The sequence below is a fragment of the Emydura macquarii genome, unplaced genomic scaffold (genome assembly GCF_026122565.2).
Source record: "Emydura macquarii macquarii isolate MOO-44397 ecotype Brisbane River unplaced genomic scaffold, CSIRO-AGI_Emac_v2 contig_1253, whole genome shotgun sequence".
Taxonomy (NCBI): Eukaryota; Metazoa; Chordata; order Testudines; family Chelidae; genus Emydura; species Emydura macquarii.
The window spans coordinates 15,170,258-15,301,293 of record NW_027131390.1 but is presented as its reverse complement, the minus strand read 5'-3'; the positions used below and the strand labels follow the sequence as shown (position 1 = coordinate 15,301,293).

The following is a 131,036-nucleotide window of genomic DNA, read 5'->3' as shown; positions in this document are numbered from 1 at the left end:
TTGATATTAAGAACTGGATGTCATTCTTAGCATGAAACCAGTCTTCTATTTAGGACCAAGTAAAGAGACGATAGTAGGACACTGCTATCTAGTGGCAATTTAATGAAATGCTACGCAGTGGCAGACTTTTAGATAATATAGCATGTCACAGAAAATTGACAAGATAATCTATTTCTGGTAATACACGTTAGCAAGTTGATGAAGCCCAATATGTTTGCACTGGGGAAGTCAAAACCACTTATTTTAGGTGCCTGTTTGAGGAAGGAGCTGAGCATCCATAGCTCACGGACTTCTAAGGAAGCAGCAGATGCTCAGCAATGCTTCAAATCAGAACCATTTTGGGTGTCTAAAATGGAGTTGGGTGCTTGGTCTGGGGGGTCCAAAGTTTGAAAATGTTGGCCCTAATGTCAAGTTTTGCCAAAAAACTTTTTGTTGTTGTTGTGTGCAATTTATACTGTGCACGATCAGAGTTAATGTTTGGATAAAGACAGGCTATGTATTAGTTGCTGGGGCGTGGGCAGCTTATCTAGTGGGTGAATCAGGACCTTGCCTAGTAGTTGCAGTGGTAATTCAAAGTAATGGCGGGCATAGATCCAGGAGTCAGGTACTGGTCTGAGGGTAAACCAAGAGACAGGGTCGAGGAGCCTGTAGTGGAATGCTAATCTGTATTACACAGTTCCACCACTCATTGGCACTGTGTACAGGAAGAACATGATAGAGCCAAGCTAATGGTCAGAACCCAAGACAGGACTGGGAACACCAAACTGCAGGGTAAGTCAGAGCCAGGCTCGAGGAGCCAAGTCAATGATCAGAACCAAAGTCAGAATCAGGAGCGGGGCAGGGTAGCAAAGACTACATTGGAGCAGACAGGAATCAAGGCTGGAAGCAGGCTGGACCAATGGGCTGGAAGCAGCATCAGGTCAAGCACAACTGTAGGAATGATACGCACTGGGCAGCCACTGTGCTGCTGTGGGTGCAAGGCTCAAATAGCAGCCCACTGCCCCCCTCGCACAATCAGGGGGCACAGCAATTTGGAGAAGGCACATTGGGCCCTGAGGAGCTGCTTAGCAATGAGGCTGGGAGCTAACTGTGCTTCTGACAATGTGTTATAAACTAGTGTTCCCTGTTCCCGCTCGTCCAGAAGTTCTTGTGTGGGACTGAGTTTCTTACCAGAGCAGGCCTCAGAGCCTTGCTAGTGGAAGGACTCCCTCAAGTGTCATATTTGCTTCTGACTAGTAGAGGTCTGGTACAGGCTTCTGTAGGGCTAACTCAGGTTACCAATTACAGGGTTTCTTGCAGCCTCCAGCGTCCATGAGGAGGCAGAACATGGGATACAGGCTTCTACAAAGCTAGCTCAGATCAGTTCCACAGAGAATAGAGAACTCTCTGCAGGCCCCATGCTCCCACAGTCTCTCTCTCCTTCAGTAGGAGAGGAATCTGCTCTGGGGCTGAACCTGGCATTAGGAGTCTGCAGTGGGTACGGCTTTGTGAATTGGAGGTATCAGGTGGGAGTGAGTTGAGAGGTGAGATGTTTCTGAGATGGGGAAGGGTCAGGGTAAGAAGGGGAGGAATCCTCAGCATGGGGACAGGAATACAGGGGTGTTTGAAAAGGTAGGTGTTAAGTCAGAGGGAGATGAGGTTGTTTGAGGTTCTGAACTGGCATAGGAATGAACAGGGCTGAATGGGTGTGTGGGGGAATGGTATTGACAGAGCTAGACGGGATGGGGAGAGTGTGGGACTCAAAGAGTATAGGAGTAAAAGGCCAATGACCATTTTCTCAAACCCTTTACTTTATTGTAAAGTACTGTAAAATCACCTCGTTTCCACTTCCCAACTAGTCTTCCTTCTCCCCCAGCAAAATGCTTCCTTCTAACAAAACCCAACCAGAATTCCAGTTTTTACACTTTGAAAGTACCATCAACCTGCAGGAAAGGAAGCTTTGCAGCTCCACCACTTAGTTTGGGCACCAGCTGCCACTAGATGGATAGGAAGGTTACTCAGCAGAAGTAGTTTGTTATAGTCCTCACTTCATCCATCACATGCATCCACGCACAGTCCTCGCTGTCAACATTGCAATTCCATTCGCCTGACATACTTACATCTCAGTACAGTCCCTTTCTATCAGACAGGAGTACTTCCAAACCAGGAAGGAACAGAATAAAGGGAATAGACAGCCTACTTCAGGAGTGTTGCTTGGAGGAAAGGATGGTAAAATGGGATGAGAAAGGACATTATTTACCTGTAGGCAGGGTGGATTGATTTAAATCACCAAGAGAAAATAATTGATTTAAATCAAGTTTGCCACTGATACTTCTTCACATATTTCTTTAATAATGGTGCAAATCTGATCACTAAAACATTTACAACTCAATACAGCATTTTACAACATCTAGGAGGGTATACTTTGTGTAATTTTTAGATAACTTGATTTTTATTAATTTAGGAAATAGTACATAATACTCATTACCTATGTCAAGCTGCAGATGCAGCAGCAGTACATTAGGAACGGTAAGAACTAAATCACACACACACAAACACAATAGCACTTATATTTTATTAAACTAAATCTTAAATTTACATAAATGTTTCGCAATTGTAGCAGTCTCCTGAGTTGCTGGATGACGGTTGTCCTTAAACCTTTTGTTTTTAATTTTCAAATTTTATTAACTGTAATAGACAAGTCATCACAACACTAAACGTATGCTGTCCTTAAAACTTCTACAACTAGCTCTCATCTTCCCCACTCCCACTGGCATTTTTCTTCATAGACTGAAACAGAAATACAAGTTTTCCTGCTTTTTCAACTCCCAGTCGATTTCTTAGCTTTTGAGTGAATAATACCAAACGATGAAAATATTCTCTCTGTGCCTGCAGAGGAAGCTACTGATGTGAAAAGTTGGCTTAGCAACTGAAGGAACTCTGTTTCAAGATGCCTGGCTAATGATTTCCACCAATTCAGGGGAGTGACTTTGTTCAAATCAGCATCAGTAAACATGTTCTTGACATGTTTTCCTTTTTTACCTAGACAGGGTCTCTCTTATGCCCAGAAGCCATGACAGTTTTTCTGTGGCAAAAGTGTGGGGGAATATAGGAAGCTGTGTGTGTACTGAATAATGTCTTCCCTTTTTCTTTCCAGTCCACTCCACTGTTCCTTTCTACTCTGCCTCTGTCCTTTGTCTCTCTGTCTTTGAGAGTGTCTTAACTAACTCCTCTGCCTTGCTTCGCCCAGCTCCCCCACCACGAGCACAGAACGACAATCCTATCCAGCCTGTGTCTTTCTTTGCACATGTGACTTTAGTCTGCTGAGAAACTGAAACAGAAACTGAAAGCCCAGAACTTTCAAGAAGCAAGAACTGGTAGGTAGGCAGGCTGGACAGACTACAGCCATTAATTCAGAAACTGAAAGCCCAGAACTTTCAAGAAGCAATGACTGGTAGGTAGGTAGGCAGGCTTGACAGATTAGAGCCATTAATTCAGAAACTGAAGCTGAAAGCCCAGAACTTTCAAGAAGCAAGGACTGGTAGGTAGGCTGGGTAAACTAGAGACATTAATTCATTTTTATGAGACTGTAAGTGTGGGTTTAGCATGTTTGTGATGAGATTTAATTGTAATTGTTATTTTTTAAGCGAGAGAAATTTAGTATTTTATTGATTTTTAAAAAATCTGATTTAAATAAAATAATCCTATTTAAATTAAAAAAAAATCCATTTTTGATTTAAAAAAAAATCATTTTTATCCACCCTGTCTGTAAGCAATCTTCACTTGTTGCATATTCGTCTGTCTGAAATCTGTCAGATGTCACTTCTTGCACCACATCAGACTCGGAGTGCTCAAGTATTTCCTACGTCCTGTAATGGCCACCTGGGTCCTTCCTTTGCACATTTATCTGCCACTGTTAGACTGTGGTATCTATCTGCTGAACTGACCTGAGATCTCAGGAGGTGTGCTGCCTGCCTGGAGCCTGCATCTGAGATGTCACAGAAAGGTTGTTGAGGCTCATCTATCCTTCTGATCATTTCTCCATGGTGCTCAACCATGGTGGTACTTATGATACTGTCTAGTATGTCCCTGAGAGGATAAGTAATGAATACAGAGCATTGGAGGGTGAAGGAGTTGGAGCACGGGCAGTGTTCTGCTGCTGGTTGTGGGGAGGGGCCAAGGTAGGAACAGACATCCTGGAGATAGAGGACTTTGGCTTCCTAAACTACGGGATGAAAGAAGACTGCTAGGAAGAGATGGGATCCACCTGACCAAGAAGGGAAACAGCATCTTGGGACACTGATTCATCAACCTAGTGAGGAGGACTTTAACCGAAGTTCCAAGGAGACAGGTGACAAAAGCTCAGGTATGTATTAAAATAAAGACCTTGTGAGAGGGTTAGATGTTGTGGCAGGAGGAGGGAAATGAAAAATTACAGTAGGATCATAGAAGCAACGAGAGGGAAAACAATGGGCAAATCTGCGAAGAGTATTGGGAATAAATGGGAAGAACTGGAAACATTAGTATATAAGCTACATTATGACGTAGATAAGTTAGATGTATTCAAGTCAGCAGTTCATCCTAGGGTACTTAAAGAATTAGCTGGAGCGAGTTCAGAACTGTTAGGAATTATCCTCAAGAACTCCTGGAGGACATATGAGGTCCCAGAGGACTGGAGAAGGGTAAACATAGTACCTATCTATAAAAAGGGAAACAAAGAGGACCCAGGGAATTAAAAACCAATCAGCTTAACTTTGATACTTGGAAAGATACTGGAACAAATTATTAAACAATCAATTTGTAAGCACCTAAAGGATAATAGGGTAATAAGTAATAGCTCACATAGATTTGTAAAGAACAAATTCTGTGAAACCAACCTAATTTCCTTCTTTGACCAGGTTACTGGCCTAGTGGATGGGAGGAAGCTATAAATGAGATATATCTTGATTTTAGTAAGATGTTTGACACACTTCCACGTGACATTCTCATAAGCAAACTAGTGAAATGTGGTCTAGAGGAAATTACCATAAGGTGGGTGCATAACTGGTTGAAAGATTAGAATTCAAAACAACCTTGACAAATTGGAGAACTGTTCTGAAATCAACAAAATGAAATTCAATAAAAACAAATGCAAAGTATTACACTTAGGAAAGAAAAACCAAATGCACAACTACAAAATGAAGAATATCTGGATTGGTGTTAGTATTGCAGAAAAGGATTTGGGGGTTGTAGTGGGATGACAAATACAACGTGATGCAGTTGCGAAAACGCTAATATCATTCTGGGATGTATTAACAAGAGTGACATATGTAAAACACAGGAAGTAACTGTCCTACTCTACTCAGCAATAATGTGGTTCAGCTGGAATAGTGTCCAGTTGTGGGCATCACACTTTAGGAAAAATGTAGACAAATGTAGACAGAGAAGAGCTACAGAAATTACAAAAGATTTAGAAAACCTGACCTGAAAGGTTAAAAAAATGGGCATATTTAGCCTTGAGAAAAGAAGACTCAGGGGAGACCTGGTAACAACCTTCAAATATATTAAGGGCTGTTATAAAAAGGATGATAATCAATTGTTTTCCAAATCTACTGATGGTAAGACAAGAAGTAATGGGCTTATTCTGCAGCAAGGGAGAGTTAGGTTAGCTATTGGAGAAAAACTTTCTAACTAGAAGGATAGTTATGCACAGGAATAGCCTTCCAAGGAAGGTTGTGAAAACTCCTGGTTTTGGTGGTGGTTACAAACCTTTTCAGGGATGGTCTAGGTTTACTTGGTCCTGCCTCAGCACAGGGGTTGGACAACATGATCTCTCAAGGTCTCTTCAAGCTGTACATTTTAAATTAATTCTTTAATTAATTAATTAATCTTCACAACACCATTGTGCAATAAAGTGGCATTATTATCCTCATTTTTCAGATGGGAAATTGAAGCACAGAGAGATGAACATTTTAAATAGAAAAATATGAACAATAATTGGGAACTGTTTAAGAACATTTTACATTTACTGTGGCCCAAAAAGCCACAATCCCACAATTGAGAAAGAAGGCTACACTGGTTAAAAAAACGTGATTCAGAGAGGAAATGAAAGCAACTATTAAAAGACATACACACACACAAAACAAATGAAAAAAAGAGGAATTTCATTGCAGTGAATATAAATTAGAAGCTAGGAAGTGTAGAAAATTGATAAGGGAAACAAAAGGACACAAGGAGAAATCTATAGCTAGCAGAATTAAGGACAAAAAGAAAGAATTTTTAAGTGTATCAAGTAACAAAGGGAATCCCAACAATGGTATTGGCTCATTATTAGAAGATATTGGTCCATTATTAGATTGAAATGGTAGAATTTCAATAATAGGACAGAAGTGTTCAATAAATATTTCTGTTCTGTTTGGGGAAAAGACAGAAGATGTATTTATATCTGATGATGAAATAGTTTCCATTGCAAGTGTAACTCAGGAGGGTGTTTAAAAATATCTACCTGTAATACCTGATTTTTAACTAGCATGTAAGGATAACTTGTATAAAAATTTTTTAAAAGAGCTGGCCGAAGAGCTCTCTGGTCCATTAATGCTTATTTTCAGTAAGTTTTGGAACACTGCGGAAGTTCCAGAGGATTCGAAGAAAACTAATGTTGTGCCAATATTTAAAAAGGGTAAACAGGATGACCTGTCAGATTGACATTAATCGCAGGCAAAATAATGGAATGTCTGATTTGGGACTCAATTAGTAAAGACTTAAAGGCTAGTAATATAGTTAATGCCAATCAACACGGATTTATGGAAAACAGATCTTGTAAAACTAACTAGATATCTTTTTTTGATGAGATTACAAATTTGCCTGATGAAGGTAATAGTGTTGATATAATATCCTTAGACTTCTGTAAGGCATTGACTTGGTACAACAGGACATTTTGTATCATTCTAAAATCATCATGGCACATACTAAATAGATTATAAACTGGTTAACTGATAGGTATAAAAATATATTTGTAAATTGGGAATCACTACTGAGAACATGTTTCTAGTGTGGTCCTGCAGGGACTAGTTATTGGCCCTATGCTATTTAACATCTTTATCAATGACCTGAAAGAAAACATAAAATCATTACTGATAAAAGTTTCAGATGACACAAAGACCGGGGAGTAATAAATAATGAAAATGACAGGCTACTGATACAGAGCCATCTGGATTGCTTGGTAAACTGGGTGCAAGCAAAGAATATGCATCTTAATATAGCCAAATGTAAAATCAGACATCAAGGAACAAAGAATGTAAGCCATACTTACAAGATGGGAAATGCTATCCTCAGAAGCAGCAACTCTGAAAAAGACTGTGGGGAAAGATCATAATGAATAATCAGCTAAACATGAGTTCCCAGTGTGATGCTGTGGCCAAAAGGGTAATGTAATCCTTGGATGAATAAACATGAGAATCTTAAGTAGGAAGGTTAGATTAGCTCTGTATATGGCAGTAGTGTGACCATTACAGGAATCCAGTGTCCAGTTCTGGTGTCTACAATTTAAGGATATTGAAAAATTGCACACAGTCCAGAGAAGAGCCACAGAAATTATTAAACATTGGAAAACATGCCTTATAGTGAAAAACACAAGGAGCTCAATTTGTTTATCAAAGAGAAGGGATGACTTGACCACAGATTACAACTACTTACATGGGGAAATTTGGTAATAGAGGGCTCTTCAGTATTTCAATCAAAGGAGTAACAAGATATGCTCTAATTCAGACAAGAATACATTTAGGTAAGTTCTATGGCCTATGTTATGCAAGTGGTGATCACAATGGTCCCATTTTATAATCTATGAATAAGGCCAAAATTATCAAGTGTCCACTACTTTTGGGTGCCCAACTTGAGACATATATGACACAAAGTATTTAGCATTTTTATTGCACTTTCTAAAAGGTGTGCTTCAATAAATTTTCAGTTGTGGCTGAAAGCAAGCAGCACTTCCACATATCTGGCTGGAAGGGTCTTACACAGAGCACCCAGAAAGTGAGGCACAGGCAATTACTGACCAACGGTGAACATTTTAGTTTAAGTGACTTCCCCAGCATCACATACTTTGGCAGAGTCAGGATGAGAATCCAGTTCTCCAAGGTCACATCCAACTGCCTTAACCATAAAACAATCTTTTTTATTTCCTGTAATCCCTTGCCTCATTCTCTACAAACCTTCCAGTTTCTGAAACAAATAAGGTAGGGTCTTAAAAACAGCTTTTCACTACACAACCGCAGTTAATTCCTTGAGCGCCACCTATTCTGTGCACTTAAGAAGGCGGAGATCCTATGGAAAAATAGTATGTGATCATTTGATAATTAAAAACTGTATAATGCATATGCAGAAAAGAGCTGAATTAAGGTTGCACAGGCAATCTTAATTCTAGCAGTTCTTAACTTTTGAGTGCTTAAGCTTGATACCTTAACATTCCTTTAGTATAATTTCCTAAATAAATAAAAAATGACATACAGAAAATCCATCATGTGGAACCAGCACCCAACTTGGGTCAACATGGTTCAGTTCTTCAGATCCACAGCACAGATCTCTAGCACTTGGGCTAACAGCAGAACTGGTAATAGTAATTTGGCTGAGCATACGGATCAGGCATGAGACATCCACTTTGCCAGCAAGTGTCATAGATGTATGCTACTAGCAAATGACTGTAGAGACAGAAAAGTCCTGGGATCCATATCAGGTACAGTTCTGTGGGGGGAATGAAGGGCTATAGGTCCTTCTGCCCCACGGTGCTCTATCCTTATCCAGGACCTTCTTGTGTTCTCGTCTTCCCCTTGGCTCCTTGCTGAGAGCACCAGAGACGCAATTGCCTTGCTCTCAGTGGCCGTGCCCAAGGCCACAGCGGCTAGGAGGACCATTTGCCAAGACAGTCGTGCTCAAGGGCCTGCATTCCCAGGAAGGAGCATGTCACTCCGTGGGAATGGAGCTGCTGCATGGCAACCTGCTCAGCACAGACCAGGCGATGGCGGCGCGTGCTCTGCTCCGGGCACGTGGCCAACCGTTACCACGTCTCTGCCGCGCGCTGTGCGAACGGACACCGCGGAGAGGTTTCTAAGCGGGCCGGAAGTGGGTGAATTATCACGGGGATGCGCACGGCCCGGCCCGGCCCGGCCCCCAGAACCCCCCCGCCTGCTTTCGAGCCCCCCCCCCGTTTGAAAGCCCGGCTCTGCCAGCGCTTCGCCACGAAGCTGTGGTGCGCGGCGGTTTGTTTTTAAACCAGGGACCAAAGGGAATGTCCCGAGTCCCCGGCCCCGCCCCTCGTTTTGGGAAGCGCCAGGACGGGTCAGCGGTGAGCGGAAACTGCTCCCTGCCCCCGCTCCATGGCTGGGCTCGGCGCAGCGGCTGCCCCCTGCTCTGCCTGGCCCCGTTCGTTTCTCCTCTGATGTTTTTAGCCCCTCGGGCCTCTCCCCATCCGGAGTTTGTTTGACCCAGTCTGCGGCGGCCTCATCCCGCCGGCCGGGAGAGGGCAGCGTTTCAGCGTCACTGCCCGCGTGCCGCCGCGACGCGCCTACCCATGCCCCACGGGGGAGGAAAATGGCGGAGTAGCGGATTCCCGCGCTGTCCGCCGCTCTCGCGGAGCCTGCGTCTGAAGTCTCGCGCGATCTCCGCTGGGAGCGGGAGGAGGGGGCGGGGCCGTGCGGTGGGCCCCCCCCGTGGAAACCCCCCCTCTCGACCCGAGCCGGTATCGACGCAAGATGGACCCCGATCCCGTCAGTCCCGCCCGCTCGGACGGCGAGGAGCCCTCCACCTCCACCGCGGCGGCCGCCTCGCGGGAGCCCGGCGACGAGGAGGTACCGCCCGGAGGGAGGGAGGGGGCGCTCGCGCCCTGCTCTCCTGCCAGCCCCATCCCAGAACCCGGCCGGCCGCAGACCCCTCCGCCCCTCCCCGCCGGCGACAGTCCCAGGCGCCTCTGCTGCGCCCCCCTTCCCGCCTGTCTCCCCTCCCCCTCACCCCCACTGTGTGCCCCTCTGCGCTCCCCGGCCGGCTCCTGGTCTCAGGCCCCTCAGCTGCCCCCCAGCTGGCTCAGACCCCCTCCCCCGGCCGGCTACAGACCACTCTGTCCTCCCTCCGCCCATCGACGGAATCCCTCCCCCCGCCCATCCATATATCCCCACCGGTCTACACCCCCCCACTGCCAGCCCTAGCTACTCCCTGCTTCCAGCCTATCTATAACCCGGCAGCCCCGTCTACACCGCCTGTACCCTCAGCTCCATCCATTCCCCACCCCTCACACTTCAGCCATGCCCCCAGCCTGTTTGCTCACCCAGTCAACCACCTCTGTGCCCCCCCCCCATCCATCGGTTACCCCTGCAGCAGCCCTTCAGCTCTCTCTGTGTCCCCTATGCACAGTCCATCCATGCACCCCTACGGCCCCTCCTTGTCTGTCAGCCTTACCTTGGATACTGCCAGTCCCATGCATAGCTTCCCTCCCTGCTTTAGAGCTGGGTGAAGAGCTGCAGGGGGAGGGGGCCTGTCTGTCCATGTGGGAGGGGCACAGTAGCAGGTAGCAAGGGGGGTGGGTGCTGTGTGGTGTAACCAAAAGGGGTGAGTGAGTTGTGGCTGGAAGAGTGAATTGCACCATTGGGTTTAATTGGAGGCACTCAATGATAGCGGTACAGCTGGGTGGGTGTGTGTTGGGGGGACCTAGCAGGCCCCACTTGGTGGGGAGCAGGTTACCTGTATGCAGAACCATTTAGCTCTGGTCTAGTCTCCACTTAAAACTTACAGTGGCACAGCTATGGTGCTGTAAGAGCGCTTGTGTAGCCACGTTATGTTGATGGCAGAGAGTTCTCCCGCCAACATAATAAAACAACCTAAACGAGTGGTGGTAGCTATGCTGGCAGGAGACGCTCTCCACACAAGTGCTTATGCTGGCAAAGCGTATGTCGCTTGGGAGGTTTTTTTCGCGTCCCTGAGTGACAAAAGTTTTGCTGACATAGGTGCTAGTGTAGACAAGGCCTTCGTGCTGGGGATGCGGGGCGATAAACTTTTTCAGGGGAGTGTGGAGTGTATGATACATTACACAGTTAATGGGGGAAGATTGAATTATATGGCTCAGAGGGGGTGGATTGCCAGTGGCTAAATGCTATTTGGAAGAGTGAGAATAACAGGATTTGACTAGAGGGAGTTTTAGTTCGCTGGTGTCTTGGCTCTTTCCGGTTTTTCTGTTATTCCTTCCACTCAGAGCTGCTCTCTTCTGCACACACAGTTTAAGTTGCTTCCAAGATCCAGAGCAAGCTGAGCAAAAGATCATGTGTAATTGTGTGTCTCCTCTTCCCTTCAGTTTTCTGAAGAAATACGAAGTCAGGACTCTGACTGAGAGATCATTAGGAAAGTGACATTTTCAGGTGTCATTGGAAAACGTACAAGATTTAGTCATAAGAATGAATCCCTTCAAAATTCTTATAGGACTAACCCTGAAGGGCCAATACTCATTGTAACCAGAATTTAACTCCAAAGGATGAAATTTCACCTCTGGATGTATTGGGTGACAGAATTAGGCTGATAGAGAGAAGTGAAAAAGCACGATGATGTAGTAACTAGTTGGCTGTGAACTGTGCAGCATGTAATTGGAACATTAAGACTAAGGAACAGTAAAGGAGTTAGTGTGAGCAAAAATTCCCTGCAGGGTACAATTTGTGCTATAAAGTTTTCCATCTGTCAACTGGGGAAAAAATGACACAATGTCTCAACAGAACAGAAGTTGACATATGCTAGTGAGTGGATTAAATACTGTATTAGCATTGTGTATATGTCAGAAGGTCACATATTTCTAGCAAAACAAAGCTGGTTGCTACTGTTTAGTATTAGTTCAGCTGGAATCATGAATAGCTGAGAAATTCAAAGCTACATCTCATACAGATTCCACTTTAGCTAAGTACCCCTATGGCTGAGTTACAATTCAGATGCATAAGCAACACTGTACAATAAACAGGTACATGTTGGTGGCTGGAAATCCTAGATAACGATAGGCGGGGTTAGTGTAGTTTGTCATTATGCTATTTATACCTTGTGTCACTCTAATATGTTGTTCTAAACAGCCAGTTGAATGTTTGTATTAACTTCATATAATTTTCATTTTATAGTCACATACAGTATGTTTTTCTTGTATATGAACTCTCTACCAAAGGGCGCCTAGATGGGTCCTCTTACAAAAGCTCAGCATAGGAAGGACAAAGTAAAAATTGACAAAAGCAGTAGCATTTGGTACTCTCATCAATTATTGGTCAGACATATGACTAATTCAGTTTAGGATGCACCATTGCATTTTCCCACAAGATGGAATTCCTTCCCACAGTCTAAAGTTAGTATCTTTGCTGAATTAGTGAGCAGAGCTTGTCAGAGAAAGTGTTTTGGATCCCTGGAGTTACTAAAGCTATACTGTAAAGTTTGACATACCTGTATAGTCCTCCATGTCATGGGATGCTTGAGCTACACAAGGCTTTTTTGAATATATTCTCTAAGGACTAGTTTACCAGATAGGGCTTACTACTGATATAGCTATATATCAAACCCCCTTAGTTTAGAAGCTGCTTGTATTGGCATTCTTTTTCCACTGTATCTTATATCGATTCCCTGAATGAATAGCACTTGTTTGCTGGTATAACTGTGTCTACATTAGGACTTTTGCTGGTATAGAAATGTTGTTTTAAAAAAAACCCTAACCTGTAATCTACAATACTATGGCAGCAAAAGTTTCTAGAGTAGATCTTGCCTAAGTAAGAATACATTCTACACTTAAACACATGAGCTTATATTCTTAAGTGGCTGACTAAGGTATGTGCCTTTGCTGGCTGGTGTAAGAGGAAGTATTTGTACTTGTATTCCAGTAGCAAAATACAAATTTGTATAACTCTAAATGTTACCCTAGAGGCAAGCACAAACATGATGCTCACCATCACTCTCCACGGGCCTCCACCAAGGAGCAATATCCTTTTGAGACCTGTGTAGCACCCTCTGCCTGTTAAGCTTCTGGGGTGGGGGGTTGGGTGGGGGAAAGAGTGTTGGAATGTTAGCAGGTACTTGTCCCATGAGTCTGCTTGTGTTCTCTATCTTCCACATCAGCTTTTGGAAGGCATAAAGTGCTGTGCACTTGTTTCCCAATTTACACTCCTTACATCTTTGCCCCATTATTTCTTGTCTGTTACAGCTCTTGTTTTGAAACCTACTTTCACTGTTGCCTGTAGGGATCCAATAGGGACACTGAAATGGGTTTGGTAAATTTCACTCTGCCAGTGGGGAAGTTATGAGTAGCAGCAGAGGCAGGTACTGGAGCCATCTGTCTTCAGATTTGGGAAGGCAGTATTACATTAGTTTTTGCATTTGTGAGGTTTTCTTTTACAGCCAGAAAGGATACAAGCTATTTCTAACAAAGATTTTGAATTCTTCAAATTCTTCCCTTTCTAGAAGTATCCTACTCATCACAGGTAGACAGTAAATCACTTGTATTTACCCATTTAATTTGAATATAGAAGAATAACAGGAAGTGTCTGACATTTGCTACAGTCATTTTCACTTTTGTCTGTTAGGAGGAGCATAGGTCTTCTGTAGCAAGAAGATTGTCCCCAGTGTTAGTGTTGACAGTGGTCTTCTCACCAAAGTCGAGTTGAGTAATGTTGTATTTACACTTTGTGTTTTAATATAATAATTCTATTTTAACTTTCTTTTCCCTGAGTGATCCTTTATGGTGTTCAACTGAGTTATCTACGAGACTAAAAAAAACTTAGGTCTTTTATGGTAGATAAGTGTTTAATGCTATTCATTTGTAACACATTTATCTGGGCCCTGCAACGTGCAAGTCAAGTATTAATGGTTTATGAAGCAGCATTTAAACTATTCCTTAGCCACCCTCTATACGTGCTTATGACGTTTTGCACTCATGGGATTTTTTTGTAAGTTTAGTAAAACAATAATGTTTCCTCCAAAGTAGCTGAGATGCTGAACTCAAGCATGATGAAGCAAGGCAGAGCAGTTCTACATTCATGCTCAAACTGAAATAGACATCCTCTAGATTAAATGTTATGATTCTCCGATTTGTGTCCCTAAAAATAAGTGGGCATGTTTAGCTAGCAAAGCTTTTTCAAGAGCTGAATAAATACCAGGCAACCTGAAAATCAAAAATGACACATTCAGTTCAATGTTCATCTCCTCACATATTTCAGTATTAAATTGGCTCTATTTACAAGTTTTTGATTTTTTTTTTTTTACTTAGTCATCTTAGTTTTGTCTAGTTTAGTACCTGAACCTATAAGAATGGCCATACTGAGTCAGACCAATGGTCCATTTAGCCCAATATTATGTTTTCCAACAGTGGCCAATGCCAGGTGCTTCAAAGGGAATGAACAGAACAGGAAATCATTGGGTGATTCATCCACTCCCAGCTTCTGGCAAACAGAGGCTAGGGACACTCAGAGTGTGGGGTCGCATGCCTTCCCATCCTGGCTAATTGCAGTTGATGGACCTATCCTCCATTAACTTATCTAATTCTTTTTTGAACCCTGTTACAGTTTTGGCCCTGGCAAAGAATTCCACAGGTTGACTTCATTGTGTGAAGAAGTACTTCCTTTTGTTTGTTTTAAACCTGCTGCCTATTAATTTCATTGCGTGACCCCATATACTTGTATTATGTGAAGGAGTAAATAATCTTTCCTTATTCACTTTCTCCACATCATTCATGATTGTATAGACCTCTATCATATTCCCCCTTAGTTACCTCTTTTCCAAGATGAAAAGACCCAATCTTTTTAATCTTACCTCATACAGAAGCTGTTCCATACCCCTAATAGTTTTTGTTGCCCTTCTCTGTACCTTTTCCAATTCCAATATATCTTTTTTTGAGATGGGACAATCAGATCTGCACGCAGTATTCAAAATGTGGGTGTATCATGGATTTATATAGAGGCATTATGATATTTTCTGTTTTATTGTCTATCATTTTCTTAATGTTTCCTAACATTCTGTTAGCTTTTTTGACTGTCGCTGCACATTGAGTGGATATTTTCAGAGAATTACCCTCAATGACTCCAACACCCCTTTCTTGAGTGGAAACAGCTAACAGACACAGGAGCCACACAGATTAAATTTTATAGATCAATGGGACACTCTCAGCCATGTAAGGAAAAAAGTCTGTAATTTAGGGCAGATAGTTTATGGCACTGTAATAGCAATTGCTAATTTTCATGCTTTATGCATTTCATAGATACTCACAATAGTCTCAAAATTAACTGGACAATCCTTATATATACAAAACTTCCAGTGACTTAAACAAGACTTTTTCCTGAGTAAAGACTGCAGGTTTAGGGACTCGTATGAACTTTCAACCTATTATTCAAAAAGATACAAGAATTCTTATCTGTCAGGATTTTTTCTAATTAAATTCAATTGTTTTAAAAATGTCTTTTGCTCCTGAAATGTAAGGCTCCTCTGTGGCGCCCCCCCCCCCCCCAAAAAAAAAAAAAAAAGAAAAAAAAAAAGAAAAAAGTTAGTCTTTTTGTTTTCTTACAATTAGAAATGGTGGTTTTGAAAGGGCATGTAGCATTTCAAATAACTTCTAAAAAAGGCTTTTAAAAAAGTTATCTAAACAGTTATACTTGATTCTGTGTGTCTTCCATGCACGATGGTCCCATTAACTGGATGTTTGTACAGCTTCTAGCACAATGGAGTCCTGACCTGGCTGGCCTCAAAGCACTACTTCTATATAAATGTTAAACTATATATCTGAAGGTTTATAGTTTTTTAAAAAGGCTCCAGCGATGATCCCGGCAATCTTAAATCTTTAAATTAAGATTAATTTAAGTACCAGGAAAATTGGTTGAAACAAACCTATCCACCCCCCCCCCAAGGTGAATTGAGGGATTAATGTGAGGTGATACTTAGGAGGTAATAGGGCTAATTTTAGGTTTTTATTTGCTCATATGTGTCTTTCATTGGTTATTTCTTCATGGATTTCAGGCTGTGATTTAGGTTGTGATGGTACAGTGTTTATTTTCCTTTTTGTTTCGCATTTGGGTGATTTTTTTATTTTTTTTTTTAACAAAGAATTCTGATACTGTGTTTGTAGTCTGCAAACTTTTTTTCAGTTTGACAACTCTCCTGCTTCAATAACTCACTATATTGATATTAATACATTTTTTAAAATGTGAATTTCAGAAAAATGATCCTCCATTTCAACTCAAACTTCCTCCCAAAGCATCTAGATCTGAAAAAGAAATTGATCCAGAATATGAAGAGAAGATGGTAAGTGTGGTTTCACAACATAACAGATGACTAACTTTTTGTTTGACTGAGCTAAGTAGAGACAATAGGAGGAAACAAGAAATTGCAGACAGGATATCAAAGGGAGGGAAAGAAAATTGGAATCAGGATAACAATGTTAATTAAATACAATTCTTGCTTTTGAAGTACATCTCTGTGTGCAGAGGAATTTTCATAGTTGAGAGAGAGTCATGAAATTGACTTGTTTGCCTAGGGTTGAGATATATAACTTTGAAAGCTTAAGTGGGTGGGGTTTAACTTTTCACAGATCCATCCAAGATATTGCACTCTCTATACCTTGGTTATCACTATGTACATGGACATATATGCAGCCCTTGAGGATTTTTGAAATAAATCTGGGATGCATGAGATGGCAGCCAGACAGGGCTGTGACCTAGGGAGACACATGGACAAGCTCACTCACGCTGATGTGAACATCCAGAATTTAACAAGGGTACACAGATGATGGACACGATAAACAAAATGCTAGGGAAGACCATGACACACTTTTAAACTAGGGCCAGAATCTTAAGAATTTTGAGCAGTTTTCAGAATGAAAAGGAAATAACTTCATAGCTCTGCATTTTTTATATGCAAATTGATATTTTTCACTTCTTAGATGGGAGAAAAACAAGAAGCTGGTGTTTCTGAAAACACCACAGAATCCTAAATCTGAGCATACTCCATAACATAACACTGCAAATTATGATCCATTCAGGTCAGGAAAGGAGGAATACTGGACAGGAAAGTAGATATAATCTGCATACTTTACAGGACATTAAGGGAGAAACCCACAGCAGAACACACAAGGCCCACTCTTGAACATCACTCACATGGTCAGATTTTGGTTGATGCCAGTGACCAATGGCCTGCTATATTTTCATTAAAGCTCTTGTAGAGAGTGGTGGAATCTGACAGAAATGCCAAATGAGATGGAAACTGGGACAGAGCTCCACTGCCAGAAAGGTTTAAGGAAATGATTGCTTGGCTGCAAGAATACTTCATTTTAAGTGCTAAGCACAGGTCAATGATTAGAAAGAAAATCAATGTGCTATGGTGATACAAATAAATAATCGCCAAAAGTACCACCTCTATTTTGCAAGGATATGTGGTCTGTATCCTGTCTTCCCTAAACAGTACCCTTCTGCTGCTGGGACGCAGAGAGGAATATGCATCATATAGCCTGTATTTTCAGCAGTTAGGCAATAAAGCAATAAAACTGATATATTATTTTCCAGGATGCACCCCTTATTATTCTCCAACCTGCAAAATTGTTGGCTATAAATCAGTCTCTCAGGGGATAGGACCACAAGGTGTGGCTGGCTTTGTTCCTTCAGGGTCATCATTTGTTTCCCTCTCATCTTCCAATGTGCTATCTGAGTTCATCGGACGTTCATTTGGCCCCTCAGGCAAGGGTACTCCACTGGAGGTAGTAGTATAGTGCATAGTTTCTCAGTCTGTGGTACGCATACCTGGGGGTATGCAAGACACAGGAAGGGGGTACGTGGCGAAAAATCCAGTGAAGGGAGGTGAGCGGCAGTTGCTGACATCTGGGGAAGCCAGGTTGCAGCTGCCTGCTTCCCGCCCGGTCCCAGCTCCCAGCTGGGAGGTAGACGACAGCTGCCCCAGTCCTGGGAAGCTGGGTGGCAGCTGCCTGCGTCCCACCCGATCCCAGCTCCCAGGTGGGAGCCCAGCGGCAGCCTTCTGCGTCCTGTGAGCTGGGTTCGTAGCTGGGTGGCTGCCACTCGCACCCTGGCTCTGAGCTGAGAGACAGCCTCCTGTGCCCTGGCTTGAAGACAGGCAGCAGCTGCCTGCCGCCTGCCCACGTCCCCAGGTCCCAGCCTGCGCGGAAGCCTCCTCCACCCCAGCTTGGAGCAGATGGCAGTCGCCCACCTCCCGGGCTGGCAGCCAGACAGCAGCTGCCTGCAACTTTCCCAGGTGGCAGCTCCCCTCCCTGGCTCAGTGGCCGGTGCCCAGAAAGCCAGGGGCAGAGCCCAGCAGCTTGTTTAGTCCCAAAGGGATTCTACCCACAGGCTTACTTGTCAATTTCACTGCTCTAGTTGAGCAGTGAAATTGACAACTCTGACAGATCCAGATTTTACCAGTATAAAAATGTTAAGAGGGGCCCACACAGTGTGATTTGCCCCAGGCCCGCACCCCCTAGGGACGGCCATGGGGAGCGCTGCTATCCATTCTGGTGGGCCACTAGTGCCTGCTCATACTTCACAAGTTTCTGCCTGTGTGAGGACCCCGCCATCAGGCTATAGTGATTGGCTGGTGTTGACCTTTGCTCCTATATGGAGGAAGGGGACGAGGAAGGAGGAGAGAAACAGCAGGAGGTTTTGTGATCTGCCACAGCCACACAATACTGCAGAACTCTCCTGCTTTACGAGAAATACAGTAGTCCAATAGTAAAGGGGGAAAAGATTGTATTTCTTAGAGTGGAAAATTGAGTGTTGGGGTACTTATTAAAATTTTCAGAAGTTAGGGGGTATCTGCTACTTAAAAGGTTGAGAAACACTGGTATAGTGCAGCTTAACTTCCCTCTGCCTGTCTGGCCAGCTCTTCTGGTTAGTGCTAGGCTGAATGTGCATAGCCATGGCCGTATCTTTTTCTTGCCCCCCTTGGGGTTACAGATCCTTCCAACATGATAGGGTGGAAGCAGTCTCAGTCCCTGAACATAGGCAGGCATTTTGATTGGCTTTTATGTAAGCTGAATGAGCTGGGGAAGAATATCCTTGTGCCCTCCTCTCCTGTGTAGGGGGCATGCAGAATCTAGCTCTTAGTAATATATTTTCTCCTCTTTACTCAGGCAATGTTTTTAGGTGCATTGGAAGTTTATACCTCTATATACTCATAGGACAGGCATGGGCAGCAGTAATACAAAGTTATTCACATCATCCCCACAGGGTCCCGACCCTGTTCTGAAGAGACCACCTCAGGAGGTTGAGATGGTAATATTGTCTCTGTTCAGTTTTTAGCTTCTCTGAGACTGTCGACAAAGATGTCAGGAGTTGTTATAATTTTTGTTATAAAAGGCAGCTGACCCCTGTTGTCACCAGCTCATTTTTCCAAAGCCACCAAGGGTATGTCTGCACAGCCCACAGCAGTGAGCCTCCCAGCCTGGGTTCACAGGGGTCAGTGGGGCTCATGCTAGTGGTCTACAAACAGCTGAGGTGATGGTGAATCACTTTGACAGTGCTTTGAAGTTATGGCTTGGGCTGGAGCTCGGGCCCTGAAGCCTAGGGAGGGTTTTGGTTTTCAGAGCCTGAGCTCTACCCTGAGTCAAAATACCAACTACGCAGTTATTTTTAGTGAGCTATCATGAGCTCCACAAGCCCAAGTCAATTGAACCAGGCTGGGAGGCTTGTTGTCCCACGCCGTGTAGGCATCCCTAAATGTCCATGGTCATATCACTGCTGACCTAGGCTGGATTTGAACCAGCAAGTAGTCTCTGTTCCATTTCCCATCCTCTGAGTTGTCCAGTCTCTCACAAATGTTTCATTGAATTTAGGAGAGGAGAATGGAAGCATAAATTTAGGGTCTGTCAGTGCATTTTTATGCATTTTGTGCGGGCACGTGCACTGTTTTATGGAACTTACCTCTTCAGAAAGAAATCATGATAAGTAAGAGAAACTGTAGGAACAAACATCTAAAAATAAAATTGACTTTATTTTAATTTGTTGTGAGAGAATACTTGTGTATAGTTATAAAGTGGCATTATTGCTATTTGCTCATTGTTAATGCAATGCCTAATAATATATTGTGTGTGTTTATATATTAAAAACTTCTTTTAATCCAAAATAGAGTAAACCATATGGGTATGAAAACTATTGAAGTTGTACAGGTCAGCAATAATAAAGACCTCTATGCAAAAACAAATCAATAGCTATAAATTCACGGGGAAATTAAACTGACTATAGTAGTACCTGTGCTTGAGTTTTTTTTTTTTAGAAAGACTTGTTCTCATGTGACTGTTAAACTGTTTGCCATCAAGATTTGAACAAATTCTGTATGAAACTTATATTGCACTCATGTAGCAAAAAGGATGTATCCGCATCTTTTCAGCTTCATTTTTTAATCTTTTTCTTATTGCCACCGATAAACAGCTATTGTTTGCATCTAACAGCTACCCAGCTCTTCTTTAGAGGAATCTTCTGTAGCTTATGCATTGCTTAAGAAAGTTATGATAGTAACTTATATTTTTACTTTAGTATTTGAAACAAAAAAAAAAATGAGAGGTTAAAGGATTTCACAAAAACTGTTAAGTTACATAATGTTGCATAAGATTTTATAAATACTATTTAAGAATCAACAGGAAAATGATATGGCTTAGCTTCTTTTTTCATTGAAAACCATTGTATAACTGTTATTTATATTCTATTAAATACAGTGTAGTAGCAACTATGCCTCATGGACTTGTGACTTTTAGCGTCTGAGCCCGCTTCACTTGAAGTCAACAGCAAAACTCATTAACTTCAGTGGGAGCAGGACTGTACATCAATTGCTTTAGTTTTTGAAATAGCAACATATACTAGTCCAGTGGTTCCTAACCGTTTTGGCTCAAGGGCCAGAGATATATTTTTTTACTACCCTGAAGGGCCACCTGTCTCCGTCAGCAGTCCCCTTCCTTCCCTCCCCCTACAGCCAGATGGAAGGAGTTCAGCGAGGAGCCCTGTGCACTCCACCTGGGTCCCTAGGCAGTGGCTCCCTTCTTCAGCCAGGGGGATGGGAGATTAGTGCTCACCTCCCTCTGGCTCCAGCAGGGACCCCAGCACCAAGGGACCCTACGCAGAGCGCTTTGCTCTCTGTTACAGCCAGGGGAAGGGGAACGCTGATCTCCCCTCCCTCTGGCTCCAGCAGTGACCCCAGTGCCTAGGGACCCACACAGCGTGCTTTGCCATGCTCCCTGCTACAGCCAGGTGGAGGTGAGCGCTGATCTCCTGTCTCCTTGGCTGAAGCAAGGACTCTGCACTGGTCTTTTAGCCCCGCAGCAATGCACTCTGCCTGGGACCTTAGGCAGCGGCTCCCTTCTGCAGCCAGCTAGGGTGGAGCAGCCGGCCACTTTGAAAGCCCCTGCGGGCCACTTTTGGCCCCTGGGCTACAGGTTGGGAACCACTGTACTAGTCAGTGCAAACACTTCTTAAGTGGAATCTTTTCCACAATAACTTAAATAAGGAGTTTTGCCATTGACTTCAGTTATGTCAGGATTTCATCCCTCACTGTAAATCAAAAAAAGTAATTTTTGTCAATATCATACATACAAAAATGTATGTAACCTTTGAATGAAGTTCTTCTGAAAGGTTCGCTCAGTAATGTAATATGTAAGTTTCTTGTTTTAACATAAGTAAAATTATTGTTGGTGGGGACAAGATGAACATTTTTTTTTCTTTTTTGTTTTGTAACTTAGAAAACAGATCGGGCAAAAAGATTTGAATTTCTCCTGAAGCAGACGGAACTTTTTGCACATTTTATTCAGCCTGCAGCACAAAAATCGCCAACATCGCCACTGAAAGTCAAATTGGGACGACCACGGATAAAGAAAGATGAAAAACAGAGTTTACTTTCAGCTGGAGAGTATGTTTTCATATGTCTATTTGTATGTCAAAGTACAGAAGCTTTTATTTTTTTCAAACAAATTATGTATTTTTAATATCTATTTTTAAATTGCAGGTTAAAAATTGTGACTTAAGTATGGCCAGAACTCCTTGAAGTAATGTTATAGTATTAACTTAATAGGAGAAAGTGTGAGAGAGAGAGACTTTTCTCTCTGATTTTGGGGTTTTTTATGTGAGGTATTTAAATGCTATTTTTGGTAATTTTTTTAAAATTGGAATCATTTTAGGATATCATCCAAGCATATATTTTTGGAATTGAACATTCAACTGAAAATTTGTTTCTCTTATCCTTCTGAATGGCCTACTGATCAAGTGGCAGATTGTGTGGCCATAATCCATGTGTACCTCATGTCCTCTGCTCCCCTTCCATCACAGTCACCTGCAGAAATTTTGCTTCCTCCTTGCTCTGTACAACCATGGCCATGGAGGAAATGGCTGGATATCAGCCTAAATAATTCAGAGCTGGAATGAATATCTGGGAATAATTGCTTAAAGGTAAATTGGCTCTGTGAAAGGGCAGGGGATAGCTGGATCAATGGTGATATCTATTCTAATTTACTGTTTTCTCAAAAATGTAGTCAGGATATATTGCAATAGTGCCGTTGAAAAGATTTAGAATCTAAACTCGTGCAAACTTTCTTCCTTTTTCAGTTATCGTCACAGACGCACTGAGCAAGAGGAAGATGAAGAGCTGCTCTCTGAGAGTCGAAAAACATCTAATGTGTGTGTTCGATTTGAGGAGTCTCCTTCATGTGAGTATCCATGTTGGAAGTTTTCTATTTGTTTTGATTGGTTTAAGTAAGATCTCATAAGTAGATCGCAATAAAATTAAAGTATTTTCCTAGTTAGAGGAATCTTGCATTTGCAGATGTGAAAGGAGGAACGCTAAGAGATTACCAGGTTAGAGGGTTGAACTGGATGATCTCCTTGTATGAGAATGGTGTTAATGGAATTCTGGCAGATGAAATGGTAAGCAGCAAGCTTTTGGAATTTGTCAAGAGTAATCATTCTATTTTGATCTTTTTTTTGTGTACACATATGTGACCCTCATTTGTCCAAGGTCTTTCTGTTTGGATTTAAATTGCATGCTCTGTGCGCAATTTTACTCTAAGAGGAAGAAATATGTAGAATAATAAACTTACTGAAACAGGATTATAGCTTCATACTTTTGACTAGTTACTGCATGCATAGTTGTACGTTGATGCCTATTTTTTAGCATAACATGTATAATTGACAGTGGTTCTTATTCTACATACAAATAATGTGCCTAAAAAATGGAATATGGGAATTACTTCCTCACGATGCTGTCCAGAAGGAAGATGCCATACAGGATTTGTTAGCTAAATTTAGGATGCTGCTGTTGCGGCATAAATCTTCTTTGCATCTGGTGTTTCTGATATATCCTATTTCAATATTTTAAAATGGATATATTTTATTTTGTGAAATTAATTTTTATACTAATCTTTAAAGAAGCAAGTCCTCATTGAAGTTGTTGTCAACGTCTGTGAAACAATTTAATACTAAGTCTATGTAAAATATAGGGCCAAATTCAGCTAACTTTAATCATGTGAATGTCCCCACTAGTTAGCAGAGCTTCTCATGTGATTAAGGCAAAAAGGATCTGGGCTGCAATATGTCTATTTTGCTTCTTGTTTCATTCTTGGATATTGATTATTTAAGCAAACTTTTCCTGGATAGATCCTCTTGGAGTTTGCCAAGAGGCAAGTGTCTCAGTGATGTGCTTTCCCATTAACACATGCATAAGTTGCTAAAGTTAGAATTACACATGTGCATAGAAGAAAGAGTAGATTTTTCTGGTGCTGATCCGATTCCCACTGAAGTCAATGCTCTTTCCTTTGACTGCACTGGCAGTTGGATTGGGCCCTGGGAGAGAGATGTTTCGTTCTAGCTTCAGCAAATGAGGTCTTTTTTTAAAACTCTTCCCGCCCTCTTATGGTTAATGCACGCTTTCTGTGTAAGTGAAAAGATCTTCATAATAGATGTCGTTTCATTAATGGTGAAATAACAGTTTTGTGTATTTCAAAACAAGAAATGCATAATTTTAATTTTTTATTTAACTTTGCTCTGAGCCTTCCTGTTGTTAGCATTGAAGTCCTTATAGTTCCTTTATATACAGTGGAATTCTCTTATAGTAAAACTATTTTTTCTTTCCACAAAATGGCTAATCAGAATTGTAATTTGGATATTGTAATACATGGCAGCAACATGGGTTTTTAATTCATTCCATTACATACATGCACTGTATGCATTTCACTATAAGCAGTTTCAGTAGCAGTATTAAATATCTGGAAAATAATTTTGATGTCCCTAATGTTATGATAACACTTGATTTCAATTTTTTTCTTTGCTAATGTAGGGTCTTGGTAAAACTTTGCAAACAATAGCACTGCTAGGGTATCTGAAGCATTACCGAAACATTCCTGGACCACACATGGTCCTAGTTCCAAAATCAACTTTACATAATTGGATGAATGAATTTAAACGCTGGGTTCCATCTTTACGTGCAGTTTGTCTTATTGGAGACAAGGATGCCAGAGTAAGTGAACAACTGAAAGGTATTACACTGTGCATGTCAGAAACTGGTATTCTGGGAAATAGAATTGTTTGAAGTAGTTTCCTTGGCTGCAGAAAAAATACTATAGTTAAAAGCTATACTATATACTAAATACTATAACTTTTAACAGTCTTAGCATGGGGAGGAGTTTAGATGCTATGCTGATAGGTGTTATAGCAAATGCTAAAGTAGAATAACAGATGGGGATTTAACTGAAAATAAATTGATGGACTCTGTACCCCATTTGCCAAACTCCTTCTCCTGTTGGTTTCACCTCTCTCTGGTGACTGCTGGATCTTTGTCCTCTTTCTTGAGTATATTTTCCTCTGTCCCCACTGCTGATTATTTTCTCTACTCAGCTTTCTTGCCATCTTCCCTCTGCCTCCTGTCCTAATGGGTTCACATTTATTCCTTGGAGTGTAACTAATTGTAATGGGATGATATTAAGAGGAGAATTTTGGCTTGGTGTCTCAAGGTACACATGTGCCTCCAGCTCCAACTAATCACTCTACCAGTAAATGCAGCTACACCTAACCGTGAATGCAGGTGGAGTATGCGCAGACAATGTTGTAATTCAGAACTCTAGAACATAACACAAACACAGCATGTTTTTAGTCCTTCCTCATATCTATGTATTATAGACTCTAAGGCTATAGGGGACCTTTTGATCTTCTAGTCTGACATGTTTGTTAATCTTTGCACCACCATAATGGAACCAGGCCCACTGGCTATTGCCAGCTCCCAAGTGTGTGTGTGTGTGTGTGTGTGTGTGTGTGTGTGTGTGTGTGTGTGTGTGTGTGTGTGTGTGTGTGAGAGAGAGAGAGAGAGAGGGGTGGCGGGGAGTAGGGTGGTAGAGTTAAAGCTGCATTATGGGGTGGCTAAGGTTACATGCTACCCCGCAATGCATCATAACTCTGTGTGTCCTGGTTTCCAGAGGTTGTGTTGCTTTAACTTTTTTTATTTCCTGGTTTTCAGGAGGTTTTAAGTCTAGCTTTTGCATTCTAGAAAAGCACAAGGCATCACCTAGTATGTTTTTTCCTCCTCTATAATTTCAAAGCACACTGAATAAGATCATTAGTTGGATATGTCTCATTTAACTACTTCACTGCTGATCATTTAACAGGAAATATTTATTTTTAAAAAATCATATATGCTTAAGGATAAACACTCATTGAGGTGATTGGGGACAATTTATACCTTTTGTTTTAACTCCAGCTGATGATCAGTTTATGCCCTGAAACACAAAGATCGAAAGCTTTTGTTGTTTAACTTGAACTAGTGTAATTCTAGGTATTCTTTTTCATATGTGCTTAATCTGCCTTTTTTTTTTTTTTTTTGAAATCTTGTTAATCTTTGTTTCAACAATGTTGGCAGTCGTAAGTGATAGTGAACGTCAAATAAGTTATGCACGTTATTTAGTATCAATTAATTAATAGATACTTATTTTACATTAGGCTGCTTTTATCCGTGATGTTATGATGCCTGGAGAGTGGGATGTTTGTGTCACCTCATATGAAATGGTAATTAAGGAGAAATCTGTTTTCAAAAAGTTTAACTGGAGGTACTTGGTGATAGATGAAGCCCACAGAATAAAGAATGAAAAATCTAAGGTAAACTTCAATTTCAATTTTCCTACTCTTTGCTCTAGCATTTTGTAGCAAATCATCTTCAGATTTTAAATGTTAGATTATATTTTATTTGTATTCAAATACTCCCTGAAGGGTATTTTTTTGAAAATAGTAGTTTGATCTTTTCGGGCTTAAATTTCAGAGGTACCAAGCTCACATGACGGTCTCATTGACTTCAGTTGAAGTGATGAGGCACAGGATTTCTGAAAATCTGCCCCTTTGTGTTTAAGCCACAGATGATAACATGCTGTTCATTATTTTTTTCTAGCTGTCTGAGATTGTTCGTGAGTTCAAGACAACAAATCGGTTGCTGCTGACAGGAACTCCTTTACAGAACAACCTCCATGAACTGTGGGCATTACTCAACTTTCTTTTACCTGATGTCTTCAATTCTGCAGATGTAAGTTGAGGCCTGATTTTTTTTTTTTTTTTTTTTTTTTTTAAAAACGTAAGTCTGATAATATATTCTGTAGAGAATCAGGATGACCCAGTGGGTGTAGTGGCCTGGGACTTGGGATACACAGATTCAATCCTTTGTTCCATTACAGGCTTCCTGTGTGACCATGGGCAAATCTTAGTTGTTTTGTGCCTCAGTTCCCTAGTTCCCAGTGATGTTGAGAAAATACATAAATATATTAAATATTATGAGGTGCTCAGACACTCTGGTAATAGGTGCCATATAAGTATACGAGAGACATATTTTTAAAAGTCATGGATACAGTGTGTCTCTTACACCTCTCATTTTAATTCTGGGGAGAGCCAGTTGAAGTTCTTTCATGCAACAAGTTTTTGTATGATAAAATACAGTTCTCCTTAGAGGGAACAGACTGAATTTTTCATGTCAGCCTAATAGATTGTCAAAATCCAAATATTGATAGTTAACTTACAAACTGAGGGCCCAATTTTGCAACTGCTCAGACATTGCTAGGCTAAGATTTAAAGATGTGATGTTAGTTAACACGTGTGAACTAAGCACATTTTAAAAATTGCCTTGTTTATACTAAACTTGGGACATTTCAGTTAGCATGTGTTAGTTAACACCTTTAAATCCTAGTCCAGACAAGGTTTTAGGGACAGTTTTCCTAAATTTTTGCTTCTTGTGTAATAGTTATACCTGTGTGAAGTGGGTGTAAAATGCTGCTAAATTAGAGTGGAGAAACTTAAATGATTTAATCTTGCTGATATCACTGTTGCTTATAAATGCAAGTTAAACCAATTTAAGCATGTCTATGTTGAGACATATAATTTGCACAGTAAGTTTTATGCTTTTTCACTTAGAATTACCACTCCTTTTCCTTTCAGATCCCTTCCATTTGCTTTTCCTGTTAGTCTCATCCTCCTGTTGCTTTGATTCATTTACTTCCATTCTTCTTGCTTCATGTCTCTCTCTCATTTCACTTTTTGTGATAAGTAGAAGAGGTTTTGGAACAAATTGATAAATTTAACAGTAGTATGTCACCAGGACTGGATGATATTCACCCAGGAGTTCTGAAGGAACTCAAATATGAAATTGCAGAACTACTAACTGTGATATGTAACCTATTGCTTAAGTGAGCCTCTGTACTAGATGATGGGAGGATAGTTGTAGTGTTATGCCAATTTTTTATTTTTTTGTTAAAAGGCTCCAGAGGCAATCCTGTCAATTATAGGCTAGTTAGTTACCCTAACTTCACTATCTGGCAAATTGGTTGAAACTATAGTAAAGAATAGAATTTTCAGACGCACAGGCCTGGTCTACACTACTGCGCTGGGTCGATGCGAGATATGTTAGTTATGTAACATAACTAATGTATCTCATGTCAACGTACTTAACGTCTGTGCAGTGCGACGTCTTCACAACATTGGCGAGAGAGCATCTCCTTTCTGCCTTTCGGGGAGTTGGACTAATTCAGTTGATGGGAGAGCACTCTCCCATTGACTGAGTGGGTCTACACAGACCCGCTCAATTGATGTTGCTGCATCAATGCCTACCGCCACGGCAGTGTAGACATGCCCATAGATGAGCGTGATATGTCAGGGAAGAGTCAACATGGCTTTTGTAAAGGGAAATCATATCTTTCCAATGGTTTAGAATTATTTGTGGGAGTCAACAAGCATGTGGACGAGGGTGATCCAGTGATGTAGTGTACTTGCACTTTCAGAAAGCTTTTGACAAGGTCCCTTACCAAAGGTTCTTAAGCAAAGTCAGTACTCATGGAATAAGAGGGAAAGTTCTATCTTGGATATGTAATTGTTTAAAAGATGGGAAACAAAAGGTAGGATTAAATGGTCAGTTTTCACAAGGGAAAGAGGTAAATAGCAGGGTTCCCCAGGGATCTGTACCGGGACCAGTGCTGTTCAACATATTCATAAAACAATCTGGAAAAAGGGGTGAACAGTGAGATGGCAAAATTTGCAGATATCACAAAACTACTTAAGATAGATAGATCTGGGATTAGCTGACTGGATGGATTGCTCAAAATGGCCCTGTTCTGCTCAGTCCCTCTGAAGCATCTTGCCACTGTTAGAGAGAGGATACAGGGCTTGGATGCACTTTTGGTCTGAACCAGTCTGGATGTTCTTATGTTCTCATATGAAGGTAGGTTATAAGTGAAAGTAAAGATGAAACTGTACTACTTATAACAATGTGTGTTTTTTCTACAGGACTTTGACTCATGGTTTGATACTAAAAATTGTCTTGGTGATCAAAAACTTGTAGAAAGACTTCATGCAGTAAGTAGTAGTAACTATTGTAATGTATTATTGCTATAAAATAATTTTAAAACAAAAATCTAATCCTTGTCTCGTTTCTCTTCCAATTACTATAAAATGCATTGTGGAAAACTTTATATAAATATTTGTATTCTCATTTATAAATCTTAGAATTAGCATTTGTATTTTTTTAACAATAGTATCTGCCATAATATTTTAGTCAAATATCTATCAGCATTTCTGTTACTTTTTCTAAATTTTTATCTCATATAACATTACTGTCTGAAATAAAAAAATCAAATCTTATGAATCCATAGAAAAATAAAATTGCAAGGAGTTTTGAAACTATGAATTATCTTGAACTACTGCTTCATTGACACTGGAGTGAAGTCAAAACAATTTCAGTTTTATATTTGAATATCCCTTTTATTATGCTTAGGTTAGAATCAACATTTTTGATCATTTTCTTTATCATTAACAGAGGTGGTCAAAAAGGGGAAAAGTTCACAGCACTTTTATTGTTTATGTAAGAAATCTTGCTGTCCAGCTCTAATTAATAATTATAATTATATTTTTATTGTATTAGAACTGAGTAACTAGATTTTTAAAAACATGGCTCAGAATGTTGAAGGTAGGGTCATCCACTCAAAGGCATGGTGTTACTGCACTGGCTTAGATTGGTGCCCCTCCCTCTTCTCCCCCTTCTGATGCTGGAGTTGAATTACCAAAGACTCACCCTGGTTGCAGCTGCCCCCAAAATCTGTTGAGGAGGCTTTTGGGGGTGGTGAGAATATAATATAACTTGAGGGTTCTCCTGGGAACCAAAATGAGGAGAACAGTGTTCATCTTCCCTCATGTTTGTCCTTGTCCTCATCCCACCCAGTCTTCTCCTAACCTGTCCAGTAGACCTTGTATCCACAGAGAGGTATCTGCAATGTGGAGCTGAAGGGAAGATGTGAACTAATACATTAGGAAGCATAAGTTCTAGTGCAATGCCTGGGCTGTAGTAACTTGTGTGATTTAAAATGGTGAATATTTGGATGTGCTTATTTAGTTGAAATGAGAAGCCCCTTGTTACATTTTATGAACTCCTTAAATACATAATACTAGAGACAGAAAAGCCTTACTGGTTTGCACTAGTGGAGGGTACCGGCAGTATGAATTAGTCATATCTGTGAATGTTGTAGTGATCACATTCACCACATGGGCCAGTCTACTCTTGGCCCTGCTCCTCTCACTGACTAAGCTATGAGAAAAGGCTACTTAAATTGCTGCTGTTCTTTCTCCTACTTGTGGCTACATGGATGGATGTGGGGCCAGATTCCCTCTGTGGCTGTGGGAGTAGAGAGGAATTCTCTAACAACTATAGGCCTATAGGAATGACTTTGATGATTCTCTTTCATCTGCTGAACAGCATTCGTAACAGTTATCACCGACCTGAGCCTCTGTTCTTTTTATGGTATTTAAGTTACCTGTGAAGAGCAAGTAAGGGTGGTTTCCACTTTGCTGTTCTGTGGAGAGAGAAGATAGCAATCAGTTCCACATCAGCTGTCCTAAATGTCATAGGGAGCATTTGGTGGCAGCTTTCCGAAGTACCACCACTGGGAAGTGCTACAGCAGCCTTTCCAGAGTCCTTCCTGCTCTCTGCATGAATTTAGCTGTCTATTGGAACCAGTGGACAGCTTATTTTTTCACTCAGAGTGGTTGCAACAGAGCTGGTCTGATGATGTCGCTATGGGAGCAATATGAATTGCTCAGAATTTGAAATGAGTAAATACTGCAGGATCAAGCTGATTTTTCTCACATTTGAAGCAATCTCGTTTTTACAAATAGTTTTCACAGATATCTTATATTTTAGGTTTTGAAGCCTTTTTTGTTACGTCGCATAAAAGTTGAAGTAGAAAAGAGCTTGCCTCCCAAAAAGGAAGTAAAGATTTACCTTGGGCTCAGCAAAATGCAGAGAGAATGGTGAGTTATTTACATTAGAATTATTTATAATTTAGAATAATTGATATTAAAGTACTTTATATTAGACTTGTAATATTTTTTTCTATTCTTGTAGCCATGTCTCTACAATAGGTATGCTCAGCATGTAAAGGGACTCAGTTAATTAGAAAAGCACATTTCCCCCTGAAATTTTTGTATCTACTAGTTAAAAAAACCGACCTATAATAATACTGTAACTGAAAGGAATGAGAGAAAAAATTAGATTTTTCTCTATTTTGTCAGTTTTAAAAAAAAAAATGCATTTAAAAATAATTTTAAAAAAAACGTTGCATGTAGTCAGTTTCATTCTTTTTTTGATGCAAAGTGGGGCTACCTGAGTTTTATGCTAGCATGCTGACTTCACTCTCCCGCACTGCTTTTAGGAGGCCACTTATGTGCATGCTCTTCCTCAGGATCTGCAAAAGGGTGTTTACAGTAACAGGAATAGAGCTAAGTCTCAAATAGAAGCATGAAGCAATTGAGTACAATTGCTGAAAACAGGAATTTCTCAAGATCAGACCCAGTGGTCCATCTAGTCCAAAAGCTGACTGACAGTGACCTTAACTGGATCTTCAGAAGAAATGCAAGAGACCCCATAGCTAATAATTATGAAAAACCTATCTCTAGGGGAAACATATATATTGGACTTATATACTGGAGCATGAGATTTATGTCTCTTCTAATTTTTGTCAAATCCTACATAATGTAACAGTGGATGTTTTCAATATCTAACTAAAAAAACCAAAACAAAGTAACCAGGACATTTTAGAGACTCGCTTGTGTTTTAAAAGTGCAAAACTTAGAAGCTGTAAACGTCTTATTTATTGCGTGTAAAACTTCAGGTATACAAGGATCCTGATGAAAGATATAGACATTCTAAATTCAGCTGGGAAAATGGATAAGATGCGGCTGTTGAATATTCTGATGCAGTTGAGAAAGTGCTGTAACCATCCATATCTATTTGATGGTGCTGAGCCTGGACCTCCTTATACAACTGACATGCATCTTGTCAATAACAGTGGTAAAATGGTAGCTCTGGATAAACTGCTAGCAAAACTCAAAGAACAGGGTGAGTGTAATCTATAGGACAATAGCTATATGAAGAGTATTAATAACAAATAAAATGACCCTGTTTAAAATGGTTCCTGCCTACAAAGTCTTATTCATTACAAACTAAAAGAGTTTCATGGAGTTTCTTAACAGCAAGCAAGGCATAGAGGAAGAGAGAACTCACAATAAGGAAATGAGGAAGAGGGATAAGGTGGGAGGGGAAAAAAATGAAGGGAAGGAGTAATGAAAGAGCTAGAAAAAATAAGCCCTAGTAATTTGATTTAAAACAAAAAAATAAAACCTAAAATTCACCAGAATGCATGCACTGGAGGGACTTGGTGATCTCCGTCTTTTTTGAAAAATTGTTCTTGTGTGGGGGAAAAATTCAGGTATCTGCATTTATGTACACCAGTGACCAAATGCTTCTGTTACTGTCTTTAAAAATGTTCTCTTACTTCTTCAGTTGATATCAGGATACTGTTGTACAAACAGTAAAAATGATCCTTATTGAAAAAATTGCTGAATAGGAGTTTAAAGTCTATCACTGAAAAATAAACTTACAAAAAATATAGAATCATTTGAATAAATTGATCATCAGATATTGAGGAATATGTAAACATGGTACTGTATTTCACGTTCACTCTTTCTGTGCACTTAACCTATTCCTATTTGGTTCTGTGATAAGATTTATGATAAATTTAGTTTGTTTTCTGTACCACTCTGTCAGGCTCCAGAGTTCTCGTTTTTAGTCAGATGACTCGCTTGCTTGATATTTTGGAAGATTATTGCATGTGGCGTGGATATGAGTACTGCCGACTAGATGGACAGACACCGCATGAAGAAAGAGAGGTAAGATGTGTGTTATCAAGAACTGCTTCATTACATAAGCAGTTTATTTAGAGTTGGACAAATTCTGCCATTGGATACCTGCATACAACTGGGAAGTGACATCTCTAGATTTGCCTAAGGACAAACTTAAGGTCTGCTGCAGGACTACTAACTTTTTTTTGAACAATCTGAGGCAATGTTAATTTACTAGGAATATGTTTAACTTTTAGAAATTTAGAAAAGTGGGCCGAAATTGAATAGGTAATCTGTGACACACGTATTCAGTAGTTGATTGGGAATGTAGGTCCCAATCCTACAGTTTTATAGCATGCAGTTGGCTATTGTGTCTGTGCAGAGCTCTGCTGATTTACGGGGCTCCGTCTGTGTGCAATGGTGCGCTTGTATATTGTAAATTGCAAGATCAGGGCCAGGATGTAGGACTTGTGGGGCTTTGCTTTTTTATGATGATAAAACATTTCATTAGATTGACTGACTGAGTTTGATTGGTTTGCCTATGCAAACCTAGAGATTTTCACGGCCATTTAAAGTTGTTGGTATGGTATATGAACACCAAAACAGTCACTAATAAAATCATTTATTTGAAGATTATACTATCTTACTGAGTCTCTCTTTTCTTTTAGGAAGCAATAGACACCTTTAATGCGCCCGACAGTAGCAAATTCATTTTTATGCTGAGTACCAGGGCGGGAGGTCTGGGGATTAATTTGGCAACTGCTGATGTGGTTATTCTCTATGATTCAGACTGGAACCCACAGGTGGATCTGCAGGCTATGGTGAGTAATCTTTTAATATGTCTTAAGGTCTCCTTCCCCACCCCCAGTTATACATATAAAATAATAGCTATAGATGATAGAAAATTATAGCACTCAATGGCTTATTAAGGAATATAGTGGTAGTATTTTTCTACAGTTAAAGCTTTGTTAAAGTGGAGGTGATGTGGATTAAAGGTGGCGGGAGGAGGGGCAGAAAAGTAGGTTCCATGTTACACCGTTTTCAAGGACCTGCTAACAAAAGTGTGGGGGGGAACCCTTACATCTTGACTCTGGTTCAAAAGTGTAGTTTTGGAAAAAGACTATTCTCTTGTAAAAATGGCTATTTCTAAAGAGTTTTCAGCTGTAGGATTTGTAGGTAATTCCAGAAAGTGTGCAGTTGGATGACAAAAATTATGAATTATAATCTGAATTATGGAAGAAATTGCAAATTTCTTGCCTCCCAAAAATATCTGTATAAGAAACAATACTGAAATTGTATCATATACATTATCACTTTCATCACCATAGTACAGCAGTATTGTTGTTTTACTACACAAATATTGACAATAGTCATTCCAGTAAATGCAAAATTCAATGACTGTAAAAACGCATCTCAATAAAGGATGAAAGACATACAATTTTAGGGGCAGATTGTGGCTTCAAGCCACATCAGAATAGGCTTAGTGAGAATTCTAACTCGGGTTCTGGGAAAATCACATGTTGGACCAACATCTCTGCCACCTTTATACAGCGTGCATTCACCTCTGTTCTAGGACAGCTCGGCCTCTTTTTGCCCCTTGTGTAGGCCTATTACTGTAGGTGCATTAGGCTAGGGTAGTTCCTTTGTTGCCCAACTGGGTTGTGCCCAGCCCCTGTATTGTGACAGAGAGAGAGCTAGGAATAATCTAATCACTGGGAAAAAGATCAAGTCTGATCTTCAGAACAGTTATTCTCTTTTGGGTACCTTATAACCATGGCATCTAGTTTGTTTCACATAGAGATTAAAGATCATATAGCACTACCTGCATGATGAGTTTGTTTTGGTGACCCTAATGAAAATACCTTTTCATCATGCTGTTGTAAAATGTGTTGACTACTATATTTTGCTGCAGATGTAGGCTAAATTTCTGTGGTGCAATGTGTGCGTAGTGTGTGAGGTTGCTTTTAGATCATGAAGAAGAAGGCTGCTACATTAGTATTATACAGGAAAGCATAAGAACTGGTGATGGAAGCACTAAAAGGAATCAAATGTAAACTATTACAATAGTACATAAAATAGATTAACAGATAATTATAAGTATTTCTAAGTTCTCTAATCACTCTATTATGTAACCGTAAGTAGAAAAACGATATCTAACTCTCTCTGGCATTGGAAGTTGGGATTTGTCATTGCTGCTGTACTGTACAATGCTCTCATTTATTATTTTGTTATTGCAACCCTTTCTACAGTTGGAGCTTGACTGTAAAAATAAGTATTGAACAGTGCCCATTATCAGGGTTTTAATGTAACACAATCCTGAATCCTTATACCAATGACTTAACCATTAGAAAACAGGGATTTTTAAAAATCAACAGAACAACAAATTCCTTCATATTTGTTTTCTTGTCATATTTGTTTCAAATTCGTGTAAATTTTCCATAGTGAATCACCACAGTATTTGCTAGATTAGCTAAAATACAACATTCAGTTACACTGAGGTAAATCCAGAGTAATTCTGATTTCAGTTCATTTACTCTAGATTTACACTGGTGTATCTGAGATCAGTCAGAATCTACCCCATAGGTATAAATATTATACTGAATGATTTTTAAAATCAGTTCTGTAGGAGTAATGCTTACTGAATAGTAAGTAGGGAAACCAAGAAAATAATTTATAATTTTAAGTTAGACAGTTTCTTTTGATACTTGTGCTAAGATATTTGAGCCAAATTGCTGCTACATTGCTGTTACCGTAGAGTTTTTTATTTTATTTTTATTAGGATCGTGCACATCGTATTGGTCAAAAGAAGCCGGTTCGTGTATTCCGACTTATCACTGACAATACTGTTGAAGACAGGATTGTAGAAAGAGCTGAGATAAAACTGAGACTGGACTCTATAGTTATACAGCAAGGTATCAAATACTGTATACATATGAGGACAGAATTTGGCTCATTCATTGTGCATAGGGTTAAACAATACAAGGCATGAACAAGCTCAAGACACTGAAGAATCAGGCCCGATTGTCTATAATAGTGGAATATTAATTGAACCTAAAAGAGTAAACATCCATTTAAAGGCCTGATTCTTCACTTCTGACTCAGGTGGAGCTTTCTTTGACATTAATGGGAGTTTGCCTGAGTAAAGAGTACAGGACAGAGCACCTATTCCTAAGAAACTAAATTAGTAAAAGCAAAGTAGCTATTGAATGGGGCTTCTCTGAATATGCATGCTCTAAAAAGAGGATGTGTTCCATGACAGTTAAATAAATGCAGTGCCTATTGTACTGTAAGTTTTTGTAATATACTGAACCTGTAAAATTGCATTGCAATTTCAGTTGAAGCTCAGTGTTCCCTGTGCACTGAAGAGAGTGGTTGGTTTAAAGCAGAAGTTCTCAACTTGGGGTTTCAAACAGATGTCAGGCTGCAACTCCCCTGTCCTTCCAGTGTTGTTAAATGGGAGGCTGGTTCTCACTAGATGGAAAGGGCGTTTCAGGTTGGGCTTGGTATAGGAAAGGTTGAACTTCAGTTTAAAACATTCAATGTATTTCTAATGCTAGGAAGACTCATAGATCAGCAGTCTAACAAACTAGCAAAAGACGAAATGCTGCAGATGATCCGGCATGGAGCCACACATGTTTTTGCTTCCAAGGACAGTGAACTGACAGAGGAAGATATTACCACTATTTTAGAAAGAGGTGAAAAGAAGGTGAGAGCATAGTTTCATATAGAATTTTGAACATCATTGTAAGAGAAAAGAATTTGTGGTAGTTAAGAATCACCAATCTGTTTAAACTGCAAATCTTGTTTGCAAAAAAAAATCTGACAAGATTTTATATTTATTGTACTAGCAGCTATCTGCTGCTTCTCTATATAACAGGAAACATCTTGGAAGGGGAAATACTGTATGTATGTCTGTTTAGTTGTGCAGTTATCTCCTGCTTCTCAGTAAGTTAGCTGAGTATGTTAAACTCTTATGAAAAATTAGATTGTTTTTAAGGTCTCTCAAAACTTCAGAGAAATGCACACCCTCTAGTTATTTTTTCCAAGTCCAAAAAATTGATAAAATGTTAGTTTTAGCACTGTAGTTTCATTAAATAAGCTTTTAGAAGTGTGTATTGTTAAAGGATTGGTCAGAAACCCTATGACAGTTTAAATAAATGCAAGACCTTTTTGAAACTCTACATGGCAGTAGGTAGCTTAGTGGGCTAATGAACTAACTATCTTTTCAGCTCAGAAGAGTTGTATATAAATTTTGTTTAAATCAAAAGTGAAATTGTATTTGGTACCAGCATAATGTATAGGAGATGTTGGGCCACATCATAACGACATACTAAACTTAAATTAATAGGAAGTCTCAGTGCATGAGAGCAAAGGACCGGAATGATAGGTGTGCTTCAGGTTTTCATGAAGGAGAAAGATGGGTACTAATATTCATGAAAACTTAAGTGAGCAAGGCTGATTTTTAGAAATGTAATACAGAATTGAAAACACTTCAGACGTGTTGATAGAAGTAACTTATCTCTATGCATTATTTTAGACAGCTGAAATGAATGAACGTTTGCAAAAAATGGGGGAGAGCTCTCTAAGGAACTTCACTATGGACACAGAGATGAGTTTATACAACTTTGAAGGTGAAGATTATAGAGAAAAACAAAAGGTATGTTGTTTTCTCATACATATAGCATTGTATTTACTTTAATTATAATCATAGGATGAGTGAATCAGATTTTCACAAGCATAACAACATTTCATTAGGAATCTAATAGCTGTAAATAAGAGCCTTAGGAATTCACTTAAACATTTTTATTTCGCTTTTTAAAAAATGTTGCTTTATCTATGGCATTGTTTTAAAAAAAAAAACAGGTTCATCCATCAAAAAAATTACTCTTTACAAACATCAGTTTCAGAAGATTAAAGCTACTATGGCCCAAATCTTATAGTCCTTACTGAGACAGAACTTCCATTATATTTCATTCTTTTTAGAAGTCTTTGGAGTTACAATGGTTTTACCCCTTTGTTAACTGAGATAAGAATCACATCCATTGACTTCAAAGAACTTGGGCCAGTTTCTCCCTGGCATTAGGGTGGTTTTGCACCACTCCAGTAGTGTATAGGTTTTCTACAACTGCTTAGCTGGCCACAGGAGGATCATCCCAGCATAACAGTGTTACACAGTGGTGTGTGGAGCCATCATAGGAGCTCTGATGCCACTTCCCTCTTTGTGATTGGTGCGGAGGATGTGACCAAAGCTTCCCTGCACCTCCACAATCCCCATCTGTTGTTAACAGCCCATTAGGCATCTAGTGCAGTGTGGGTATGAGAGTAAGGTGGCTTTGTGCCACCTTTGCATCCCCTTACTGAATTGTGTTGAGTGAGTGCTCCTTAGCAGGAGCCAAAAATAAAGGCCCTTTGCCTTGTTCGAATTATACCCCAAAGCAAATATACTTTTACAGTGAGGCTGTTTCTTCCTGTGGCTGAGTAATGCTATGTATTTATTGTCACCAGCAGCTTCCTTGATTACCTTCAAATCCAGACATTGGGGGTGGGATAAAATATATTGGAAATCTTTTATCAGAATTATATGTTCCTTCTGCTAGTATCTTCTATTCTGTGTCAGAATAAGCCAGCTCAACCAGCACTAATAGTGGTATTGATCTTGCAGGACCTGTTTGTATGGTTATAGTTGATTCACCATTATCCAACACATTTGTTGCCAACACTGGTGATTACTGAAGAGGTTGGCCATGGTAGATATTTGGAGATATATTTCAGTCACTGTTATTCTTGAATGCAGCCTCAGGCTCTGGTACTGCAATGATATCTGTGTGGGCAGAATCTTGCCTTTTCCCAGAGCTCCTTTGACATCGGTGGAACTTTGCAGAAGTGCAGGGGTCTATCCATGCATATGTCCTTGCAGCTTCCGAGCCTAAATGGTAATTAATATTTCAGATCTCTTTGAAGCTGTGTACACAACTTTTTGAAAATGTGGTAGAAAAATACACCTTGCTAATATAAGGGTCTACCGTGCTCTCAGCTACCTATGCAGTCGGGATAAATAAGAATTTATGCTGGAAAGTCCCTTAAAAAAAAAAGCACAAGGAGGGCAGCAAAGCCAGCACAACATTGTCACCTCTCTTCTCTGTGTTGTGTGTTGTATCAGATAATAGTGGGTGGAGCTGAGCTTCACCCTTAGTATGTGGCATTGTCCCCTGGATATTTGTGGTGTTTTTGGCAGATTTCTAGTCAATAGACTATAGCATGTGCATGAGTCAAGTTGCTAGATGTAAGAATAGGCCAGGGAGTAGTGTGGATGTACAGCTTCCCATGTGCATTTTCTAGGCACTGGTGGTGAAGGAATGAAGGGCCACATTCTTGTCTACTCCACATGGCTACTAACCTATTCTGCCTCCCCTCCATACCCCTGTGAGATCCTCTTTGTATGTTTGTTTAAAGTGCTTACATCAGAATTTGTCTCTTAGTAATGAATCTTGTGGTAACATGAATTCGGCTGAACCATAAGTTTTAACTAGTGCTCACAGTAGAAATACTATTTATCTATTGGTGGACACCATCTTAACTGGTTCAATACAAACTGACTACAGCAATCACATCTGTGATTTCAGGAAGATATTTGGAGTTACTTAAATGGTTTGTTTTGCTTTTGTTTGTGTGTAGCTGAGTATGATGGAATGGATAGAGCCTCCAAAACGAGAGCGCAAAGCTAATTATGCAGTGGATGCGTATTTTAGAGAAGCCCTGCGTGTTAGTGAACCAAAAGTTCCAAAGGTAAAAGAATATAGATTTTTAATCTGTACCACTCTTTTCAACTTGTAGTAAAATCAATATCTGTGTTTTACAGTGTAAAATGTTGCTACTGTCTGGACAATGGCAACAGAAAGTAATTGAAAAATAGAAAATTGTGTAATGTTAATATACATATATATATTTTTAAAGGCTCCACGACCCCCCAAGCAGCCAAATATTCAAGATTTCCAGTTTTTTCCACCACGATTGTTTGAGCTTCTGGAAAAAGAAATTCTTTATTATCGCAAGACTATAGGCTATAAGGTAATCATGACTTCTTTCTTTTATTTCAAATGAAATAATTCAAATCTCAATGTATCCAGATTGGTTGTAAATAGTCAGAATTGCTAAATTCTTAAGGAAAATGGAAGTTCAAAAGTAATTTTAATAAGGTAGTTGACTGCTAGAAAGCTTCTAGTATTTGTGCAGAATTTATACGTTTTTCTAAAGAAAAATGAAATACTACAAACATCATTCCTACTTGGAGTTTTTTTGTGCACATCTGTAGCTTTTCCCTTTACTGAGAATCACACTTAATCATACTGGATAGCATATATTTCTGGCTGGGTATCTAACAATAAGAAGATGGAATGGACCAAATGAAGACAGAACTAATTTAATATACATATTTTCCTAGTCTCTTAAAACTGTGCTTTTGTGTAATGTGTAGAAAGACAAGTTTGACTAATGCAAGGTCACTTTCCCTGTTATTAAATCTATCTCGCTACAGTGGCTTTTGTATGCTTCATTATAGAAGTATCTTTTAAACTGCTTTTGAAGTTTACCTACTGTTGACTTGCGGTAGGTTTGGTTAATCAGTATTTTCTTGGACCTTTTGTGACGTGGAGTTAACAAGTTCCAAGAAACGTAACGAAAAGAAGAATCTCATGTTTTACAAAAAACAATCCCATTTTATTAATACTAAGAAAAAACTAAAACAGACACCAACAATGTCTGGTTCCCCTAATTGAGCTTTAGCAACTGGATTCATGCCTAATGCAGGCCTTAGGACATACATCTCCCCTATTCAAGTACTGAATTCTCTTTTCTCTTGCACTTGCACTAACTAGTTTTACACTGATGTGATTCTATTGACTTCGGTGGAATTAACGTTTTCATTTACACAGGCATAACTTAATGCAACAATCAGGCCAATTATGACAAAATGAGAGACACAGGAAAGCGGTTTGTCCAAAAAGAGATATAGACAACATAAAATTACAAAGTGATCTAAAAATATAATGCAGGAGAAATCACAAGATGGGATTACGTGGCAGCAAATATGATGATGAAATGACAAGCCAAAATGATATAGTAGTATTAGAAAAATCAGGTTTTAATTTTTAAAAAAATGCAGGAAATGTATGGGGGGGGGGAAGAGACTATTTAGGAGCAAAAAGAGTGAAGGAAAATGTAAAATAAGGAGAGAGCACAATTAGAGCCCAATTCATGTGCTTAACACTTTGAGCAAAAAAAATGAAAAAAGCATGAGGCTTGCTGATATAAATATAAATTAGAACTAGAATATCAACTAGAGGCAGGTAAAAACACTTAGATAACTTAAATGTATTTAAATCAACAGGACTAGATTGAAATTCATATGAGTTCTAAAGGAAGGAGGAGATATCACAGCCATTGGCAATGGTTTTTGAGAACTCATGGAGAACAGGTGAAAAGCAAATGTAGTAACAGTTCTTAAAGAAAAATGAAGCTCGAGGAAAATACAAAGACTTAGAGGAGTCAGGTATAACCGTAACATCAGGTAACATAGGCTTGGTCTACATTGACAATGGAGGTAGGCATAACGTCACTTACATCGACCCCCTAAAGTGCGTTTCCACTGGCATGTCAATTCTGCTTACCTAAATTGCGGTAAAATTCGACTTAATAAAACCACCTCCACAAGTGGTGTAGCGGTGAAGTCAAATTCAGAGGGTCAAATGAGCATCAGTGCAGGGAGAGCACAACGTAAATCGACATCATTGGCCTCTGGGAGGTATCCCATAATGCTCTGCACATTCACAGTCTACTGCACTGTGGTCACATAAACAGGAAATAGCTCCTCCCTGCAAGCCCCGGGAAATTTTGAATTTTCTGTTTGGTCAGCATGGAGAGAGCTTGTCAGCACAGCTGATCATGGCGACTGCACACTCAAATGCACTCCAGCCTGGAGTTGACCTGAGGTCTTGGATCTCATCAGTCTGTGGAGTGAAGAGTCTGTTCTGGCCCAGCTCCGAGCCAGCAAAAGAAATTTGGATATTTATGAGAAGGTATCTCGCGGCATGTTGAAGGAGCGGCACAATGCCGTGTTAAAGAACAAAGATCTGAGGCAGGCTTATCAGAAAACTAGGGAAGCTAACAGCTATTCTGGTTCCTCATCCAAAACATGCCGCTTTTACAAGGAGCTGCATGTGATTCTTGGCGGAGACCCCATCACTATGTCACCGCACAGCGTTGATACCTCTGGGGAATCCGAGTCCAGGATGAATGAGGACGAGTCTGTGGACAAGGAGGATGAGGAGGAGAACAGGGGGAAGGAGAGGTGCGGTATCCCTTCTCCCTAAAAGCCAGAAGCTGTTTGCAACACAGGAGCAGACCACCCAGATGCAGGAAACCATGTCTGACTGGGATGCCGGGGAAGGCACATCTGGTGAGTATGTACTGCAAATTGCATGTCTTTGGTGTTATCCCCTGTCCAGAATCTTGTACCAGCAGGGAAAAAGAGGTGTTTATGGCAGTGGGGCCTTGCTTCCTCGTACTTGGTGTGCTTGAGCACTGGGCTAACTCTGGAAAAAATGATTTATGCGCATAGGGATGCTCTGAGAATCCTCCATGCATATCTCTAGGAAGCTTTCATGCAGGTACTCTGCAATCCTTTGGGGAAGGTTTCTTGGGAGAGCAGCCTTATTTCTTCCACCGCGATAGGACACTTTCCCTTGCCGCTCTGTTATTAATTGTGCAGACATCATCTCGGAACACAGCATAGCAGCTTAAGGGCCAGTCCTGTAGCCAGATGCTTGCAACAAACCCTCCCTTTCTGCCTCCGTGACCCTTAGCATGCTGATATCACTCATGGTTACCTAGGGAAGATGGAGCACATTTACAGTATCTGCTGAAGAAAGTTTTTTAAAGTGTGTGTTATTGCACAGCCGGGGATGGTTTCTTGGTTCAGAACATCGCAAGTCCATAAGCAGGATGTTGTTGCTATGGCCCCTTGGGCATCCGCAGAGGGGTTCCCATTTTTTTCCTCCAGAGACGGTTAACCCGTACCCACTCCTCACCCTTTCTTCTGCCTGTTAAAAGTTTGATCAGTTGGGAACCCAACATCCATGCTGCTCTAGGGAGCATGGACTTGTCCAGTATGAGCCCCGGGAATTTCACTAACACAAATGTACTCACCCCTCACTTACCATGGCTGGAACGGCACTCCGACCCCTGCAATAGTGAGGCAATGGAATGAGATTGTAGCCTTCCCTTAGGAATGTTCAGGGGACTTATTTTTACATTGTAACATTGCTTTTCATCCATGGGATGAGTTAACAATGGGTACCTTGTGCTTTGCTCCCTCACAGTGGACAACGTGGCCTTCAACACACCACCATCTCATACTCCTGCAGAGTGCCTGTCACAGATAAGAAAGCGAAAAAAAGATAAGAAAGAAAAAAACCTCGGGATGCCCAGTTTAATGACCTAATGAATGCCTCTGCGGATGCTGACACGGAGCTAAGAGTGTGGAGGCTTTCATTATCTGAGAAACTGAATGTGGATATGGACAACAGGAGTATGAGCGTTCAACGTAAGAAGAGATACTGCGTATAATGCGTGATCAACCATACATGTTGTGGTGTCTGGTTGAGCTTCAGGAAGCTCAGCGGCAAGAGAGACTCCCTCTGAAGCCCCTGCAAAACTCTGAGCTGATGCATTCTTTCCTAGTCCCTATCCAAAAGCAGTCTAGGAGGAGGTTGAGCAGGGTGCTGTACGAGCTGCACTCCTTGCTGGTTGAGGTGAGCAGAAAAAGGCGACAGCCCCTTTAAGGACTGGGGATGTGTGATTCTTTCCTGTGTATACAGCCAAAATGGGCTTTCTGTTCCTGGCCCCACAATATGCATATGGAAAATTCAATTATATTCCATTTTCCCCCTCTGAAGGATCGCCAATAAATAAAGAACTGCTTTCCAATTCATTATTCTTTATTTATTTATTGATAAGAAGGGAATAAAGGGAGGGGGGGACTGGAACAGTGGGGGATGTGAAGTGAAAGCACAGCACAGATAAGCAATGCACATTACTGTTGTCTCTCGTTGCAAAAACAGTTTTTCAATGCTTCCCTGGGGCACAGTGTTCCATGATTGGCTCTCAGCATTGCAGTGGCATTTGACAGCTCAAAATTTGCGGCCAGCCTATCTGCCTGCACAACTCAACCCAATGGGAACTTATCCCCTTTGTCTCACAGACATTATGGAGCACAAGCAGGCAGATATAACTATTGGGATATTTTTTTCACTGAGGTCTAACCTAGTGAGCAGACTTTGCCAGCTCGCTTTTAAACATCCAAATGCACATTCCACCACCATTCTGCACTTGCTGAGCCTAGTATTAAAATGCTCCTTTTCGCTGTCCAAGTGCTCAGTGTAGGGCTTCATTAGCCAGGGGAGCAAGGGGTAGCAGGATTACCCAGGATCACTATTGGCATTTCAACATCACCAATATTTATTTTTTGGTCAGGGAAGAAAGTGCCTGCCTGCATCTTTTTGAACAGACCTGAGTTCCTAAAGATGCGCGTGTCATGCACCTTTCCAAACCACCCCACATTGATGTTGGGTGAAGTGTCCCCTGTGATCCACATGGGCCTGAAACACCATTGAGAATTATTCCTTGCGGTTTATGTACTCTGTGGCAAGCTGGTCTGGGGCTAAGATAGGGAATGTGTGCGCCATCTATCACCCTGCCACAGTTTGGGAATCCCATTGCGGCAAACCCTTCCACTGTCTTCCACATTTCTCAAAGTCACTACCCTTCTTAGCAGAAATCTATTAATGGTCTGGCACACTTGAATCACAGTTGCTCCCATGGTGGATTTACTGACTCTGAATTGATTCCCAACTGACCGGTAGCACTGTCAGAGCTGGTCTCCAGCGTGTTTCAGGGCTGGGGAGAGCTCTCTGCAAAGTTCAAAGAAAGTGGCCTTTCGCATTCAAAAGTTCTGCAGCCACTACTCATCATCCCACACCTTCATAACAATGCGATCCCACCAGTCCTGCTTGTTTTCTGGGACCAGAAACGGCACTCCACCGACTGCAGGTGGTGCGTGACAGCCTGCAGCAAATGGGAATTGTTTCGTTTTATGTCTTGTAGCAAGGCGGCCTCTGTAACATCGCAATTTTCAGCACTGCAGCTCCTGCCTCACCCCTGAAAATACTGCAAGATAAGTCATGAGGTGTTTGATGCTCACAATAATAGTGCAGAGATGAGCGGGCTCCATTCCTCTCAGGCAATGGCATGAGTGGCAGAGACTGAAGGGTTTGAAAAAATGGCGCCAAAAGGAGATGATCTGTTTGTTTTGGACTGGGGCAAGAAGGGATGGGGGAGGAGTATGTTGCATCATGGGAGGACGACAACCTTCCCAAAACCCTCTGTGGCTAGTTGCACTGTGGGATAGCTATCGATGGTGCATCGCTTTGATTGTTGACTCAAGCACAGCTAGTGGGGAAGCAATTCCCTGACACAATGAGCGTGTGTGGTCACTGACTTCTAAAATTCGGTGGGTGAAAGTCGATTTAAAATTGACTTCGCTCTGCAGTGTAGACATATCCATAGAAAACTTTGCCCTAACATTCCACCTACGAGGTGGAGAGAGCCTGTAATATTATACCTCCTTTGAGTGCATGATTTAGAAAGGGGGATACAATGGGGAGTCTCCTCTAGAGTTGAATAACATTAAAAATACATTAGGTAGCGTAGATTGTAAACACTTTGGGAGCAGAGACCATGTCATCTCATCATTGTTGTGATGTGCTACCACAGATATGCACAGTGTAAAATAACAATAATGAAAGTATTTTTATTTACTGTTGACAGAGGGTAGTTTGCAGAGTTCTAAGCTAACTTGAGCCTAGCAATTGTAACAAATTAGAAAGCTCCTAACCCTGTGCTCATTATACAGTAAGCTTCAATTGCATTGTAAGTCAAAACAATTTGTATCTTTTCAGTTTACTTAGCCTGACTTGATTATGTGCGATTGATATTTCTCAAGGTTAGCCGACCTCACAGTTTGGGAGACACTAAGCACCTTGAGCATAATGTATAACTACAGTGTTGGTTGCTTGAATGGGAGAGAGACACATTGTCTGCTTTCTCAGTTTAATAACAGAGGTCCTGCCTTACTGGAAGAGGTCAGTGAAAATAGGTATAGTCCATTATCCTGTCTGCTGCAGCAGCCACCGCTTATATTGGACTCTTCAGAGGAATGTGGGAGAGTTCCCAGCATGCACTGCAATTTGCTAGTTGTGCAGTACTATAATAAGCCACAGGAAGAAATGTCTTGCTGACTTCAGCTGGTTATTATCATATGCCCAGAAATATGAGGATTGATACGGTTTGTAATTTGGTCATGTTATATATAAGTGCAACTGTATTTTGACTTTTATAATCCTATAATTGAATAATATGCTGTAGAAGTGACTTGCACATATTTATGTATTTTGTGTAATTAGAAAAAAAAAAAATTGCCTTTATCCATTCAATTTGTGTTTAATTTCATAGTGCTGCCTTTTATTTGAATTATAAAAGACGGTAAAAGGGAGTGGCTGATTTGTTTTTAGTAATGCCATTCTTAATTTAAGCCATCTTTATCATATCTTCTCTTAAATTTTCTTTCAATTTCATGTTCCTTTGTTCTTCTGATATAATAAACTCAGATGTGGGCAGAATTATAATAAATTCAGTGAGTAGAATTATTAATTTCCTTATGGGCTTTTCTGTGATGCTCAGCACTACAGTGTTGTGAGTGCTTCTTATGTATTCAGCAATTTATCTCCAGGACACCTTGCTTAACATCACATAGGAGTTCTGTGGTAAAAGCAGGGATAGGATCCTGTTCTCCCGAATCCAGCTGTCTTAGCCATGAGACAGTCTATTCTCTCCCTGTGATCCTCTGTCTCAATTACTACATACCTTTCATCTTCTACAACCAAACTTTTTACCGCATTGCCCAGAGCAGCGCAGAGCTGCAATTGTAGGGAAAGTCCTGCTTAGCCTCTATCTGAAGCATGCCCAGGATAAATGGTATCTCTGAATTAATTTAGCTACAAAAATCTACAAATGAGCATGTGCAAATTACAGTTTTTCAAAGGCTTATAATTTGGCCAGGTTTTCATGGGGACAGCATAAAGCACATCGTTGACACAGAGGCCACCCACTGCTAAACTTCAAGTCGGTGCTTCAGAGTATGCGGACAGAGCTTTTCCAAGACAAGATCACCAGAATTTTACATGGTCAAAATGTATTTTTCTATAGCCTTGTTCTGAAAAACTGCTGAATTATTTTGGCTGAATTTCCCCCACCCAAAAAAAAAAAAAATGTAGCCTGAGACAGCTACTCGGGCATGAAGGGTTTAAATATGAATGGTTAAGTTTGCAAAGTTATAAGCAATAGAAAATAGGGTCTTTTAATGGGATGTGTTAGGCAGCCTTAATATGAGGCAGTGTTTGGCTAAACTGGCCATTTTATTGTCATTGAGGGGTGCTCTTTTGGTGACATAGCACTGCCATAAATTGCAACTACAACCCCCCTCCTAGTTGTCAGATCAGAGAAAAGGTGGTGTGACCAGGACATCCTTGCACCCAGATGATCTCTGGTTGCCATAGCAGCCCGTAGGGGTCATTAGCAGACTTCAGGGGTCTGACCATCTAGTCAGCTACAGACCTCAAGGAGCACAAAAATGGCATAAAGCCACCTTTTGCCTCCTCCCTTCTGGACTTGTGCCAAGTGATCCTTGGCTGGAATTGAGAATTGGGTTCTATGACTGCTCTCTGGCAAACAGGTCCATTAATGGTATTTTAATAATCATTCTCATAACTGCAGCTTTACTTCAGATTGCTTCATATTCAAAGAGATTTTGTCAATTTCATTGATCTCTGATCACAGATGTACTCCTTGATCTAGATTTCTAAGGAAATAGGGTGGTACCTTGTGTCCTCAGTTGTTAGCAGTGGGCCACATTCTAACCTATTAAGCCTGTGCATGTCCTTTGAAACTCCTACGTGCTATTGCCTAGAACTTGTCCCAATATGTCTAACTTGGGACCTTAAATGAGAAGTGTTTGCTTTATACATGGCTGAGGAAAATACAGAAGCTTTGTGACTTTTTGAAATATTAATAATCTATTAAGAAGAAAAATAGCAAGTTGATAAATGCAGGTGATTTGTCATGTTTATATTTTGGTAATGCATCATTGCAGGCAACTAACTTTGCAGAATGTTATATTTGTGTGAGATGAACTCTGGTTACTGCTTTCCTTTTGTGTGCTATTACATTCAATTCACCACTCCATACTTCTGGAAAAAAAGCTTGCTAAAATTTCAGCCAAGAATAAGGACAAAAATGTGCCCTCTTTCCATTCTGTTACAGACTATTGGTTATTGCAGAATGTTACTACATTTTTTTAAATTAAAAAGTAACTTCAAAAGTTTTCTTATGAAAGCTACTTTTACATATATCATAGGTTCATTGTGTTACTCGGGGAACAAAGTTTTGGGACCTGGATTATGAGTAGCAGCAGAGTATGGTGCATACTTCTTTTTCTTGCTTATTCACGATGGAATAAATCATCAGTTTGCACAAGTTAAACCTGTGTACTGGTTGATGTCCAAATGTAATTCAATTGTTAACGACAGTAAGAGTAACACATATGACATGGATAGTAATTTTGTTCTGCTTGGAAAAGAAATATAACATTTATTTTTTATTTCATAATTTGAAGTAAAGATAATTTAAAATCACGGATTGTTTCTTAACTTTCCTTTTGTGGCTCTTGAAGTTCAAATGGAGATGTCCAGTACTGGCATTCCTACATAGTCCTGTATGTTACAAGCAAAATCCTTTTGTTTTCCACTACAGATTATTTTGATGGTCCTAAATTGTGCCAATCACACTGAACTTGTGTAAAGAAGAAACTATTTTCATATTAGGGCCTGAATCACCATTCCTTTACTCCAATATCATGCCAGCATGACTTCACTGAAATCAATGGAGAATCATTTGTCTATTATTGATGTAACAGAGAGGTGCATCAAGCCTCAGCTCTTTGATATTATTATGCAGCTAATGCGATGTGCTTGACAACTTGAGATTTTCTTGCAGATGTTTGATGTAAAATCTTTATAATAAAGAGGCATTCTCTTAGTTTAAAGCAAGATTTGTATTGAAACTGAGGTCTCATTTAAAAAACAAATGTCAGGGGGTGAATTTGTGCTGTACATACAATAGTTTGTATTAAATCACAACAAACTATAGAATATTGGTTCAACTTAAAAACAACAAAAGCAAGAAAATTTTTAGCCAGGGATTAAATTTTATTCACCCCTTTGTGCCTTGCTATCACAGAATATGTGGTATGCAACTGGGCACTGTTCTTTACAGTTGAAATTCAGCAATGAGAGAAGGGCCCAGAACAAAGTTGTGTGTGCCATAGATCTCCAGCAGTAACCCGTGCAGGAAAGACACGGGTGGAGTGACTGCACAAGAGTTGTCATGAAGGAGACTTTGTGCTGGCTTCATATGCACTCGGGCACACTGGAGTGTTGTCGTGAGAAGGGAACAAAGCCTGAGTTCACATGAATGGATCCAGTAGGTGGGATAGGCAGTGGTAGCAGATGCTGTTCCATCACATAGGCATGTTTTAAGAATTTCACCCTATGTGCATGTAGAACTTTTTTGATACTAATGAGAACTAGGAATATGAAGGGAAGAAACCCTTGTTTGTGTGTTCGACAGTCATATTCAAATCAGATTTAAATTATTTTAAATCTGTGCTTCAGAATGTGATAGATAGAAAATCTGAAACTTGCTGCGCTCTGAGCAGGGACACAAAAAAGATACTAGACCTGCTTGGTTCTACCTAATGCTGTAATCTCCTACCTTTAAATCAGCAATGTGTACAGTTTTATAGTCTACCCAGTCTTGACTCTCAGGCCACAATGGGAGGGAAGAAATAAGGTTTAAATCGTTCTGTTCACAGTGGAAAGAAAATAGTTATAGGAGTCATTGTCTGCTTTAATTTCTAATCACTGGAGAATGTACTTTTATCATTTTCATGGGATCCAACAGCATTTACCATAGATCGGAATTGCTTTACCCTTAAGGAACTAACTTAGATCCTTTGGTTACTTACCAATGAGGTTTAACATACTTCAATGAAACAAGCACCTGAAAGCCAAGAAAAAGCAAATGTAGATGAATGACTTATGGTTTAATATATACACCTTGCCTGAAAGGATAATATTTTCAACCTCACCATTTCTGCAAACGCAGCTGAAAAAAAACGTTCCAGAAGCTGTGTGGCATGTTTTAAATTTTTTTTTTCCACTACCAGTATATCATGGCATCAGAAACATTTCCTTTTGTAACAAATGCTCAGTGGTGAGGACCGCATCAATCCTGTCAAACTTAACTTGTGCTTATAGAGTAAATTGTAAAGTGAGATTGATATGAGTATGTACAGTACCCTTAATAACATTGTTCCTTTACTCCTTGTTCATCCTTTTATTGCTGACTTTAGGTCCCTAGGAACCCTGACCTCCCAAATGCAGCTCAGGTACAAAAAGAGGAACAAAGGAAGATTGATGAGTCTGCACCTCATACTCCAGAAGAAACTGAAGAAAAGGAGAAACTGCTCACACAAGTAAAATGATAAAAGTAGCTGAAGTATTGGGTGCACAGTGTTTCATCAAAAAATGACAATTAAAAATATACATGGAAGACTGCAGTGTATTTATAGAAATGGGAGTTCACATTTTTCATTCAGTATTGTATACAGTAAAACAATATAGTTAAAAGATTATGGAATTAAAAAAACCCCAAACCCAAAATGTTTAGTTGTAATGAAAAATATCCCTCCAGCCCCATCTTGTTGGTTGTATTTGACTAGAAATTCATCAGGTGTGGGAGAGGGAAAGGAGACTAAAGGCTCAAAGTAAACCAAATCCACAGAATAGGGAAGGAGAGAGCACAGGACAAACAGGGTAAAGAGTGAGGAGAAAAAGTCCAAATGGATCATCAGATTAAGCAATGTAAGGATTTAGCGTGTTTGTATTTCTTTTAAACAAGTAACACACTTCCAAAGTGCATGTAATGTATAATCTGTAATTCCAGTTAGGGTTTCTGGGCACATAAAATCAGAATCCTTTTGATATTTTAGCTTTTGTGTCCCTATCAGGGGCCAAATCTGCGTTACTCAGGACCTCTTTAGCCCTTACTGAAGCAAATGTGTCATTAAAGTGTGTTTAGTTTTGCTTGATTAAATACTGGGAAAGCGCTTCAGGAGTTTGACACACAGGTTTCTAGTTTTTAATCTGTTAATGTGATCTATATATGTTATATATATGTATGCAGTAGTGATGCCACGAGTCAATATCTGAGTTGCAGCATGATATACAATGTCTTTAGACTCTTTCTAATTTCCACACAGGACTAAATACCATGGCAGTTTTATGTGACCTCTCTTAGAATCAGAGAGGTGATTGTATTTTGGAAAAAGATGGTTCTCTTCCCTAAGATTTCTTGATGTAGTCATAGATTTTAAGAAATTTTTAGAAAGGATCATTCTGATGATCTAGTTGACCACATACGTAACACAAGCTATAGGACTTTGATGAATTGATTTCTGTTTAAAGTCCAGTAGCTGTAGCTGAATGAGAGCATATCTTTTAGTAAAGCATCCAATCTTGATTTTAAAATTTTCAGTGATGGAGAATCCACCACAACCCTTGGAAGTTGTTCCAATGGTTAATTACCCTCACTATTAAAAAAAAATGTGCACTTTATTTCTAGTCTGCATTTGTCTAGTTTCAACTTTTAGCCATTGAATCTTGTTATACCTTTGTCTGCTAGATTGACGAGCCATTGATCAAATTTCTGTTTCCCCTATTATGTATATACTTCTTAAAACTTTGAATGTGTGCAGAGGGGCTAGGTTTGAGTTAGGGGCTTTAGCTGTCATCCTCTGAGGTTATCCCATTCTCAAATTTAATTTGCCTATGATACATTATGTATTAAATTAAGGCCATCCTGCTTGCCTGATTCACGTAACTATGAAATCAGTGGAACTATTTGTGTGAGTAAAAGAAGCTGGAATTGGCCCATAGAGGATAACTTATGTTACCCACTTCAGTATTTTTACAAGACACTTTTTTCTTCCTTACATTTAAAGTAGGAAGTGTAATATTTAAAAAAATATATAATAGACTAAGATTAGTTATTAACATACTTGAACCATGCTGTTAGAAACTGTAGTATTTACCACCTCTGAAAATTAAAATTGCATGTGTTGGGGAGACCTTATCTCCAATACTGCACTCTGATCTTTGATCACAACCCCACAGACTGTGAAGTGTATTTTCCCCAAGTTTTTTGAGCCCGCAGGTCTCAGTGGATTCTCCTATCCAACAGTCGCCATTCTCTTGAATAGATATTAGTGCAGGTGGTACCACAACTTACATAGGGGATGCATTCCCACTCCTGTGGGTTTCCAGTATGTTTCTAACCCATCCAGTCTTACCAAAGATAATTTTAAAAAAAGTCACACAAGACAGACAAATGTCATCACATGGCCAGATAAGACATGGTCTTAAATCTCATTCATCTTGACCAAATGTCAGTCGATAGAGTTATGTTCTGCAGATTCCTAACACTGTCATTGGATGAGACCAATTCCCTGATATCTGAACGCTGGCCCTGATGATTTGGCATATTGCCAATTAATTATTCAGGAGGAGAGCTTGTCTGAAAGAGTAGAAGTTTTATATTCTAGAAACCCTTGGTCTTATTGTACCGAAGGTGCTGCAGTCTAATGGACAAAGAGACAAAGTTGCTTTAGTTGTTTGCAGTGTTGTAACTGTGTTGGTCCCAAGATATTAGAGACAAGGTGGGTGAGGTAATACCTTTTATTATTTATCTTTTACCTTTTTTAAGAAAAGATTTTCCAGGCCACAGTTTTTGTTTATTACTCTCAAGTTCATCAGGTATAGCAGGGTAAATACTTAAGCTTCTGCTGATGTAGCCATCAATACTAGCTTCATTGATTAAAAAAGAATCCTGCATTGTGAACATAGGACTGTTTTTATATAGATCCCATTAAGTTATAGACTGAGCTTGTTCACTTCAAGAATCCACAGTTTTTCTTTCTTGTGAATAGTATTTCCTGATGAAACAAGTGCAGTGCAATACAAACCACCCTTGAGGCTTGTGGTTTTTTTGCTTATTCTTGATTTTTTCTTTGTTGCCCCGTCCTAAAACAAATGCATCATCTTGGATGATGATCTTGTGCACGGTATCTCATTTAGCTGTTTTTGTAGTTTTGGTTCCATTCCTACAATGCATAACTGGCTTGCTGTTTGACAGTGTTCTGGAGAGGTTTGAATTTGGTTGCATCTTGTCAGAACAGAGATCTTTTCTTGGTACACTTCTGCTTCCATCCAGTGTTTTTTACTCACAGTTTGTAAGTATTCTGGATAAGTGCTATTGCATTTGGTGTTTGGGTGTTCAGGTGACTTTCAAGGGCACCAGAACTGGTGCTCTCCAAACTCCTGTCACTTTATTTGTTGCTTGTGCCTATTCAAGTGTGAACTAAATGAAAATCCATTAGGATGTGGATTGAACTTGTTTCTTTAGAGCAATACCGTTTACAGGTAAGACAAAAATATTGTTCTTAATGATGCATGAGGCGTTTTGCACAAAAATAACTCACTAGAGATTTTATGAGTGAGTAATAAACCTTGGATAATAGTTTATGGAAATCCTGAAACACCGTTGACCACTGTAATTATTATGTGACACTGTACTGAAGCATTAATGATTGGAGTAAATGGTACATTCTAAGACAAAAGATCTAGCAAAATATTTCCACCTGTACCTGATAGTGATGTCTTTATCTCTCTGCTCACAGGGTTTTACGAACTGGAACAAAAGAGACTTTAATCAGTTTATTAAAGCTAATGAGAAATATGGACGTGATGATATAGATAATATTGCCCGTGAGGTAGAAGGAAAGTCACCAGAGGAAGTCATAGAGTATTCAGGTTTGTTAACTTCAAATATATCTTTTAACAATCCTATCTATATAACAGTTATGTTTTGTCATATGACTTTTGGAATTACAAGGTTGGTAGCTGGAAGAATGTGAAGAGTTAAAAGAATATGTTCCCTTTTAGAAAATGTGAAGTCTTGGAGGGGATTATGTTGTGAAAGCACTTTTAGGTATTCTTATTCTGCACTAGCTAATTTTTAGATCATGACTTGCTTCATCTACATTTGACAGTGTCATTTGACAAGGGCTAACTTGGGGTTTTTTTTTCAGTGTGAGACTCCAGTTTTATTGGCAGTAATTACAGAGCTGACATTGCCTACTGTGGGTATGTGGATATAACAGACAGTCAAATACAGCTCTGATGTAAACTAAGGCTATTCTATTGAAGCAAATTAAATTGTGCCATTTACTTGAAGGCTGACTTTGGTCCACAGTCAGGACATTTTCAATGTTGGCGTAAGCATAGTAGTTGCACATGTCAGAACTGGATGAAACAAACCAAAAAGAAGAGATTATTTAATTTTACATTATTAGTATAATGTACTGAACCCACACAACACACACGAATAAAACCAAACCATGATACAAATATTAGATGAGCAAAACACCCATATTATGAAACTTCAAAATAATCTAAGGGCTAGATTCATCCCTGGTGTATATCACTTAGTCACTGGGTTACACCAAGGATGAATTTAACCCATAAAGGTTCACATCTCAGTCCAATCCAGTACTAATACAGATGGATCTGATTTTTATTTTTTTTTAAATTGTTTTCAGGGTTTTTTTGGCTGGACTGAGCTTTAACTTGGAGTAGGTTTCTGGACTCCTATAATAGCCATTAGTAACAATAAATATTTATGGTATTAACATCAGAACCCAAATGACTATGCAGTAGCAATAAGCAAACTGAGCCCTTTGAGGAAAAAATAAATGCAGTTCAACAGCTCTATGAACATTTTCCTCAAAATGGCAATATCACATAAATTGATGTATGAAAGCAGGCGCCCTGCTTGTGGCTAAGTATACAATAGTTCTTTACTTTATGTCCTTGAGCATCCCTCCATTCTACTCCACTAGGCAACCTTCTCTAATATCTTACATTTGAGTGTTCTTCCCGTAGTCAAGCCTGGACTTGAGTCTCTTCAGAGCTTATTTAAGTTGTTTTTGCATTGGCGGATGTCACTTAGAGGACTCCAAGAATGAGTTGGTATTCTTAGACCTTGCTGACCTAAGACAGAGAACAAGTGAAAGACCAAAAATTGGTTTCTTCACCTGGTGGTATATTGCGCTGCCACTAGACTACCAGCCTTGACTTGCCTCCACCGTTATTGATGTAATATCTGTTCCCTTAAATATACAGAATTGTGCAAGATTTTATCCACATAGACCCCATTAAAGTAAATAAACTGAAGTCAGGGCAATGTGACTTATTTGTAGGTTACCAATCCTGATAAACACTAATGTGTCTTATTTTTCACATAACCTAGTGAAATGGTGTTTGGTAAATCTTCAAATATCATTCATGGAACAGAAAATCTGCATTGTTAAACATTACACTATTATTTTGCTACAGAACTCTTCATCCAAAGAAGGACATAATGAAGAGATTATTTTACAGATTCAATGTTTTGTTCTTTTAGCTGTTTTCTGGGAACGTTGCAATGAACTGCAGGACATTGAGAGAATTATGGCTCAGATTGAACGAGGAGAGGCAAGAATCCAACGAAGGATCAGTATCAAGAAAGCTCTGGATGCCAAAGTAACAGTTGCAATTTTTGTTCTTACCATTAATTTCCTAGTACTAAATTCTGCCTGCTGTTAAAGTTGGATAAAGTGTCTTTCAGTTCACTTTAGAAAGAAAACAGTTGGGTAGCATTGCTATTTTCCACACCAAAGTTGGCTAGATTTCATGTGGGGGGAGGGAGGGAGGGCGTGATCCCTGTGGATAGTTTGAATAGTGGTATAAATTTTATAAAAACCATTTTGGTTGAAAAGCTATATAAAAATATAAAATATTGTTATAAATAGAGCCCTGCGTGGAAACAAAATTTCGATCTGTATCTGAGTTGCGATCTGCAAACATGGTGGAAGAACAATCCATCCTTGTCCATGGATATAAAGCAAATATCCACAGATTTGCAGGCTCTAGCCATAAATAACTAATACTGCTTGTAACAACGAAGTGCTAAAGCTTTAATTTAGTTTTGAACGTTGACCAATAAAAAGCCTTAATTTTTGTTTTGCATTCAGATTGCAAGGTATAAAGCCCCTTTTCATCAGTTGCGTATTCAGTATGGAACAAACAAAGGTAAAAACTACACAGAAGAAGAAGATAGATTCTTGATATGCATGTTACACAAGATGGGCTTTGACAAAGAAAATGTCTATGAAGAACTAAGGCAGTGTGTGCGCAATGCTCCCCAGTTCAGATTTGATTGGTTTATCAAATCTAGAACTGCTATGGTATGTACCAGCATCAATTACACAAGGGTTAGATTATGCAGATAATGTTTTATGTTTCTTTAAGCAGAATGCTGTAGAATTTGGACCTGTACCAGAACACTGGAATGTGGGAAACAATTAGGTATGAGAATGGTCATCTTGATTTATGTTCTCACCACTAGTTCCTAACATAAGATGTGGTAGCCTTTTTTCTCAGTACAGTAAACAATGCTTTACAATGAAATCGAAACAAACAGATTACAAAACGTAACAAGCCTGAATCTTATGTCAGCCAAAGGGTAATGCAAAGATAGACTAACCTTACAAATCTGTTATTTGCTCACTCCCCACTAAAAATAAATAATTCAAACTGTGTGTCTGTAACTAGTTTTAAATTGAATAACTTTTCAGAATTAGCTGACAGGCTATCAAAAACTGAAGAGAATTTGTTTAAATATAAAATGCTATTTTATATACCTTTTCTCTTGTATTTGTACATCAGCACTAAAATGAGAAGTCAGATAGCTGAGTGTTTCTACAAAACCAGTTATTGTGGCAGGTGACTAGTGTATGTTATAGTGGGTAAAACTTAAAATTAAAGAAGGATTCTCCTGTATAATTTAGTCACTTTAAAAAAAAAAGTCATGATACTTTACCTAGATCATATTACAGTAGACGATTTTATAAACAGTTGGTTCATAAATAAGACAAACAGTACCAATTTGACTAAGGTATCAGTTAAATTAATACTCTGCATTTCAGCTGCATTCTCTTCTCAGTCTGGAGAATACAGCCATTCTAATTGAATTTATCCACTGACTGATTAGTGGCAATGCTAGGGGAAGACTTGCTGTGTACAAATAATAAAATATCTGTTGATCAACCTCCGAATAGGACAATATAATCTTTTTTTACACAACTGTAGTCTCAGTCCTGCAATCTTCACTCAGGCACAACTGCTGTTGACTTAAGTGAGAGGTTTGCCTGAGTAAACATTGCAGGGTCCAATATAAAGAAAACACGCAACTTATTTTGGTGAAAAAATATTTGTTACACAGATGAGGTCAACAACTTCAAAAATAATTTTCATCTCATTTTAGTTGTTCGCAAAAAGAACTTGAGAAACTTGGACACAACAGTTTCTTTGTCACAGGCCATATCGTCCATGGCACTAGTGTAGTTGTTGGGAGGGAGAAGTATGGGATCACTGGTATCTATTCCTTCCCTCCTCCTCTCTCTCTCTCCCTCCTCCCCCCCCCCCCAAACACACACACACACACACACACACACACAGAGAGAGAGAGAGAAAGGCTCTTCTGTGTCCCTTTGAGTCAAAACCACCCCATAGAGGGCAGGGAGCGGAACTGCTTGATAACAGAGACGTGATCACTCCACACAATCCATCCTGGAACTCTGCCTGATGTATGGCAGCACCACCAGGCCCTATTCTCCAAAGCGGGTTAGTGACTAGATGCTACAATATGGCCAAATGAGGTTAATACTGTTTCATATGCAAACCTGGATATTCCTTTTTTTTCCTCCTGTTGCTCTAGTGATTGCAAACCCCACCTCCCTTATTCAGGGCTTTGGGCATTGCACAAAAAAATAAGCAGTACATTTCAATAGGAAAAAGACCATAAATGGCCCATGTTTAACAATAGACTACTCCCACAGCTGCTTATAATTATACAGTGAAGATGTTCTGCTTAATATATCCACTACCAAAAACATTTCCTATCCCTGTCTTCCCCAGCCCCTCAACCATCCCCCTAGCCCCGCAGTTATCTTCCCAAGCTGCCCTTTTTAACTAATGGTAGCTCCCATTAGTTAATAACTTAAATTTTTCTTTTCAAGTAGTGTTGGATTTTAAATTATAAACATACAGGGTTACATCTGTGATATCTAGCTCTTTCAGCTAAGTTATTTCTATGTGCCTGTTAATTTCCTGTGGGTAAATTCATCAGAGGGTAAAGCATGAGGCCAGGACTTCACAAGTTTTAAAATACAGTTGTTCTCCTTAAGGGGAGAGGAGTAAGTGGCCACACAAGGGGGTGAAAATGTGGTAAGTGATGTCTGTCAGAAATTGAGGGACCCAAAATGTATTGAACATTTTGACTTAAATCTTCTCTTTCAAATTTAGTCTATTAAAATTAGTTTATTTATTAAACTGATTATAATATAGTAATGTCTGAGTATACAGGCTATAAAGCAGTAGTAACAATACACAGTGAACACAGATAAAATCAGAGATAATGTTTGGGCTATAAGGCCACCTTCAAATTACAGACAATTATTAATCTAATATTTTTAAACTAAACCTTTTTAGAGCTAATTTTTATTTCTAACATATATTATTTTTATTTTTCTTAATATCTCAGAGCTGTCATACTCATGGTGAAATGCTTAGGGGGTCATTAGTGCTGATGTAGTTTCTGTTTGTATATGAAAATCCTGACTTGTTGAAGTATTAAATTTTGTATTTTATACCCAAACTTGTGTTAAGTAGGTTAGGCAAGGCAGTTTAATTCTGAAAAATACTTATGTAGCCCTACAAGAAAAACTTCACTGTATCTTACCAGCCACTAGATGTCTCTTGAATTCCATATAAATAGCCTAATTTTCCTCCATCTTCTTTTTCCTATTCATTTCCTTCTGAAGATTTCTCTTCAGAAAACAAATATAAATTCTGCTGCATTTCTTTATTCCAAAAGCAGATGGCCTATCCAGTTTAAGTTCACAAACAGATTGAAAGCTTTTATAAAATTCTAGTTTTTCTTAACTGCACTAAGACTTACTTAAGTGTTGAGGGTTAGTAATTATTATTCTCCTCTTTATTTTATTTGTGTCCATGCTGCAGGAATGGAAAATATCATGATCTACTGAATCATATAGTTATTCACACAAAGTCATAATTTTGCGTGTTTTCTGAATCTCTTTTTCTGCATTTCTCCAGAGGAAGAGCTTTCTGCCAGTCCAAGACCTTTGGACTAACAGAGAGTCTGTTTTCTGTAAATATAGGAGATAGTCCAGACTTGTCCACACATCTTCTGGCTTGACTATGCTCTCATGCCAGATTCTCTGTCTTCAGTGGTGCAAACAGTGGTGGTTCAGTTCTCCTCCTTTCTCTATCGCAGTCCTACCTTTTGTAGCCATGACAAGAGCGAACAAACTTCTTTTATTCTTTCCAACCTGGACAAGAAGTATCAAACCATCTTGAAGGAAATCTCTAGAAATGAGCAAGGGGCAGTAGAACCTTTCCCTCAATACTTGACTTTCTGTAAGAAGATCTAGATTATTCTATATTAGAGCTCTGATGGTTGAAGACAAAATTCATGATTGAGATTCTAGGTTCTGGTAGAAGCATCTAATGTTACTGATGCTGACAGAAGCTTATCTGCATGGTCCAATCAGATTCTACCATCAGCAATTTCTAAGGCCACATCTACACTACAAACTTTGGTTAGAGCAAGTTACACCTGCTGTTGAAGCTAGTTGAAGTTAGTATATCTCTTTTGCATGTGTTCCTTGTATTGGCACTGTGTGTATTCACCAGAAGTGCTGTGTTGATGCAATGTGCAATGCACCATGGGTAAGTATTCCAGTGTGCAACTCTCCATCATCCAGCACACTGTCTTCTGTGAAGTTGTGACAATGCATGGTGGAGGAGAAATGAGTCATGCAGGGGTGACTGGGAGCAAAGGGTCAACATCCCAGTTTACAGCTGTGTCCATCCCATAATTTCATCTATATCCTATAATTTTCATGCCTTTTTAAAAAATTGCACAGACCCGCGTGGCTCATCTTGCTGTCAGAAGCACTGAGCCTGCACATCTCTGCACTACTGTCATAAGTGTTGCAAACACAGGACACACGATCCTCCAGTATTTGCAAAGCTGTAAGAACTGAGTCAGTGGGGAACATGAGGATTTTTTGGAAGACAGATTGCTGTGGGACATAGCAAGAACCAGTCCAAGGTTGGTTGGTGGGGTTCACTGAGCAGCTGCAGATGGAGTGCTGCTTTTGGGCCTGAGAAACAAGCATTGACTGGTGGAACTATATTGTGATGCAGTTCTGGGATGACGAGCAGTGGCTGCAGAACTTTCAGATGCATAAGGCTGCATTCCTGGATCTGTGTGCCGAGCTCACTCTTATCCCACTAGTGCAGGAGCATCAGAGTGAGAGCTGCACTGACAGTGGAGTGACGATTGGGGTTCCCAAACTGTGGTGTAGCAATAGATGACACACACATGCGTATTTTGGCATCAGACCACCTTGCCATGTGATGCATCAAAAGAAAGGGCTGCCTTTCTATGGTTATGCAGGCATTGGTGGATCACTGGAGCGGTTCACTGATATTGCTGGTGGCTGGTCAGGGAAGGTACATGATGCTCGCATCTTTAAGATCTCAGGACTGTTCAGAAAGCTACAAGCAGGGACTGTCTTTCATGACCAGCGGATTACCATTGGTGATGTTGAAGTGCCAATAGTTACCTGGGGAACCCAGCCTACCCTTTGTTCCCCTGGTTCATAAAGCCATAAATCAGACACCCCAACAGCACCAAGCTGTACACCAGACACCTAGACAACTGCCTGCTCAGCAAGTGCAGAATGACAGGTTAATGTGCTTTTGGTAGATTGAAGGGATGCTGGTGTGGTTTACTCACAAGACAAGATCTCAGTGGGGGGAAAGAATTCTCAATGGTTATACCTGCCTGCTATAATATCTATGAGGCAAAGGGGGAAAAACTGCTGTTGGTGTGGAGATGGAGTGGCCATCTGTTGAGTTTGAACAGCCAGACACAAGGGTTATTAGAAGCACTCAACGTGGAGCTATACATCTCAGGTAGGCTTTGAAAGAGCACTTCACCAGCGAGCCACAGGAATGTGTTCTAGTGGACTGTGCTGTACCTGGCCCTGCTGCTTTGGGGCCTGTTTAGAAATTTACTTGGTGTGGTCTAGGAATATAAGGAAAATTAATAAAATAAAATAAAATTAATAGGTGCATTGATAGTGTCTATGAATATAACATTATCAATGCACCTATTAATTTTGTGGTGTTTGCTGTACACTTATGATTATTGCACTGTTTGTCGCTGATCCTATGAGTTGTCACACTATACATTAACAAGTCAGTGGGTGCTTTCAATACCACTAGGTACTCTGCAGCATCTGTTGTGAACTTACAAAGATGAATTATTTTCCAAATAATAGAATTTTATTCAGTAACAAAATCAATGCAAAGAAAAATCCATGCAATTTAAAAGCAAGTACATAAAAAACTTAATAAATTGATGGAACAGAATTTAACCAGAGGAAGGAACACTTATGTGCATTTTACCCACACATACATCACCTGTGGTTTTCACAGGTCAGTGTATGTGAAGCTGTGGTTGCCCTTAACATTTCCCGGGGTGGAATGGTAGGGGTAGGAATGCAGCCCCTGATGCCATGTGGAATGTTAAGGTGTGGGGAGAGCGTAGGGAGGTGGTGTACTGGAATTCTCCATGGACTGCAAAGAGATAGAGAGAAGCCTATTGAACCTGTAGGTCTGCAAGAATCTGCAACATCTGTGTTTTGCTGCCAGAGAAGCCTCATTATTTCCTGGTGTATCTTCATCTCCTTTTCTTGCTAGGTCTCCTGGGCCTTTCTTCTCTCCACTCTTTTTCCTTCTGCAAGCTGTCTGCGGTGTTCACCCTCCAGGCTCTTTTTTGTTCACAGTCTGATGCAGCACTGGCTTGCAGGATCTCATTGAACATGTCATCTCGAGTCCTCGTCTTTCTCCTTATCTGGCTCAGGTATTCTGTCGGTGTGGCTGGGGAATCCCTCAAGGCTGTAGCAGTTGCAGATGACACTCACACAGATACCATTGTCAGTGTAGTCACAACAGAAAGCGAAACTTAAGGTTCACAGCGCCAATCCTTTGCTCCCCAAAAATTTTAAACAAGACCTGCTTGTTGACATTTCTGCTTCAGCGTGCTCGTCCATGGCACCACTCACAGCACCAGCTATGGTGAGCATGGCCTGCCAGGGATGAGGGAAATGAGTAATTTCCTCAGTTGCATGAAGCAGAGCATAGAGCAATAGCACTGAATACTGGCACCATTTTCCAAAGGCGGGTGTGATTGTAGCTGATCTCTCGCTCCTGAGGGTAACGAAGGCAGAGAAAGCACAGCTACGACTGGCATCTCGAAGACGCCCAGGACTGTATGGTGCTAACCTGTATGCTGCAATGGCACCTGCCCAAGTTATTGTCAATGGGCAAAGGAAAGTGTCTTACCAGAGAGGAAGAAATAAGTTTTCTGTTCCTGGAAACTTTTGTGAGAGGATTGCAGAGAACCTCCAAGAAAGTTTGGTCAAGCTTCCTTGGAAGGATTCAAGGGCTATTCCAGTGTACCTAAACTGCTCTGTGTGACCCTGCTTGCCTAACTCTACAGGGGAACAAAAAGTAGATAAAGCTACCTCTTTGTTGTAGCACTACTTCTTCTAGTATGCATAAATTAATGAAAAGTCAATAACTTTGTCCTGTTAAGTTGAGGTGCCATCATTGTAATAGGAAATATAATTCCAAGCTTACCTGAGGGTCCTTCCTCTGCGTTGGGCTTGCCTGTGCTTTGACTGCCAGAATTAACTGTACTGTGGTGGAATTTCAAACAGGTCGTGGCATAGCCTCAGGCTTCTCCGAGGTTCCACAGTGGCCTGTTGGGTGGCATCACGTGCTGTGCGCTGTAAAAGTGTTGGGTCTGTGGCTCAGCACCAGATGGACTGTTTGCCTCTCTGTGCCTGATGCAGTTCCTTCACTTTCACATGACTCTGTTACTGGTCCCTGTCAGACGCTTCTCCTGCATCCCCCATGGAATCTTCTCATGGATGTCCACATTTCTACAACTGGCCTGTAGCTGTGCCTGCACAACCTCTTCTCTCACAGGCCCAGGAGATCCAATATCTCCTGTCTACTCCAAGCTGGAGCGTGTCTAGAATGTGTAACCAGCATGGGCTGTTGTGCACAACAGGGGAAAGCTGGTAAGTTTGCCAAGGTGGACAATCAAAGGAAAAGACATTTAAAAAATTTGCAGGGCTTTAAAAGAGAAGGAGGTCCGTCCAGTCTCTGTGATCCCCGGGCAGTGGAGTTCACAGGTGTCATCAGAGGGGTCAGTGTCGGGCATCGTGGGCGGCAGCTGCTGGAGAACTGTTAGGGTTGACATAAGTAACGCAGCGTCTGTTTGTGCTGTGTCAGCCTCACTACATCAGCTATGGCTTAACGCTGCTCAGGGAGGTCATGTTGCTGCGTCGCTGTAATGGGGAGCTTACATCATTGGGATGCAAATTTAAGTGTAGACATATATGCAACTAGGTTGACGCAAGACAGCTTGTTGTGTAGACCAGGCCTTGAGTGTATAAATGTAAATTGCCATTATCAGTACCGAACATTACCCTTCAGGTTGTCTTCTGTCCAAAGGGTGTTCAATGAGGACGTTGATAGTATAATAGTCTGGCTGCAGAGTCTAGGGGCTCATTTAAATTGTTTCTAAGATGATCTACTCATCAGAGCATCATCCCCAAAGACCTTGCAGGAGATGACTCGAGGACCCTCTCCTTGTTTCAGGCACATAAGTTTCATGTTATACTTGAAGAATATTTCTTTGATTCTCCTCTCCAATGACTGTCTTTAAATTTGATAGATACAGAGTAGCCAGAGTTTTCCTGACACAGGAAGGGATTAAATCCAGATGCTGATGGTTGAAGTGCTGTTGCACTGAATGTCATGTATTCCTGTCACTCCTAGGTCTCCTAGTGTAATCATACAAATATTAAAAAGATTTAAAAAAAAAAACCCCAACCTTGCAACTAACATTTGACAACGATCATTCTACTTGTACCCTTTCTCCTTTATTTCCCTTTGACTGTAGATTGTAAGCTCTTGAGTCAGTTATTGTTTCGCTGTTTTGTATAGTTCTTAGCACATTGGAGGTGTCTCCATGGAGCCTCCATCTCCTTAGAGGTGTCTAAGTGCTAATTCTAATAAGACTACTCTACTACATAATAATACTTCATTAGCGAGTGTACACAGGAAAGAATCGTAGAGATTTTGTCACGGGCCTGGAACTGTCCTAGCAGGAGTTGTAAAGGAAAAGGGATATGTCATCCAAAGAGATTGTCTTATCTGTTAGTGGTGGCAGGAAACTTACACGATGGCAGAATCCTTTCTGCAAATTCTGATCACAAAACTTTGTCCAACTTCGGCTGTGAACCTTTTCAGTTTGGGGAGTACGCCTGTGGGGAACCACAATGAACGTGTAATGTGATCAGCGTTAGACGTGCTTAAGAGCATCAACTTTTTAGAGATGAAAATAGTCAGGTTGGCTCTTCAGGACTTTCAGGGTCACCTGAAGGAGAAAGAACACATTCTCGTTCAGTTGGATAATATGACAATTGAGGCATACGTAAATCAGCAACAGGTCACAGAAGTTCAAGTTTACATGCAGAAACAACATAGATTCTTTCCTGTGCAGAAAGTCATCTGGCCTTCATCTGACACTGAACACAAGTGTGCTGGCTAAGTTCTGAGAAGATAGGCAGCTTGGAATAGTCTCTGAATAAGGGAATGTTGAATCCTGCTCAAGTTCTTGAACTGTAAATATTTTTAGAAATGCAGTGTTCTATAGTGAGCCTTCACCATGGCAAATACTAGCCTACTCTACGCAGAGAAATTTCATACAGATTGTTTTGATACCCTTTGTCACTGCTTTAAAGTTATATTGATTCCTTGTCCTAAAATCTGGTGTTTTATTCAGGCATGCAATCAGTCTGTAATGTACTGCATATAAACTAGCAAGATATAATCAACCTTCTGGTTTTGTCAGCTCGAAGCATACAAACACTCCTGAAATCTCCCCATCAGGAAGGCTGAAATGTCTCAATGAAGCCGCTGTTTCTCTCTTAACATAGGCCATCAGGATAAAAGAGGCAACTTTAAACCTCATGAAGGAGGATGCACACAAACCACATCAATCTTGTTAGTGCACATATCTCCCCAGACAAGAAAAGCCTATGGGAAGGGGCACAGAGGCACATTGTTTTGTCAGGGAGGGACAAGAGTGGGTATGGTTGTGGGAATTTAACTCCCAAACTCCAGCGATTCCCTGGGATCATGGGATGGCAGACTACGGCTGCCATCTACATGGATGCCTTATGCCTATAATGCAGTTCTGGCATTCGGAGTCGCCCTTCCCCTTGCCCCTTGGAGAGGTCTTAGTAGAAAATGTAATACAGACCTAGGCTTAGATATTTTCTCTACAGTACCTAAGAGGGCAGCAACTTACACCCTCTATTCTGTCCTTTTCTTCTCCCCGAGAAGCCTCCATAGGGCCTATTGGAGGGGAGGGGGGCATGAGGCAGTGAAGGTTGTTGGGTCCTTTCCCTTCTCTTGAATAGCTGGAAGAAGATGCACACATGGAAGGGTACCTTCTGTGCACAGATGGCATAGGAGGGAACAGGCCTCAATTCCAGTATTTTGAATCAATGAATAGAGCCTGATGCTACTGACAAATCTACCACTGATTACAGTAGTGTTGGGTTGGGAAAATAGTGCTGGATTTTCTTTCTAGAGTCTCCCTCTCTCCTTCAGGATTTTAACATGACAGTCTCAACAGAAACCCACTTCCTTGGAGCCAGGGACAACTCTACATAACTTAGACCATCTATGAGATTGCTGTAAATAACAGGAATCAGGAGCAATGAAGGTAGCGTAAGCCCCACTCCCAACTGGTTTTATGGAGAGGGTATTTTATGGATAGTGGAAGTGATAGGCAGCTCGCCCTACCTTCCTTGCACACCTGGGAACTCCAGGAGGGATTTAAGCCTTCTTGGACGTAACTGGCCTAGAAACTCTCTCTGGGGCAGTGTTGTTCAACGTTGAACTTCTACTTACAGTTGCACCTCTGGCACATTGTAGCCCCAAAACAGCATGGTACAAAAAACTGGTGGTCAGAAGATTTTTTTTTCTTCTGATTGCATTAATTCTGCTGGGTTTTGACACATCTTTCTAGTCAAATTATCTAATTTCCTCCCCTTGTAGCCCTTATATATGAACACTTTATATTAAGTAAATGTTTGTGTTCAAGATACCCACAAAGTAGAAGTGATTAAATGGTATCAATTTAATGTTGGCAGTTCAGAAGAATGTCACTCTCTTCATTGCAGTATTAAAGACGGTAGAGTCCAAATGAAGTGATTTTCCTCTTGGGAGTATGAACATAGCTTTGAAGCATCCCACTTCAGTGCAGTTCTTAGCAGGAGCTTGATTCAGTGTCAGATGTTAAGGTTGTACCATCTGTTAAAGTCAGGGTGAGGCACACAAATGTGGTATGCAGTTCCTTTGCCCTTTCTCATTCCCCTGCCCTTGACTTTTAACAAGAAATTATTCAGGCCTTCTGTCACTCAGATTTAGACAGTCTTAGTGTCTAGGATTACAGGAAATGTAATGTAGAGTCTTTAATCTCTTTGAATAAGTCTCCAAGTTTACTGATACTTTCTGTACTGCAGCTTTATGACTATTCATTGGTATAGAAAGAGGTTATTGACTGAATTAATAGTGATCCATCTACAACAAACATCAATTCACTAATGTAGGTATTGCATTAGTCCAAGTATAGTGGCATGCACCGAAGTTGTCATTGTCTTTTTAAGTGCCCCGTTGTCTGTACGTGTTAAAAGATTATTTAGCTGCCTTTTCTAGGTAGACTGAAGAAACTGCAAAAGAGACTGTACACAGAAAAAGTGCTATAAATGGTCCAAACTCCTTCCCACATGATTATCTTTATATATTTCCTACTTTCTACTCCGCGTTAAGTTTACTACTTGATGATTGAGTTTGTTCGATAAAAGCCATGTTAATAAGTCTGAAGACTCCAGTTAATTCCGCCATATGAAAGCAGTAAGGCAATGTAGTGTCATGGCATACTTGAAAAATAACTAAAAATACCTACATAGATACTGTTTTCAGAAAGATTCCCGGACTGGTAGATCTGTTTTGTGTACATTGTTTGTAAGATGAGGATCTAGTTCTTTTCCAGTTTTTTTGCTTTGTATTATTTAAAAATTGCGATCAATGTAATATCCTCAAAATGAGGGATTCATCATGTTGGTTTGAGGCAAACATAACATGGGCAGGGCTGGGCGTAATTACCCATAGCTAATATCCTCACTCCCTAGATACACCATACCATTGCAAATCCACTCCTGTGCCAATCATGTAAAATTTAGTGATATGAACATCAGAGATTTGACTAATAGAAAAACTTTCACTCTTGATCCAAGTTCAGGCTTGAATCCAGGTCCCCAGATGTGAAGGGATAGTAGACTAATGTACCGTGCCCTGTAGCTCCTTTGTTTTTTCTTAATATTTTTTCCTATATGTAATATTGCCATGTTATCTATTTTATGCAGTCTAAGCTATTTATTTTGTATTATTTTAATGATAAAATATCTTGTGATCATTTCCCATTTTAAAGTTGTCTTTTACTGGGTTTCATAATTTTGTTGGTGATGGTGCATTTTTTCAATCATATTATATTTTCAGGCTTCAGTCATATTTAAAGCCAAAAACCCTTTTTACAGAGACATCTTTTTAGCTCTGTAGTCTGAGTGTGAATCAATGGGGGGGGGGGGGGAGGTTTATACATATCATAGGAAAAGTGACATTATCTGTAGTTGTATGATAGTAATTTCCATGCATATCCACACCCCCATGTCCCTTGAGAGCTGAGTTGTTTTCCTGTGGTTAGAATAGTGAGCACAATAATCTGCATCTTTTTTTCAATTGTATAAACCGCTTGAGGTAATTTGCATTGTTGTATATGAAGACTTTGAGAAAATACTAGTTTATGCAGGAGGTAATGAGATTCTCCCCCAATCTCACCCCAACAAATGATTGACAAGCAGATGAATAAAAAGAAAATAGTCTCTGGTCACAAGCAGTAACTATTGCTGTTGCACACAGGATCCAGTCACTGCTCCTTTGTGAGGAATGAAAGCTGACATGTGGCACTCTTCTTAGGAGAACTTTTTTGCTTCAGAAGATATCACCAAGAACAGAGAACCTTTCCCCCGCCAAAAAATAAGAGGGTTGTTACAAACTGCTCTATCTGAAATGGCCATCTATCAGATACTGAAAGCCTTGTATGCCTGAAGTGCTGGGACCCAGGACTTCACTGCAAAGGCTAAAGTGGGTGTACTCCCTCCCTTTTTCATAAGTCAGCAGGCTCTCAAACTTCTGACAGTATCCACAAGAAAAAGGTAAAACCCTCCATGTTGGCTGCTTCCCACTCTGATACTACCGGATATGCTCAAATGTTGGCCTCTTTTTCTCCAATCTGACTGTATGCGTTGTTGCTGAGCACCTGGAGCTGGCAAGCTACCTCAACAAGATCTTCAGTGAAGCCATGTCTTCTGCAATTACGAGTTGCCGGAGCCCCCCCTTCTACTCAGCCTAATCACAGAAGTCAGTTCCCCTATAGACACAGGAAGGGCAAGAAACAGTCATTCACCATGGGAAATGCCCTGTTTTTATGTTAAGAAACTTGATGGGCCTCCCTCTCCATGGAATGGTTGCCTTCTGAAAACTCTGTTCTGACCATTGGCTTCAACCATGGTTATCAGAGTCTACCGTTCAGGGAGCCAGACTTCCTGGTGATCTGAAAAAAGCAGTGAATATAAAAATAAAAGCAAAGCCAAGAAAGACTACGAACTTAGAAGACTTTTAAGCTTTGTCAGAAGATCATATATCATTTTTTAAATCTAATTTTTGTGGGTCCATGTACTATAATATTTACTAATGGGGCTGGGGAAGATACTTGGGAGGCCTGTATTCCAGCATGTGCAACCTCTGATTGTCCCTCACCCCATTTGTTCATTTGGGGCAGGAGATACCTTCCCTGCTTTTTTTTGAGTGGGAAATCGAGACATCAGACAAATGGATTCTTTCTATCTTTTGTATATTTGTGTCTCCTCTGTGAAGCTCAAGAAATATTTTCACCTTATCTGTTAGATTCCCTCCAGCCCCAATGCAATAAACAAGAGCATCCAGCTTCTCCGAGAAAGTAGACAAAGGTATTTTTTGTCTATTTTTAGTGCCAAAGCATTCAAGAGGCTTACATCTCAAATGGCTTTTAGAAGAACAAAAAATTCTGTTTAGAATATCTTTAGTCTGAGTAGCAGCTGTACAACAGGGAGCTTTTTTTTTTAGCATCCATGGGTCTTCTAGACACATCTCCATATACTCATGCAACATCTTATCTTTTTTGTTTTTGATAGTTCTGATCAACAGCCAGTCCATTTTTGTACGCAGACCATCCTTTCAGTCTTTCCACAGCTCTGTGAATTTAAAGGTTCTAACCAAAGTAGCAGCTATCATCCATAAGGATTCAAGGGGCTCATAGTCTGTTCTATTTAGATAATTGGGTGGTAAAATCCAAATCTCTGACGAAAGTCCAGATTGTGGCTCTGTGTGCATTGTCTCTGGAAAACTTTAGAAAATGTTCAGTAACAACTAGAACGTTCTTTTAGTCTCCTGTATGTCAACCAGATAAATCCTTTAGCTATTTGGCTTAATTGCTGCTTTTGTTAAATTTAGTACATTGGTCCTAGCTTCACAGTGAATCTCTGCTTTTCTCTCAACTTTCACACTGTAACCAAAACTTGATTCTGCAACAAGAACCTAGCTTTCCATTCCAGGGAATGTCAGGAAATCTCTGGTGAGATTCTTCCTCACTTCCTCAAGGAAGTTTCAGTAACGGGTCACAATTTGATCATTGTAACCCCAGTCTCTTTGTATGGAGAACCCCCATGAACCAGATGTCTGTGCAGGGTAAAGGGCCAAAGAGAAATAAACATTTAGATATGTAAAATGGGGATAATAATGCTTTGCTTTGGCTATTTAGACTGTAAACTCTGGCCACAACAGCACCCTCCTTACTTGACTTAAAATGGCTGGCTTCCTGTCTTACCATACCATCTCACCTACAGAAACCTAGATCCATAATCTCCCTCCTTCCTGCATCATGTTTTTCATAAGTTTGGAACAGTCTCTTGCTTCCTATCTTGGAACCACTCAATCAAATCTTCCTTCGTATCCCTCCTTTGAACCCATTTCTGTCATGAATCCTTCATTCCTTGCTCTTTTCACCAGAAATCGCTTTGCTGTTATTTCTCTGAAATGAAGTTCTGTTTGTGTTCTCCTATTTACCTCATCTGTTTTAAACTTAAGTTCTTTAACGCTGGGGACACAGTGTCATATAAACTTATGATATTGCATATTATTTTTAATAATAATCAATTCGTACTCATGCTAAGATATTTTATCACTGGCTTAAGGTCAGTTAAATTTTTTGTCATTTCATAACCCCTTGTGCTAATGCTTATGAGCATCGTACTGCGGATACAGGAACACGTAGCAAGACACAGGCCCAAATTCATGTATGTTAGAGTCGTAGGGACACATTGCTTCCTTGGTATCTATAGAAATACTGTTCAGATCACAACCATGACCAGCATGTTTTGCTGTATCAAGACACTTTTAAATAAACTATAAGGGCCAGGTTATCAAAAGAGCTCACTCCCATTTAGGCACTTAAATGGACTGGCCAGATATTAAAGAGTGCTTAATGGGAGCTGAGCACATCGGATAATCTAGTTCATATTGTTGACACTGAGCACCTTTGAAATGTCAGGATATTTTGAAATCCTTAGTAACTTACAGTGTATATATGGTGGCGCAGTCTTTGCTGCAGAATTTAATATTTGATTATTGCCCTTCTTAGGAATTCCAAAGACGCTGCAATACTCTCATATCATTGATAGAAAAAGAAAATATGGAAATTGAGGAAAAAGAGAGAGCTGAAAAGAAGAAAAGGGGAACAAAAGTTCCAGCGGTAAATATTATCAGCATTTACTTACCTCTTAATGGGGCATGATTCAACATTTATTGATTTGTCTAGTTAAAATAAAGTGCAAAGTAAGGTAATTGTAACCTCCAATTTCTTCCAAACAGAACTGTTAGTTTGCCGAGAAAGAGATTATACTGATACCATGTGTGTCCATTTGTGTTACCCTAGAAGTGTCGGTAATAACTCCTGAAGATCAGAACTTCAGATCTTTCTGACTCTTTTTAAAGGGTTTCCATATAGATAGTGTAGAGATACTTGTCTTCTGAAAGAGTGTGATGCATTCCTTAAGAAAATATTCCCCCTCCTAACACCCCAACAAGATCTAAGTGGATAGCGTTACATAAATTATATAGGGCTTTAGCCTCATGTTGTTATCCAGCCTCTAAAATACTAATTACTGGAGAAAGATACTTATTAAATAGTTCAGGTGAACAAGCAAAGCCAGGCACAAACTGGGGGCCTTATCCTGCTACCCTTTCTCACAATGTGCAATATTGAACCAATGAAATTCTTTGTGGAGTGAGGTACTGCTCACCATGAAAAAGTGTGGCAGAATCAGGTCCTTGTGCTTATTTTAATTTTAACTTTTTGGGGGTTCTCTTTTGCGCTCTATTGTGCACTGTGAATATGAATGGTTGAAATATACATTACATAGTAAATTAGAACTTCTCTTTTCAGATTGAATAGTCATGTTGTTCTAGTTTTTAATATATTCACAGTACAGTTAACAATATATGCTCATATTTTTCAACATTTGAAAAACAATAAACTGTTTGTTTTTGTTTCTTTAGTCACAGAAAAGAAAAGCAGATTCAGCAACAGAGAGCTCTGGGAAGAAGGATGCTAAGAAAGTGAAGTCGTAAAGCTGAGAAACTGAATGCTAAATATAAAACTGCCACTTTTTCTTTCCATCTACAAATGTTAATTGCCAGCTTCTGTGTATTCATGGTACTTTCAGAAAAATCCCATGGTTTAATTTTTGCAAATTTTGTATATTTTAAAATGCCTTTTTCTTTACTTAAATAACGTGTAGCTTTATATTTTATGCATTCCAGTACTTTAGTGCAGTGGTTTTCAACTTGTGGTCCGTGGCTCTTTGGGGATCCGCAGACTATGCCTGAGTCCACAAAAGATTGTTATCATCATAGAACAGTGGTTTTCAACCTGTGGGCTATGGACCCCTGGGGGTTTGCAGACTCTGCTTAAGATTTCCAAAGGGATCCATACCTCCATTTGAAATATTTAGGAGTCTGCAAATGAAAAAAAGATTGAAAACCATTGCTTTAGTGTACCGTATTTTGTGATTTACATGTCTTCAGCAAAATTCACTCAGTCCTTGTTCTTGGAAGCTTGTGCTGAGGTTTTAGCTTTTATATGTTTTATATGCTGCTGCTTTAAAAGAAAACCTAGATTCTATAGGTGTATTATTGTTGTTTCATACTTTAAATTTATATGGCTGTCGGAAAATAAATTGAATTAAAGTGATTTGAGGAGAAATGTACTCTTCACCTCTTTTATTTTGCGTTGTGTATCAACTCTATCTACTATGTAGTGTGTGAAGATTAGCATAACAACTGTGCCTTCATGGTCAACCAATACTTGTTCCTAGAGTATTAGGATAGGATCAGGATGGAGCAAGAAAAATCATAAAAACACATCCATGCTAGCTGTCAACGTTAAATTTAAATTGTCTGGAATATTCAGGAGGGAAGACATGACAGAAAAATATCTGGAAAAAATATTTTTCTGTGTGCTTGATTCAGCGAGGTAGTTAAGAGTGCGCGTAACTGTAAGCATGCGAGTAATCCCACAGATTTCTTTGGGACTGCAAGCATGCTTAAGTGCTTTTTGCTAGATCCGGGTCTATAGCAGTAATTGTTTTCTACCAAGCTGCACTGATTACTACATTCAGGACTTTATCAATAATGAAATAACTCCTCAGCTGCATGTTGGTGGGCTTGTTTGCTGTCCAGCTGCAGAATCAAGCTGAAAAATCCTGTTTATGATGATAAAATAGTTGCTTGCTCCCTCTACCCTAGTTTCAACGCATGAGTCACAAGGAAACAATAGGGGTAACACTCCTCTTGAGTGTTTTCATTTGGATGAATGGGCAATAGTCCTGAATGTACTTCCTGTGAGACTATATGCCTGGCCTTTTTCAAGATGGCTCACAATCCCTGGTCATACTGGATTCCTTTGCCATTCCTAGATTAGCAGAGAGCAGCTGTTGTGGGCATTGATTTCAGTGGGAGTTACGCACCTAAAGACCTTTAAGGATCTGGGTCTACTGCCTTTCTTTAATTTCTCAAAGGCTGTCACTGTTTTGTTTCTAATATGATCCTCACGTGCCTGTACAATTTTAAATCTAGATTAAGGCCGTGTAATTTACTCGGCGCTACCTTAGAAAGAGGACTATTAAGTAAACGCTAGTGTAGAATGCAGCAGCTTTTCTTGAACGGGTTAAGCCGATAGACTTCTGCTTTATGCTCTGTACTGTTTGTTTATGGATAAAATTCAAGGTTTGTAAAGCTGTGTGACACAGGACACAGGTGTGTAAAGATATTGATTCTCTCCATATCCCTTTGTGGGATTTATCATCTACTAGATTGTTCTTGCTGTCAGTTCTTGGGGTTAATCTCTCCAAGGCTGATGACAAGGCCTCCTCAGCAAAGGCACAACACCTCTTTCCACCAGAGTCTGTGTATGAGACGCTTCACGGCAAACTTTTGGTTAAGCTTTTGAAAGTGTATCGGTTTGATTCATCTTTGGGAGCAGGATATGAATCAATTACTGGGCCATGTATGTTGTAAGATTTGCACTTTTAAAAATCTATTTATTGATGTAAAGTGCCCAGATTATCACCTCACGATTACAGTGAGGCATGAATACTAAAGACAGCTTTGCAATGGTTGTCAATATATATTTCTAAATGAGTATGGAATCCAAATGGGCCCTAAGATATAATTGCTGTAAGACAAGGAGAATAGCTTTTCAAATAACCTTTTTATGCTAGAGCAACTGACATCCTATTTCCACCAGCTCTTTTTCCCCCAGGCCAGAGATGAACTCTGCGGGCTGAAAAATGGTTATGTAACAACATACAGATAATTTTGAGGCATCACTATGAACAGTCTGAGAGAGCAAGACTCCTCATTTTACATTAGCTCTCCAGGTCCCGTGTCACCGAGCAACTTTATTGCCTGAAGCTATACAAACAATTAGAAAGTGGAGGCGGGGAAGGAGCTGAAGAATCAATTGAATTTTTGTCAGGGTGGATTGATTTAAATCAAGGCAATTTAAATCACGATTTAAATCACCAAGAGAAAATCACTGATTTAAATCAAGTTTCCCACGGATACTTCTTCACATATATCTTAAACAATGGTGCAAATCTGATCACTAAAACACGTTAATTTACAAGTCAATACAGCGTTTTACAACATCTGGGAGGGTATACTTTGTATAATCTTTTAGATAACTTGATTTTTATTAATTTAGGAAATAGTACATAATACTCATTACCTGTGTCAAGCTGCAGATGCAGTACATTAGGAATGGTAAGTACTAAATGACACAAACACATTAGCACTTATATTTTATTAAACTAAATCTTATATATTGCATAAATGTTTCACGTTTGTAATTGCAGCAGTCTCTTGAGTTGCTGGATGACGGATGTCCTTAAACTATTTTTTTTCAGTATTCAAATTTTATTAACTGTAACAGACAAGTCATCACAACACTAAACGTATGCTGTCCTTAAAACTTCTACAACTAGCTCTCATCTTCCCTACTCCCAGTCATTTCTCTTCATAGATTGAAACAGAAATACGAGTTTTCCTGCTTTTTCAGCTCCCAGTTGATTTCTTAGCTTTGAGTGAATAATACCAAATGATGAAAATATTCTCTCTGTGCCTGCAGAGGAAGCTACTGCTGTGAAAAGTTGGCTTAGCAACTGAAGGAACTCTGTTTCAAGGTGCCTGGCTAATGATTTCCACCAATTCAAGGGAGTGACTTTGTTCAAAACATCATCAGTAAACATGTTTTTGACACGTTTTCCTTTTTTACCCAGGGAAGGAATTTCTTCAAAATATTCCCAGATAGGGTCTCTCATGCCCAGAAGCCATGACAATTTTTCTGTGTGGGGGAATATAGGAAGCTGTGTGTGTACTGAATAATGTCTTCCCTTTTTCTTTCCAGTCTACTCCACTGTTCCTTTCTACTCTGCCTCTGTCTTTTGTCTCTCTCTCTTTAAGACAGTGTCTTAACTAACTCTTCTGCCTTGCTTGGCCCAGCTCCACAACCACATAAGCACAGAACAACAACAATCCTATCCAGCCTGTGTCTTTCTTTGCAGATGTGACTTTAGTCTGCTGAGAAACAGAAACTGAAAGCCCAGAACTTTCAAGCAGCAAGAACTGGTAGGTAGGCTGGACAGACTAGAGCCATTAATTCATTTTTATGAGACTGTAAGTGTAGGTTTAGCATGGTTGTGATGAGATTAAATTGTAACTGTTATTTTGTAAATGAGAGAGAAATTTTGTATTTTACTGATTATTTAAAAAAAAAAAAAAATAGATTTAAATTAAAAAAAATCCAATAAAAAAAAATCATTGAGTTTTATCTACCCTGATTTTTTGTGTATTAGGTGGCTAGATCTGAATCCATATTCCATAGCTTCTGCATTGCAGAAATAATTAGTGTTTTTATTCTTGCAATGAGAAAAGTATAGCCCTTTCTTCACTGTATAGCAGATCTGCTTTGTTTCATTTATATATTTTTGTATGGCCAATTTCTTGGTGTATTATGGGATATCAGGCATTTGGGATAATTCTAATATCTGGATGATGCTAATCCTTTATAGGTCATCTTGAGATCAGTTGCCACATGAGGATATGCTCATTTTTCTTGACTATGTGGTGTTCCAGCTGAATGGCACAAGATTGCGCAGTTGTTCTAGGTCTTATCTTCCTGGTTAGACAGTACAGTTTCTCTAAAGAATGATAGCTGCTCCAAAGGAGGAACTTTCTGGTATCTGTTATTGCATTTTGTAGTTCCTGATAGTTAGACTGGTTAGACTAAATATGCTGTTGAACCAGTCCTTGAGAGCACTTTTGTGTATTATAAACTAGTTCCTCAGCATACTGAATCTCCCCATCCATTATGTCCTACAGTGATAACTAAAGAAAATTGCTAACAGCTACTGGTCAGAATTAAAGTAAAATGGATCCCTTTTTTCTTTTGTTGTAGTTGCAGAGATGTACTCAATATGGACCTAGCAATATCTAAATGATATGCTGCTGGAACTCAAAATTTAGATGGACTGAATTAAAGGAATCTTCCTACTTTTAACTAATATTTTCTTAGAAAAGAAATACTGAACGTGAGTCACTTGTTTTTCATTTAATTCTTATGAGGCACATTTGAAAATTCCAAACCCTTAAATAAAATTAAACAGGTAGTGTAATAGAGAAATGGTGCAGAGCCATATGAAGAGTTTGGGAATGACTTCAGGACTCCCACTGAGCAGGCATCTGGAGTTCCTGTGCGTTCTGGAGGTGCTAATCTTGAGCTTTGGGAAAGGAATATAAATACCACAATTGTTTAGCATCTTCTACAGCTCAGGTTATGAATGTGACATGGAGAGGGTCCAGTACTTACATTTGTGGAAGGGAAAAGAACAGACCTAATCTTTTAAACTGAGGGTGCTGAATTCTTGGATTTGTTTTGCTTTTGGTCCTCTGTTAGGGATTTCAACAACAAAACGTTACCCAACTAATAACACATCATGTCAAAATTCAAGCTCTTGTGCTACTGTAGAACAAACGGAGAAGAAATAGCGCTCTTTCCATACTACTAATTATAGTAGAGCAGGGGTGGCCAAACTCACTGATCCTCCCAGCTGCATACAACAATCTTCAGAAGTTCAAGAACTGTGGAACTCCTGTCGGGCCTTGGGGCTTCAGTCCTGTGGCGGGGATGGTGTTGGAGCTCGGGGCTTCTGCTCTGTGGGGTGCGTCTGCTATAGCCCTGCACCCCACAAAGCCTTCCACAGGGCAGAAGCCCTGAGACCCCCTCCCTGCAGAGCTGAAGCCCCGGCAGGTGCACCCCATGGGGCAGAAGCGCTGAGCCCTGGCAGGCATGCCCCACAGGGCTGAAGCCCTAGGACCCCTCTCCCCGATGGGCATAGGCCTCTAGCCCCACCACCTCACCACAGGACAGGAGCCCTGAACTCCCCATCCCAGGCTGATAGGTGTATGGAGGGGAGGGCATAGGGGCTCTGCAAGCTGCACTTTAACTGTAAAGTCACAGCCACAGTTTGGCCACCCCTTGTCTTAGAGTATTATTAGAGTAAGTTAGAGTGAATTCCTGCTTTCCCAGTTTGCAGCAGTATGTGTATGGATCAGCTAGGAAGTTTCTCTTGTGTTGAATTAACATTGCATGTCTGATTTGGTGTAAATGCCACATGGGTCGGGGGAGGGGTGGCGGCACACACGCAAATCCACTTCTCTTTGAAATGTGGATTGAGTGGTACAATAAAAGCAAATTAATCAGAACCCCTTCAGTGCCATGATGGAAGTAACCTTTGCGCAACACACTGGTAATTTTTCATTTCCTGCAGCGCTTCGTCAAGATGGACATTGTCTATCCATGGGATTGTATCTTTCTGCAGATATATGCTGCTTGTCCATGTGCAATGAAAGGAAAGTAAATTCAATGATCACTAAATAATTCCAAAGTTATAGAAAAGACGTGGACCTTACATGCTGATAAGGCATCTGAAATTTTGCAGCCTGCAGTGGATTCTGCAGAATGCAAAAATCACAGATACATATTGGTACAGACATTAGTCCTGTTTTTCCACAGACAAGGGGCTTGCTTCTGCCCAGGAGCTGAGCACTCCGGTCTCTGTCCAGCAAAACCCTGAAGCGTGTGAATAGTCCCAATGACATTTATGAATTTACTTATATGTTTAAAGGTAAGCATATATTGACGTGTTTTGCTAGATTGAGGCCAGAGCTTTCAGTGTTTTGCAGCGTCAGTCTCTAAGGAAGGGACCCGTTCCTGACAAAAGAGTTAAGGCTCCATGGTGTGGCACTGCTCACGAGCAGGGTGTAAATTGTAGAGCGCTCTGGCATGTTACTCTCTATTTGTTCCTTGTAGACCCTGTTGACATGCTTTAAAAGTTACCTAGTGAGAGCTGATGTAGTCCAATACTATGTTAATGTTCGCTAGGACCTTCTGGAGTGCGTCAGCCGGGACTACATAGGGCAGTCAGAGGGCAATACTTAAGCCTTGTCTACACTAGAAAGTATTGTTGACGCAAGTTACAGCAATGATCAAAAAGCACTATACTGTAATTACAACACCGGTGCCTGTCCTCACAGCACTCGTGTTGCTAACGTGTGTCCACAGTAGGTGCTCTAGCATCAACAGTGAGAGTAGTGAACTGTGGGCAGCTATCCTACTGTGCAACTTGCCATCATGTGTTGCTAGGAGTTGTGGGAAAGCGGAGAGGATCGCAGTGAATCATGGGTTCAGGCTCAACATCACATGATGCAGTGAGTTCCATCCCGTCATTCCATCGGTTTCTGACTGCATTTCGCAGCATTTTTCAACGGCCCCAGTTTCCTGTGCCCTTGCCATCTCTATCCTGCACTGCTCTCCCCTGTTACCAGTGTTCTGAACACATCACAGCTGGTCATACAGTATATCATGAGCTCCCAACTGGAACAGAAATCTGAGGAGCCTGACCTGCTGTGTGCCATGCAAACAAACAATACGGGGTTACTGTTTGCGTTCAGAGAGCATCTGCACACGGTTCACCACCACTTTTAGGCATGTGAAACAAACACTGAGTGGTGGGCTTGTATTGTTATGCAGATCTGGGATGATGAGCAAATCTACCTTCATGGAACACTGATTTTGCAACAAAATAAAACCACCTCAGTGAGAGGTATGGAGCTTTTTGTGCTGGACTTTTAGCAACAAAACATTAGCGTAGACATCGCATTCAGTTCTGTCGCGGTAAATGGCCTCCAGGAAGTGTCCCACAATGCTCATCCTGACCTGCTTGACTGAAGGGTCAGCCCTACATTTTTACAGCAATGGGAGTTTTGCCTGAAGTTTAGGTCTTAAATCCTCACAGCAAAAATTGTGAACTGTCGAGATTTTTATATGCAGATGATGCAAAATATGGGAAGCACAGATTGCCATCAGATTTCCTGCAGCTTTTGCAATTTCCAAGAGTATTTCCATGTCTTAAATAAATAATCAGCCTAAGCTTTTAAATAATCACAACATTTAGTCTCTCTTGCTGAAGCAATGACTCTAACATCATTTGGGGTCCTTGAAGAAGTTTAATCTAGTAAATTTTTAATTAGGTGTCAGTCAAACTGAGGGACTGGTTATAAAATACTATCATTTTATGGTAAGGTCAGCAACATAGTAAGTGATAGTATTGGTAAACTGTGTGCTTTCTGTACATATTTATCTGTATGTCAATAGGTATTTCCACTATGCACTATATATAAAATTTGACAAGTTAGCTAGTATTACTCTGTATTCTTTTGTTAAATTAGCTTTTCAGCAACAAATGCATCATTAGAGCTCAGATTACATGGTAATGGGCACAGTAAAAGAACTAGAAATAGAAAGTATGGAGGAGCATTTTCAGTTATTATCCAGAGTTGACAATATTATTTTTGTTAAAGTAGAAATATTTCTCGTAAGTAAATTGTCTTCTTTTGCAAGGGGAATACTTAGTGACTGGGGCTGCTGATTAGCACTTTTCATAAGGCCAAAATGGCGTACTTAAGGTTAGGCACCTAAATCCATATCTTGATTAACAGGTGACCAGATTTTCAGAGGTGTTGAACACTCAGAGCCCCCATTAGCTTCCATGCAAGTGAGGAATAGTTATCAAAATGCTTCTGAAATCAGACCATTTATTCAAGTGCCTAAAATTGGCGTTGTGCTCCTAGGTTTGAAAATTTATGTCCCTAGGATAGAGCCCCATGTGGATACAAAATTTGGATCCTCATCTGATCTGCAACCCTCAAATATGATCCGCAGATATCTGCAGATTTGCAGCGCTCTAGATATAAAATTTGGATCTGCATCCATGTGCGATCCACAAACATGGTCCATGGATATAAAGCGGCTAAAAGCAGATTTGCAGGACTCTATCTGAGGGCATGCTCCACAGCCTATTGAAGTCAATGGGAATCTCTCCATTTACTTGAATAGACTGTAGATCGGACCCTTAATGCACAAACGTTTAAAAAAAAATACTAAGTACAAAAGGAACAGGAAGCCTATCTGAAACAATAGATTGGTCTCACTGCAGGTCCTATTCATTACACAGACACTGCCACAGCTGATACCTTTGTTGGCATTTTGAGCAGAAAGGCAAAGGGTTAAAATTGTGGAAACAATTACTCACCCCCCAGGTCAGGGCTGGTGCACAGGTGGGGGAACTTGCTGTGTGACTGCCTGTGCTGTAGCTGGTCTGTGGATTGAGAACTTCACTCCATGTATCTTGAAAGAGCACTAAATTCAACTGAAATTTAAAATAATTACAATTAAGTACTCTGCCTTCAGATAAGAGCAGCTACTATTGAAGACAGTGATGCACATTCATATCTTAAGGCAGAATCTAGTTCTTAACCTTCAAGACCCTGGTGATTTATGTTAGACAGTTAAGTACATTTTTGCTTTTTTGGGTACGTTTCTGCTGTAGTTTCTCTTTTACCAGTACAGGCCTGAAGCTGTGGCTGGCTTTCATGACATTGCTGGATTTGGGTATAGGGAACATGTGCAACTCCCACATCCCATCACAACAATGCTAAAGTGCTCTGTTTATTTGCCTACATTCCTCTGTCTAGGTAACTATATAACATAATGCAGATTTCTCCTCAAAATCTGTAAGTCGCTTTCTCTTGGGAATTCTAATTTCCCATGTCTACTCACCAGATCTCATACAAAACCCTACAATAGATAAATGTGAAATAAAGAGTTAATTTGACTGTTCTAGGCAGTTGTACCAAAATTTACATCACATTTAATTTGTTACAAAGGTCTGTGACATAGTTTCAATTTTAAATTATTAGCTGATGTGGCACTTCAGTAAAATGCTCCAAACTTCTCCATAGCCTGCCTGCAGTGATTTCTCTCACTCTGTATTTATGTAAACTCAGTTGACACTTCATGGCAGGATTGTGTGTGTGTGTGCGCGCGCGCGCAGCAGAGGCTGGTACAACCATCCCTGTAACATTTTGGCCTCTATAGAATTTTGCATGACTTATTTTTGTAAATATGTCCTCCGAATCCTGCAAAAGTATGAATAAATACAAAGGTTACACTTTCAAAACAAAATATTTCAGCAACACTTTACAGCCCCTACAGGTAGCTATCACTGAAATAATGTTACCTGTTTTCAATACAAGGCGATTTTACTAGGCTCTTAAATTCACCATGCCATGATTCACATTGCCAAAATGCACATCTGGCAGAGGTACAAGAGCTTTTTGGTGTTTAAAAAAACCAAACCATTGAACTTGGTCAGACCGTAGCTTATTTTCATATTCAGAGAGAGGTTTTTTGTGATATTTGCTGATAATTAAGTGCTTTTGTGCACTCTAACTTATTGATGCGTTATTCCACAGGTCTGCAGATTTTCTCTTGAAAACAAAAGGGAAATCAATTTCAGCAAATACAGTTGTTGCCTTTTTATTAGGTTAAGGTACTCAATGTAAATTAGTGCTCTGAATTTATGTCTTGGATCAATAGGTGAATCAGGTCCCGTGTCCACATAATGAACCCTTCAGTGCACTAGGCCCCCTAGAATGTTTTTCTAGGAGAGTTTCTAATTGTCTTAACCCCAGGTATAACCCCAGATCCCAATACCCCTCTACTCTGAGAAAATGTAGCACTGGCTCCAACCCTGGAGCATTGTCATACCATGAGATTTTAAGTAGAACTTCTTAGTAAAGCCAATAATGGATTTTGATTAAAATCTGATGGCACAATATAGCCCAGTGATGCTTAAACGTTCTGTATGGATGACCCCTTTCACATAGCAAGCTTCAAAGTGCAACCCCCTCACCCTGTGGGCTCCCCACTCCCCCTTTTCCCTTCACCCCTGCAGGCTTCCCACTCCTGCTTTGCCCCTAAGCCCTGCAACCACCACCTGTGCCCACCTGGGGAAACCGACCTGCATGCACAGAGCGGCTGGTATTGCAACTTGCTCCCACCTCGAAAGCTGCTTCTCCATGCCTCCCCAAGGGGCGGTGGGGGGGAAGCGAGGAGCAACGTCAGGGCTCCCTGCATCCAGGTCGCTTTCCCCACTTAGGCTGCGTAAGGGAAGGGCAGAGAGCAGCAGCTCCTGATGTTTGCTTCACTGCCCAGATGGGGAAAGTGACCTGGATACAGGGAGCCCTGGTGTCGCTTCTCACTTCCCCTCCCACTGCCCCCTAGGGCAGGTGTGGTGGAAGGTTGCGGATGGAGGGGGGTGAGCAATATCTGTGTATCACCGCTGGTCACCTCCCCTCATATTCCTCTGCCAGGAGGAAGCAGGAAGGCTCACAGCCCCGTGCCTGGCCGGGGTCAGGGCTCACAGCTCGCAACCTCCACATAACCCTGTCATGACCCCAGTTTGAGAACCAGTGCTATAGCCTGTGAACCCTGACTTTGTAACTGGACCACTTCTGCTTAACTGAACTAAACCCTGGTATCCACACACCCCTGAAAGTGCAGAGACAGCTAGAGATACCCACGGTGATTTCTTGCTCTGTTTTGATAGCTTTAAGCCTGAGTTCAGTGGAAAATTAGGGCCTTTGTGTCCTGGGCCTGCCTCTAAATGATAAAATCAACCTCAAATAAAACCTTTTAAATGTAAATCCATCATCAGCACCATAGCCTATGTGCACCTGAACTGAATGAAACCCACAAGGAAGCAGCAAAGAACATATGGATGTGCAAGACTGGCACACTATCCTTGGTGATGGACAGGAAACAGGTTTTGTTGCAACTGATTGTGGATGCAGTTATGGCAAATCTCACAGCCCTGACAAAGGTGAGGAACTCTACGAACAAAATCAGTGGAGTTGCACCTGGTGATGGCATGGCGGGATTTGGCCCCCCATTTTTACTTATGCTTGGATTCTGAAAGCTGCTTTTTGCCATCCTCGTGCCCATGTGGGGCCTGAAGGCAGTATGTCCTAATGGATATGGCACTGCCTTGTGAATCAGGAGACCTGGGTTGTATTCCCACTCTGCAACTGACCTGCTGGGAAGTTACTTACCTTGGTAAGTTACATCCTCTGTCTGTTCCTCTGTTTTCTCTCCCACTCTTTCTCTTGCATGTTCATTTACACTGTAAGTTCCTTGGGACAGAGATTGTGATTCATTCCATGTTTATACTGTGCCTTGTACAATGGGACCCTGATCTCATCCGGGGCCTCTAGACTGTACTGGAATGTTAATAATAATCATATAATAAGCTTCTGTGCAGGCAGATCATACACTGAACAGTTTGCAGGATTGGGATCTCAAGGGGGTAATTAACAGTTTTTTCTGTTGAACAGATGACATGTCAGTAGAATTATTAGTGAATTAGAATCCAAATGCAGAATTAGTGAGTGTCACAAAAAGACACAAATGAATCCTCATTTTGTGTTTAAAAAAAAATAAAGCCCTTAGTTGGATTTTATAACTTTCCAAAGGGAAGGCAAGATTGTTTCACTAATTTACTTAACAATATCACTCCATAAACAACTCATCATTTTAGATTACTTCTATTAAAGAACACTGTATTAAGTGCTGGGAACTGACACTTGAAAATGAAACAAGGTTGCAAATAATGGGAAAATTGCAGATGTATTTTATACCTCTCTTCCAAAAATCATAAGGCCTCATAAATACAGTCTGTAAAAATGTCTGTGGAAGAGTTAACATAACTGTACAAGCAATAAGCCTGACCTTTCAGTGTAATTTATTTTAGATTTGCTCAATCCTTTTTTATTAAAACTAGCACATCTGAAGCAGAATTAAATCCTATTATACCAGCTCTGTGATCATATCAACTTTTCTCTGCCATCAGTGCACTTTATTAAAAGTTACTTTGTTCCATATAGACTAACACAATCAGGGTAGTAGATCAGCTTTTACAGTCTTTGGTAAAGAAGCATGTGGCTGCTGTCCTGGGCAGTGGTGGGAGTTCCTGTAAATTGCGGATGATTTTGAACCTAAAATACCCATGTGAGACAGTAACTTTGTGCAGCTTGGGCGGGAAAAATACATGCCCTGTTCCTTTAACTGCACCCACATTGGTGCAGGGGTTTACTTATGCGGTTGCAGCATCCAATTTTGCTGTTATGTTAGTAAAATCATCCTATAAACCAACAACCAGATTCTGTGGGGTACCAAGTGCCTCGTGCGGGGAGCTATGCACTCTTTGTTCCCCAGAGATGCAAAGGCTCAGTCTTAAAATGAAAAAATGTCTCTCAGTTCGACTTGGCAGATAGACTCTGTTCCTTTGGTCTCCCTGTGCACATGGATCTGAAATACACGAGTGGCTCTATTGGCCTAGCTATGCTCTGGCTATTTGGACCAGGACAGCTACACTCCAATAGTGCAAACCCCAGTGCATATACTCTCCACTAGTGTAAAACAGGTCTCGTGGTGTGATGGCTTAGCCCAGTGTCAAATATAGCCCATGTATAAAGGCCCTGAGAGGAGAATTTTGCCCAAACTTAGGGCTGGTCTACATTTAACATTTTGATCCACATAGCTACATCGCTGAGGGGTGTGAAAAATTCACCCCGAGTGCCGAAACTATGCCAACCTAACCGCTGGTGTAGACACGGCTAGGTCTACAGAAGAGTGCTTCCGTTGACCTAGCTATTACTGCTGCTCTTGAGGTGGATTACTTACAGTGAGGGAAAAACCCCTTTCATAGCTGTCGGAAGCACCTACACTTTGGCACAATGGCAGCATAACAACAGTGGCATAGCTACAACACCGGAGGTGGGCCGCTGTAGTGCCTGTATTGTAGACGTGGCCTAGGTAACGATTATACATGTCAATAATGTACATACTTCTAGTGAGCTTGGTTTGTTGTGGTGGGATGTCAGGAGTTCAGGGTTACCCTCCCTGGATTCTCTTCTGTATTAGGGCCATGTCTACACTACAGCTGTGAATTCTTCACACCCCTGAATGATGAAGCTATGTCGATCTAACTTGTAAGTGTAGAACCAGCCTTAGTCTCATGGTTACAATGTTTGTCACAACTCCTCTAAAAAGCCAAGTGTAAGTAACAAGAAACAGCCAGTGAGGCTTAATGTGAGTGGAAAACAATCTGTGCTGGTAATGAAGAAGGAAGAAGCCAAATATTAGTGCCCTGAAGGAAAGAGGCGAAGGCTCCATCACTTCAGTCATTTAAAGGTAAACACTGGTCCAAAGCAGCCAAGATAGTGCAGGGCACAGAAATTATGACCTAATCAGTGTTTTTAATCCCTAATTTCTGTGCAGTTTAGTGGAGGCTACTTGGACTGCTGAGAAGTTCATCAGCTTCCAGAAACACTGAGCTGTCAATCTGATGGTGTCCTTAGAATCTCAGTGATGTACGATCAGGTAAAATCTCCAAAGCAGCCTGCTGCGTTCTCCCTTAGCTTCCTGGAGAGGCTAGAAGCACAATGTTTACAAAGCCTTCAGGCAGTGCAGTTGGAGAGCAGATTTTTTGTGGCAGAAAGGGCAAGAACACTTTTTATAACACCTCTGGAGGGAGAAAACTATTTGGAGTTGATGAGCAGTGCTGAGAAATCAGCAGTTTAGAGGGAGACAGAAGCCCAGTTTTGTGATTCCTAAGATGCACAGGAGCAGAACACAGGAGACTCATTTGGGTAAATATTTTATGTATACCATTCACCACCCCTGGCAGGGGAATCCTCAACTGCCCCACCCAGGGCAGCTGTATGGCTGCTTTGAGCTGCTGCTGGAGCCAGGACTAAGAATCTAGCCCATATACATTCATTCCCATCTAAATGGGCAGCTCTGTCTCTGTGTCCACTCCATCCAGAACTCTGCTTACACCATGATAAGTACTTTTAAGCATAGCCTTCCATCTTAATAATATAGTAAAAGTACCAACTTTTCTCTCTACCACCCGAGATGTATTCTGTTACTGTAGTTTAACCATTCCCCTACCCCTCTACTCCGTGTCTTTTAGCTCAGTTTGGGTGGCGAGCACTGGTTTGCTCTGGATGTGAATTGCTAAATGCTCGTGGCTCGGTTGCTCCAGTGTAATTTTTTACATGGACACTTTCTCACCATCTGTTTGCAGAGCAGACTGAGGGTGGATTTCGAGCTGGGGATTTAGACTGAGCTGAGCATCTTCTGGGTTTTGAGTCTGTCCAGTACTTTAAAACTGATCAAGATTGAGTATATTTTGTAGAGTCTGCTGTTTCTATCTAATGACCTGTTTACAGCTACAGTATGTCAGTCACAGTAGTTTAACTGGGCATATTTCCACCCATATATGACAAGTTAACAGAGAATAATAAGAACTGACATATTTTGTGTGTACAGGTTAATGTTCCCAAATAAAGTCCCATGAATTGTTATGGGACTCGAGTATGGAACGGATGCACTTCCCCCGCTGGTTACGTTTATGTATTTGTTTAATAAAACCCTGGGGCAGGATCCATCACACGTAGTTCATGTACAAGTGATCAAAACCCCTGGGGCTAGATCTGGCCCCATCTTCCCCCTCAGCTATGGCTGCTTTACACTGCTCTGGTGCAAAGCTGACTCTCCACCTCCTTCTCCTAGTCTCTCCTACGGAGTGAAAAGGGATGTGCTGACAGTGCTGCTGAGCTGCGTGAATGCCCCCTTTGCAGCAGGTGGAAATTAGAGTAGCCTTGAAATGCCTCTTAATTGCTTCTTAGGACCAGACTGGCCTCTAGTGGTCCAAGGGTTAGGGAGACCCAAACATGGCTTGTAGCAACTTTAGCGAAACCAATCTCTACTGCCCCCTCCTAGCTGCCCTTGGTTTCACATAACTGTGCCTGAGGAACAGGTATTTTTAGCCGATTCTCAGCTGGCGTAAATTGGCAAAGCTCCATTAAAGTCAATTGAGCCACATCAATTTATTATAGCAGACAAAGATCTGGTTTAACTGTTGCTAAATCTCAGTAGGACCCAGACAAAGAGGACTCCTTTCCCCTACGATAGCTAGGACAACTATGAATTCCGTCCTCAAACTGTTTCCAGCTCAAATTGGGAAAGGTCAGACAATAAAGATACTAAATCTTGAAATAAGTGGGATTACTCATATGAATAAATGTGACTCAATATGTGAATGGCATGCAGAACCAGACATTAATGCAGCATTATTGTTAGTTGCAGGAACATGCTAAGTAAAAATATAGGCTTTTTTTCTTGTGTCTACCTGTGGTTGACCTTTCCTGGTAGAATTTGTCTTTTCCAGATCATGTGGAAAGGGACCAGAATGATCTGAGGTCTACAATGATGTTATATATTTCTTTAAACACCACACTTATTTATAGATATAAGAATTATAGGAGTTTTGAGATGGAAAAGATCTATTGGGCAGTGAATCAGGTCTTGTTTGTGGCAGGTGTTCTTGGGTGGTAGTTGCCTACTTGAACATTCATTTAAAAAGTGATTTAATGCTGGTGAGAAATGCTGAGTTGACAAACACTGGAGCCAGAAATCATCTCTTTAACCACCGTTCAGGAACAAAACTTCCAGAAGTTACAAAACTTCCCCCACACCACCCTGCCAATGTGCCTCAATGCTATCCTGAAAAGAACCTCTCTAAAACAGAGAAGATTCATCACTCACCATGCTCATTCAATCCTGGGCCTGACTGCTAAGCGGCTCAATAAGGTTGCCTGTTGCAATTTAAACACAACCACAGAAACTCATATTACACAGACCATTGAACAGCCATTAGATGTTAACACTTTTCAGTTACTGCCAACCTGGGCTGGATTTGAACCCGTGACCTAAAGGTGACATGCACTATACAATATTTCATTAGTACTTCCCTTGAGCTCTGTCTCCAGAACATTTACTTTCTTCCTGAAAAGTATTTTCCTTCAACAAAGAGCAAATTAATCTTTCACAGACACTACTGCTCTTCGTCTCATAAGCAAACACAATTTTCAAATGTAGAAGGAATGTCTGAGAGTGCTTTTTTTGCACCCGTTGTTTCAAGTGACAGTAAGAATCATTCTTAGCACTTACATAGTTATGTTTTCCATGTGCAAAGATCCAAACGTGTACTGTCAGCCTAGGTTAACTTTAAGTTAAATTAAGGAAAACAAAAAAGCAGCACATAGCCTATGGGACTCTTCTCCCACCTATCCTATCTTCCGTCCTCCTCTCCTACCCCCATACAGAAAAAGAGGAGGTGATAGATCAAGACAGACAGCAAAATCCTCCATGTGCCTATCACCATGGTTTAAACGTGAAGCATTTGATTTTTTTTTCTTAAGTATTCTAATTTGCACTTGTTTTTATTGAATTATGATCTATCTGCTCATCCTTATTGAGTGGAGTGTTCTAGGCTGCAGAACCTGCTCTGATAGACAGAGCCCTAATTTACTGACCTTGAGATCCAATATCTTTTTAGTCAAATATTTGTTTGACTGGGGAGCATTGGTTCTCAGCCTATTTACCATTGTGGACCACATGTGTTTTGTGTTACGTGTTACATAGCTCCGTGTGTGTGTGTGTGTGTGTGTGTGTGTGTTATGTGGGCCACATCCACATAATATGTACACTACCTGTAGGGCCCTGAAGATGTCACATGGGCTGCAGCTGTGTGCTGATTGGGCTGCAAGTGGGCCGTTGGTTGAGAACCACTGCTGTGGATCATTATGGAGGAGGTTTATCTTATGGTGCCTGAGGGCAGTATAGGACAGGGGAGCTGCTTGTATCTCTGTGCTTTTTGTCATATGCTCAGAGTCCATGATGATGGGTGCATTAAAATAATAAAATAAATACCTAGGTTGGTGTGCAGGAAGGAGATAGTTGAGGGAATTACCTGCATGCACTGGAACCTGTTTATCTTTGGGAGACACTGTTGAACTTTTCTTAATCAATGTCAAATCCACCCTCACAATTGATTTGGGCATAATTAGTTTGGGTGAAGACCAAAGACTGTTAGGAGAAATGATAGATTGAAGCACCACCTCCAATTCAACAAGCAGAAGATTCCCTCCAAGGTATTTGGAGATAGGGTCATGATCTCAGGCATTGATTACATGGCTAAATACATTCACACTGCCTGGGTTTTTTGCTTTGTTTGTTTGTTTTTTAGCTGGCCACAGATACTGTTCCCTGAGAGTATTACTCTACTAGCCTGTGTGTTGCGTTGTTTGTTATTTTTGGAGAGTTCTGTACTGAAACAACTTTACTTTCCTGTTTCATTGTTACGGATTTTCTGTTTTTCCTTCATGTACAGTTTAAGATCGGCTTTGTTTTTTGGATCTGCTGCTGGCTTTCAAATTCTTGCATAGCTGCGCCCCGATCATTCTTACCTCTTTTGCATCTGGCTCAGAACTACTCAAAAACGTCTCGATCTGTCTGTCCCCTGCTGGGCAGTCTTTAGCTATTTTTTCCTTATCCTATGGAACAAGCTTTCCTGGAACTCCATGGCCTTTCGCCTTCTTGGTCCTTTACACCAGTGCAAAGTGAATGCTAAGTAGGTGTAATATGTAACCCACGGGTGTGTTTGTGTGAGAGGACCCCACCCTCTGTGCCCGATCCACAGAGGAGTCTGTTACAGCACAGCTATAGAGGCTTGACTATTTAGCTGAAGCAGTTTATATGTTTAGTTTTGAAAGTCCCCACTTCAGTCCCTGGTGTGTCAGCCAAGATGGTGGCTGTCATGCTATCATTCTAACTTGGCTTTGGCATGTCCACTTTGTTCTGGTGTAATTGGTTACATCAGGCCCAATTTTTTCCCCTTAAACGTTTTTTCCAAGTTAATTTCATGTTGGTTTAAAACTGGTGAGTGATGTCCTTTATTTATTCACCGTACAGATATAGCAGAGGCAGTACAACCCTCCCATATACCACCCCAGTGGTTTTCAACCTTTCTTTTATTTGCATACCCCTAAAAAATTTCAAATGGAGGTGTGGACCCCTTTGGAAATCTTAGACATAGTCTGCAGACCCCCACGGATCTGCAGACCACAGGTTGAAAACCACTTTACTACCCCATCTGATGGGATCGCTGCAGAGAATTATTACTCTGCAAGCACCACAGGGGTGAACTTCTAGTGCTTCATTCTGATCTTGCTTACACCAGAAGTGTAATCAGGCGTAACTCCACTGAAGTCAAAGTAAGTACCCCCATGTAAAATTGGTGTAACTGAAGTAAGACTTCACCCAGTTTGGAATGACAGTTTGAAGGGGAGAGAGAACAACTGATAACAGTCCAGAGCAGGGGCACTGGCTGTGCTGAAAGTGAGTGGGACAAAGAGAGAAGAAGGGGAAAGGTTCAGAGGGTGTCAGGAAAATGCAATTTAAAAACAAGGTGAATGTAAATATTTATCATTCATCTTCAGTCTAATTGAGCACCTGATCCCACCTGTACCTCTCATGTTCTCCATGATGTGTGGGTTAGCCTACACTCACTGGAGGACATTCTGGGGCAGATCGTCAGCTGATGTAACTGTGATGGCTCCCCTCCAGCAGAGGATCTGCCCCTGGATTTGGCTTGGTTTTCATCAGGTTAGTGGACATACTGAATGCCCTGATGAGGGATGATTCAGGAGGATCAGAAGAACCATTCTGATGAAATAAGGGACAGGTCATATTTCCGGGCCACAGCAAGCAGCAGTGTAATAAGAAGCAATATGTGGAATGGCCACAGTTTCATCATCTGCCTTTGAGACATTGTAGATGAATGTCAGCCGCTGAAAAACATATTGACACATACTGGCTGAGTGACCTTCTGTTAGGGCCTTCGGGGAGAGGAACAATCTACAGCCAGAAAGCCCTGTTACACTGTGAAAAGTAGCAAACACAAATGGGACATGACCACTGAAGAGTGAGAGTGCAGCCCAACAGCACCACCTCAGCACTTCAGGCTACGTGGCCCTGTAAACAGAGGGCAGGGGATAGTTCCCCCATCTTTACTGAGATATTTCTACTCACAATAGAAGCCCACCAATTGATTTCAGACTGATGAGCATCACCGCTTTCCAGGCTGCATACATTTAACATGGCTTTCTATTCCTTCTTACAGCCCCCTTCGCAATGATCACGTCTTCAGGTGAGTAAATGCCATAGTGACAGCACGGCTCAAAGCAAGGGGGAGGAGTGTCAACATGGATAATTTGCCCAGGATTTAGAAAGCTAGAGACTTGAGAAAGATCTTTCAATTCCTTTAAAAGACCAAGTACTAGAAATTGAAAATCATGATCAATGCTCCAGAGCCTCAGAAACTGTAAAGCAGCGTAGCTCCACTGAAGCCAGTGAAAATAGGCCGATTTATGCCATCTGAGGATCTGGGCCATGTAGATTTCCAATTAAATTTCCATTTTTTCCTGTATTTTTTTTAATGAAAATATGTAAGGCCCTGAGTGAGAGAAACAATGGTAGCAACAGTAGCTCTTGGCTGTCTCAACTCATTTTTCCCCTTGTTCCCCTCCCTCCCTTCTTTTCTGATCTTTCATAAAAAGGTTTAAGAGATTTTTAATCATGTGTTTCCTATGGTACTAAGTAGTCTCTATATGAAACCTGAAACCTTGTTTAAAGCTGGTTAATGGTGGATGGTTACAGGGTCGTGTTAACACCATTAACTCTTTTGGGGCACATTTGTTCCATCAAAATTAGTACAACTCCTTGGCCATGGCCAAGAATTGGGCCACAAGTTTTAGGATGGATTTCTTGGGAAATCCTTTGCTCTTTGAGAGAAAGAGAAAGCAGCACAGCATGCTGCCCTCACTCATACACATGCTCGGGGTTTTGTAGGCCAAGTTTAAAAGAAGTTAACTGGGAAAAAACAACAAAATTCAAGCACAATTATGTTCCTGAGGCATAGAAAATGTTCTAATACCTATCCATACCCAAGCAAATACAAGGACTCTATGGGTTTGTATATATATGAAAATTAATCCAGAACAAGGTCAGATATGAATTTAAAGTGGATTAACTGTTCCTGATTAACTCCCTGTATGGATGCTTTTATTCCAGAATAAGAGTACCTTATTCTGAATTAGTTTAATTCAAGTGGATTAAGCTAATTTGGAATAAGGCATCCACACAGGGAGTTAATCCGGACTAGCTATTCTGGAATAACTCCCCATATAAACAAGACCCACATAGAGATGACCCCACCTTCTCCTTTTCATAACATAGCTAGCCCTGCATTTGTTATATCATTCATTACTTCTGGAAGGGGATAGCGAGTTAAAGGGTTAAAAGCATGTATTCTAGGAAATGGAAACAAATGTTATTTACAATAAGACAGTATAAATTAACTAAGGGAGAAGGAAACAGTCTAGTGAAAGCAGATTAGTATAGAGAACCGTGGATGCTTGGATTGCTTAACCAACTACTCAATTAGAGTCAATTATTGTCCTTAAACTCCTGGCACCATGGTTAGCATGCATGCAGTTTGTCTAATTTAGTTTGCACTGTTCATGGGCTGAAAATTTTCTCTGTGTCTGAAATGTTCTAGCTAGAGATACCATGAAAGTGCCAGGCATTAAGTATATCACTATTGCAATTCTTCTGACTCAAACCTGATTTGATTCAGTTGAAAATGACTTCAGTGTATTGGATTTATGGTTCATTTAACAAGTGCTGTAGATGTCAATACATTAGTGTAAATCTGATGCAGGTAGTAATTTGGTTTCTAATGAGGTTCCCAAGAAGTATCCTACTATGAAAAATGGGCCACTCTTCAGTGAAGGACAAAGTACACCTGTCTGATCACAGATGTTAGCAGAGGTCTTATCACTTAACTTGCTGGGAGGAGAGCAGTGTTATGTCTTACAATGGGTTTTAAAAATGCCTCAGCCTGTTAGAAAAGCAGAAGCACAGATTGGGAGGTATAAAAGATTGCTGTTTAGGAGTTTTATTTTAATTATAGATTTAATTACAGCTCATCTCTAAGGTCCTGAGTGTGCTGCTGTTCTGGACACAGAACACCAGCTGAATTCAACATAACTGCAGCATCAGATGCCCTTAGAGCAACAGCTCTCCAGCCTTGTCATGCACTTTGTGACATTTTCATCCTATTTGACCATCCTCATGGCTTGGTTCTCAAAGTGTTTTGCTTTGCAGAGTGTCAGGCTGGTCTCCACAGAACATGCTCATTCATGGACTACTCTTTGAGAAGCAGTATACTAGGGAAAAGACCATGAAATCTTGCGGTTATCACCAAACTACTTGCTCTGCCTTTGTAGTCTCTAAACCAGGGGACCGTGCGTGGCAGGTAAGAGCTCTGCGGCTAATCCATTGGGTAAAAGATCCTCTGATCAAGAGGCTAACGCAGTTATCTGGGAGCTATGAAGCCTGGGTTCTAGTCACTCCTCTACCACAAAACTACTGTGTTAATTTAGGTGAGGTGCTTGACTGCCTTGTGCTGCAGTTTCCCCTCCCAGCACAGATGGGGCCTCTAGATGCTGCTATAATAATAAGTAGTTGTATTTGCCAAGGTCCCAATTCTACAAACACTTATATATGTATATATGCTCAACTTTAGGTTTATGAGTGATGCCAGGGATTGAACGGGATTACTCATGTGCATAAAATTAAGCAAACGCATAAGGGTTTGAAGGATCAGGGGCCTAAGTCTTACCTCTTACTCATATAATCAGTCCTAAAGATGTCACTGAAATTACTCACATGAGTAGAATTACTTGTGTGGAAGTGTTTACAGGGTCAGGCCCTTAAACCCAGAGATGGTTGAAATTTTTCTAAATTCTGACTGTTTGATAATCTTTCATGGTCAAAATTTTGAGGGGGGAGAAGGATGAATTTTTCACACACATGGTGATGATCAATTTCTGCACTTTGTAGTGAGGCAGTACGAACCAAGGGTTAAGGCAATAGCTTGGGGTGCCTGGGTTCAATTCCCTGTTCTGCCACAAATTTCTTGTGTGACCTTGGACAAGTCACTTAGCCTCTCTGTGTCCCAGTTCTCATCTATAAAATGTGGATGATAGGGCTTCCCTACCTCTGGGGTGTTTTGTCATTAAAAATTGTTAGGCACTCAAGTATTGTGGTAATCATGTAAATATGGCAGGTTTAGCCATTAATGTTTGGGCCTTGGAAAATAAGTCTGATTTCTCATGGTGCCCAACTTTGTTGAAGGGTGGTTTGCAGAGACCAGTGAGCCAAAGCCTCTGACACAGTTTTCAAAGAGTTTTTTTTCTTCTCTATCTTCACTGCAGATAAGCAAGAAGACAGGACCCCCTGGTTTCCCTTCTCTTATTTATTTATTTTTTTAAATAGGGTTTTATTTGTTTTTTAGATACTTAAAAAAATTCTATGCCAATGAGCATTTGTCAGGAGAAATTAAAAATACATTCATTTCTGATCTGGTGGGATGGTATGGCAATTACGTATCCAATGCATATCTCCCTCTACCAATGAGGACCTTTCTTAGTGACTGCATGGTCTTTACTAATTGTACAACTTCATGGTTTCTCTCTTGGGGGGGCATTTTTTTCATCATGCCTTTCTGGGTACTGGGCCTTTAAATTTGGAAGACCAAAGCAGTTGCAGCCCTAAAGTGGCCATTTTGCATCTGGCTCCTGCTACCAGCATTTCTCTGTTCCAGCCGGTGAGTATGCTTATTCCTGTTATGTTTACCCTTCCATATAGGTTCAATGTTGAACAGCATGGCATGGCAAGTAGTATCCAAATTATTTCACAAGGTACAGAAATCACTGGTAGATTAGAGAAGCAGTGGATTAGTAATTAATGGTAGTTAATTGGCTGGTGGACATGGATACATTCTTAGCTTGAAAAACAATTCAACAAAAGAGTCTTCTGTGGTTAATAATGAGAAATAATGGCTCATGATTATATGCAGCAAAGATAAAGTTATACCAAATGTTGTACTCCAGGAAGTAATATGCAGGTGTCTAGAACTCAGATAAGAGAGTGTTCTGATCATGGTGATTATCTGTATGCCTTCCTGCTACATGCAAGGGTCAAGTTTTAGAAACTCTTCTGGCATCATGATTATCCATCTAGCTATCTCACTTTCTGTGGGGACTTCTGGGTGTCCTACAGAGCAGCTGCTCTTCAGAGTTGATAGAAAATGGGGGAGGGAAAGGAGGGTTAATTTTGTGAAAAAATTTTTAAAACCCCCATTTTTTTGGGTTGAAATTTAGAATTTTGATGTCAATTTTCATCAGAATTCTGAAAATTTCAACTAGCCCTCTAGGTGGGTGGAAAACAGGAAGACATATTCACCAAAATAGTTTTAAAATTTTCCTTTTTGTGCATGTGGCGAAAATGCAAAATATCACCAGAAATGTATGTTGCAATTTTGAAGAATGTTGATCAGCACCCTTGGTTTTCAAACATTTTTACTTCCTGTTTCCCAAAGCCCTGCTCATGGCACTTTAGGATTTCTAGTGGATAAGTTTTGTCCAGGTAACGGCAGTTTATTGCTCTCTGGAGTGTTTAAATGTTTTGTGTAGGTGAGGGGATGATATTTCGAGAGCTAACTGTTGTATAACAAAACCTAAACCTCTGACATTTCTCAATTACTATAAAAGCCTGAGGCTAGCTACACACTGTAGTTCTTCCTGTATTAGGTTGATTTCAGTGGGACCACAGATGGAGTAAGGTACTGATCAACATAAGTGAAGGTATCAGAATGTGGGTGTCATGCTGGCTGGATTGGAAGGTGGGGAGGGCATTTATTATATTATTTAACATCAATATGTCAAAATCATAATAATTCATGTGAGATGCCATGTCAGGTACTGTTAGAAAGACTATAATGTGCTAAGTAAGATAATGTTTATGTTCATGTGTTGTGTGTAATGGAAGTTATGGATATGTTCGATATATCTGTATTTCAAATTGTGCTGTGTCTGGGCGACACCCCAGACAGGATGGCTGCAGCATTAGCCTGCTTAATAGCCCATTAAAGAAATTCACAGGTACAATGGGCCCAGGGGGAGAAGCCAAGGATATACCTGATGAGTCACCAGGACTTACTCATGTGACCATGGACTCCATCTTATTCCTGTAAATTTCCACAAGCAGCATGGCAAAGGCCAAAGGACATAAAAGGCAGCTGCACCACATCCATTTGGTCTTTGGTCTTCACTCTTCAGCCTACCTCTGGATCAACTCATCTACAACTAAACTGAGCTGTGAAACAAAGGACTGAGACACATCCAGGTACTGGATGTACACCAGAGGGACTATACAAGCCTGGAAACTCCACAATTCTACTAGAAATTTGATATATATGGACTTTCCAGTTATTTGAATGTATGTGATTGCTTCAATCCTTTAACATTTTTCTTATAGTTTGTTGCTTTCTTTTTATAATAAACCTTTAGTTTTAGTTACTAAAGGATTGGCTGGCAGCGTGGTATTTTAGGTAAGATCCAAACTTATATTGATCTGGTACTGTGGCTGACCCTTTGGGGTCAGGAGAAACCTTTTTGGTAAAGAGCATAGAGTTTAAATAACTGATCTCTTTACTGGATCTAGTGACTGATTGGAAGCCAGAGACTGGAATGCAGTAAAGAGGGCTGTGGATATTTTTATTTTGGCTTCTTGATAACCGGTGTGGGGAATCAGAAGCATTGTTTGTGGCTGGTTGGGAAGTCTGACTTCAGTGTCACCCACCAGTGTTGGGAGAATCTGCTCTCCATTTACAGCCTGCCCTGACCATAGCATTTTCAGATGGCTACCCTAGGCACGGACGGGTCACAGTGGGCCCAAAGAGAGACTAAGGATTTTCAGGCTCAGGTCCTCACTTGTTTTGCTCTCCTGCCTGCTCCTCTAGGACTGCCATTTAGAACAACCTTCTGCTTCCTCCCAAATAGTTTCAAATCTCAACTGAAAATAGAATTGCTCTCCCTTCTCGATCCCTCTTAATTTCCTCCTTTCCTGTTATGTCGCTGTGTTTGAAGGATCTCTGAGGTAGCTGATGTGAAAGATGCCATTCAGAATGAAGCGATCGTGCATGGCATGCCCTTTTGTGCACGGTGTAAAATAAAGAACTTGCCTGCTCATTCCAGCCGCGGAGACATCATTTCCTCACATTTACTCTCACCCACCTCTGCTGTTTTTCTGAGGTGGTTGGTTGTTGACCTCAAATGACGGTAAATTGGGAGTGTTGTGCTTCTGTCGTACCCAGATATTAACTTTAGAGGTTTTGCTGAAGTCAGCCAGGCACTCCACTGGTTAGGGACTCCTTGCAAAATGTATCTCAACAATCTGTCATGGTAAAAAAACCCTAACTGAATTCACTTATGGTCCAAAGAGAGCTACCGATCTCAGGGAGTGAAATGATGGGCATGCCTCAAAAGTCATGACTGTGTGATCTCAAGAAATGTCTGCCTGTTGCTGCTGGCACAGGCAGTGGGAGGGTACTTTCTCCGCAATAGCTGCAGGTAACTTTTTAAATGAAACACTGTTGTCTGCATAGTGCATGCCACAAACTCTGAATCTATGGTGGTTTTATGAGTGTTCTGTCATGTCACGGACGCTGTCCCTCTTCTGCTTTGTAACGTATGCCCAGAAGATTCAAAGGGAGGCGGCAGATAATGGCTGAGCCACCCTTCTTGCAATAAATACCTGGTGTTCGATCTTCATTTTAACTTGACCTTCAGGTTTACTGGGTAGATTAAAAAGTTGGATGATCTATTTTAAGCAATTATTCAGACTGGGCTGTAGAACATAGAAAAGTGCAAAACTACTTTGACTTTGAGAGAATTAAATATTAAGCTTAAAATATCATCGCTACTTATCATACTTTGCTAACATGAAAGACTGTCTATGTATTTATAGATCTTCCAAATCAACTGAGCCAATAGAATCTCATTCTGTTTCTATCCTGGCGTCGCAATTAACAGTTGTGTTATCTGTAGCCATCTCCGAAGTAATCAATTAGCGGCAGCAGCATCTGCTGCAAAAGGACTGGGAAATCAAGATGATCAGTGGGAGGGGCTATGCCATGTCACAATTTCTGTGGCTTGACCTAATGCCATTAACAGCTGCTAATGTGTGATATTTAATGCGAGAGAGTGATTCTTTTCAGCTAAATAAGATGCTCAGTTTGCCCCTGCAATCTGTTTTAGTTGATGGGAACAGTGTAAAATGGAAAAACAGAGTAAGCTGACAGATGAAGATTGCTCCTTATCACGAGGGGCTTGGACTGAGGGTACAGTTACACTGCCAGTGAAGGTGTGATTGCAGTGTGGGTAGGCATGCCCATGCTCGCTGTAATCTAGCTAGTGTGGGTAACAATAGCTGTGAAGATGTAGTGGTGCAGACTTCAGCATGAGCTAGCCACCTCAGTGCAAGCCTGCTGGGGATGTACTTGGGCGACTACCCACGCTGAAGTCTATGCCACTGTGTCTTTGCTGCTATCGTTACCCACATCAGCAAGACAAAAGCTTGCATGGGTCTGCCTGTTCACTCTACAGTTACACCTTCACTTCGCAGTCTAGATGTGCCCATAGACAGATACCATGGAGCAGATTGTCATCTGATTGCACCGATGTGAATCCTTGGAGGTTGCAGAGTCACGCCACACTCACGTTACTATAGAGGGCTAGAATCTGGCCCTTGGTGGGCAGGGTTTTCACTTATATGTTTTGCAGATCCTTGAGTGTTCGTTGTGAAACAAGCTCGTACTCCCACTCCTCAGTATTGTTTGTTGCCTTTCTCTGAGTGTCGCTTATACTTCATTGTATTTATCTATTGTTTTTCCATAAGCCTTCAGAAACGACAATGCACTCCAGATGGATGGCTTAATTGCCTTTTGTATGGCAGCTTAATGCAATTAAAGGAAGACACTGCAAATTTGAGTATCTTCTTTTTCCAAAGAACAAAATCCCTAAGAACTCTGCGTGCAGCTTGCGAGCATGAGCTTTATTATCTTCTCGTATTTTCACGTTTAATGAATGCAGCAGTAGTTTTCAGTAAATACAATTTTAAAAAATCCTACCTCTTTGATCTTCAGAATATTGTAGGTCAGTTTCCCCCTTAATACATTCATTTTGGCACATCTCTGGACTTACCAGTTCTGCCTCAGATGGCAAGTACTGAAATGCTTCAGTAAGAGGTGGGTCTGGATGCATTTATGGCTTGATTGTCCATTGTGTCCTAGCAGCTGTGGCTACACGCTGCCCCCCTAGCATCATATCTCAGGGTATTGGGTTAGCACCTGCTCAAGAGGGAAGAGTGTCACCTACACTAATCAGCAAGGCAACTTTCTGCTGTACTTTGGAGCTCCCTCCTTGGAGGTTGCAGATCCACACACTTATAACCTGGCCTAATCCTAGATAGCTGGAGAGATCTGATGGGGAATCCGTACCAACATTGCCAACCCCAAATGTGCAAAAATCACAAGTCCAGCACCAAAAAATGAAGAGTTTTCAAAACAATAAAGCCACCAAAGTGGTTGAGTTCTTCCTTGCATTCTTGTTTTTGAGTCTTTTGGGTGCACGTTTTCAAACTCTTCTATGCAACCCAGGAGTGAGATTTGTTTTTATAAAATGAGTGTATAGGCTAATTTAATTACATGATTCCAGGAGCAAGTACTTTAAGAAAAATAGCAAATATATAGAGTTAGCATCCTTGGTTTCCCTGCTTATTGTCCTTTCCTTAACCCAGATTGACAGCAATATTCTGTTTGTTAAACAAGCGAATGTTAAAAGTTAATTTCTTTTTCTTGTAAAGCTCACGTGTGCCAGTGTTTCATTAACAATTCTGCTTTGTTGTTCTATGAAGCAAGTTTCTGTTTACAGGTACATCTACTTTCTATTCTGCTGCTTAAAGAAAGTCATCAGAAAAATCTTAAAACTTACTTAATGAAGCCTTTTAAATGCTCATCTTGCACTTTTGAATGAAGTGCAATTTATATTTCATAAAAGTAGAAGCTGAGCAGCAAGCTGTAAGCAATTATCATATAATTAAATGTCTACTATGAAAGAAATGAAAACTCAGGCTACTTGGTGGCTTCCGTGACTGGGTTATGCAATCACAAATTAAATTACATTTCCTTACCTCATGAATGCTCAGGAGGACATGACCCCACTTTGAAGAGAGACCTCTGAGAGTGTAAGTAACATTGGACTGGAGATGAGGTTGTCACACTAGTGAACTCTACATTCCAAGGAACAGACCATGTGAAAATATGTCAGGCTTCAGTTCTGCAAATGCAAACAGCCATACATGTATCTTTATTTGACGTGCTTATGAAATAAACATGAAGCAGTGTTAATGGGGAAGAAATCGTCTCATATGGACAATAGCAAGAAACACAGGGAAATAAATTTCACAAACAGATGAATGGGACTCTGTCCTGGCATGATATATGGAATCAATCTTTCATAAAACAGGGAGGCATTTAAGAGCCAAACAAATAAAACTACAGACGTGAACAGGTTTCTACAAAGTTTTAGTCCTAGCATAGTGTCTTTTGTTTACCAGGGTCCATGCCCAGCCTGGAGCTCTGTATAGCATACAGAGACAGCTAGGGGCAGATAAACATATTACACACACTGGAGGAAGGATTGTGTTTCTGGAACCAAATAGCCAACATTTTATCTACACTTACAATGATATAACTCCTGGATGCCTCCAGGAGGCAGTATAATGATAGCCATAAAACCTAATTGGCCATTGGTATAGGATAATGATGACAATATAGTAATTTCTTTTTGTTATGTCAAGGGGACATATAACTGAAGTTGTCTTTGCTTCCTTTTTATTTATTTTTTTTAAAGTTAGCTATTTAACCTCGACTTCTGGCTGTATTTTTTTTCTATCTCATTACATTTTTCCATTATACATTATTTGGTTTGGTTACAGTCACTAGACTTTAACTGCTCTGACATATTAATTTTTAAGGGCATAAATGACTTCATTAAAATAATGTCCTTCAAATAAATGCACTTGGTACTGCTATTGGAAGTGGACAAAGAGATATATGAAGCATCAGATCCTTTACACTTATAATATATTGTGGAAACAACACACTAAAGTATGTATGTAAAAGCTTTGTAACTTCCCGAAGTGAAAGGTGTATCCTAGATATTTTGGATACTAGTGTTCTCCTGAAAACAAGCATCAGCAATTTCATTTACGATTTGGTTTTAGTCAAAACCTCATTTTATTTACCTTCAGGATCTTTCTTAACTGCTGTGATTATTTTTATTTTGTATTTAGAATCGCTACTTCGTGCATGTTGTTTGTATGCAATAAATACCTTCCTGTCACAAATCTGAAACAAGAAGGGATGTTGCCTTGCAGATTTTAATGTTTGAAACTCCAGGGACGGGAGGTAGACATGGTTGGAACAGGTGACTGGGAGTTGTAACTGCTGCATTCTGGTCTCAGTTCTGTCCCAAGCTCAGTTTCTGTTCTTGAACAAGTTACGTTAAACTTTTTCAGTTACTCAGGGTATGTCTACGCTTCTGGGGCTGCATAGATCGATGCACCGGGATTGACTGAGCGGACTGTTGAGACCTGCTCAATTGATGCCAGAAGTGCTCTCTGGTCAATGCAATAATTCTCCTGTCATCCCCTTCTGCCCCTCCCCCAAAAGCAAGGCTGAGTTGACTGGAAGGTGTCTCCCATCAACGCGGTGCAGTGAAGACGCTGTATGTAGCTTGCGTATCTTCCGTTGACCACCGGCGTCCATGTAGACCAGGCCTCAGTGGGCATAATCCTTAGCTAGCTCTTGGTAGAGTGAGGGGTTGGGAAGCAAAGGTGGTCAGAGCAAGTCAGAGCTGCTGTCACTCGCGTTGGTTTAGCTGGTTACCTCACAGAGGTGCCATTTCAGATTTTGCTGGGGACAACTTTAACTGTGATTCCAGGGGCTACTTCGGCACCTGAAAATTCTAGGGCTTTTTTTTTTTTTTTTTTTTTTTGGGAGTTAAAACCTTAGAAATTAGCTGAGAGGAGCATTCTGTCTAATTCCTACGTAAGGCAAGAAAATGAAATATTAGACCCACTCACCTCTAATACTGACATGTTCTAGCATCTTGTGTCAAGTCACTTAAAGGACACTGGTTAGGTTTAAAATTTTAAGATCTATTCTTACTTTGTTACAAACAATGGTAGAAAAATCTAGATTACCTTCTAGCATTTTGGCTACTTACTTGTGCAGTTCACCAGACTTGGAACAGATCATTTAACTTTTGGAAGCATCTTTCGAGAGCAAGGCCCTGTGAGTTTATACTGCACCTGCCTGCAGTTATCGGGGAGTTACCATCCTACAAATAGACTAGAAACCGACTTTAAACAGGAATGAAACTGACACTTTCAAGTCACTTTCACAGTATTACCAACCCAAATAATCAAAAATCAGGAGTCGGGTTCACCAAAAATCATAAGATTGACTTACAAAGCCCATGATTATATAAAAATAATAGATTTGGTGTTCTTTTTATTTGCCTTTTGCTTTTTGAGTCTTTAGAACATCTCCACTTACAGGTATCTCACATCTCCCTCTTTTCTGAATGTAACCTTGGCTCAGAGGACTGGTCTGTATTTCTTCTTCTTCACCTGCCTTCTCTCTTCAATGCCATCCTTCCCCCTACAGACGGATTCCTGTCCACAGGCTCATTTAAAGGTCCAGATCCTTAATTTTAATCACCAGCCCTTTCTTATCTTAATCACCCTGCCTCTGTTTGTAAACCAAATACTGACTCCTTGCCCCGGGGCAGAAGCTGGGAGCAGCCCCTCTCCTCTGCAGAACTCACATTCCACACTCAGGTTTTCTGGAGTTAAGATGTGCCCCACGATCTCCTGTATAAAATGCAGGGGGGAGGTTCCTGTCCCCCCAAATGGCACCCCTCTTCCCTAGGCACTGTTCATCTCTGGAGATACTTACTTAGGGTGTCCCTTATCACCATACTATCTGAGCACCTTATATCCGCTAATGGATTTAGCCTGATCACACCCTTTGAGGTAGGGAAGTACTCTCACCATATCACAGATAGAAAACTGAGGCACAGGGAAGATTTAGTGAGTTGCTCACAGTCATACAGGGAGGCTGTGCCAGAGCTGGGAACTGAATCCATGTATTTTGAGTCTCAGTTCATTGTCCTGTCCACTAGACGTTTCTTCCTTCACTTCCATCCACTGAAGAGCGGTGAAGCTTATTTTCTAGTTCCTTCCCCTTTTTACCTCCAGCCAGCCCAGAGCAGTGAAGGATGAAGGGATCTGGGATAAAGCTGTATCACCAGCACAAAGAAACTTGAGCAAGTATTAAAGATCAGACAGGGTGTATTCACTAGAGGTGGTCCAGATTTACAGCAGTGTAGCTCAGAGAACTTGGTTGATGGAACATTTCTGTTTACCTTCTAGAAGGGTAAATTAACGTCCCTCAGAAGGCCTCTGAATGTCTTCCTTAGTCAGCCAATTTATATTGGTAAAGTGCTTTGAGAGCCTCAGATGGAACATGCAACAAAATACCAGTCACTGTTGGTGCAATGTATACAAGGGGATGTCTGCACTAGGGAGAAAGATGGGTTTTTACAATGTGATTATAAAATCCTTGTGTAGACAGGGCAAGTTGTAGTTTGATCTTGATGCAGTTGTTTGAGGTGAACCCGGGATAAAACCGCAACTTGCCCCATCTACACTGGGATTTTACAAACTATGAGCTGGCATATCATTTTTTCCTAGTGTAGAGAAGGCCTAAATAGTTTCCCCCATATATTCAGAAGCAGAGGCACATAATTGGAGGTATAAATGTCATCCTGCTGCAGGATGACAACCATTTCCTAAAAAAAAAAAATTTAAAATTGAAGCAAACCCAAGTTGAAAAGTAATTTCCTGAGACTGTAAAAGTGTAAAGGAAAGTGCCTGAACATGATTTTAAGTGGGGACTGTGAAAGTGGAAGGTAGACAGTGTTAATCAAAGGACACACACTTCAGTGTAGTGCTGTGAATGTACCGGATCAGTACATTCCTAGGATCATACACTGGAAGCAAGTTTCAATTAAATGAGAATACTCCATAAAACTATTGAATCCTATCTAGATAAATGGGTTTTAGAAGAGTATGTGTGTTTTGTTTTTACCATGAAGACACTTGATAAGGTGGTAATAAAACAGTCAGTTTCCATTTTGACTGAAGATGAGCTGTAATAGGGGATTCATTTCAATATCTAAATCTAGTTTGGAGATGGGGAGAGAGATCTGTGCCTTTGCTGGCTCAGGATTTAGACTTCTCTTCAGTGGGTTTTATGTTCTTGACCCAACGGCTCTCCCTTTGAAAAGCAGCTGTACTTAAAATCCACTATAATGCAATAAGCCTGAGCTTCAGCTTAGTGTCTTCTGTGCTTGATAGCTTTATAATGCAGCGAGTGGCCCCGGTAAAGAAATAAACATGTGTGATGTAAACACTGACCTTTTTGGGCATTATTAAAATTTTACCTTGGGGAAGTGGAGGTTATTTTTCATTTGTCCTAGCCATCATTTGATTTCAGCTGTGCTCCAGTGTAACCAGGGTCTTTTCCTTTCTCCCTACTCATCCACACAGGTTGCCTTTATAATAAGCTCTTTCAGCAAAGATTTGCTGTGTTGCTTTCCATAGACAGCTTTTATTTCTTGCAAAAATAATTGCAAACTCTTATTATAAACACCACCATCTACTAGTACAGACCACTAGTACAGGCAGACATGAAGTATAGCTGGCTATGCACAGTAGTCGGGTGACTAATACAAGCGACATCTAATATGTGTGAAGAGGTAAGCAGTACTGCCTGGATAGAACAGCCAGTGTGGGGTGGATGTCTCTGTGAGTGAGTGAAGACTGCAATGGAGGGCAACTGTGGTGAATTCATCCCTCTTTCTTGTTCCCTCTGCATTCAAGTCCCTCCTGAAGACTCAGGGCTTGTCTGCACTTAAAAGGGTTAGAGCTATACTGGCAAACCCTCTTAGTGTAGACACTGCTTATCCTAACAACCAAGTTTTAATGATATGTAGTAGTGTTCTGAGGCTAGAATATGTTGCTTGGGAGCATATTTACTGAAGTCACTAGATTTGCAAAATGAATAAGCATTCCCTGATGCAGAATGGAATCTCTTGTATAACATATAATACTATCTCCAAAATAAAATAGGGCTAGAGATTGTTTAGCCAAAAAATACTCTTTGGGCTGAACATAGGTTCTTTACTTAAAATACTGGTGATGTTAACAAAGACTGAAGTCTTTAAAAGCTCTGTGTTGATGGTTTGTTGGTCTATAGGTTGTGTACCCCTTAGATGGGCTTGTTGCAATAGGTGTGTGGAGCAAAAAAGCCTGTTAGAAGGTTTGCGATTGCTCTGAAATTTCTGTCTGGTGACAAGTGTATTTCCATCGGGGTAGGACTGGAATGGAGCTGCCTGGCCTCTTGTTTTACAGAAGGGAAGTTGTAATGATTATTTGACACGACTAGGTAGGCGAAGCTCTGTTAGTCCTGTGTAAGAGAGAGACTCCAGTACAGTGAACTACATAATTCATTCCAAAGGCTGACTGTCAACTCTGATGGACTGTTACAGTGCAGAGGACAGAATGCAATTTGTGTACAAGAAAGCAAGCAGTTTCTCTTCAGAGGTCAAATAGTTCCAGTATTGTTGCCTTGTTTCAATCCTAGCAAAGGGACATTACTAGAGATGAGCATAAACTGTCAAGCTGACCTCTAGATCTGAATTTTCAAAAAGTCTGGAAGGATCTGGCCAGTGAAGGGCACGGCATTGAGATTCTGGAGATCTAGGTTTGGTTCTCCACTTTGCCACAGACTTTCTGCGTGAGTTCGGACAAGTCACTTTCCCTCTCCTTGCCTCAGTTCTCCATTTGTAAAATGGGGATAATAGCACTTCCCTACCTCACAGGGGTGTTCTCAGTATAAACCCATTAAGGATTATGCGGCACTCTAACACTACAGCAACAGGGGCAATGTAAGTACCTTAGATAGACAAACCATCTTTTAGATGAGCATCTGAAGCATGTCTCTTCTCAGGACCAAAACAAGAGCTAGCAGTACTGCACTGAATTCCTAGTTCACAGGACCAGGATATGTACAGGGAAAAAAACCAAAAATGTAGGTGGAAGAGGGCAACCTGGGGAGTAGCAGTGCAACAGGAATACAGAAAAGAGACTGGTGAGGAATTGTCTAGAGTGGTGCAGGGGGCTAGAAGGATGACGAATGGAATAAAACTTAAAGAAGTGAGGAAGAGGCTAAATATCAGGAAGGAGCTACTAATGGTGACTCCTCAAAGGGAAATGTTGGCAGTCCTATTGCTTGAGAGGTCCAGATGTGGAGACTCAGAACTGAGCTGCCTTGGCAACTCTGTGAGGGGGACAGGACTGGAACGCTGCAGGTTGAACATGTGGGGGGCTAGACCTGGACTAGGAGGGCCTGAGGAGCATTGCAGAACTGGATGGGGGAAACAAGCCAGCCCTTTGCCCAACTCATAGTAGGGTTAGTCCTTCTCTTACATGAACATGCATTTCCTCACAAACATTAATGATGCAGGTGAATGGATTATTTGGGGGAACATTTGTTTTTTGTTTGAAAAAGCCATGTCTTCTAGCAGCGTCTTATATTTTTCAGCAAAGAGTGTGAAAGGGCACAAGGCAGAGCTTGCATACTACAGGTGTAGACTTAGGGTATGTCTGCACTGCAATAAAATACCTGTGGCTGGCCTGGATCAGCTGACTCGGGCTCCTGGGGCTCAGGCTTCGGAGCTATGAAATGGCAGGGGGGATGTACCATAAAGGCCACTCTGAAGATTGTGACGAATAGGGCTGGTTGGAAATTTTTGGTTTCAAACAATTTCTTGACCAAAAAAACGTCGTTTTTGTTGAAATCGGAATATTTAAGAACCATGTTGCTTTGGACAATTTCATTTTGAACAACCCCCCCCAGGTGAAGCATTGCGATAACGTAACATACGATGTTTTCAGAACGGAACGATGCAATGTCTTTGTTTCAAAAGGACTTTTCGAAACGAAGTTCATTACTTTTAGATCAAACCTATTAAAGTTTAAACAGGTGGAAATTGGAATGAAATATTTTGATTTTAATGAAATGTTCCATTTGATTCAAAATCAAACCTTTTCAGAATTTAATTTTGTGAGAAATTTCAAATATTTGTCTTCTGTTTTGGAATGGAGTGTTTTCTTGAATTGCACCATTTCCTGCATAATGGAAAATCTGGTTCCTACCCAGCTCCAGTGATGAGAGTTTAAACCAAGGATGTTGGGAGCCAGAAGCATGAGTCTTCAGCTTGAGCTAAAGGTGTGGCTCTGGATCTGGGAGCTGCAACAGATTTCTGTTCCATGTGCATCAGGCAGAGAAGGGAACCAGTAACACTCGTTGTATAGGCACTCAGATACTAGGGCGATGGGTGGTAGTATAAAATACTTAGGATATTACCACCTAGCACCCTAGTATCTGAGTGCCTGAACAGTGAGTTACATATAGGCCTCGTATTTGCTGTCTTCATGGAAGTGAAATTTTACTCAGACTGAATTTTAAGGGAAAGCTACATACTAAATCAATGGAATTACCCCAGCCTAAAACTGGAGTAGCAAAGTGAGGAAATGTGCCCAGTACATTTTTTTTAATACTTTAGCATGCAACCAACTTTACACTAATAGTTCTGGAAAGCACTACTATAAATTTTATTGTTTAACATCAGAAAAATAGTTTTCTCCACAGTAGGAATTTCTGTAAATACACCAGACTAATGAAGGTGCGGTATTGTCAGATGTACTTGGAAGGCAGCTTTTTTTCATTCCTGATGACCAGATCATTTATAGTTTTGTTTTCAATTTTTGTGATCTCTATTAATGTTTCTTCTAAAAACCTGTGTGCCACTGAAGATGAAGGAATATTCATTATCTTCCCCCATTTCTTTATTGCTGACTTTAATGGTAAATTATTAATTCAGATTGAAATACAGATAAAACTGTCATTGGGACCATTTAAATATGCATTTATCCAAAACTTGTGGTCAAGACAGACAAGAAGACTACATTCCAAGCCGCAGAGACAAGCTATTTAAAATTGTTTACCTCCACGCTTCAGCCGAATGCTGCCGTACATGATAAATGAGGTAAATAACGGTGCCTTTCGAATCCAAATAACTCCATGAGAAATTTAATCATTCTGAGTAACTTAAAATAATCTAACAAATGGAACAATGCCTCAGTAGCTTAATAAGAAATTTGGGAACGCTGCATCACATATGAACAAAACCTTTTGAAACATAATTCAAGCTTATTTCCACATTTCAGTCGGTTCATGTTTTCTGTTGAACTTTAGTATGGAATGAAAGTTCAAACAGAATTAAACTGAATAAGCAGATTTTTTTTTTTTTAATCTAATTCTCTACCTGGTCACTGGATATTTTTTTCTCTCTCATGTGATAACCCATACCTTTTCATTCGAGCATACAAAGGGTTTAATTAATGAAACTCCTCATCAGACAGAGATAGAATTAGGAAATTAGGCCCTAGTTTGTCATGTCCTTGAAGATATAACTACATTATGCAAACCAATTAAAATGATGACTTTTGAAGTTACAAATGCAAATCCGCCCGTCCCCACAAAAAAAATTTTTTTTTAAAAAAGTTGTCATTTCTGAGTGCAGAGAGATATTGTTGACCAAGGTAATGTCGTTTAGATTTGTTTGTATTTTTAAAAATCATTATCCATAACAGTGTTTCCATTTGAAGAAGATGAAATTAAACCATCCCCTTCCTAATGTAATCTGGGTTCATTTCTGCAGAAAATATATTCAGGAAACTTCCTTAGTGTTTGTCTCTGAAGAGATGCATCTAGGGTCCCTTTTAACTGTCTAGACTGCTTACTTCAGCGTGATGGTAATCTCAGACTTCTGTCTAGAGTATGTGCTGACAAAGAGCACCAAACAGATCTTTAATAAAACTTTGAATTCCCCTCCAAAGCAGGGTTCAGATGGCAATTTCACATGTTTATCTAAAAAGAATTCACTCACATTGTAATCCCAAACTTTCATCTGGTTTCTAATAATTTTTGCCTTGTATTGAAGATGCTAAAGCATCTCATGAGTGAATGCAAATAAAAATGTAGCTAAGGAAAAATGCAGCATTGTTAGAGTCAGGGGATTTAAAAAAAAGTTTGTCCCAATGTCTGTTGGTTAAAACAAACATGAACACACACTCCCTAAAAGTCTGTCTAAATTCCAGCTGCCTGAATCCAGCCAATACTTTTAATCTATTGATAGGAACATCTCCTTGGGCCTCATTGTCTTAATTGTAAAAGGAGCTCAGCATTATGGGTGCATTTTACTGTCTTCTGCAGAAAGCATTCACACACTCAGCAGTCTTGGAGAGAGTGTTTTTCACAGGTTGAGGGATTGCAGTCCAATTCACTATCACCTATTGTAGGTTTAGCTCCAGAAGAATGTATACCAGGAGCTGGAGGTGATATCTTCATGTATGGGTATAAATTTAGATAAACTTAGATTTTAAATCAGTTTTGTCCCTTTAAAGAAATAGCAGTGTTTTGTGAACACTAGCGTTGTTATTTGTGGCATAAGCACAGATGGTAAATTTGAAAAAAACAACCCACTACCAGGAAGCACGTTAAAATAAATGACGAATCATTATTCTCTCATTTGATGCCTATTGTAATTGTGTGTTAATGGTGTTGGAAGGATGCTATCTCGGGGCTGGATGTTCCTCTATTCCTTGGAGGGGGGCGAAAAAGAATGATGATCCTAGCTTGCAAGAGGCACTCAGATCTCATGGTGATTCTTTTAACTACTCTTTTAACTCTCAGGCCAGTCTGTATCTTCTACCTAACTCTGTAATGGGACAGGGGAGGGAGTAGGAGGCATAGACAAGTAGGTGGTAAGTGGTGGCACAAGCATTGAGCTGGCCATTTTGCCAAAGGAGCCCACTAGAGGGGCAGGTATTGCAAAAGTGTGCACTGAGATCCGCTGATATATAGCTAAGATTCTCCATGTATTCTTGGGGACTCACCTTTCTTCTGTGTAGAGTTGGTGAGGAATTTTCTGACAAAACACTTTTGCTTTGGAAAATGCCCATTTGTTGAAACTAAAACTGTTTGCAGGCAAGAGTCCGGTTCAACAAATTCTTCCTTTTGAAAAAAAAAAAAAAGAACATTTTGATTTGTCCTGTTTTGACAGTTTTTTTTTAATGAGAAAGTTCCATTTGTCAGTTTAAAATGACTTTTCATGTTGTAATTTATTTTTTAATTTTTTATTATAATGAAAAGGTCAGAATCAAAATATTTTGAAATGACTGAACTGAAAAGTTTCAGGTGACTCTGTTGGAAATGTTTTCAGATTTTTGGTTTGCAAAAACTTCTGATATTTTGACATTTTGTCCCAATTCAGGGCTGGAAATTTTTTTGGAAATCTTAACAATTCAGGTTGGATTCAGGTGAAATGTTTCCTGTCCAGTTCTAGTTCTAAAGCCATACTCCTGCTCATGGGCACAGCTGCTAATTCTTCTGCACTGTCATCCAATAGGATTCTTTAAACTTAATTTTCTCCCTTCCCCAATTTTGGTGCAGAAGAGGATTTTTTCCCCCAGTGTGCACGAATACTCCACTACCCTTGGCTGTATGGAATCAGAATTGCTTAAAATGCTAATACGGCTAATACTGCTAGACATAATGGAGATAAGTTTTCCTTTAGTTCCAGTGACAAAATCTATGCTTTTTTTGAGCTGGAGGATCTGAATTTGGTCTCTGCTGTTACTCTGAATTCTGGAACAGTCACAGTGTGTAGCATAGCAGCAGCACTGAAATCCTGTGTGGCCATTCATCTCACAAATGGCACCAGCACAGACATGCTTTCTGGGCAAACCTATTCATCAGTGTATAATCATAATCCTAAGAATCCATTTGTCTGTGATGAACTGCAACCACTTCATAAGTTATCTATAGACGCTTAGCATGACAATTATCCAAAAAAAAAAAAAAAGAAAGGGCACTTGTAAAAATGACACTGTTGGATTCTATAGTTAGTCTCTCTGGGTGACTTCCAGATAAAATTTCCTGTTTTCGAGTGAAGGACTATGGGCCTGATTCTCACTTCACATTCATTTTATAGTGGTGGCATTCCAAAGGCTTGAATGGGGGCTATTCCTGATTGATACCAGTGTAAGAGAGAACAGAATTAAGCCTGCCACCTTGAACTGCCAGCCTTGCAAACTCTACCTGGGATGTGAACATCAAGCTACATCCTTTACTTAATCAAAAAGATTCTGTAATCTAATCTTAGATCACAGTTCGGAAGTTACTGTAGCGATAGGGGTGGAACCAAATTCAGATCACTCTCCAGGGTTAACTGGAATACGAGCTTGTTTTCATCTGTAAAGTCAGCAGATATGGTTCCTAACACATTTAATAAGGTCTGTTTAATGAGAAGGTGACACTTTTACATAGCTACTTGTTCTGAGCCTAATTGCACTTTAATGTCCATTTAGAATAGACCTTTGCTGAGAAGTGCTTCCTGTTCATCGGAGTCTCTTGTATCATCAATGTATTTTTGTCATGCCCTACACATCTCTGTCTCCCCAGGATGTTCCATGTAACTTTGGAAAAGTTAAAATGATGGAATTCACTCCAGATCATAAACAAATTCTTGTTGGCCTCTATTAGTTTATTTGGAAAGTTGCAAACATGGAGTAATCAAAATAATCATTGCTGTCAAACCTGTTATGAATCATTAAAACTTGTACAACAGGAGCTACTGATAATTTCTCATTCCCAAAATGCACACGTCTTATGTTGTTGCTGCAGTAATTACCTACAAATATCGAATACTTAATTACTTCCAAGGTGTCAGTCTTCATAATAGTTTATTAGAAAATTCTAATTGATAGAGCAGCTGCTTCCACACTATATCTGTTTATGCCTGAAACTGACATTTTGATCTAAATATTATTCCACTTTGATCAATGTTATTGTTTTGTGTATGTCTTGTTACAGCTGTGACAGGGAGGGTTTATTCAGCTGTTGTGGGAATTACTACCCTCTCTCGCCACTTCCAAGCTCAGACTGTTGGAGCAAGAGAAATGTTTGCAACTAACTTACGTTCAAAACAAAAATTATATGGGCCAGATCCTGGTCTCTGCTCCAGCTTTCTGCACTGCTCCAGCTGTGTCAAGCAACTAGTCAGCTGGACTAAATGCCCACTGGGGAACTCTTTTTGGCTCATGTCAGCTGACTTGGGCTCACGGTGTTTGGGATGCTGGGCTCTAAAACTGCAATGTAGGCATTTGGGCTTGGGCTAGAGACGGGGCTCAGAGACTGAATGTCTACACTGCAGTTTTATAGCCCTTTTTTCATCTCCTGGCCTGTCTTTCAAACACCCCTGAACTTTGGGGAGGTTCAGATTGGATCCAGACTTTGCAGCGTCTTTCTCCTTCTCACTCTCTTCAAGGTAGGGAAAGTCTTAGGCAGTTTTACTTAAGTGAACCTGAAGATGCATAGAAATAAATATAAAACAACCTAATGAGAATGCTGGTCCTTTTTGGCAGTATGCTGCTTCCTTGAGCCAGAAGTTTGCATTTTGAAAACCTGTTAGTTTTTCATTTAACACTATGGATCATTAAACGGCTTATCTGTATAGTCTTATTAAATCTGTATAGCTGTGACGCTGTATTATGCATGTGTTGTAGTTAGCAGATATTACTTTAACAAAGTGATCTTCTAAAAAATGCATTGCAAACCTTGCTGTAGCTGATACTTTGCAAGGACAAACACTGCATGAGCTACCTCTAATGATTCTCTGACAAACAAAGTAGCCTGACTTCGATAAAGTTGCAGAGTTATGCCGGGCCAGGTAATTCCAGGAAATAATGCACCAAAACAGCACAGAAGAATTTTAGTGAGGTTTATGGCTGATTTTGTGGTTAAAGCTCAGACTTTATGGGTGACCTTGGGTAGCCGACGTAGATTTTTATCCTGAAAGATGCTGAGCACTCAGGCCCTGATCCAGCAGAGCAGTTTAAGTGTGTGCTTAGCTGTGAGTATGTGAGTAGTCCCAATGGCTCAATGAGGCTACTCAAAAGTAAAGTTAGGCATGTGTATATTTGCAGGATCAGGCCTTTAGGTGCTCATTTTGGGCCAAGGTAATTTTTTCAGGGAAATTCCACGTTCCTACCGAGCAAAATAATTCCATGTAACCGTACTTAATTAGACAAATATCATTGGAGACAACGCTTACATCTGAATTCAGATTGAACATAATCCTTGTGCCAGATCATTAAACTATGCCCATTACATTCAAAACCCTGTTCTTGTTACATTGTAAACCATCAAACTTGATATCACAGAACAATTACAGCAGAACCCCTGTTTTATGAGCTAATTGGGGACTGAGGAATTCATAAAATTGAAAAAGTTCATAAAACTGAACATCTGAAAATGACAGTAGATCCATTGCATGAGTGGCAGTATGATGCACTGCATTGCTTTTTTCTTCTCCTTCAATCCACTGCAGTGTGAATCACTCCCCTCCTCCCCCCCGATGCAATGAAGGCATTGGAATGTGGAAGGATGTTCACTTGTCCTTCTTCAACATCACTTTTGTTATGTGATTTCCACCTCCATCGGTAAAAATGGTTCATATAACTGGTGGGCCATAAGAATCAAGGTTCTACTGTAACATGCACATTGCCTCAATTGTTCACATGAACACTGTGACGGACCTGTTGGGGCCCCAACTAACTTCCATTGAAATCAAAAGAAATATTTAACCCCGCCTCCCCCAAAAGCCTTTCTGCTTTCCTTTCTCAATCACTGTGGAATTTACTGCCATCCTCTCTGTCATTCAGGTCCGTGACCTGGGCACCATCTTCATCACATCCTCTCTCTGGATTCTCTCCTCCAGGCCGTGTCCAAACCCTGTCACTTTGTCTGGTGTAACATCTCAAAAAGCCAGTCTTTCCGTCATTGGCCCAGCTAAAACTTTCACCAGGTCTTATCCTCTAGTGTCTTCACTTCTGCAACCACCATCACTCTGGCCTCGACAAATCCCATCTTACCCCACTTAGAACTATTCAAACCACTGCTGCAAAGATATTTTTCCTGCATCATCAATGCAACCACATCCCCCCTTCTCTCTGCACACCTCCATTGCTCCCACTTCTCCAATGCATCAGACACAAACTGCTTGTCTTCACGTCTAAGAAGATTTATAGGCTGTCCCTGACCATTCTATCACCTCTTACGACCTCCCCCTTCTGTGTTCTGCAAATGAAGCCAGCCTTCACTGCTAATTTAAAAACTTTGCAGTAAGCACCTTTGTGCTTTCTTTCATGCTGACTCATGGATGGGAGGAACTCCCTGCAAATATTTCCAAATCCACCTCATTATCCTCCTTCAAATTCCTCCTTAAAACTTCTTGCTGCTCTGATGCCTACAAAAATCTCAGCATGGTTAGTCACCTGATGTGCTGTGACCACCGCTTTTCATGCTGACCAGAAAGCATCATCTCACTGTTCCTTTGTGCCCTCATGTCTGTTTTAGGCATCTGGCGTCTATAGTCTTATGCTTAGATTGTAAACTCTTGAAGACGGACCATCTTTTTGTTCTTTTGTGTAGCACCAGTCACAATGGGAGCCGGGACTTGGAGCTACCAATACAAATTATAAATAATAGAAATTAACTGGATGTTTGAGTGAACCTTAAACTAGTAACTCAAACCTAGGGACAGAATTAAAGTTTTCTCTGGCTGCTGACCATTAAGAATTTTTCTATTCAGTGGTCTGCTATGTGCAAATTGGTTTAAAATTAATGTCAACATTGCTTATACAACCTAAGCATGGGACTTCCTTTGGTTTTACTGTTCAATGGGTGGACTGTGAATCTTTTTTAGAGCTCTTATGTTTATTTGTTTTTAAATGGGTAAATCTTCTCTTGAATTTGCACTTTAACGTCTTGCTCTGTAATTTAAAGTGGGGTTGTTGGTTTGTTTTTTTTAACATAAAAATAACAGAAAACAAAGTTGTATTTGAAGGAATTTAAAATATGGCAGAGCAGCTTACGGGTTAGTTTTCAACTTTTAAAAATTAAGTCTGACTATATTGTGATGGTTCATTGGTTTGTATCTTCTCTCTTGAATGGGCAGCTGCCTGGAACAGCGTGGTGTATTCTGTTGAAGTTCCAGTTTATTCTCTGTTATTGTGACTAATGAATGTTTTTTGGAAACGCAAATGTTTTTTCTTATTTCCTTGCTCTAAAATTGAGACAGAGTTTCTTTAAAAGGTAACAAACGGATTAAAATGGGATGGAAAACCTGCAAATATATGTGAAGATGTATTATGTTTTGGATTTTGAGCTGTGAGACTGTGCCACTGAAATGTTCCTTATCCCATGTAATATTTTGTGTTGCTGTATTGCTTTTCAATTACATATCTCAAAGGAAAGTTTCCACTAAACAAAGGCAGTGAAAGCACATTGTTTTTATAATTGTTTTTTAGGTTTTTTTTGTCTTTGTTTTTAGGCCTCAAGTGTCTCTTCAAATATAAGTCCAAATGACAGGAGTCCAGGAATTTGAAAGGTATTAGAGAGAGATGGATATATGCAGCTAATGAAATATGCACGCTTACAATACATCAGGACAGGCAGAACATTGAGGAAAACTCAGCAATTTCAGTATTTAATATAGGCTTGGGTTAAAGTAGCATTGTTTTTGCAAATGCAGCATATGTTAATCTATTGCTGAGCATTCGTCTAGCAGATTCAATTTCCACTTGTAATTTTTCATTTATTAGTTTCTCTTTCTCATAGACACAGCTGTGTATTCTGAGCTGTGCTGCTGGTTTCAAGCACAGTGCAGTACATGGGGAACCCAAGTGATTTATTGCAAAGAGTTATGGAGTAGATCATAGGGGCTACCGGACGGTCTGCAGAATAAATATTGATTATGATTTCAACCTATCTTTTGAAAATTTGTACTGACACCTCACTACCAATAACTACTATTAAAAGAAGCCCAATCAATGCTGTATAGGGAGTTCAGTTTAATCATACAGTAATTAGAGGATTGCTAGAAGTGTCTCACTTTATTCTAGCACTACATATGAGTAGGTATGTTAGTTCTGTCTTACACATGGATGTAGGCTAAATATTCAACCCCTGTACGTGGAGGATGATCATATGATGCTGGTAACAATCCATCTGGTACTCTGCTCCAGCCAACAACACCACATCTACATTTTAGAATTGTTGAGCCTGTTTTTTTTGGTCTTTAGATCAAGAAGCTTTTAATTATGAAGGCCTGATGGTAAACAAACAATTACTTCATTTACAATGTGACACCAGGGTCTGTGGCTTTGAGAGATGGCAGCTTGTTTTCAGGCAACTCTTCTTGCAAAATTGTTCAAACAAAATGTATCCCTTCGGTGTCTCCAGCCCTTGCCTTGCTGGGAGGCATGTAGCTGTAAATCAGTATGTAGTGCTACCCTTCCTGACCTTAGCTGCTGGCCAAAAATTCAGGTTCTTTGAGGTGGTTCCAGTTAGGAGGAGAAACTGGTGTTGTATCTTTAATTATGTTTATTTACAAAGAATGCATGAAGTCCTGATGATTCCTCTGAACACAGAAGGGAGCCAGTGTCCTTGCTCTCAGTTCCCACCCTCTTTTAACCAGCGCCCAACCTGAAACTTCCCTCAGAGCTCCTCCCAAAGCCACACAGTGGGCGTGTCCAGGCTGTGTCTGGAGCTTCTTTCTCTGGGTATTTTTGTCCGCTTATCTGCTGCGGCCCTCTCCCCTACACAAACCCACCCAAAACAATGCCCAATGAAGCCCTCGGCTCACGTAATTATAATTCCTGGGTGGGCTTGCCTCTGTCTCTGTTGTAAGTAGGGGCTGCTGTGAATTAGCTTATATGTTTCTTACAGTTCTCTTAAATGAAGGTCAGCTGTCGCACCCACCAGTTTCATTGAGGTTTAACCTAACCTACAACAGTATTTTATGTAAAATTTCACACCAGCGTAGCTTCTTGAGGTACTATATCTGACTGTCAGGTGGTTACTGTATGTAAATGATCTAAACTACTTGCTTACTCCTACACATCTGACTATGAGGGACTTAAGGAGCCTTCTCCAAAGCTAGTTGATAATCACTTGAAATCTATCCATGGACTATAACAGACTTTGGTTCAGGCCCATACTGAACAACAGAAGACAAAAGCTGCTGATGCTCTGAAAGAAATGAGTTCAGTCTTACCGTGGTGGGTTTTTTTTTAGCCATCTCCCTAAAGAGTATATGCGCCTGATTCTGATCTCATTTACACAGGATTTTTCCTGACTTAAATGGGCGAGACTCCTGGTTTAAGTTGGTATAAGTGAGAGCAAAATCAGGCCCTATGTAGTGAAAAAAGAAACCTCTCCACATTCTACTTGTGTGTGTCCTCTTTGCGTTAGCTCCTCAATACTACTTAGGAGCTATGAAGAGTAGCTTTCTGCTGTGATGAGCCTCGGTCTTCTCCATCCAGCTCAGCTGCAGGGAGGCTGCCATTTGGCTTGACAGAGAGCTGATGAAAGTCTGAGTCTTGCTTCCACAGACTGAAAGTGGGGAGTCCGCTGCTCAGTCCGCACTAGCGTCCAGACCAACAAACTGATAAAGAATGCTATCAATGACGTTCCTGTTAATCACACTGAAAACACTTCCAGAAGTAGTAATGATTCATTCCCTGGTGTTACTATTTGTCATTTCTGTAGCATCTCGCATATGCTAGAAACAGTCTCTGGGGTGTAATTGGGATTAAGGTTTCATGGCATGTGATGACCGTATCTTTTGCCTGTTCCATGCTGGCGTGTACATTTTAATCTCTTAAGTAATACTAGGAGGCTACCGATCCATGTTTCCTGGCAGTGTTCATTTGGACATCAGGAGCCAGATCTTCAGCAGGTCCATTGACTTCAGTGGAGCTATGCTGATTTACACCAGATGAAGATCTGGCCCTAAGGTTTTTAATTGTTGCAGGTCAGACTAGATGATCACAAATCCCTTCTGGACTATGAATCTGAAATGCAATGTGGCGCGTGTAAGGTCACATTAAGGCAATCTGGAGCCCTGGGCTCCCCATGTCCTGGGGCTCCCCAGGGCTCTGCCTTTGCAGTCCCACCCCTCAACTTGGAATGGTGCTACTGGGAGGGCCTGACCTTCCACTGAGGAGAGGCAAGGCCAGCAACAAGGGAACACGTTGTGCTTCTGTGGCAGCCGGAGCCCCATCCCCTTAAGGACTGCAGGGTCCCTTCCTCCCAGGGAGACGGGTGACAGAATGGGTCCCCTAGTACTCATCCCAGTACCAGGGATGTATGTGTTTGGGATGAGAGGCATGTTGGAGGCCCAGTACAATTTGAGTTGCTTGACCACTGTCTTACAGGCCTAGCATAGCTTCAGTTGCTTGCTTGGCTATTCTGACCCCTATAGCACGACATCTCCCAGTTGGCAGAGCCTGAATAACATTATAGATGTCTCAGTTTCTGCATACCATGTCACATAATAAGACAAAATACAGATACTGTATGCTTGCAGCTGCACACAGATAATGGTGATGGGAACAACAAGTTATCCTTGAACGTCTGGGGGTACACTGTTTTATTGCCAAGGGGCATACTTTTATTCTGCCCCTCCTATCACCAGATGTTGTTTTGACGACCCCAATTTTCATGGTGAGAATGAAATGTAGTCAAGGGTGGAAACCCAATGTAGGTAATTAGCATATATGATAATGAGAGAGATAATTAGGTGAAGGTTGTTTATGGAAGGGTATAAGTAGTCACCATTTAGACAAAAGGGGGTGCTCCATCAACACCTGACTCCACGGGAGGTGCTGCCAGTTAGACCAGAGGATCCACTGACTCCCTGGCGGGGCCCCTGAAGAAAGTTGTTCCTGTATACAGCCTTCTGAGTGACTGCTTAGCTCTCCAGGTTTTGTGAGTATGATATATTGTAGTTCATTTTAGGCTTTGTATCTAACTAGTATATTTATAGAAAACCTTGCACATTAAACCTTATTGATCTGCAAATCGGGTGTACCATGTCTCACTGGTATCCACACTGATCACAAAGTGTCCAGAATCAACAAGGCACGCTACACTCTCATCCTCCAGTCAAACATTGAGTACTCGGCTGGTATATTTGCTGTTGATGTACCCTCAGACGCATAGTGCAGATCACACCTCTGAGTGCTGTTTTTCAGGCTGCTTGCAGACCCAGGCAGACATCAATGCACCGGTTACACTTGTTTCACATTTTCAAGGTTTTCTTTGCATCCATAAGGTCTAGACGTTTTTTTGCTAATGAAGGGCGAGGTTCTGACACAATCAGATGGCGAAAGGGACTGGGGTCCTATGTATTGTGCTCAAGCCTTGGTCTATTTTTGGTTGAGTGGTCTTTAGAATTAGAAAGCTTCCTAGAATGTGCATGTGGTGGTGTGTGTTCCAGCAGAAGACTGATGTATTATAAATGCTAATGTATAGCTAGTGATTTCTGTGCAAGCAGAACAGCATTAGCAGAAAAGGGACTTGACTGAGCAGAGTTTTAGTCGACCTATTTCAGCTGATGATTTTAAGCCACTTAGGTACTCAGTTAGCAAAATTTCAAACCTCAGCTGTGTTATTTTGCCTTTTACTTCCCCTGTAGTCTTACCTGAATTAATATGTAGCTGACGAGTTACTGGTTATAGCCCCATTTAGTAATATAATAGCTAGCCTGAAGGTAGGCCTGCCGCAAAAGTAAAGCATCAGTTTGGAGAACTAGGACTGATTCACATCGTTGTAATTCTCACTTACAGAGAAGGTCTGATTTGAACAGCATAAAAAATGCTTTCCAAATCCAGTCTTGCTGAACAGAGAATTATCAAGATCATTAAACTCCCTGGTTATTGCAATGATAATTATGAGATTAGTACATTCCACTTCAAGATCTGTAATTCATTATGTAATGTAAGCAAGATGATGAGATGAGTTTGCATGTCTGGGACTCCTGGGCAGTAACCCCCAAAGGGATTCCTTTTCTGCTATTAAGACAGTGCATGGGTGGTGAGTGGTGCAGGACTGTTAAGGGAAGGAAAGGGGCCTGGGTCTGAGATTGCCATTGTATAGAGTCTTTTATCTTTAGTTTACAGATGTGAATCCATGAAGATTTCTTGTTGCCATTTGGTAGCTGATTTGGGTCCTGTGTGAAATGCATTGGTAGTCTCAGTTTAGTAGAAGGACAATCACCACGCAGACGTTTTGCACATTCTTGAATTTTTCTTGTAGTATTATTCCACCATTGATTAGAATTTTTTCTTAGCTCTTCTAAAGGGATCTTCTCCACCTCTTTTGTTTTAAGCTCCTTGTTAGCTTTGTTGAGCTTCCACCATTTGGGTTTCTATACTGCTTTGGACCATTTTCTTCTCATGAACAATATGCATCCATGGTCATGATCCAGCATTCTATGTTGAGTTGCAATGCTTTCCACTCAGTGTTCTGTAGGATTGTTTCCCCTTCCTTGTTCTTATATCCAGGTCCATGACTACCAAGGTACCTTTTGAAACATTTACCCTCCCTCCCCACATAACCGTTAAGGTTGGGTCCAATGATGACTATTTCGTTCTTTATCACTTTCTGTACAGCAGTGTCCATTTTTACCCAGAAATCCATTTTCCCTTGTTTGTCACATCCCATTTGGGGTATGTATGCACATATAACATTTAGGGGCCCATTTTCAAGAACTAGCTTAGCCAAAATTATCCTGTTACTTAGTCTATCTGGAGCCACTACACGTTCCTGCATCACTTTGTCTAGAATGACGCCAACTCCATTTCTCTTATTCAACTTGCCATGGTAGAGAAGCTTGGAGTTTCACCCAAGAGCTCTTGCATGTGCTCCCTTCCGTTTGGTCTCTTGAAATGCAGGCAAACTGTACTTTCCTTTCTTCAACAATGCCTGAGCCAGCTCTGTACTTTTTCCAGTTCACGTCCTGATATTCCAAGATGCCATTCTTTTCTTCTGGACTCTTTTTTTTCTTTTCTTCCTTTGACTGCATCTATCCAGAATATTGCAGTAGCTCTTGCAATAGCACTCAGATGAGGGTGGTATGTTTTGCTTCCAGGGAATGCCCTAGTTCATATAGGGTGTATAAAGGACTCATTTTTTGTTAAAGCTTTATGGCGAGCTGCCAACCTGATACCAACTCTCCCCCTTTGGGACTGGCTATTAAAGTGTATAGTATGGAATGATATTACATTTTACATATGACAGTTTTAAGATCAAACTGGTGACAAGATTCTGCTTGTATCAGTGAATGCCTATGAATGTCAATGGTTACTTCTGGAGTTGGATGATATGGCTCAGTGCATATATAAAATAAAAAATGCAATCTTTGGAGTTCAGCTGTGTATAGGGTGATCATATGTCCTGCTCTGGCCGGGCAGTCCCCTTTTTAAGCCCTGTCCCTGATGTCCTGACTATTTTGGCACAACTGGGCATTTTTCCCATTTGCTCTTGCCAATTCATCAGTGCCAAGAAAAGTGGAGCACCACCCCTGAGAGGGGGGCACAGGCAGGAATGTTCAGGGGGGGCGAGTGGCGATGTTTGGAGGGGGTAACAGAAGTTTGGCCGATGTGCTCTGCTCCTCCAATCAGGGAGCGATGAGGTGTCATGTGCTCACTCTCCAGCCCAATCAGAGGGCAGCGCAGTCAGGGCTTGCCCCAATTCAAACTCTTCTTTGGCCGGGCCATGGAGCCCTATCTCATGGACTCTGAGCCCTACTGGGCAACCCAGCTGGTAAGTGCCTGACCGGTTCCTGCAGCACCTGCTTGTGCCGGGACATCGAGCGAGGCACGGCCTCTCTGGCAACCCCTGAGCAGTCCCTGGAGTCCCCACCCTGGCCTCGTGTCTTCCCCCCACCATCCTCCCCCCGGCCAGCTTCTTTCCCTCCCCAGTCTGCCTCCAGTCTCCTGCTTCTGCCATATCCTGACAGGGGCGCCATTTAGGGAGGGCAGTGGGAGCATCTCCCCTCTTCCCCCCCAGTTTCATACCATTGGCTGGGAGTGACTCTGTCCTCCATCACTCGCTCCTCTCCCACCTCCCGTGAGTGGCCAGGAATTCCTTCCCCCCCCCAATCTGAAATGGTGGCCCTGCCTCCTGTCACCTCCCCAGGGCTGCTCTCTGGAGTCTCCTTCCTGCCACTCTGCTCTCCCAACCCCCCAAAGGGGCATCACACTGCTAACTGGATCATACTCCAATAGCTTCACCTCCTGGCTCTGAGCCCAAAAGTACTCTCACTCACACCCAGGGCCCAAGCACAATTTTTTCGGGCCCAGTAACACTTGTAACATGGGCTCCCTCCCACACACATACCACAATCCCTCACCTTGTACATACAATGACATGAGCCATGAACATTTTTTTCCTCATGGTAATGGAGGTTGCAGCCTGGGCAGGGCCCCCCAGGGCCTCTGGGCCCTGTAAAGTGTACCCCTTTTCATCCCCATGTGCGGCCCTGCTTATACCCTGCTTTGCTGCCCAGATCCCAGCCCATACCCATTTCTCTTCCACTCTGCCCCCATCTCTGGTACTTGGCTCAACTGGAGTTGCGGAGGAAGGTTCACCCGGATGCAGGGGGATGAGCAGAGACAGGCGGCTCAAGCTAGCCCCACACTTCCCATTTTCAGATTAGGGAAGTATGGTCACCCTAGCTATGCATCACTGTATGAATGTGTGCGTGTGCGTGCGTGCGTGTGTGTGTATGTGTGTGTACATATAAAAAGCTAGATACACACCCACACATTCAAACAGTGATGTGCTCTAGAGAAAAAAGCAGGAGGTGCTGAGTTTGATCAGAATATCAAAGCTATTCTAGGGCCTGTCAAATGTCACACCACCATTTTCTTCTGAAACTTTTGACATGAAAAGATAAAGAAGAAATGGATCTGACATTATTAATGATGATGAGATCCAAAGGTGATTTCCTCAGCACTCTTTGTTCATCCTTCTTGATGAGATTTGGTGGGACAGACACTCCGAAGATATTCTACTAGCTGTTGGGGTTATTCATGAGGTTTAAGATACTAGTTGAGTCCTGTCCTCTCTCTTCCCCCCGCCTCCCCCTCCCCCGCTCGCTCTCACTCTTTCACCACCCACACACTCCCTCACTGTAATCAAATGGTGAGACAGAACTTCAACAGCTGTTTGCCAGAGGGCATGGGAAAAGTATGTAGCAAACTAAATGTGTGCTCTAATTTGTTAGGAAACAAACACAGCACAAATGCATTGCTAATTGAAACAAAGCAAGGCTATGTACTGAATGTACTTGTCTAACTAATATTAGAACAGTTGAGAGCAGAATGCAGTGAAACAGATGACAATTCATATGATCTCTCCTAAGCTAAGCAGACTAATAGGCAGGCTCATTTTTGGAGGATGATTACACTGCAGGACAGCAATCCCAACAGAAATGACCCATTAATGAAGTTTGGTGGAACAGCAAGTCTGTGGAGGCCCTTTACATCTGCCTCATGTACTAATTGCTATATTGCAGCTTATATCAGATTTTTAGGATCAAAGCTGGATCCTATAGAGATGGAGTTCCAGGTGACATGATGGGCCCCAACAGGGAGCAATCTGTACTGAAATCTAGTACAGAGAACATTCTTGTGGGACCACTGTCCAGCTACAGTTGCTTACTCCATCTAAGCTTCCCCAGAAATATGTATGGTCTTGGCTTGAGTAAAAAAATAACATTATCAGACATTATGTGCAGAAGAAAAATGATTTATTTTAGGCATTGAATAGAAAGAGACTATTCAGAAAGGGACTGATCTGGAGTTTCTCTCTGTATGGAGTTTTCTGATAATATAACGTGGAGTGTCACCGGACATGTACGCCCCCTTTCCCGTAGGGGGCAGGATAAGGGCCTTGGGGACCCCGGGCCTGCTGGCTGTTAGCGGCCTCTGGGTCGAGTGCCTTAGGGGCCAGAGCCCATAGCAGCTGGAGCATGCCCAGCAGGGGTGGTGGGGGGAAGGAGGAGGGCTTGGCTTCTGCTGCCAGGAATGTTGGCTTAACCCCTTTGTTTCCAGTGCAGGGTAAGTACGCCCCGTTACAGGGAGCAACCTCTTGCAAATCCATTTCCAGCCTTTCTGATCAGATACAGTCTCATAGGCTTGGTCTACACTTACCTCGGCGATTCGGTAGCCGATAATGAGAGTTATGCAAACTACGCAGAGAACTTGTGTAACTCCAGTCGACTGCTGTGCTCTTCTGTGCACCCTCTTCACTGAACTGCACCGACGGGAACTGCGTTCCCATCAACGCAGCGCTACGCCACTTGAGGGGGTGGATTAACAGCATTGACTTCTGGATCGACTGAGCGGGTCTTCACTGACCGCTCAGTCGATCCAGATAAGTCGATCTGACGGGGGCGACTTTGCCGCCGTCAGTGTAGACATAGCCATAGACTCTAAAGTCAGAAGGGACCAATATAATCATCGAATCTGACCTCCTGCACAATGCAGGCCACAGAACCTCACCCACCCACTTCTGTAATAAACCTCTAACCTATGACTGAGTTATTATAGTCCTCAAATCATGGTTTAAAGACTAAAGTACAGAGATTCCACCAGCAAGTGAGCCATGCCCCATGCTACAGAGGAAGGTGAAAAACCCACAGAGCTTTTCCCAATCTGCCCTGGGGGAAAATTCTTTCCTGACCCCAAATATAGTGAGCAGTTAAGCTCTGAGCATGTGGGCAAGACTCACTAGCCAGACACCCAAGAAATTCTCTGTAATAACTCAGAACCCACCGCATCTAACATCCCTTTACAGGCCACTGGCATATCTACCACCAGTAGTCAAAGATCAGTCAATTGCCAAACTAGGCTGTCCCATCATACCATCCCCTTCATAAATTTATCAAGCTCAGTTTTGAAGCCAGCTAGGTTTTTTGCCCCCACTACTCCCCTTGGAAGGCTATTCTAGAACTTCACTCCTCTGTGTCTAATTTCAAGTCTAAACTTCCTGATGGACAGTTTATATTCATTAGTTCTTGTGTCCACACTGGTGCTGAACTTAAATAATTCCTCTCTCTCCCTAGTATTTATCACTCTGATGTATTTATAGAGAGCAATCATATCTCCCCTCAACCTTCTTTTGTATAGGCTAAACAAGCCAAACTCTTTGAATCTCTTCTCATAAGGCAGGTTTTCCATTCCGTGGATCATCCTAATAGCCCTTCTCTGCACCTGTTCCAGTTTGAATTCATCTTTCTTAAACATGGGGGACCAGAACTGCACACAGTATTCCAGATGAGGTCTCACCACCACCTTGTATAATGGTACTAATCTGATGCATCTCATCTGATGCATCCAAGGACTGCATTAGCTTTTTTCACGGCCACATCACATTGGCGGCTCATAGTCATCCTGTGATCAACCAATACGCCCAGGTCCTTCTCCTCCTCTGTCACTTCCAACTGATGCGTCTCCAGCTTATAGCAGAAATTCTTGTTGTTAGTCCCTAAATGCATGATCTTGCACTTTCCATTATTAAATTTCCTCCTATTTCTATTACTCCAGTTTACAAGGTCATTCAGATCTTTATGTATGATATACCGATCCTTCTCTGTATTGGCAATAGCTCCCAATTTTGTGTCATCTACAAACTTTATTAGCACATTTCCACTTTTTGTGCCAAGGTCAGTAATAAAAAGGTTAAATAAGTTTGGTCCTGAGATCGATCCCTGAGGAACTCCACTAGTAACCTCTCCCCAGTCTGACAGTTCACCTTTATAGAATCATAGAATCATAGAATATTAGAGTTGGAAGGGACCTCAGGAGTCCAACCCCCTGCTCAAAGCAGGACTAACCTCAGCTATATCATCCCAACCAGGGCTTTGTCAAGCCTCAGCTTAAAAACCTCTAAGGATGGAGATTCCACCACCTCCCTAGGTAACCTATTCCAGTGCTTCACCACCCTCCTAGTAAAAAACTTTTTCCTAATGTCCAACCTAGACCTCCCGCCCTGCAACTTGAGACCGTTGCTCCTTGTTCTGTCCTTGTCACCTTTCAGTATGACCTGTTGTAGTCTCCCCTTTAACCAGTTCTTTATCCACCTTTCAATTTTGATATTAATCCCCATCTTTTCCAATTTAACTAATAATTCCCTGTGTGGAACTGTGTCAAATTCCTTACTGAAATCTAGGTAACTTAGATCCACTGCATTCCTTTTGTCTAAAAAATCTGTTATCTTCTCAAAAAAGATCAGATTGGCCTCGCGTGATCTACCTTTTGTAAAGCCACGTTGTATTTTATCCCAATTACTGTTAACTTCGATGTCCATAATTACTTTCTCTTTCAAAATTTTTCCAAGACCTTGCACGCTACTGAGGTCAAACTAATAGGTCTGTAGTTACCAGAATCACTTTTCCCCCCCTCTCTTAAAAATAGGAACTTTGTTAGCAATTCTCCAGTCATACGGTACAGCCCCTGAGTTTACAGATTAATTAAAAATCCTTGGTAACGGGTTGCAATTTCACGTGCTAGTTCCTTTAATATTCTTGAATGGAGATTGTCCGGCCCCCCTGATTTAGTCCCATTAAGATGTTGGAGTTTGGCTTTTACCTTGGATGTGGTAATTTGAACCTCCATATCCTCATTCCCATTAGCCACCCATCCACTATCCCCAAGATCATCATTAACTTCATTAAAAACATATGCAAAGTATTTGTTTAGATATTGGGCCATGCCTAGATTATCTTTAACCTCCACCCCATCCTCAGTGCTTAGTGGTCCCACTTCTTATTTCTTGGTTTTCTTCCTATTTATATGGCTATAGAACCTTTTACTATTGGTTTTAATCCCCTCTACAAGTCTGATTCTACTTGTCTTTTGGCCTTTCTCATTTTATCTCTACATGTTCTGACTTCCAAGAGGTAGCTTTCCTTGCTGATCCCTCCCATCTTCCTCTCCTTGCAGGCTTTCTGCTTTCTCTTAATCACCTATCTGAGATGCTTACTCATCCAGCTTGGTCTACAAGTCTTGCCTATGGATTTTTTCCTCTTCCTTGGGATATAGCTTTCAGATGGTTCCTGCAACTTTGATCGGAAGTAATTCCAAGTCTTCTCCACCTTTAGATCCATGAGTTCTTCAGTCCAGTCCATTTCCCTAACTAATTCCCTTAATTTTTTAAAGTTAGCCCTTTTGAAGTCAAAGACCTTAGCCACAGATCTATTTTTGTTTATCCTTCCATTTAGTCTGAACTGAATTAGCTCATGGTTGCTCGAACCAAGGTTGTCCCCTACAATCAGTTCTTCTATGAGGTCCTTACTACTCACCAATACCAAATCTAAAATGGCATCCCTTCTTGTTGGTTCAATAACTATTTGGTGAAGGAATCTGTCAGCTATCACATCCAAGAAAATCTGGGCCCTATTATTACTACTAGCACTTGTCCTCCAGTCTATATCTGGGAAGTTGGTCTCCCATAATCACAGTTCCCAATAGTATTTACTTCATTAAATGCCTTAAAGAGGTCTCCATGTCCTTGTCCAGATCAGATCCTGGTGGTGTGTAGCACACCCCAACTAATATCCCAAGTGAAATTCCAGTAGTTTTCTTCCCCAATGTGATTTTTACCCAGACAGACTCTGTCTTATCAATTCCATCACTTCTAATTTCTTTACAGTCTTACCTCATCATTGATATACAATGCTACTCCACCACCTTTGCCTTAATATCTGTCTTTCCTAAACAGCACATATCCTTCAATACTTGTACACCAGTCGTGACGGCTATTCCACCATGTTTCTGTTATCCCTATAATATCTGGTTTCACTTCCTCTACCAGAAGCTCTAGTTCATCCATTTTGTTACCCAGGATCCTCACATTGGTATACAAACATCTTAATTTTTGCTGTTTGGCTTTGTTCATGTTTCTTACCTGATTTGGCAGTCATTCTACTGCCAATATCGCCTGTTAGACTGGTATCTACACTACCCTTCCTCCTAATGTCCATTCTGTTCCCCATTTCTGTGTCCTTTCTTACTTCATTTTCCTCCCTCTCAATGCTAAAATCAGGCATGGAGATTACCTAGACATCTCCCCCAGCGCGCTAGTTTATAGCTCTCTTAATCAGTTGTGCCAGCCTCCATACCAGAAGTGAATTTCCCTCCCTACTCAGGTGAAGTCCATCCCAAGAGAACAGTCCTCTGTCCATGAATGCCTCCCAGTGACCATACATCCCAAAACCCTCCTCGTAGCATCACTTCCTGAGCCATCTGTTGATCATCAGAATCTTGTCATGCCTTATTGTCCTCCTCTAGGGACAGGCAGAATCCCATTGAAAATCACTGGAGCCTTGATTTCCTTAAGAATCTTCCCCAGCCTGGCATAGTCTCTGATATGTTCCAGCGAGAATCTAGCTATGTCATCTGTATCCACATGAAGGACAATCAGTGGATTCTTTCCCGCTCCCATTAGGATCCTCTTCAGCCTCAGATCCACATCCCGTATCTTAGCACATGGCAGACAGCATAACTTTCTGTTCTCTGGATCAGCTCTGGTTACAGGCCTGTCTGTTCTTCTCAGCAGGGAGTCCCCAATCACATAGACCTGCCTTTTCCTGGTGACGGTGTGATTCTCCAGCCTACCCCCTGTTCTTTCTGGCTGCAAGTCATTTCGTCTCCTATTCTCCTTTGCAATCCTCTGCAACCGTTCCTGTATCCTCCTGGGGCTCTTATTTGGTGGTATCTCCATTGGCTCATCCACTCCTCATATAGGACTAGCTGCTCTTCTCTTCTTCCTTGCCCTCCCGCTTTTAGTAACCACCTGATGTGCCCCTTCTTCATTTTCCAACTCCGCAAACATGTTTCTGTTTCTCGCAGTCACATGCTTCCACAGTCATTGCTGAGCCTCACTCTTCTCGCCAATGGCATTTGGTTTGACTGCATCCTGCACTTACATTTCATCATTATTACTCAAACCTGACAACACTAACAATAACTAATCTATCCATTGGCTAGCAGTAGTATTTCCTCCCTCCCCCCTACTTTCTTGTATACAAGGCAGGACTAGAAATTTAATACCTTCCTGATACAGTGCAGTGCCTTGTGTCCTAAGAGATGTGTGTGAATGTGAAGCCACGTTGTATTAAAACGAACACTGAAATAAGAGTTCCCTCCCCCACATTGTCCATTATGGAGCACAAATCTACAGAAATTAGCAGTGGGCAGGAAATTACATTTTGTAATAAAATAAAGGTTTTCCCTCTCATTTCTTTTGACATTGTGTTAGTTATGTGTTCATTATTTTTGATATTCTTATACCTCTTTGATAATTCTGCCAAATGAAAGGGGGTGGAACTCCCACTGTCATCAACTTTTATCTTGTGTTGTAACTTTGGTATTTTGATATTTTATTATTCCTTTTGTGCTTGGAGCTTAGAGTTTCTGCATTATTATTTAGCAGAAGCTGCAATTGCAGAGTTCATTCAGCAAACAGAATAAAGAACTAAAGTGTATTCTTTTATTCTGCACAGCTGGTGGATTTCTTACCGCTATAATTTAAAAGTTTGGGCCTTGTCTTGGATCCCCTTTCATCCTTCTTTATTTTGCTCTATTTATTTATCTTTTGCTCTATTTATTACATTGTTTTGTTATATGTGCCACCCATTTACATTTGGTTTCAAACCATTATTATGTTACTTTTGATCGGATTAGAGAGAACTGTAGGGTACACATTTCAAAGACTTATCCAATTTAAGTGAGAAATTTCCACAGATTTAAATTGGAGCTGGATTGAGTCCATATTTCATGATATAGTGGGCCAATTTCTCCAGTCGTCATCCAGTTAAAATTCTCATTGACATCAGTAGGAATTGGACAGTCCTGTCAGAGGAGGGTAGTTCACACACAAGGTGGAGCTAAAACACTTTTGTGGAGTGTTGCTATTGTGAATAAATGTGAAGGATTTCTTTAAGGGCCAAACCCACATACCAGTGGGCTTTTCTCAACGAAAGCAAAGGTGCAGTATAAGAGATGGCTGACTTCAGCCAAATCCAAATCAAGAAACTAAATGTGTTGGGTATACTTCAGCCAACTTCCAGAAAGGAAAAAGAAAAGGAAAACTCTTTCCTTCACTTCTTGGAATCTCTCTTCCTATAGCTCATGACTGGAGCCCAAGGAAAATCGGATTTTCTTTCCCAGGGGAAATTCCTATATTTTAACCTTTTGTTTTTATCCCAAATTGGGATGAAAAGTTGTAATTTTTAACATGCTGAAGAATTAAACATTCCAAAAATTTTAATTTGGAAATGTGAATCAAAACATTACAATATTCTTGAATTGAAATATTTGGTTTGTTGAACTGACCCAAAACATTTAATTCAACTGCATTTCCCTGCGGTGCCACAGTGCTGCATGTAGTTGTAATTCCGGTGCCTGATGCCCCCATCTGCCCTATGGGCCACGCTCCCTGGCTGGACTACAGCTCCCATGATGCACCACGCATCTTGGTTCGAGAGGAGATCATGTTACATCATGGAAGAGAGGGAGCCCAGTTCACAGGGGAAAATGGAAACATCAGGCACCCAAACCACAACTCCTTTGAGACCATACGGCATTATAGGGAGATGAAGTTTAAGTAACTTGAAACAAAATGCTTCAAGTAGTTCAACATACTGACATACTTCGATTTGGGTTAAACCAACCTGAAAGAAAATA

General features: G+C 40.7%; 1 protein-coding gene across 3 annotated transcripts; it reads left to right on the top strand.

Annotated features, from left to right (window-relative positions):
• The first annotated feature begins 9,671 nt into the window (after window positions 1-9,671).
• Window positions 9,672-72,605, top strand: SMARCA1 (SWI/SNF related, matrix associated, actin dependent regulator of chromatin, subfamily a, member 1). 3 transcript variants are annotated; one of them, XM_067548202.1, is made up of 24 exons: window positions 9,672-9,803; window positions 16,162-16,248; window positions 21,746-21,843; window positions 22,536-22,636; window positions 22,753-22,853; window positions 24,262-24,441; window positions 25,914-26,069; window positions 26,356-26,487; window positions 28,731-28,799; window positions 30,637-30,746; window positions 31,607-31,833; window positions 32,542-32,663; window positions 33,284-33,436; window positions 35,395-35,527; window positions 36,173-36,321; window positions 37,153-37,272; window positions 39,291-39,401; window positions 39,570-39,683; window positions 50,197-50,319; window positions 53,581-53,713; window positions 55,365-55,483; window positions 55,975-56,187; window positions 70,983-71,093; window positions 71,900-72,605. In XM_067548202.1, exons 1-24 carry the CDS (start codon window positions 9,708-9,710, stop codon window positions 71,969-71,971), a joined length of 3,030 nt encoding a protein of 1,009 aa, XP_067404303.1. In that variant the 5' UTR covers window positions 9,672-9,707; the 3' UTR covers window positions 71,972-72,605. The 3 variants fall into 3 exon arrangements, 2 of the variants coding, with proteins under 2 accessions (XP_067404303.1, XP_067404302.1); XM_067548201.1 differs by having other exon boundaries at window positions 21,677-21,843; XR_010919710.1 differs by lacking the exons at window positions 50,197-50,319; window positions 53,581-53,713; window positions 55,365-55,483; ... (1 more) ...; window positions 70,983-71,093; window positions 71,900-72,605 and adding exons at window positions 41,822-42,069; window positions 42,992-43,520 and having other exon boundaries at window positions 21,677-21,843.
• Window positions 72,606-131,036: the final 58,431 nt, after the last annotated feature.

Coding starts and splice junctions, on each gene's coding strand:
- SMARCA1 (XM_067548201.1), top strand. CDS start 9,708: ATGGACCCCGATCCCGTCAGTCCCGCCCGCTCGGACGGCGAGGAGCCC. Junction 21,844..22,535: donor AGTTTACTTTCAGCTGGAGA/GTATGTTTTCAT, acceptor TTCCTTTTTCAG/TTATCGTCACAGACGCACTG. Junction 37,273..39,290: donor ATTATAGAGAAAAACAAAAG/GTATGTTGTTTT, acceptor GTTTGTGTGTAG/CTGAGTATGATGGAATGGAT.